The 144,179-nt window shown below is 32.0% G+C and overlaps 4 protein-coding genes and 1 long non-coding RNA gene across 11 annotated transcripts; 1 reads left to right on the forward strand and 4 right to left on the reverse strand.

The window, feature by feature from the left end:
- Window positions 1–39,910: 39,910 nt before the first annotated feature.
- On the reverse strand, window positions 39,911–43,317 carry LOC139498528 (uncharacterized). Its single transcript, XR_011657957.1, has 3 exons — window positions 43,174–43,317; window positions 42,321–42,409; window positions 39,911–40,611 (listed from the first exon to the last, which is right to left on the reverse strand). It is a non-coding gene; the product is annotated as an uncharacterized lncRNA (long non-coding RNA).
- A 3,133-nt stretch (window positions 43,318–46,450) lies between these two features.
- LOC139498529 (protein starmaker-like) lies at window positions 46,451–81,083 on the forward strand. Of its 7 annotated transcripts, XM_071286950.1 has the most exons (11): window positions 46,730–46,856; window positions 50,519–51,157; window positions 63,138–63,237; window positions 65,021–66,418; window positions 71,181–71,283; window positions 72,661–72,739; window positions 74,264–74,344; window positions 75,785–75,838; window positions 78,220–78,380; window positions 78,771–78,917; window positions 79,903–81,083. In XM_071286950.1, exons 1-11 carry the CDS (start codon window positions 46,848–46,850, stop codon window positions 80,168–80,170), a joined length of 3,039 nt encoding a protein of 1,012 aa, XP_071143051.1. In that variant the 5' UTR covers window positions 46,730–46,847; the 3' UTR covers window positions 80,171–81,083. The 7 variants fall into 7 exon arrangements, with proteins under 7 accessions (XP_071143056.1, XP_071143055.1, XP_071143057.1 ...); XM_071286955.1 differs by lacking the exons at window positions 46,730–46,856; window positions 50,519–51,157 and adding an exon at window positions 46,451–46,566; XM_071286954.1 differs by lacking the exon at window positions 50,519–51,157 and having other exon boundaries at window positions 46,714–46,856.
- A 7,567-nt stretch (window positions 81,084–88,650) lies between these two features.
- On the reverse strand, window positions 88,651–95,350 carry LOC139497099 (perlucin-like protein). Its single transcript, XM_071285156.1, has 5 exons — window positions 95,314–95,350; window positions 93,401–93,709; window positions 90,493–90,566; window positions 89,743–89,830; window positions 88,651–89,109 (listed from the first exon to the last, which is right to left on the reverse strand). Exons 2-5 carry the CDS (start codon window positions 93,684–93,686, stop codon window positions 88,847–88,849), a joined length of 711 nt encoding a protein of 236 aa, XP_071141257.1. The 5' UTR covers window positions 93,687–93,709; window positions 95,314–95,350; the 3' UTR covers window positions 88,651–88,846.
- A 3,961-nt stretch (window positions 95,351–99,311) lies between these two features.
- LOC139498532 (perlucin-like protein) lies at window positions 99,312–106,115 on the reverse strand. Its single transcript, XM_071286958.1, has 6 exons — window positions 106,044–106,115; window positions 104,047–104,361; window positions 103,000–103,073; window positions 102,302–102,386; window positions 101,358–101,570; window positions 99,312–99,495 (listed from the first exon to the last, which is right to left on the reverse strand). Exons 2-6 carry the CDS (start codon window positions 104,330–104,332, stop codon window positions 99,488–99,490), a joined length of 666 nt encoding a protein of 221 aa, XP_071143059.1. The 5' UTR covers window positions 104,333–104,361; window positions 106,044–106,115; the 3' UTR covers window positions 99,312–99,487.
- A 13,679-nt stretch (window positions 106,116–119,794) lies between these two features.
- Window positions 119,795–126,554, reverse strand: LOC139498530 (perlucin-like protein). The gene is made up of 6 exons (XM_071286957.1): window positions 126,530–126,554; window positions 122,514–122,822; window positions 121,854–121,927; window positions 121,220–121,307; window positions 120,314–120,526; window positions 119,795–119,856 (listed from the first exon to the last, which is right to left on the reverse strand). Exons 2-6 carry the CDS (start codon window positions 122,797–122,799, stop codon window positions 119,849–119,851), a joined length of 669 nt encoding a protein of 222 aa, XP_071143058.1. The 5' UTR covers window positions 122,800–122,822; window positions 126,530–126,554; the 3' UTR covers window positions 119,795–119,848.
- Window positions 126,555–144,179: the final 17,625 nt, after the last annotated feature.

A 144,179-nucleotide genomic window follows, 5' to 3' on the forward strand; every position in this document is an offset into this window, starting at 1 on the left:
CAACTTGTTAGATTAACAAATGAATGTGCAGCTAAGAGTAGTAGTAGTAAAAAATATCAAGAGAAGCTGTTGCGAATTGTTCTTGGTACATCCCTAAGTTGCTAAGTTTGTTTTAAGGACACTTAATAACTGACCAAAATTTAAGAATGATTTCATGTTACCAGAATTAGTAAGATCGCTTTAAGATAGACCTAAGAATCGTTCTTAAATCATGCATTTTTTCAAAACATTAAGGGCTGTCAATCATTCTAAGATAGGTCTGAGGTTGGGTCTTGTTACACTCTTAAATCTTAAGACACTCTTTAGATGTTCGTACGACATAAGAATGCTTCTTGTTACCGGCCCCTGGATGGAGTTTCTTTCATTCTTTAATTGTTTGAATCATTTTTCTCTTATCTTCATATTTTTTACCATTATTCTGTACTCGTTATATTTTTGCAACCCACTATACACTATTCTATAGTATTTTTGTATCCTATACTTCTCCATTCTTTGTTTTTTTACCGTAAATTTCTCCGTTCTTTAGTTTTTTTACCGTAAATTTCTCGATTCTTTAGTTTTTTATCCTACATTTCGCATTTCTTTGGTGTTTTTCCCTGTACATTGCCTTGTTCTGTAAACCCCATTCAGATCCTAATCTATACGTCTAGTAAAGTCAAAATTTAAAAAAAAGTTCAATGATACCAAAACGTACCGGGGTCGTTTGCACGTTAAACGTTTTCAAACTAGACAGATAATGAACCTGCATCAAATTAAACTATCTGGACCATGCATGTGTTTTTTTCTCTTCGTTCATACGAATATTCCGCTCGGATCAGAGGGTTGTTGGCAGATGATGTAGGTTTGTTTTTTCCTGTTTAATATTTCCTGTATTCTGGTTGTGGGTTGTTGTTCAGTAAATGTTCAGTATGTTAAGTGGTTTATATTTACATGTAGCAGCTGTTCATTCAATGTCTAAAATGCAACTCAAAAGTACTGAATTAACTGCAAACAAAATCTAATCAGTACTGAATTTACCAAACTGGATGAGTTTGAAAACTGTGAGCTGAACATGACTGACTAATTTATCTTTCATACTTTCAGATCCTTTTAAGATCAATATAACCGTTTCAGACAAAAAACAATTTACTAGTGTACAAAATTCATTATTTTCAGCTATGAATATTTCTACACAAATGATTTACCGGTAGTGATAGCTACGTTTACACTAAAACTATACTCAATTTTTCTGTATAATATTAATATTTGATTTGATTTTTGGTGTTTTAACGCCACTTTTAAGCACTGCATTTAGGCTATTTCGTGGCGGCCAGGTTTTATTGGAGGAAGCCGGAGTGTCCGGAGAAAACTACCGACATTCGATAGGAAAACTGACAATCCTAGTCAATCAATATTGGAGTCGAGTGCACCCGCACGAGCGCCGGGGTTCGAATTTTCAACCTCGGTGTTGACAAGCTAGTGATTACAGTAGTAACTACTTAGACCACTCGGCCACCGAGGCCCCTATAATATTAAGACATCTTACGGGAAAATAAATTGCTGTTCATTTATAAGTTTTTTTTTAATTTTCAAGTGACAAGTGGTATATGTATGATTACAATCATCAAGTATTAAAAGTGTGTAAAATGGTTTATTTGTGATGTGTTACTTTCTCGTTGACATCTATCATATTACTAATCTAAATCGTTCTTATTCTCCAAATACATAGTTAACTGTGAGTACCTATACAAAATACAGGATTTTATATGATATAGAGAGAAAAACTATTAAATGTTAATCGTAATTCAATTCTTCTTAAGGGGGCTCCTGGGTATAAATCAATTTTGTTTTCTAATATAGGATTTCGCTATATTTTTTTTTACAAATGAACTTTATCATATACTTTAAAGAAAAATGAAATAAAAAAATGGGGTCACCGTTCATTTAAGCTCATAATCTGCCTCCGGAAAAAGCATACATTTTTGTTAATGTCCTTTTTTTCTGTTGAGCTAATAGGAGAAAAATAGGTAATATCGAAATAAAAAAAAAATAACCTAATTACAGAAATCGCTTAAATTCTAAAATTATTAAGCTTATGTACAGCCTATTTGAAAACAATAATAAAAAAATATAGGTCACCGATGAGTTGAAAAAGATATTTCACATTTAATTTTTGCACCAAAGGGAGATAATTTGGAGCTTTTTCAATGATATAAACATTTTAAAAGTCATCTGGGGCCAAACCGAATCGTTATTTTGGATTGATTTTTGTACCATAAGTAGTAACTAAAAGTGTAATAAATAAAATTTGTAATGAAAAAATAAATGTTTAATTTTTTGATGAAATGTTTGTACCCACGAGCCACCTTAAGTTATTTATTATTTTTGGTTGTATCTATATATCTAAGTGATATAATTATGATACTGCAAAATTCAGCTTTTCTACTTCTCTTTTTTTTAGAATCCAAACCAGTGCTGGCCTAATCCTTGCATTAACAGACAAAGGTGTATAATAGCGTTGTACGGAAATCATGTATGTGTACCCGTTGGTAAGTTTTATTTCTTCTTGTTTCTATTGCTATGTGACGTTTACATTTTCTGTCGCCAAACACGCGTAACCATGAATGTGTTTTTTTTATTTGATAGATGCTTTTTGTGCTTTTTGTTAATGATTGTTTGTTTTGAGATTGTAACACAGTGATGACTGCTGTAACCATATTTTGACTATTTTACCGATTATGTCTGTTTTGTTCACGCATCGTTGTTAAAATAACGAAATTTGACGCGACTGTCGTACAAGTGAGAAGTTTTGCGCAAAAAAACAGTTTCAATCCACCAGTTTCTACATTTTAAAATGCCTGTACCAAGTCAGGAATATGACAGTTGTTGTTCATTCGTTTGATGTGTTTTATCATTTGATTTTGCCATTTAATTAGGGACTTTCCGTTTTGAATTTTCCTCGGAGTTCAGTATTTATGTGGATTAACTTTTTGCTAGAAATCTCAAAGAAAAAAGTAAGTGTTTTACCGTTTTCTCTTATTCTCAGCCGATTTATCCTTTTCCTGGCCTGCTGTTACTTTTGAAATCACGAAAAACGGTGACCATACAACGTTACATATTATGATTTACACGTCGTTTGCAAATAATTGGAAAAGAAGGATTAAATGTGTCTGCATATCGTCTTAAAAGCATTAGATAAACATACTCTACCACCTAATCTCGTGCAATATGTCATTTCTCAACTCTCGACAGTAAAATCTAAGAATTAATTTTAAAAAAAAAGGTTGGTGCCTATTAAAACGTTTAAACCCGCTGCATTTGTTTGCACCTGTCCTAAGTCAGGAACCTTATATTCAGTAGTTGTGGTTTGTTGATGTAGTCACAAGTGTTTCTCGTTTCTCGTTTTTTTTAGATTAGACCGTTGTTTTTCTCGTTTGAATGGTGTTATACTAGCCATATTTAGGGGTCCTTTATAGCTTGCTGTTCCGTGTGAGACAAGGCTTTGGGTTGAAGACCTATAATAAGGATTTACTTTTATAAATTGCGACTTTGATTGAAAACTGTCTCATTGGCACTCATAGCACATCCTCCTATATCACAAAACGCCGATAGATCATTTTTACCTCATCATGTCTTCCGTGGGCAGAAACCAATTTCAGGTGGTAAAGAACCAGCCTACAATTGACAAAAGAAATCAATTTTAATTAAATATGTGTTAAAACAATATCAAATCGGTATTGAGCAAATATAATATTGTAGCAGGAATTAAATTTGAAATTAGCAAATAGACAATTTGAGTAGAGATAAAATTGAAGTTATTAAAAATTTACCTTAAGTGCATATAATTTTGTTTTATGTTTTTAAACATTACTAATTATTATACAATATAACATGTTTTATTTATAAGAATCCGGACTTTGTTTTGTCATTCCAGAAATTTCATTTTTCAATCACATTTAGTATTCATGACTACATGTGCTTTCCTTGACAACGTGACAACAATTAATATGAAACAACTCTAAGACTTATAAAAAAATTATCAAAAGAAATATTTTATTCTTAAATAAATGATTTGGGGGTTGCAAGGCGGAAACTGTAGGAGTTACAAAATATTAATGGATTTTGAAACAAATATTAAGGAGAGTGTCACTCGCGTGAATTCCATGTAAACGCCGCGTTATCTCTGCGTTAACTCCCAAATTTCAATAGACATAAAAAGTAAACAGACGTTTACTCTTGCGTATACGGTAGTTCTGGGTTGCGTTCAATATCGTAGCGGCTAGATAGGACTACGTAGATATATGACTTGAACGTGTACCTAGCCTAGCTGCTACACAGATATTGATAGCAGTAGTAGACAAAAATCTACGTACATGTAGCCAAATGTTACCGCTACGATATTGAACGCAACCCAGGGTTCAATATCGTAGCAGCTACGTAGCGTAGCTGACATTACGCACGATATTGCGTCTGAAATGGTAACGTAAAATTTTTACGTTTTACGGCGATTAACGATTATTGGGGATATTTTTTTATTTCGCTTTCTTTTTTTTGTTTTGCATATCAATATGGATACTTCTTAATGTTTGGCTGTACTGAATATGCATGGAATATTTACCACTGAATGTAAAGTAAGCAACAAACAACAAAATATATCGTATTTGCATATTGCATAAGTCTATATGAAATGGAAAGATATATACGGTAATGAGTACCAATGATACAACTCTCTACTAGAGACCAATTGACACAAAACGTAAAAAAATAATGCAATGTTTCCAAACAAGTTCCGAAAAGGAAAAAGACATATATTTGTTTGAAGGGTCTTGTCATAAAATTCACTTTACTTTCTTTAATAACGGAACGATTGAATTAAGAAAGGAAAGGATTGTCAGAAAAAAAGTAAGTTATATTCATCTCATATGTTTATAAGCTTTGTATGATAAGGAGAGGAATATAGCCTAATTTTATTTTCCCTTTCAAGTTCTATACATATAAATCTTATTGCAGAGAAATAAAAAAAAATCGCAGTTTTACGCTTCAGAAATTTGAAAATTTCAAAAAAATCCTCTCGTAATACACAACCTTTTCACATCACAACTCAAGCTAGCGACCAATCCTAGCGACCAATCAAGCTAGCGACCAATTCTAGCGACCATTAAAGAACACAATGAGAATCAACTTGTCAAAGAATCATAATGTGGTATATGAGAAAACCACAAAACGACATAATGAAACAACGTTCTGTTAAAAATAGAATATGGCTACCAATACGGTTTATATTGTTTTTTACCTTTAAATAACTAGAGATATCCATCATATCAAGTCAGAAGGGACACTACAACATCAATGTCGTCTGTAGCCTAATGTACTGACTAGTTTGCTTGCTAAATGTCTGCATCAATATATATCAGTAAAGGGAGAACGTCCCAGAAATTTGATTTCTGGGGGGGGGGGGGGGGGGGGGGTATTTTTTTGGAAAAAAAAGTTTGTTTCCATTTTTGGGAGAAAAAAACATTTGTTTCTGATCCTGAGAAAAAAAATGTTTGTTTCACCCTCAGCTGCCATTATATGTAATGCTAAAATTGACAGAAAAAAATTGTTTTAGACTTCTCGCCAAAAAAAAAATAAGATTGTTTGTGAATCCATAGCCCGCCTCCCCCCAGAAAATCAAATGGTTGCTGCCTTACGGTCTTTACTGTTGTAGGCGTAGCATAAAATAACTATTTAATGTGAGTTGACTTAAACTCGTTCCTGTGTAAAATGTATAAGCTTTCAAATAAATGAAATAAGAAATATCTTATGTTCGAAAGAATAAGTATAATATACTGGCTTTCTATACAATCGGCATCCTCAAATGGTCCGCATAAATTATAGGTATATTGATATTTTTTTTTTTTTTTTTTTTTTTTTTTTTTTTTTTTTTTTTTTTTTTTTTTTTTTTATATATATATTCTGACTTAGATTGTATGCTTAATTAAAGTAACAGTTTTTAAACGTAGTCAGAAGTTTTTTTCAAATATAACTAAAAATATAAATAACATATATATATTTATTTTTATTCTTATTCAAGTCTATCAGGACTATATATGACACGATAATAAAGTATGAAACTTACAAGATGAATATGCTATAAGTATCCAAGTGATTGAATTGTTTATAAATCCTTAACTCACTGGCGTTTTTCACAAAATTAAGTTCCATTTGTTTAAATGTCTAGTGGCGAAAATATTCAATTGTTCAGTTTTGCCACAAGATCTTGTAGTTCTCTAAGAACATGTTTGTCAGCTTTTGGTTTTGACGTTGTCCAAGTTTTCTTTTGGTAACTTTGGGTTTCTGCTCTCTTTTGATATGGCTGGTTGTCTGTTCTTGGTTTCAGAGAAGCTGTGTAGACTTTCAGTTTATGTGTGAAATGTTCATTTATGTCTTTGCTTTTTGAGCTCAGTCTGGTTCTGGCTTCACCACTCTGTGCTGTTTCGGTACCAATTATTTCCATATTTTCAGAATATGTCTGATTTAGCTGAAAGCCAATGTCACTTATTTTGGTAGTGAGTGTTTCAAGTATGGATGCATACAATGTATCCTTAGATGTCTGAATGGCATTGTTTATGCTAGCGGTAATTTCACTATTTTCTTTCGCACCGACACTTCCTTTAAACGACACATTCAGTACTCCATTTCTAGTGTTACATTTCTTCTGATATTTCATCAGAGACACAAGTGTGAGCAGTGGATATCTCTGTTTGTTGAGCTTGTTTATATCCCTTATTGTATCTTCAGCTATTTGTATCTCATTTCTAGGTATATGTCCACTTGGAATATCATTGACTTCCGAGTTGTTATCCTCGTTTGTATCTGTATTTTCATCATTTTCAATTACAATATTGAAGTCTACGTTTTCTGCCATGTTGAGATATAGGTATTAGTTTGTCTATTTACGTTTTAGAGTTGTATGAGATTTCTTAGTATGTTTCCTTGATATAAGGAGTACCGATATTTGGTGGGCGTGTTTTTCTTTTGGTATTGCTCACGTCTTGCATGTTTTGGCCATGTTGGGTTCATTTTTTCATTTACATGCAAATTCGTCAGACAATTTTTAAAATCTTTGTTTTAATTGGTTGGTTTGAGGTTAGAGGTTTAGTTTGTAGTTTAGTTTGTAGCACGTTTCATTGGTCAGAAATATAATTGACATAGCTACAAGCGAGGATCATGATTACGTGTAATCAGATTCAAGGATGAGATCAAAAAATGAAAACATCTGCATAAATTATAGGTATATTGATCCAATATCCACCCGTTTATAGTATGGATCACATTTCCGACCTTACATTGATTACGTGCTACGTGTACAATGTTTCGAGTTCTTTCGGAATTATATTCCAGGTAACTCTCTTCAGAGGTCGTCCGTTTTATTTTTATTTTCTAAATGTTTGTTTGTTTATTATTTTGTACATTTTATTTATTATTGTACCTTTTATTTATTATTGTTCGTTTTATCAGCGTATGGATAACTGGTTTTGGTTATTAGATTAAGTTTAAGATACGCTTCAATATGCATTTTTCATTGTCAACGCACCTTCCTTTGGTTTTAGTGTAACTGTCTAATTAATTTCTATTGGGAGACATTGATTTATTTCAAGTGTTTCTTAACGATTTCCCCAATGTTCCTGTTTCTTTTGAATGCTATTGTAGGTTTTTTATCAAAGAGATTTTTGAACTGTGGGTTGTCTTGAATTAAATGCCAATGTTTTCTTATAATGGTTTGTAAATTTTCCGCATTAGCGTGGTATTGTGTTATGAAAGATATATTATAGTTATCTGTGTTTTTGTTTATGCTTGTTTCTTTGTTTGTTAATTTGTTTAATCTTTCTGTATGGGAAATATTTCTTAATATTTTATTTACAAAAGCGATTTTGTAACCTCTTTGTATTAATTTTTCTGTAAACAAGTTTATTCTTTCATTAAAATTGTCAGGATCAGAGGTATTTCTAAGAATTCGTATTCCTTCACCTTTAATAAAGGATTTAAAACAACTTTTAGCGTGGTTAGAATTTTGGTGTAGATATTGGAATTTTTCAGTTGGTTTTGTGAAACATTTAATATCTAAGATATTTTCTTTTTGAAATCTCTGTCCTTTATACGTTTCTAAGTCTAGAAATTTCAAACCTTGTCTGTCAATTTCATAAGTAAATTGCAGTAGGTTGTGGTTTGTGTTTGCTATTTCGAAAAGAAGTTTAACTTCTTCCGTAGTACCTTGAAATAAAATATATCCATCATCTTTCATACGTTTATGAAATAATATTTTGTTTTTGTGTGGAAAGATGTTTAGAATTTTATTTATATGTTGGTATATAGCTATATCTGAGATTTGAGGACTTGCTACATGGCCTTGGCTAGCTCCTATAATTTGCCTATAACATTTTTTGTTGAAGGTAAATTCGTTATTAAGGAGAATTAAGTTTGTTATTTGTAGTAAATAGTCAAAACTGGGTTTTATTATGTTATATTCTAGGTTTTCATATATCCCCGTAACACTGTTTAGAGCGGCAATAATTTCGCTAAATCTTAGATTTGTGTAAAGGGATGTGATATCATAAGTCACCAGTAAAGTATCAGTTTCTATCTTTGATTTTTCGAGTAGACGTATAAAGCTACCTGTATCAGATATGTATGTAGTTTGTGTTTTAACTATTGGTAATAGGAAGAAATCCAAATACCGCCCGATTCTTTCTAAAGGACCGTTGCATTGTGAAATGATTGGCCTTGCTGGTACTTGTATTTTAATTTCAGTTTGTTGTTTATAAATATCTTTCAGTATTTCGTTATCCAGTTTATGGATTTTAGGCAGAAAGTAGGCAAAGGGTGTTGTTATATATTGGTTTTCGTATTTGATGTATTTAAATGTTATTTCGTCTAAGTAATTGTCTTTGTTCATGTTGTACACAATTTCATTAATTTTATTCATGGTATTTTTTATGTTGATTTCTGGTATTTCAATATAGTGTATTTCGTCGTTTAATTGACGTTCACCCTCATTGGCGTAGTCTTTTTTATTTTGAACTACTGTTATGTTGTTTTTATCCGCTTTGTGGATAGTTATTGTTTCAATGTGTCGTAAAGTACGTAGACATTGCGTTTCTTCTTTCGTCATGTTTTTGGTTTTATTTGGTTTATAATTTGAAAGTTCCATTTTTGTGTGGAATATGTATTGTTCTATAGGATTGTCGCCTATAATAGGAACACTAAATTTAGACTTTTCTTTAAATGGATGATTTGTTTTCGGAATAGTTTTGTATTCATGAAAGAAATGCTTTAATCTTAGTTTCCTTTCAAATTTTTTGAAATCTTTCATGATATTTGTCCTAGAGATTTTGTCCGTAGGTATGAAGTTTAAGCCTTTTCCCAACGTCATAATTTCTGTATTTGTTAATTTTCTATTTGAGAGGTTTAAAACAAATTGTTTGGCAGTTTTTAGGTTGCTATTTTGTTTGGCAATATTTAACTGCTGTTTTTTGTTAATGAATTTATAAGCATTTTTTGCATTTTTGCTTTTTCGGCTGAATCGTCTGTGTTTAGACATGTTTCACAGTTAGACTGTGTGGTATCATAGATGCTTAGTGGTATTAATTTACATCTGCAGAGATAACATCAGTTTAATTAGATAATTGTATATCGATTTTTTGATTGGTCAGTCTATTCCTCAACAAATGAGAAGGCGTGATAATGTTTGAATGGCATACAGTGTATCATGTAACGATATCTCTAGGTGTCCTGATTAGTCAGGGATCATTTGGGTTTAGATAATCTTGTTTTCCTCTATCAATTATGAATTTAATTCTATCAATAGTTTTATTAGCTATGTGTGTTGCGTTTCTTCTATAATACATCTGTTAGAATGATTGTGTTAAGATAATTGTGTAAAGATAATTGTGTAGTTTGATTTGTTGACGTCCAATGGAAAATCAATAAAATTACAAATTCAGGATTTGCAATTTTATTGATTTGCCGTGTAAAATCATCAATAATCCAAACATCATAATTTCTTTATTTGACTCTGTATATTGAGCATTTTAGTTTTTTTTTTTTTTTTTTTTTTTTTTTTTATATATATATTCTGACTTAGATTGTATGCTTAATTAAAGTAACAGTTTTTAAACGTAGTCAGAAGTTTTTTTCAAATATAACTAAAAATATAAATAACATATATATATTTATTTTTATTCTTATTCAAGTCTATCAGGACTATATATGACACGATAATAAAGTATGAAACTTACAAGATGAATATGCTATAAGTATCCAAGTGATTGAATTGTTTATAAATCCTTAACTCACTGGCGTTTTTCACAAAATTAAGTTCCATTTGTTTAAATGTCTAGTGGCGAAAATATTCAATTGTTCAGTTTTGCCACAAGATCTTGTAGTTCTCTAAGAACATGTTTGTCAGCTTTTGGTTTTGACGTTGTCCAAGTTTTCTTTTGGTAACTTTGGGTTTCTGCTCTCTTTTGATATGGCTGGTTGTCTGTTCTTGGTTTCAGAGAAGCTGTGTAGACTTTCAGTTTATGTGTGAAATGTTCATTTATGTCTTTGCTTTTTGAGCTCAGTCTGGTTCTGGCTTCACCACTCTGTGCTGTTTCGGTACCAATTATTTCCATATTTTCAGAATATGTCTGATTTAGCTGAAAGCCAATGTCACTTATTTTGGTAGTGAGTGTTTCAAGTATGGATGCATACAATGTATCCTTAGATGTCTGAATGGCATTGTTTATGCTAGCGGTAATTTCACTATTTTCTTTCGCACCGACACTTCCTTTAAACGACACATTCAGTACTCCATTTCTAGTGTTACATTTCTTCTGATATTTCATCAGAGACACAAGTGTGAGCAGTGGATATCTCTGTTTGTTGAGCTTGTTTATATCCCTTATTGTATCTTCAGCTATTTGTATCTCATTTCTAGGTATATGTCCACTTGGAATATCATTGACTTCCGAGTTGTTATCCTCGTTTGTATCTGTATTTTCATCATTTTCAATTACAATATTGAAGTCTACGTTTTCTGCCATGTTGAGATATAGGTATTAGTTTGTCTATTTACGTTTTAGAGTTGTATGAGATTTCTTAGTATGTTTCCTTGATATAAGGAGTACCGATATTTGGTGGGCGTGTTTTTCTAAATGGGTGGATATTGGATCAATTTCTATGAAATTATGCCTATAATTTATCTCATCCTTGAATCTGATTACACGTAATCATGATCCTCGCTTGTAGCTATGTCAATTATATTTCTGACCAATGAAACGTGCTACAAACTAAACTACAAACTAAACCTCTAACCTCAAACCAACCAATTAAAACAAAGATTTTAAAAATTGTCTGACGAATTTGCATGTAAATGAAAAAATGAACCCAACATGGCCAAAACATGCAAGACGTGAGCAATACCAAAAGAAAAACACGCCCACCAAATATCGGTACTCCTTATATCAAGGAAACATACTAAGAAATCTCATACAACTCTAAAACGTAAATAGACAAACTAATACCTATATCTCAACATGGCAGAAAACGTAGACTTCAATATTGTAATTGAAAATGATGAAAATACAGATACAAACGAGGATAACAACTCGGAAGTCAATGATATTCCAAGTGGACATATACCTAGAAATGAGATACAAATAGCTGAAGATACAATAAGGGATATAAACAAGCTCAACAAACAGAGATATCCACTGCTCACACTTGTGTCTCTGATGAAATATCAGAAGAAATGTAACACTAGAAATGGAGTACTGAATGTGTCGTTTAAAGGAAGTGTCGGTGCGAAAGAAAATAGTGAAATTACCGCTAGCATAAACAATGCCATTCAGACATCTAAGGATACATTGTATGCATCCATACTTGAAACACTCACTACCAAAATAAGTGACATTGGCTTTCAGCTAAATCAGACATATTCTGAAAATATGGAAATAATTGGTACCGAAACAGCACAGAGTGGTGAAGCCAGAACCAGACTGAGCTCAAAAAGCAAAGACATAAATGAACATTTCACACATAAACTGAAAGTCTACACAGCTTCTCTGAAACCAAGAACAGACAACCAGCCATATCAAAAGAGAGCAGAAACCCAAAGTTACCAAAAGAAAACTTGGACAACGTCAAAACCAAAAGCTGACAAACATGTTCTTAGAGAACTACAAGATCTTGTGGCAAAACTGAACAATTGAATATTTTCGCCACTAGACATTTAAACAAATGGAACTTAATTTTGTGAAAAACGCCAGTGAGTTAAGGATTTATAAACAATTCAATCACTTGGATACTTATAGCATATTCATCTTGTAAGTTTCATACTTTATTATCGTGTCATATATAGTCCTGATAGACTTGAATAAGAATAAAAATAAATATATATATGTTATTTATATTTTTAGTTATATTTGAAAAAAACTTCTGACTACGTTTAAAAACTGTTACTTTAATTAAGCATACAATCTAAGTCAGAATATATATATAAAAAAAAAAAAAAAAAAAAAAAAAAAAAAAAAAAAAAAAAAAAAAAAACTAAAATGCTCAATATACAGAGTCAAATAAAGAAATTATGATGTTTGGATTATTGATGATTTTACACGGCAAATCAATAAAATTGCAAATCCTGAATTTGTAATTTTATTGATTTTCCATTGGACGTCAACAAATCAAACTACACAATTATCTTTACACAATTATCTTAACACAATCATTCTAACAGATGTATTATAGAAGAAACGCAACACACATAGCTAATAAAACTATTGATAGAATTAAATTCATAATTGATAGAGGAAAACAAGATTATCTAAACCCAAATGATCCCTGACTAATCAGGACACCTAGAGATATCGTTACATGATACACTGTATGCCATTTAACATTATCACGCCTTCTCATTTGTTGAGGAATAGACTGACCAATCAAAAAATCGATATACAATTATCTAATTAAACTGATGTTATCTCTGCAGATGTAAATTAATACCACTAAGCATCTATGATACCACACAGTCTAACTGTGAAACATGTCTAAACACAGACGATTCAGCCGAAAAAGCAAAAATGCAAAAAATGCTTATAAATTCATTAACAAAAAACAGCAGTTAAATATTGCCAAACAAAATAGCAACCTAAAAACTGCCAAACAATTTGTTTTAAACCTCTCAAATAGAAAATTAACAAATACAGAAATTATGACGTTGGGAAAAGGCTTAAACTTCATACCTACGGACAAAATCTCTAGGACAAATATCATGAAAGATTTCAAAAAATTTGAAAGGAAACTAAGATTAAAGCATTTCTTTCATGAATACAAAACTATTCCGAAAACAAATCATCCATTTAAAGAAAAGTCTAAATTTAGTGTTCCTATTATAGGCGACAATCCTATAGAACAATACATATTCCACACAAAAATGGAACTTTCAAATTATAAACCAAATAAAACCAAAAACATGACGAAAGAAGAAACGCAATGTCTACGTACTTTACGACACATTGAAACAATAACTATCCACAAAGCGGATAAAAACAACATAACAGTAGTTCAAAATAAAAAAGACTACGCCAATGAGGGTGAACGTCAATTAAACGACGAAATACACTATATTGAAATACCAGAAATCAACATAAAAAATACCATGAATAAAATTAATGAAATTGTGTACAACATGAACAAAGACAATTACTTAGACGAAATAACATTTAAATACATCAAATACGAAAACCAATATATAACAACACCCTTTGCCTACTTTCTGCCTAAAATCCATAAACTGGATAACGAAATACTGAAAGATATTTATAAACAACAAACTGAAATTAAAATACAAGTACCAGCAAGGCCAATCATTTCACAATGCAACGGTCCTTTAGAAAGAATCGGGCGGTATTTGGATTTCTTCCTATTACCAATAGTTAAAACACAAACTACATACATATCTGATACAGGTAGCTTTATACGTCTACTCGAAAAATCAAAGATAGAAACTGATACTTTACTGGTGACTTATGATATCACATCCCTTTACACAAATCTAAGATTTAGCGAAATTATTGCCGCTCTAAACAGTGTTACGGGGATATATGAAAACCTAGAATATAACATAATAAAACCCAGTTTTGACTATTTACTACAAATAACAAACTTAATTCTCCTTAATAACGAATTTACCTTCAACAAAAAATGTTATAGGCAAATTATAGGAGCTAGCCAAGGCCATGTAGCAAGTCCTCAAATCTCAGATATAGCTATATACCAACATATAAATAAAATTCTAAACATCTTTCCACACAAAAACAAAATATTATTTCATAAACGTATGAAAGATGATGGATATATTTTATTTCAAGGTACTACGGAAGAAGTTAAACTTCTTTTCGAAATAGCAAACACAAACCACAACCTACTGCAATTTACTTATGAAATTGACAGACAAGGTTTGAAATTTCTAGACTTAGAAACGTATAAAGGACAGAGATTTCAAAAAGAAAATATCTTAGATATTAAATGTTTCACAAAACCAACTGAAAAATTCCAATATCTACACCAAAATTCTAACCACGCTAAAAGTTGTTTTAAATCCTTTATTAAAGGTGAAGGAATACGAATTCTTAGAAATACCTCTGATCCTGACAATTTTAATGAAAGAATAAACTTGTTTACAGAAAAATTAATACAAAGAGGTTACAAAATCGCTTTTGTAAATAAAATATTAAGAAATATTTCCCATACAGAAAGATTAAACAAATTAACAAACAAAGAAACAAGCATAAACAAAAACACAGATAACTATAATATATCTTTCATAACACAATACCACGCTAATGCGGAAAATTTACAAACCATTATAAGAAAACATTGGCATTTAATTCAAGACAACCCACAGTTCAAAAATCTCTTTGATAAAAAACCTACAATAGCATTCAAAAGAAACAGGAACATTGGGGAAATCGTTAAGAAACACTTGAAATAAATCAATGTCTCCCAATAGAAATTAATTAGACAGTTACACTAAAACCAAAGGAAGGTGCGTTGACAATGAAAAATGCATATTGAAGCGTATCTTAAACTTAATCTAATAACCAAAACCAGTTATCCATACGCTGATAAAACGAACAATAATAAATAAAAGGTACAATAATAAATAAAATGTACAAAATAATAAACAAACAAACATTTAGAAAATAAAAATAAAACGGACGACCTCTGAAGAGAGTTACCTGGAATATAATTCCGAAAGAACTCGAAACATTGTACACGTAGCACGTAATCAATGTAAGGTCGGAAATGTGATCCATACTATAAACGGGTGGATATTGGATCAATATACCTATAATTTATGCAGAAGAAACGCAATGTCTACGTACTTTACGACACATTGAAACAATAACTATCCACAAAGCGGATAAAAACAACATAACAGTAGTTCAAAATAAAAAAGACTACGCCAATGAGGGTGAACGTCAATTAAACGACGAAATACACTATATTGAAATACCAGAAATCAACATAAAAAATACCATGAATAAAATTAATGAAATTGTGTACAACATGAACAAAGACAATTACTTAGACGAAATAACATTTAAATACATCAAATACGAAAACCAATATATAACAACACCCTTTGCCTACTTTCTGCCTAAAATCCATAAACTGGATAACGAAATACTGAAAGATATTTATAAACAACAAACTGAAATTAAAATACAAGTACCAGCAAGGCCAATCATTTCACAATGCAACGGTCCTTTAGAAAGAATCGGGCGGTATTTGGATTTCTTCCTATTACCAATAGTTAAAACACAAACTACATACATATCTGATACAGGTAGCTTTATACGTCTACTCGAAAAATCAAAGATAGAAACTGATACTTTACTGGTGACTTATGATATCACATCCCTTTACACAAATCTAAGATTTAGCGAAATTATTGCCGCTCTAAACAGTGTTACGGGGATATATGAAAACCTAGAATATAACATAATAAAACCCAGTTTTGACTATTTACTACAAATAACAAACTTAATTCTCCTTAATAACGAATTTACCTTCAACAAAAAATGTTATAGGCAAATTATAGGAGCTAGCCAAGGCCATGTAGCAAGTCCTCAAATCTCAGATATAGCTATATACCAACATATAAATAAAATTCTAAACATCTTTCCACACAAAAACAAAATATTATTTCATAAACGTATGAAAGATGATGGATATATTTTATTTCAAGGTACTACGGAAGAAGTTAAACTTCTTTTCGAAATAGCAAACACAAACCACAACCTACTGCAATTTACTTATGAAATTGACAGACAAGGTTTGAAATTTCTAGACTTAGAAACGTATAAAGGACAGAGATTTCAAAAAGAAAATATCTTAGATATTAAATGTTTCACAAAACCAACTGAAAAATTCCAATATCTACACCAAAATTCTAACCACGCTAAAAGTTGTTTTAAATCCTTTATTAAAGGTGAAGGAATACGAATTCTTAGAAATACCTCTGATCCTGACAATTTTAATGAAAGAATAAACTTGTTTACAGAAAAATTAATACAAAGAGGTTACAAAATCGCTTTTGTAAATAAAATATTAAGAAATATTTCCCATACAGAAAGATTAAACAAATTAACAAACAAAGAAACAAGCATAAACAAAAACACAGATAACTATAATATATCTTTCATAACACAATACCACGCTAATGCGGAAAATTTACAAACCATTATAAGAAAACATTGGCATTTAATTCAAGACAACCCACAGTTCAAAAATCTCTTTGATAAAAAACCTACAATAGCATTCAAAAGAAACAGGAACATTGGGGAAATCGTTAAGAAACACTTGAAATAAATCAATGTCTCCCAATAGAAATTAATTAGACAGTTACACTAAAACCAAAGGAAGGTGCGTTGACAATGAAAAATGCATATTGAAGCGTATCTTAAACTTAATCTAATAACCAAAACCAGTTATCCATACGCTGATAAAACGAACAATAATAAATAAAAGGTACAATAATAAATAAAATGTACAAAATAATAAACAAACAAACATTTAGAAAATAAAAATAAAACGGACGACCTCTGAAGAGAGTTACCTGGAATATAATTCCGAAAGAACTCGAAACATTGTACACGTAGCACGTAATCAATGTAAGGTCGGAAATGTGATCCATACTATAAACGGGTGGATATTGGATCAATATACCTATAATTTATACAGTTATCGTCCTTTGATTTTTCGTTGTCCACGAATATAGTCCTTAGTGTGGACAGTGTGTTATTTGCCATTTTTTATACCCCTTCCGAATGTATTTCTTCATGTTTTATGCCTCAAATAGCAAGTAAGGGGGATTAAAGCACACTGTAAACAAAAATTGGGTCATGAATTTTAAAGTAAAGTAGTGATTTGGTCCGGTTAATTAGAAAAGGTTAAAAGATAGCACATCGGAAGCTTTCTAAAGATTTCAGGACCCCCTTAACATAAAATTGTCCATATTTGGAGTTAGAGCCAAGGAATTTTTCTTTGATATTTGGGTGCTATTGAGAAAGTGTAGGTGGGATTCAATTCCCAGAAGATTTTAACCCCCAAAAATCATTTAAGTGGGCCCTGCTCTGATTTATAACCTTTTATTTGAGCCATGTCCGGTGGCGAACTTTACCGTATGAAGCTTGCGAGGCCTGCCGAAAGAATGTACGTTGGACACGAAAAAAAACATCGCCACGTGTGGGAAAAAAACTTTGCCGTAGGGAACTGTACAAAAAGACTGAAAAATGAGCCCATACCCATAACTGTATAGGTACCTCAGACTTATGATGGCCAGTGAAGTCTTCTGGTGCACTTTCCCACCCAGGGATTGATACGAATTGAAGATATGGATGATAGCTTTCAATCTAACCACCTGCGGTAAAGAACTTTGCCGTAGGGGGATGGGAGTAAAGCGACTGCTGCCACCACCCATAATGGACCAAAATGAGAAATTGAGTATGTTGTTGTCAGCTTCCGGTGCACTTTCCCACCGGGGGATTTTCATGAATAAAAGGGTCTAGGACAAGCTTTTAATCCCGTTAGGTGTGGGGAAAAAACTTTGCCGTAGGGAACTGTACAGAAAGACTGGAAAATGAGCCCATACCCAGAACTGTATAGGTACCTCAGACTTTGGATGGCCAGTGAAGTCTTCAGGTGCACTTTCCCACCCAGGGATTGATACGAGTTGAAGATATGGATAATTATAGCTTTCAATCTAACCACCTGCGGTAAAGAACTTTGCCGTAGGGGGATGGGAGTAAAGCGACTGCTGCCACCACCCATAATGGACCAAAATGAGAAATTGGGTATGTTGTTGTCAGCTTCCGGTGCACTTTTCCACCGGGGGATTTTCATGAATAAAAGGGTCTGGGACAAGCTTTTAATCCCACTAGGTGTGGGAAAAAACTTTGCCGTAGGGAACTGTACAGAAAGACTGAAAAATGAGCCCATTCCCATTACTGTATAGGTACCTCAGACTTTCGATGGCCAGTGAAGACCTATACAGTCATGGGTATGGGCTCATTTTTCAGTCTTTCTGTACAGTTCCCTACTGCAAAGTTTTTACCCACACCTAGTGGGATTGAAAGCTTGTCCCAGACTCTTTTATTCATGAAAATGCCCAGGTGGGAAAGTGCACCAGAAATATTACATTAATTTCTGGACCTATGGCTGGTATAGCTATAAAAATACGGAAAGTCAAACAGAAAATAGCCCATTAAACATGTAAAAATAACATTGATTTTTTTATAAACCATCTTTGAAGGCTAAATTAGTAGTCAGCTGTCTGAAAATGAATTTTATTGCACAACAACTTTCATATATAAAAAATCCACAGGGGCCAAAATGCGAAACCAAACTCCTTACTGTGTATTGCTGTCTTCTGGTTCCCCAGAAATTCCAAAATAAAAAACAGGTACTAAGCCAACTATACAACGGGGGAAATATGCCCTGTTTTTTTTATTATTTTTTTTCTGATTATTATTCAACACGGGTCTTCAGTGATCCTAAGTGAATACGCTTTCATTTGATACCAAAATGAAGTAAATATTATACTTATTGACAAAGATTTATAAATATGTATAGTAACTATTTTGTTTGATATATGTACTACTTTGTATATTCTCTTGATCGGGCCGATATAGTAATTTATTATAAATGTAATAGGACTGGATTGTTTCCCTTTTCAGTTATCCATTATTTTCGACTGTTTATTTGATTTGCTTATCATAAATTATTATATTTTTATTTTATTCATTCTAATTGATGTTTAATAATTGAAGAAGACTGACATTCCAACTCCTTTTTTTATTTGACGTTTGTTATAATTTTGCAATGTTATTTACTTTTGGTTACCATTTGTTTAATACTTATTTAGATGAAATAATACTAATATTTCAATTTATCTTTTAAATACACAGTCACGTCTCAGTCATTACAGCTGAACGGACGTGCTGGGCCAGCTCTCCTTTACCCGCTATCTTCGATGAGGGTTTACAGTTAGATATCAACGACTTACTACTTAAGATGACAGAAACCAATCCATGCCGTACAGATAGACGTAGTAGTTGGCGTACCCGCGTTAACATGCACTCCAAAACCATTGTATTATGGGGAGTGTTATGCCGATTAACGTCCGAGGGCTGTATCCTAGGCTGTTGGGTGATATGACCTTCATTTCACTGCCTCACGGCTTTGGTCTTGATAATGCTTCCTGTCATCTTTCGAACTACGTCCGAGATCATCTACCTGTACTCCATCATCGAGGCTAGCGGGCTGCCAAGCTGACCAAACTGGCCCTGAAAGCAGCCGTTGTGAAGAATAAAGACCAAAATAGTAAAAAACCAAAATCTAATCAAAGTGTAATGCTTAGTTTGCATCCAACCGAATAGAAATGTAGCTATATATATACGTTACAAGTAATAAATCATTATAAGTTAACAATTTCAAACATCCATGCATTTTTATAGAATAATTTCAAATGATATTTAAATATTTAAGATAGAAGTTATATTGGAATAATTGTTTATGCTAAATTGCTAATGTTTATCGAAAATCATATTGTTTTGTATACGCTTCAACTCTTTTTCTAAATAATGTTTTATTGACGTTTCATTAGAAATAGATATTTAGATACAGAATAAAGAGATGAGACAATATGTAAATGGATTGGCAACATTATAACACAAATAAACAACAACATTTTTTGTATTTGTATTTGTAATGTTATTGGGGGTGTTAAAGCGGTGACTGAAGCACATTTTGTATGCAGCTCGACCTAAAAATATGCGCACGATCATCACTTTTACAAACCCATATATAATCAAAAGAAACGTTCGGTTCTTGTAATTATGTTTTTCAATGTCAATGATACCAAGTGCAAAAGTAACTGCTGTATTTCTGTATTGTATATGGAAATCAAATATGATATTGATGTGCTTCGCAATTATGATCAGCCAAATTAATTAAGGATTTAAGTGACACATACAAGTGAAGTAATTATTCTCAATAAGTGACCTATCAAAACGGTACCTGTGCGTTTCCTGGTAGTGTTCGCTTTTACGAAAAATGTTTTTACGAGGGAGGAATTTAAAATATCCATACACTGCATTATAAATGAATAAGAAATGGTATCAGCAATCACAGTCGGGCTTCAAAGTTATTGTGAAAATGCCTATTCGAGTGGTGGCGTGAATCAGAAGTGGATACTAAAAATGTCTACACTTAACACAAGAATTCCCCATTCCAAACTAAAAGACAAATAGAAAGAGTCGGTATTGCTTTGTTTTCTAAAAAGAATGTTTAACGTAGATACAAGATTCTTGACTTAGAGAGGAATACATCATACAAGTACTTGATTCAAACAAAAAAATCTCTGAAACTGACATTGTCAAGATGCTTGAATTCTTGATTGACAACATATTTGTTACGTTTAGAGGACGTGTTTTGTAACAGACTGTCGGTATTCCAATGGGAATCAATTGTGTCCCTCTTCTTGCCGACTTGTTTCTTTTGTATTATGAGGCTGAGTTTATACATGAACTTCTTAGGACAGAAGATAAGAAGTTAGCAAAATCTTTGAACTTTACTTTCCGCTGATGATGACTTTGTACTCTATCCCATCGAACTAGAGATAAAGGATACTACAGATACAGTCGCACACAAATATTGATTAACATCCAGAAATTGACAATCAGGGCCGATTAGAAACAAAACTTTACGACAAAAGAGATGATTTCAGCTTCCCAATTGTGAAATTTCCATTTCTATGTATCAACATTCCAGAAGCGCCTCCATACGTAGCATATGTATCCCAATTGATACGACATTCCCGGGCTTGTATTTCCTATAATGCTTTCCTTGATAGAGGGTTGCTGCTTACAATGAAGCAATTTAACCAAGAGTTCCGAATGGAAGTTGAAATCATCCCATCGTAAATTTTACAGACGCGAGTTAGTTGACCGTTATGGAATAACCGTTTCATAGATTATATCGGATATGTTCCTTATGTCGTAACATCATTCGGCTTGCCTTTTCCTTTTCACAAATATGATCTACCAAATTATACTATTTACCGGGTTTGTAATAACACGAGCATTTTCACATTGGGGGCAGGATCTTTTACCATTCCGGAGCACCTGAGATCGTCCCCAGTTTTGTTTTTTTCATGGTTTTTTTTGTAATGTGGATGCAAGTACAAAAAACATGTATATACATAACAAAAAAAGAAGATGTGGTGTCCACAAGAGACCAAAATGACACAGAAATTAACAACTATAGGTTACCGTACGGCCTTCAACAATGAACAAAACCATACCGCATAGTCATCTATAAAAGCCCCCGAAATGCCTATGTAACCAATTCAAACGAGAAAACTAACGGCCTTATTTATATAAAAAAAAAAATGAATGGAAAACAAATTTATAACACATAAACAAACGACAACCACAGAATTACAGACTCCTGACTTAGGACAGGCACATACATACATAATGTGGCGGGATTAAACATGTTAGCGAGATCCCATCCCCTAACCTGAGACAGTGGTATTATAGTACAACATAAGAACAAACTATAAAAATCAATTGAAAAAGGCTTAACTCATCAGATGGACAAAAATACAAGTGAACGTAGTCGGGTACTTGTACATCTCAACAACAAAAAGACACTAGGAACAGATCTGTATTACAGACTGAAATCGATCTCGAAGTCCTTAACCAATAAATCGTAAACAAAATCAATTTGTATTACTTCAAAGTAACAGTTATCAAATACAATGTACATATGATGTCTCGTGTAAAGAGATTGTCACGCTATTTGCACGTTAAGGTCCCTTGCAACAGCTCTTCAAGTGGTCCATATGTGGCCCGTTGCAAGGCAAATGTCCTGTCCCTATCCAAAATACCTTAATTGTACATGCAGTGGCAAATTTCCCCGACCTTCATCCTTGATGGCCTCTATTAATACAAGACCTACCTATTGTTATTATTGTAAACATGTTCTCGTCCTAAAAATGTTAAGCAACCAACAATCAATCAATCAATCTTTGTTGATTGTTTACAAAGGTGACAATCGGTAAACTTCGACTTCAAAACACGACAATTAATTAGCTGCCATATTTTCTGAAATTCACAACATTGAACGAGTGAAATATTTTATTTTTTTGACGATTATACGATATGGATGATAAAACAATGATAAAAAAATCAAGCATAGAAGACCACGTTAATGATACCTGCATGCATTACTTTAAGAATCGGATTAACATTATTTTTCACCAGTCACTCGTTAAATATGAGTCCCTATACTTTAGAGTTGAGGTTCATTCATGGTTATGGTTAGATTAGGGGATGTTTTAGGTTAGGGTTAGGTTTTAGGGTTAGGTTTAGTGTTAGGTTTAGGTATGGGTTAGGGTAAGGTTTGGGGTTAAGAATAGTTAATTATAGCTCTTTAAGGGTTGGGACCCCTCAACCCCTTAAGTGAAAGAAGGCCACTTTAAATACAACCAAAAATAATTACATCATTACATATAAATATTAAAGATAAGAGGATGTGGTTTGAGTGCTAATGAGACGACTGTGAATCCAAGTTGCACTGTGAAAAAGTAAACAATTATTGATCAAAGTACGGCCTTCAACACAAACCATTGGCTCACTCAGATCAGCAAGCTATTAAAGGCATCAAAATGACTAGTGTAAAATATTGAAACAGGAAAACCAACGGTCTATTCTATATTAGAAACGAGAAACGAGAAAACATATTATCAACCACATTAACAAACGACAACCACTAAAAAAACAGGCTCCTGTACGTTAATAGTATCATATATCACTATAATATTCTAGTTAGAGAGATATTAGTTACTTCGATCATTATATTTTGTGTACGCAGATGATGCGTGTGCGACCAACAACCCTTGTCAATATGGTGGTTCATGTCGGAACACAGTTGGAGGGACAAGGTGTGTCTGTCTAGATGGATTTTCCGGGGAAAACTGTGAAAGTAAGTTTTGAAGATTGTTTTCACACCGGAAATGTTTCTATTTTTTAATCACAATATTATAAAATTTAAATGTATGAATAAATGAAGGCCTCTATATGACTTTGAGATGAAGAACAGCAATAAAAGAGCTGTTTCTTTTCTTTTCGTGAAATTTTGTTTCTTGTGCATGAACTGATTTTTTGACATAGACATTTACCCCATATCATTTGTTTTTCTATTTAAATAGTTTGTAACAGTTGTAAGGACACTATAAAAAAAAATTAAGTAGGTACATGTATGTTAGTCTAAAATATATTTTTAATTTAGTTTTAATTCAAAAATGTTTTCTAGTTTACTCGCATACTTTACACGTGACAAATGATTTGAATCAAGATCTGTTTAGTATGATGTATTTGTTATTTCTTATTTTTAGTCACGCCTTGTACAGTCCATCCATGTGGTGTTGGAAGCTGTGCAATAAATGGCGGCACATTCACATGTACATGTCCAGGATACTACACAGGGAATCAGTGTCAAAGTAATACATGCTTTAACTAGTTAGTCTTGTATTTGTTTTTTCAATTTTAGTTTCTTGTGTACAAATTGGAGTTTAGTATGGCGTTCATTATCACTGAACTAGTATATATTTGTTTAAAGGCCAGCTGAAGGACGCCTCCGGGTGCGGGAATGTCTCGTTGTATTGAAAACCTATTGGTGACCTTTTGCTGTTATCTATTCTATGGTCGGGTTGTTGTCTCTTTGACACATTCCCCATTTCCATTCTCAATTTTATTAAATGGTTTTATATTTTTTTTTAATTTTTGATTGTTCAAATTATTTCCACTTAATCTTTGTTTTCGTTTTTAAAGTTGAATTTACACATTATGGTATGAATTTCATTCAATTACAGACAGATAAAGTCTACTTCACATATGAAAAATATAAGAAGTGTGCGAAAATTTGACTTCAAAATTTTGATTCAAAGCTCAAATTTTTAAACCTAAGTTAATAGAAAGATTTTGAATTAACTGCCCTTTATCAAAAACAAATCTTAGCATATTGACTGAACAATACACAAGAGAACGACCATTTAACTTCAAACAGAGGTGGTTGTATGGTGTGGTTTTTTTTATATTCTTATCCCAAATTTGATGAAAATATATATTTTTGTCAAGCAGCAGTTGTCAAAAAAATACTCTGACTCCAGATTTTTCCACATACCTTATAGTGTTTAAATTTGGGTAAAAACATATGATTGATAACGTCGAAGATCGTCCTGTGATAAATGTAATATTTGCCATTGCGCTCTAACACCAAATACACCGTCATGATATTGGAGTATTTGCCAGCCATATCGCCGGTTGTCAAACAAGTATAAAAAAGAAGATGTGGTATGATTGCCAATGAGACAATTCTCCACAAGAGATCAAATGATACAGAAATTAACAACTATAGGTCACCGTAAAGCCCATACCGCATAGTCAGCTATAAAAGGCCCCGAAATGACAAATGTAAAACAATTCGAACGAGAAAACTAACGGTCTTCTTTATGTACAAAACATGAACGATAAACAAATATGTAACACACCAACAAACGAGAACCACTGAATTATAGGCTCTTAACTTAGACTGCTATCAGTCTGTGCAAAACAATAAACAATTATAACTTGTTTGATTGAAAGCAACTCAAATCCTCTCCGATCAAATACATGTACATGTCAGATTCACAAAATAAAACAAAAAGCAACTTTCAAGGAAAATGCGAATCTGATAAATGTCTCTTTGACAATAACTCATTAAAAAGAGAGTAGATTATTTGTATTTCAACTAGGTTTCTGAAATGTGGAGTAGTATTCCATATCCCAGGGAAATACAACGTTGTATAAATGTGTGTATCCATCAATTTTTTTTAATGTTTATTTTATAGGAAATCCATGTTACAGCAATCCATGTGGCGCCGGAACTTGTACCGTATCAGGATACAATTTCAACTGCGCATGTCCATCCTTCTTTACCGGAACAAGATGTGAAAGTAAGATAGTGACTTTATTCATTTTACAGACAAACGTTCACCTAATCTGTCCCAGTTAATGGGATAATTTAGTTCGTCAATCAATGGCCACAGCCACACTGTTTTGAATATGATTCTATGTCATTAAATTCATAGGTCAAACATTCTATCAAAGCTTCGAATTTAATCTTACTATTTTGGTGTTTTGTGTTTTTGTGTTTTGAAATCATTGATTAATTGATATGTTCATTGCGTGAAACAGCTATATCGACTTTACTAATATAAAAGATTATTTTTCAAATTAGACAAAAATGAACATTTGAAACTGTTATGTATAATACTGTATAACTTACATGACTGTAGCATTTAACAATGAGATTATTATATCTTAACTTGTGATATAGTTTGAGTTGTGTTTGACATTTTTGGGCATTTTATGCGGGTTGGTGTTTCTCATTGTTTAAGGTTACCTACTATTATCTAGTAATATTTCTACCTACTGTGTCTCTGGCGAGGAGTTCAACTTGTCGCATTAGCAATCAAATCACATCTTCTTATTTTTGCATGTATGTATCATTATATATATTGCAGAGAATCCGTGTGCCAATAGTTACTGCATGAACGGTGGGACTTGTACGATGAGTGGTTATTCTTACAGCTGCCAATGTTCCACCACTCATAATGGCGACCGATGTCAAAATCTTATAATCGTAAGTTTATGGGGTTTTTTTTTCGATTCAAACTTTTATTTAGGAAAGTTTTATATTATTAAATCAAAAAGATATATTAATACATTAAAACATACGAAAGTCAACTACACGGAAATGTTGTTTGCATCTTAGTCAGACAAAGAATATTCGATAAACAAAAACTCATTCTTAAACAGGTAAATACTATGAAAAGCACATATTTTAAAACTATAATATCAAATTGAACAGAACTAGAAAAATCCAATTGCACGATCATTTCACCATCTATTTACATCTATATCTATGTTTATATCACTAATATGACCATCGACAGTCTTCGGAGGTCAGCTCGATAGGTAATTAGAAGGCGTCCATACTATAATTAACACGGAACGATGATACATATTATTATGCATATGCCTTTTTTTGAATATACGATTTAGTATGTTATAAATAAAAACTTGAAAATTTGACAACTTATGCCCCTTTAATGTGGAACAATACGAAAATTACGTATATTTTAAAAAGTCCAAACAGATTCTCAAAAAGACAAGAGTTTAAGTATGTAATAGGGGAGATCTGAATCTAAAATAGAACGATCAAATTAATACGTTCCGGAAAAAAAACATTTTTATCATTTTAGAATTATATTTCTTTACTACGTTTTAAGTTATTTTTTTCTTATGTTTTAGGAAGAAGGTTAGGCAAACAATATATGGTAACAGATCTTATTTACACGTTGAACTATGTGAAACCCATTGGTGACCTTCGGTTGTTATCAGGTCTTTGGTCGGGTTGCTGTCTCTTTGACATATTCCCCAATTCCAATCTCAATTTTATGGAATATTTTTTTATTGTAAAAAAATGTAAATGTTACAGTTTGTTGTGTAAATGAATCTTATGTTATGCATTTCTATATTCTATAATCACTTTTGAGGTTAATATTCCGGAACATTGATTACGATATTGGTCCAGCTTTTAACACTTTAACACATTTTATCCTGCAATTGGGTGTTCTACTATACAGATACAGCCCTACAGATATATTGCTATGCTGTCTCTGTATACTATACAGATATCACTTTAAAGCTCCACCCACTACCGGATTGAGTATTGTATGAACCTGCGTGACCTCAGAATGTGTATTGCAATCGCATTAGATTGTGTATGTCGAGTCTGAAGCGTAGGACAACTCGTACACCCCTGTTTCAATTTAGACAACGTTTTGTTATTTGTTTTTACTGTTGAAATTAGTTGTTATGTAAAAATAGGTAATTATTCACCTTGAGCAATGTATTATTGTTGACCATTCAAGATTCTTTTTTTTGCGAACCCGTCTTCAGCTGAATGTGTGATTACAGTGCCGTATTACTACACGGGCCTCAAGGGATTTCAAATCGAAAATAAATGCAAAACATGTGTTTTTTTGTAACTTTTAAAACACATATAGTATACAGAATTAATTGCAGGATAAAGACAATAACTGTTTAGTGTCTTTAAATATCAGCTGTATTTGTACTCGGCTCGAAACAGGTGTAATAGCTCGCTAAAAGCTCGCATACACCTTGTTTCCTAGCCTCGTACAAATACAGCTGATATTTAAAGACACTAAACAGTTATTGTCTATGCTGATGAAAATGCCAAATAGAAAACAATATTCGCTTTAAGGATAATGTACCATTGTGTTGCTTCAATGCTAAACATATGGAAATTTTATAAAAAATCCACAGCCTTTCCCCTTGTACTCTCATATTTGGCAATTCGGTACTTGATAGAGAGAGGATTATTGCATGCGGTGCTAGCAATGATTTCATGAAAACAAGTTTATAAATTTAGATAGTGGTTAAAATAAATAAAAATATGGACCAATTCAAGTACACCTTCTAGGGTGCGCTCGACTTTTGTGACTCAGCACGAGATTTTGGGAATTTAAGGGTTGTTAATGACTTTTTGTAAACAATAAACACTAGCTGATCATAGAAAAACAAGTGAGTAAACTATATTGTAAATTTTATAACAAAAATCGCTGTATAAAAGTCTGTAGATTTTCTAAAAAATTCTTGATTTTATTTTCACCAAATTCCCTCTTTCTATTATATGCAATGAAACTATAAATGATTACGCTTTGCACGAAGTTTCCCCTCGGTATATGTACAAAATGGCACATCTTCATTATTCATTATCTTACCTGTTTTGATACTATTGCAGTTTGAAGTGCATAATTCACAGTCCACATAAGGGGTCATAAACTTTATTGGGTTTATATAGCAAACATTCCATTAAAAATATATTCATTCGTGTGTTAGACATACCGATTCTGACATATGTTACATTGTAACTGCAATACTACATGTGTATGATATTTCTTCGAGACAGCTTTAATTTCATTTGTGCTATATGTATTTATACGAACCATATGCAATCAAATATTTCCAATCGTTTTTTTTTTGTATGCAGGATTTATGTAAATAACGAGAGTTTTCAAAAAGTTTTCACATGTTTCAATTTCAAAATAAAGCAATAGTTTCTTACTCAGTGTGTTGTACAAGGACACATGGGAACCACTAGTATACTAATGTTGAAATATGTGATTTTGCTATATTTTTGTTTGTCATTTAAGGCTTTTCCTTTTTGTTTTGTAACAAACACAACAACATGACTTGTAAACAAAATGCAGAAACTATTGTGTTTTCAGTTGTTATATGCTAAATGTGACAAGCCTGTTGAAAAGGTCGGTAAACTGAAGTGTCGTAATAAAATGTCTGATTTTGTAAAAAAAAATTGACAAAAAATTGGTTAAAGTGAAAAAAAAGTATTTTTTTATTAAGGATAACTTGTAGGGTACATGTACTTTTAATGTTTACATGGTAGACAAAAATATAGACTAAATACCTTTTGACATTTTAAAAATTGTTTAACAGTTAAGTGTCGATATTTTAGCATTATGATTGTTAAGTTTGCTTTTCTCACTGTCAGCTTCTTAGATACATTGAAAATGGTTTATTCACTAATGGTTTTATTTTTGTTTTGCTACCATTTTGTTTTGTATTAATTTTCTGTTCATTAAACAATAAAGCATTCGAAAACTTCATTTTTTTCTGCCTGGAGCATAGATACATACGGTGCAGGTTTTTTCCATGCTACTCAACTGTAATTTATTTAGACTTCTAATTACAGCGGAACTTGTTGGAAGAGAACACTCCAGGGAGATACAAAAAGTGGTCTTTAAATACATGTTCAATTCGCCGTTTAAGAATCTAATGCATTCTGGGTAAAATCGTACACCAAAAACGTTTTGATTGGTTAACCATAGTCCTTTAGATTCTAAAAAGGCGAATTTTAAAGGTTTCAAAATTTACGTTTTTAACTACAGGTGGTCTCTTGTGAAGATTTGGCTGTATTTCGCTTCGAGCGCCACTGGTTAATTCTATGTTATCAACGTTAGCAAATTAACATTCAACAAAGGAGCGCAACTCTGATTAATCTGACTCTCAGTTTTCGAATATTTACAACGCTACGTCTGCTGGTTTCGTGATTTTATTTTTTTGTCATTTTAAAATGTTTGGAATGAACAATTGAATAATTGATGGTTGGTTGATGAAAGTTCAGTGGCAAATATTCAAATGACTTTTCAAACCGTATAATTCTGTTCCTTTTCGTTGCTTGCGGATATCAAAAGGCGCCTTTTTCTTCATTTCATTATGATTTCATATTTTCTAGTGGTATCCAGTAACAGCATACAGGCAAAATAATTATAGTTTAACATGATAAGCTCTAAAAATAAGAAGATGCGGTATGATAGCCAATGAGACAATACGCCACAAGAGACCAACTGACAACAAAATATCGAAATCATTATTTACGTAAGTGCAGTAAGGTACCGTACAAAGAAAGATAACTGGTATTTAAACTTTAAACCACATCGTGAAAGAAAGTTGGAGAACAAGTCTCAGTCTGGGAAACGTGATTTATTGGTTTATTCATTATTATTATTATTTGTTAAGGTTCATCATTACAAATAAATATGGCCGTATTTTCACCTCTAAAACTACTCAGTGTAAAGACTTACATGTACCTGTGAAGTTTGGAAAGTTTGAAGGCCTTGCATCCACTAGATATATAAAAGTTAAATTCATTTTGTGCTTCAAAAATATAAAATCGTTTTGGGATTTTGATGGGCATTTTTCTCCCTTCCTGTAGAAGATCTAAAAATAAACAAACACCTGAATTACTAAGATGCTGACCACTCAGATAAACTCACCTATAAATGTGTAGATATCTATTGATACATGCCAATCAAGGACAATCAATACAAGACAAACCTGGCGGCCAATTAGAGCTTGGTTGAATGTATGTTAAATTGCAAATGGAAATGGGGAATGTGTCAAAGAGACAACAACCCGACCATAGGAAAAAAACAACAGCATGCAGTTGTAGGATGATTTTATGTCAAATATTTTATGTCTGGAGAATTTCAGAAAAGGTACTAAAAGTCATAGGTACATAGAGACAGGACAATTATTTTAAGCCCTCTCCCTTTTTCCAAAGTCCGTTATTTTTTGTTTTTCCGTTAAATTCCATAATTTTCGCGTTTCCGAACTGTATACTATGAAAATAAAGTGTATTTGCAACTGACTATCAATTCCAAGTTTCTTCTCAACGGCGATTACTACTAAATTATATTATCTCTATATAATTTAGGAGTATTATAATAGTATACATGCAGAATAACGCGAAAATAGTTATCCTGTCCCCGAGTAATTATGAACCTCATGTTTGAAAGTTTAAAGCCGGAAGTCCTGTCTTTGACTTAAAAGTCGGTCTGATGACGCAAACAATATCCGGACGCCTTTTTTTTCATTTTTCTCCCAAAATAACCCAAACTAAATAATCATATATAAGTCTTAGAATAGATGACAAATGCGACTATGCATGGTGCTTATAGGACACAGAGGCATGATCACGGATAACTTATTGCGCAAAGGAAGAGAAGCGATACACAAAATGAGGTCTTCTCGTTTAATAGTATAGAACATATTTCTACTTTTATATGATCTTCATTATAGTATTATTTTTAAATCTTCAAACAATACAAATGACTATTCTTGAGTTTCAATATTATAAATATTTTATTTTATTGGATTCCTTTCAGTTTCTAGCTTCATAGCCTTATAAAATTAGAATATAATACTACATTATAAAATGCAGCTACAATTTCATTTTATCAGTTTTGTTGACATGCTTCTACTTTTACATAAATCTTTTGAGGCATACGGGCGTAGAATTGGAAGGTAAGATATAAAGCATTCTTTTTGTGAAATTATGATAAAAATGATTTCTATTTTGCAAAATATCCACCATTAAGGTTTGTCAGGTAGGGACTGTATAAAAACGGAATGCATTAATTTATCTTGTTTACTCCACAATTTTAAATACCAGTTAACCAAATACTTAATTTATTGAGCATGTGTGTTGACGCTGCACTGTTTGCTGTGCATAAGAAATTTTGTGTCAAAGATAAATTCCCCATATCTAATTTTGTATCAAAGGTAAATCCCCCATATCTAATTTTGTATCAAAGATAAATCCTACATATCTAATTTTGTATCAAAAATAAATCCTACATATCTAATTTTGTATCAAAGATAAATCCTACATATCTAATTTTGTATCAAAGATAAATCCCCCATATCTAATTTTGTATCAAAGATAAATCCTACATATCTAATTTTGTATCAAAGATAAATTCCCCATATCTAATTTTGTATCAAAGATAAATCCCCCATATCTAATTTTGTATCAAAGATAAATCCTACATATCTAATTTTGTATCAAAGATAAATCCTACATATCTAATTTTGTATCAAAGATAAATTCCCCATATCTAATTTTGTATCAAAGATAAATCCCCCATATCTAATTTTGTATCAAAGATAAATCCTACAATTCTAATTTTGTATCAAAGATAAATCCCCCATATCTAATTTTGTATCAAAGATAAATCCCCCATATCTAATTTTGTATCAAAGATAAATCCTACATATCTAATTTTGTATCAAATATAAATCCCCCATATCTAATTTTGTATCAAAGATAAATCCCCCATATCTAATTTTGTATCAAAGATAAATCCCCCATATCTAATTTTGTATCAAAGATAAATACCCCATATCTGTGACGTCTTCTCTATTGATACACCAGATTTATACAAAATACTAAAAAGTAACTAAGAAAATTAACAATAAAGACAAAACCTACCAATATAAGAGTATTTACAGTTACTGAAAGCTAGTTCAAAGACAAAACTTACCAATATAAGAGTATTTACAGTTACTGAAAGCTAGTTCAAAGACAAAACTTACCAATATAAGAGTATTTACAGTTACTGAAAGCTAGTTCAAAGACAAAACTTACCAATATAAGAGTATTTGCAGTTACTGAAAGCTAGTTCAAAGACAAAACTTACCAATATAAGAGTATTTACAGTTACTGAAAGCTAGTTCAAAGACAAAACTTACCAATATAAGAGTATTTGCAGTTACTGAAAGCTAGTTCAAAGACAAAACTTACCAATATAAGAGTATTTACAGTTACTGAAAGCTAGTTCAAAGACAAAACTTACCAATATAAGAGTATTTACAGTTACTGAAAGCTAGTTCAAAGACAAAACTTACCAATATAAGAGTATTTGCAGTTACTGAAAGCTAGTTCAAAGACAAAACTTACCAATATAAGAGTATTTGCAGTTACTGAAAGCTAGTTCAAAGACAAAACTTACCAATATAAGAGTATTTACAGTTACTGAAAGCTAGTTCAAAGACAAAACTTACCAATATAAGAGTATTTGCAGTTACTGAAAGCTAGTTCAAAGACAAAACTTACCAATATAAGAGTATTTGCAGTTACTGAAAGCTAGTTCAAAGACAATGACACTTAACAAAAAAGTCGAACATCCAGAACAAAGTTTATTACACCAAAGACAAAAAAAAAACAATTTGGAAGATTGGAAAATATTTGAAAGGGAAGTACCCAAAGGGTTATAATCATTTTAGATATAGAAATATGGTCATCCTTATCTCCATTGCCCAGCACTTAAACCGTATATAATGTAGTACCTTTATGAATACACATCTACATGTACGCCCGGTCGGCATGGAGCCGTTTTATTAATTTGTTGACGAAGGAATGGTCATGTACGGCTATGTATTTTTAAAGAGCCCTTGCAATAATTCACTGAAGGGTCCATATATAACTTGTTGTAATGCAAAACGTAGCATATTATAACCGCGAATATCAGAAGTTGCTACTTTTCTAAGCAGAATTGTCTGCTCTTGTACCTTTTTTACTGTTTGTTTGTTCCAAAATGTCTTGTTTAATATAAATTGTATATTCGATTTCCAATGAATTTGTGTATCTCGTAGCAGTTATTCGAGAAAAACGTGTTGTGCTTAATTCAATTTATACCAGAACAAGGGAAACAGTTTATAAAAATGATAATCATTATTTTGTAGTGTTGTATTTCCTCATGACGTGTTATGTCAATAAATGATTTATAGTATACTTATTTCAATACAAGATTAAATTTCTTCAGTTTAGTATTTTATCGTAAAATTAATCAATAAATAATCAATAACAAGAATGTGTCCCCAGTACACGGATGCCCCATCAGCACTTTTAATTTCTGTGTTCAGTGGACCGTGAAAATGGGGAGGGGGATCTCTAATTTGGCATTAAAATAAGAAAGATAAAATCATAGGGCACTAACATGTATAATAAGTTTCAAGTTGATTGGACTTCAAATTCATCAGAAACTACCTCGACCAAAAACTTTAACCGCAACCAAAAACTTGAACCTGTAGCGGAACAGACAGACGAACGAACAGGCGGATGCACAGACCAGAAAACATAATGCCCATGAATGGGGCATAAATATTTTGTTCACAACAACTTCTGTACAGTGTGCTGCTGTGTTTGTTTCACTCACAGTGTCAAACTCGACAAGTTGATGAACTTTACTTAAATTTGAATATTGAAGAGTCTTTATAACATACTTTACAACAGTTTTACAAATATTAATAAAACAATTTAAAGTTGTTATACATACTTTTAAATGTGTTCTCATGCACAAGACTAAGGTGCAAGGTATTCAGAAAATAAAAACAAGTTTCACAATTAACGAACTACCATGGGTCCAACTAATTACGACATTTGTTTATAATAATTGTTTATCTAGATTTTCCTGGTTTTCTTAAATGACTGAACATTGTTTTATCGGTAAAATGATTTGTATTTTGATTAACTAAACCATAACTAATTTTGTATTGCTATACAAAATGAAAACTATATCCTGTCTATATAATGTACATAGATTTTGGAATTGCACAAGGTAATATTTGTTCTCTGAATTTACACAAGATCCGTCAATCGGTAGTTTTCTGACTGTTTGTTTTTACATTTTGTTTTAAATTGGAAAGATTTAGAATTGTCATACATTTCAAAACCAATCAATACATGTATACTTATAAAATACATAGGAACTTGGGGAAAATTTTCATACATTCTTTACAAGATTATTATTTATAATTTTAGTAAGACAGACTGACCTATTTTTTTGGGTACAGTACATTACACAGATGGCAAAGCGAATGTCGGTATCAAGAGGTATCAAGCAAACTGGACGTGTTGGGGGAGATGCAGATCTATTTTTCTCTGACTTTGAGACAATAGCAATTGTAATTGGCGGTCTGCTTGCAGTGGCGTTCATTGTGGCGACTATTTTTGTTGTTTGTAAACTTTTTTTAAATAAAAAGAAATCAACAGGAGCAATGACATTGAAGAACTCGTTCAATACCATGGGTTTCGGAAAACAAACCATTCTTAGTTCACTAGCTGGAAACTCAAACAAAGTTGCACCGTTGAAAAATACACAATTTAAAAGAAGAAAAATTGCGCAACAGAAAGTCGAATCTATTGATGTCAAACCGTATACCAGTAGTGTTGAAGAAACTCTACAAAAACTTGGATTCACAAATACCAGTACGAATATATACAAGGAGGAAAACCCTCTTGAGAAACAGCAAGATAGCGAGGCTGAACCTCGAGAGGACATATTAGCTTCACCGGATGACCAAAAATCAAACGAAAACAAAAGTCAAACTGAATTCAATTCATTGGTTTCCTCAATGGAGGACTTAGAAACTACAACAAATATAGATCAGGCAATATTTAACAGAGAGCGAACATATACAACCAATTGCAATTCTGTAAATACAAGTCACAAACTTAATCGTAGTGATTTAGCGCCACAAGAAAATGTGCGACTCAGCAGAAGCAGGGGAAGCATGTTCAATAATTTCTTTGCAAAGGATTGTCCAGTTTTTGATGACAAAACAATTGAACAGATGTCAAGTTTTGACCAAACTGAAACAGTCCTTTATAATGGAGATTTGGGTCAAGAACTTGTCAAGTTGAGAGCAACAGATGCAGATACAACTCTACTAGATGATCAGGAATGTGAAAACGATGGTGGAGGACCAGAGAGAACAGAAGAGGATCCCGTCAATGGTACAGAATTTGCAAAAAGTATGCGAAATGTGAACAGCGATTATGATCATTCAAATGATCATAATAAGGCGGCTGCAGAGATCGAGTAAAAGGAAAAAAGCAGAGACAGACTTAATTCGAACAGTAGCAGTATAATTTTCGAAGTAGAAATAGATGAAGATCAGGATGTGTGTTTGAAGAACAATTAATACAAACGTTTATTTTGAAGATGATTAGGATTGAAGACTGCATTGTCCGAATTTAAATGATTGCATTACTTCTACATTTATTTTGTTACCCAATGTTCTGATGGTGATCTTATTTTTTTCTACTTTCTGAATTATAATACGAGGTTAACATGGTGAAAGGGAATAACCAAATTTTAACTTCATAGGGGAAGGGGGTATATATATATGTTTTTTTCCGAGAAACAATTTATGATCCCCAATTTGATGAATAAAAATATTCTGCTCAAGCAGAGGACAAAAAATGATTCGATTTATAGCGTTCAAAAACTAAACAAATTACGTAGTGGTTTGCGCCAGATGAAAAAATCTGACACAGAAAAAAAAACAATATCCCCCTCACCCTTTTTGAACTTCAATGTTCCTCCCTTACTACTGTTGAGGGAGGTGGCACTCTGTAAGGGTATGGAATATACGAACTAAAGAAAAGGTGAATATGTAGGATTAATGGAAAAAATAAAACCGGGGGTTATGAATAAAGGGGAAAAAGTGAGATTTGGAATTCAATTTCCTATACTAATATTTGAAATCAAAGTACTGAAGTACTTAACATCGGATGACGGCAAGTTCTTGTGGATGGTTAAAAGCACATTTTATTTCTGTGACAAGTTCGTGCGTGGATGATGAATTAATGAAAGGAAATTCAACCGCACTGCAATACCTATTATAGTGTAGTGATACAAATCAGTATACCTGGGACTATTATAATAATATAATACTAGTTCCAGAGTATACACTTGTTTGTTGTTATATATTACATTAATATAACAGTTGCAGGTAAATATAATTTTCATCCATTTGTATATATCATTCTATTCTACTATTCTAATGATAGTGCAGTGCAAGTGCATGGTGGACACTCTTCTTCGATTTTTCTAAACGATTAGATATGAGAAGCCATTCATATTTTCCCGCAAAAACAATTACAGAGTTACCGGTCCTTGCCGAGAGTGTCGGAAATCGTTCTTGAGATATTCTTCCGCAAGTTTTCACCCATTTTTTTTGGGTACGTGTGCACAGATATTATCGATGATTTTTTACTTATAATAAATAGAGAATATCATATGGCTTTTTCAATATCGCATCCGTATCAACCCGAGACACCAATATAATCCCAAGAGCTCTGCTATATACTTAGTAGTAAATACAGATAAATTGTATGTGTAAAACAATCATTGGCAAGCGTGCTGTATCAGCCACCCGTGATGATATCGATATCAGCACGGTTGCAAAAGCTTTATCACACCTTTAATCTGTATGACGTCACGTCATCGATTGCAGTCACTGTTGCAATGGCTTTCAAATCCCTAATCTGTCTGACGTCATGTCAAATCTATAATCTGTATGACGTCATGTTACATAAAAAACATCTACTTGAGGTATATGTATATAATAAAGTGTATATGATATGGCTTTTTCAATATCACACACCATATCAATCCTCAGTGGTCTCGTTAGCCCAAAATAGAAGGGCGCCGCGCCCTGGGTGCCCTTAGCCGCGCCCTGTGTGCCCTCAGCGGCGCCCTTCTGCCCTGACGCCGTTTTTCGAAAAACCCTTGTGCCGTTTTGGTAAAATTGCCTTTTGTTTCATCGATTTCTTATCAGAAGTTCAATTACATATCTGACACATGATGATTGCCCCCAGGTAACGAGGTTAATCATGTCATTACAATCAATTATAGTGGATAAGACTTCAAAGGTGTTAATTACTAGGTAATTTAATTTTAAGACAATGTACCTTTTTGTCATAAATATGATGAATGTGTCGGCATTTTCTTTTCGATCCTCAAGTCACCATGGAAGAGTGTATGAATGAAGACTTTCGTAAATTTAGAATTGAATTGAAGTTATCAAAATAAAACTATGCCTTTACAGAAACATCGCTCATCTCAACTTGTGATTGTGAGCGACAAGCAGACGTAAACATGGAAATTAATTTTGGAGTTATTTCCCCTGAAAAAGCTTATTACACAATTGTGCTCCTAAAATATTATCTAGCACTAAAAATAGGAAAAAATAACCAATTGAATACAAAATTATATAAGAATGTTACCTTAAGGATATTAACAGTCTTTGAACATACAAAAAAAAATGTATTGCAATTTATTTTTGATAATCATACTTTTGGCAATCCATGTTTTATACATTGTCAAAAAAGAAATATGAATTTTTAAAGTTCTGAACAGGTGTCCAAGCTATGTACTTTCTAATCTGAAAGTGTGCAGTTAAACTCTCATCACAAATCAACTTGATGAAGCTACACTAAATAATATATTGCTGAACATGAACAATGAAAACAGGTGTTGAGGTCCAAGCTCTAGATGAAATTTTTAAAGTACTCTGTCATGTACATGTATGGTAAACTATGAGATGTTTAGTTTATGATCTTTCTTTTGGAAGGAGAGGGGGTGGGGGAGAAAAGTAAGTTTATTTTGCCTCTTTTGGTTAATAGTATGAATGTGTATTGCCATGTTTTATGAACATGTAGTATGAATGACTTTTCTTATGCAAATTTTATAGAATAAATAATCAAAACAACAACTTATGCATCTTTATTAACAATATATACAGAAAAAAAATATGTGAAATCGTGATACACTCAGGGACGTAGACAAAAAAAAAATGAGCAGTGCCTTCTCCTATCATAAAAAAGTGCCCTGCCCTCCACTGGCACCCTGCCCCTTTTGAATTCTAGCTAGAGCACTGAATCCTCAACCAATATAATCCCTCGAGCAGAGCTCTTGGGATTATATTGGTGTCTCGGGTTGATACGGATGCGATATTGAAAAAGCCATATGATATTCTCTATTTATCATATACTTAGCATTGATATGATAGCTTTTGCATATGTGTAATGAGCGGAAGTAAACAAGCCATAATTTCCCACCCGGGCTGATAACCCATATCAGGTGCATCTCGTGCACAAAACCCATAATAGTGCCTCTCGTGCAAGTTACTTCCGGTGTTTCCGGTATCGGTTGTTTACTTTTCCATTGTGACGTCAGATGTTTTTTATGACGTCAAAATTTACGGGAACTTTTGTGGGGATAGTTTTAAAATACTTGCTAACAAATGCCATTGACAATTATGAATCATTTTATAGTACAACAAACATGGAGTAGTAATGATCGTAAAACTTTTCCAAATTTTCAATGTTTCAAAATGCCTCTATAGGAAATGTTACCATAAATATATAAGGAGTTAATGATGCTGTTGTTGGACAACTATAGTATATTTGATTCATAATTTTAATTTTCTTTATAAAATGTTTGACTGTAGTTTATTTGCCTTACATAAAACTATTGTCGGAAGTATATGATAAAGCGATTAATACATGGCCTTTTCCATATCAGCCTGGGTATCATCCCTCGACCCATATCAGCACCTCGACTCCGTATCGGGCTGATATGGGGGTCTCGGGATGATACCCAGGCTGATATGGAAAAGGCCATGTATTAATCTCTATATATATAACGACATAATATTTTCATATTATTAATTTGTGTTTACAAAATATTTTTTTTAAGGAGTATCCATTGAAAAAATGATTTTTTTAAAACAAGTGATACGTAATGTTATTTTGCACTAGATAATGTCCCAATTTTCATAGATCGGTTAAAAACCCAAAAATAATTTGCATAATGGAAATTTAGGTGATAGCAATTATACGTTGGAATGATGTAAAAATTATGAAAATAAGCTGAAGATGTAGAAAGTTCGACAAGTTTTTAAATCGTGAACTTTTGGTTAATTTTACCGCGATGATGTATGAAATGCACTATATATGTCATCGTTAATATTTTGAGAAAAATGAAACCAATAAGACGTCGTGCGTGACATGACTTCTTTGTACGCCCTAAGCCCGTCTGGTAACAAAAATAATTCTGATATTTGATTCGATTAACAGCTATAATTGTTGACATTCACAGCATATGTATGCATTGTAGAAGTACACTGGGTTTATGTTACGACATTGAAAAAAAAAACACATTCTGAGCACCTGTTACACAGTACTGTTTTTGTAAGTACCGTGTTATACTGTGTGGTTGTTTATAAAATATAATTAATACAATTAACTAGAAAGGTCGCAGACTATTTCAAATATAGATTTTTAGACTTGTTATACTCTGTATATATGTTTACATCATATGTTTCACATGTATTTTAATTAAGAATTCGCATTTCTTGTATGAACTGAGAGGAACGAATGAAGAATTTAGGTCTGATAAGTCCATACTCTAATGTACATTTCCAAGTTTTCCTTTATTCCACAAAGTTACCACCAGGTATTAACTGACATGTGGAAGTCATCCCCAAAGCCGCTTACATCATACTTTCCTTTCATACTAAACCCATCTCTCGAGACGAAACCTGAATAGTTCACACCATGAGCACCATGGTAGCGTTTTACAAAATCTATTTTTCCAGTTATTGGATCAAACTTTCCTTTGATGGAGAATGTTCCGATTTCGTCATCTCCATTTCCTTCAACTGAATCAGCCTCGAACTGAAGATTAATTGAAAACACGTGTCTATCTCTATACTGCATGTAATAACCAATCCAATGTCCTGACTTTGCTTCGATATAAGACTGAAATAGAAATATTTGATCATGATCTACATTTGTATTCATAGATTATCGTTGATCTTCTCAATGAGATTGTTTTTCTCGCTTGAGCCGGAACGGCAAAAGCGAGAAAAGTAATCGAGTTGAGATGACCATGGCAATGATAATCTGTTTATTGCTATTTTACATATAACGGTCAATTTCATGTCAATTTCATTAGCAACGCCATGTGCCTCCTTAGTTTCTAGCGATAAATATATATAATCGGGTTTTCTACACATTGATATCATAAAATATCAGCCGCGAGCCACAATGTGAACCTTTTTGGCGAGTGAGAGCAGCGAACGAGTTAAAAAGTTTCACGTTGTCAACTTGTGTCGAGCGGCTGTTATCTAATCGAAGAAAACCCGATTATCTATACTTATCGCTAGAAACTAAGGAGGTACGTTTATCGTTCTATTTCTGGTCTTTTCCTTCTTCCTAAGACAATTATAAAATTTTCGCTTGACGAAAGCCAGCTTGATAACGTCTCCTCTCGCATTGTGACTCGCTGATAATGCCTGGTCTCGTTTTGAAGCCTTGATACGAGAACTACGGAGCGACAAGGCAGGGTGATATAAGCGTTAGGGAAGGACGTTAATTTTCCATCTCAAGCGAGTAGCATGATATGAAAAATTATCACCAAAAAAAAAGATCAAAGGAAAAACGCACAATATATTAGTATAATTTAATTAAAAATATTGCATAACAACGTCCTTAGACTTGTTGACATTAGTGTTTAACGTCTGAGATAAATGTTTTTCTATTTTTCATGATTTTTTTGCAAATATAAAATAGTTGATGCATCGTTTTGATCATGGCATTGTTCATCCTCAATTGAACTGTTATTTTGAATATCCCTTGAAATCTCTTTATCTCATTTATAAAAATTATGACCATTTAACTAATTTTTTTAATAGTTATTCAGTAGTTACTTATCAAATATTTGCAACTGACATTAATTAACGTTCAATACATAAAAACGACATCAGTGGTTTCGTTTGAGCGTGGACGCTTCGAATGCCAGCTCATAATCCCAGAATGGAGCTCATATGTATGTATTGCTTCATCGCTTATCATGCGTCATTAATGAGTTGGAGAAAAGACTTGTCGGCTAGGGGTCAAAATATTGTGTACGAGTAGAGTGACATGATTTCATACAATCTGTTACCTTGTGAACTAGCATGTTAAACATCCGTTTTAGAATATCTGCCTAGAATGCAATGATTTATTAACCAGACTTAAGTTTTCGTCCTGAATATGCATTTAATTTGACACTGGATGTTCAACAGCCGTCCATTATCATCTTCCAGTGGAAGCCTTAAGTTTCTCCTCTTCCTTCTATACATAATTGGAACTGACCAAACGTAAATGCCATTGGATGTTTACCTAATCTGTTAATTTCCTGAATTTGCATGAAATCAATTGGCATCAGAAGTTAAGCAAGCAACAATTATTTTCTCATAGAATTCTCTGTCAATAAACATGATAAGATACATTATTCATTTTTACTGTGGAAATGTGTAATGAAATTGTTAACCACACCAGCAAATCTATAATCATGTAAAAGAAATTTGAGGTTTTAAAATGGAACAAATTATATCTATGACCTCAGCACAATCTTTCATCGCAGAGAAGCATCTGACTAAGTTGTATAACATTCTTGTTAGGAAATATGATTTTTGTTCACTTACCATTTTCTATGTTCTATTGTCATACTCTATAAAAGCATCCTTCAAATTTCTCAACTGCTTCTTAATACACTCAAGCTTCTATAATATTGCTGTAAAATGATAAACAGTTATTTAATATTTTTAAGTTTGTTTTCTTAGCACATTTTGAATTTCAGAGAGTAAAAGTAAATCGTAAAATTCTTACATCAGAAAAAGTATCCATCAATTTATGTAAAGGGTGAACGTGTATCATGGTATGTTTTTCATGTTCTACAAAATAGGTTGCATAAATTATATATATTCCTATTTAAATTAAATATTCATATTTAAATTAAATATTCATATTTCTGTGATTTTGATGCCTTTTTACCATATGTTTACTGGAGTATTTTATTTTATATTAATGTTTGAACTTTCTTTTTATTATCTTGGAGGGGTAACAAAAATTAAATGGAAGCTCAAAAGTCTGTGTTGTTCATTATTCGGTTTGAATAGCATAAGTTGAATGGGCTTGCATGTACACAAAATGAAAGTATAACTTTGCTCGTCACCGGACGGATAAATATATAAAACTATTTTTAGATTCCTATTCATAGAAAAATTATATTATGCGTTTGGTTCAATACGCAGCAAAATAATACGTTATGTAAACATTCACGTAATAACGGTAAATATTACAATTCTGGTAAATACTGCATGAGCATTTCATTTCTCTTGTCTGTATATTGTTTGTCAAAGAATATGTATATGCCAGTTAAACAACAAAAGAACGACAACTCTAAATAGAAACGAACAATTTTAAAGAAATCCGTTGTTTTTGACACTTTTACAAAATAGTACAAGTTTTCGTAACAAATAAAACGTGTTTATTTACCTTAAAATTTTCTAGCTTCACCCTTCGTATACTAAATCAAACCATAATCATAGAGGATTTCCGCATTATTTGTGTAAACATGTTTGTTTAAGAGCGGTGATAGGACAAATTAAAGTACTATAAAAGTATGAACATCGGAGTCAACATGAGTGGTGTTGAGTGCAAACTAAAGTAAACATACCTGCACACAATTTTATTTGAATTGGTATTGTAAACTCTCGTTCTGATAAAGTGTAGAATGGTAAACATTCCAGTGAAAGACTAGTTGATAATTCAAAGCGCAAAGTCGTCACAGCAAAAAATTGAAATAGTCTTTCAAGTTCAAGACATCATAATTGAGGAAAAAACACACCTCAAACAAGGGTATTCTAAAGAGAGGCGAAATATACCAAAAGGACATTCAAACTCAAAAGCGGAAAATAAAAACACAATGTAAGAACGGCTACGCCATGGATAAAAAAGAAAAAGACAATAAACAGACAAACACAACGTAGAAAACTCAGTAAGGCCTAAGGGCTGAGCTACACGAACTCAACAAAAACTGGGGATGATCCCAGACACTCCTGAAGTGTTTACAGATCCTGCTCCACATGTGGCACTCGTCGTATTGCTCAGGTTAGTATAAAAATCCAATAAGAAGTCTCTATAATTCGGTAGGTAACATTCGGTAAAAGGGGGCTGCATGGTTTGTACATGCAAATCAAGGGTATTTTATTCAAATGATTTGCACCACGTGACTTTGTCCCCTTTGATCAAATTACCTCCCTTCATTATCATCTGTGAAACGGTTATTCCGTAACGGTCAACCAATTTGTGAGATGGCGTCCGTAAAATTTACGAAGGGATGATTTCTACTTCACCACTTGGAGCTCTTTGGTTTAATAGATTCCTTGTGAGCAGCAAGATATTCACAAACAGTTTGCCTTTATATAAGACAAAAACTGCGATTGTTACATGTATGCGTTCGGTATTGACCAAAGATTGGTGACTTTCACTGCACAAGGCATATGATTTCACATCCAAATCCGGAAGGACGTGGCTTTGTATTTATTCATCTTACTGCCTTATGGACACTCTCTCAGCTTGTGGTTGTTTCATTGAATTGTGAAATGAACATAATATCAGATAAAGTCCTGTAATGATTATTACATACGTATCTTGAATAAAAACATGCACAAACCCTATATGTTTGTATGTTGTTCTAGTTTTGTGTTGTCTCACCACTGTCCCCGGTTAGGAGGATGGTTTAGCGCCATTTAACTAGTTGAACCCCGCCAAATTCTGTATGTGCATGTCCCAAGTCAGTTACCCTTAATTCCGTCAGTGGTTCATAGCCAGAATTTAGTAGTGCTTTTGCTAATTAATATTCATAATATGTAAATGAGAATAGACCACTTTCGAGTTCATCCGTCACCGGAAAAAACTCGTCAATTATACGCGCCTTTATCATCGTCATTTGTGCGTTTGGGGGCGTCGTCACTTCCTTCCAATGTTGAGCGAGTGGTTGGAAAACTATAATTCTATATTGTACGAATTATTCGGCAAATTGAATTCTCAAAATTGACAATCAACACTGCTGTCATTAGGGAAATGTCAGTAAGTACCTACAGAGCAACCATTATTTCTAGTTTATCCTGCACAAAGACGATCACTAAGACGCTTGATGAACGTAAATAGTGCAGGGATACAGGCGAGCCCCTCTATCTGGTAAATGACGTCATAAAGGCGTGTATAATTGACGAGTTTTTGCCGGTGACGGATGAACTCGAAAGTGGTCTATTGTACCACGTGATAAAAGTTTGAACTGGACTGGCTTGATATCACTAAAATCTTTAAAATACGGATATTATAAGTTGCCCGTCACAGAGTCCTTATTTACAATCACTGTGATATTTACGTAAAGTTGTCAGGCGGTCAAAATCAAAACAATGCACGCGAATTTAGTGAATATATCATGTTTTCGTGAGTTTATTCTTCTTGAAATAGGGGCATTTTAACTTAACGTAGGAACCTAGAGTTCAACGACTACACATACAAGGTTTGGACTTGCTTATTCTTTGGACATTCAAGTTCCAAATTTCATCCCGGCAAACTGTTTTTCTAATGACCTTGCAAGCAAATTTTCAACACGAAGTTTGCAAATTTGACGTTTCAGCCATTTAAGCCTGTATTTTACACTGCAATGTTAAAAGACTCAGTCTCGCTTCGATTTTTAAAATAGCTCAGGAACCTTGATTTTTGAAACAACAGTCATTATGTTTCGTTTAAATGGTGTATATTGTTGTGTACACTTATTTTCTGCCCCGGCAACCTGTCTATCACTTAAATTAAAATTAAAACAGACATTTTTTTAAATTCCCTATCATTTTAATATAATTTCCGTGACCCGTATCCGATTTCTTTAGTATAAATTAAATATTCAAATAAGCAAAGTGGCGTTGATTTCTGGATATGTGTCATTTGTGTTGCATGTTGCCTGGTTTTTTTTTTTTTGTTCATTATTTTGTGCAAAAATTAGGTCGTTATAAGTTTTCACGTTTGAATTGTTTTATATTTGTCATTCCATGGCCTTTTATACATGTACCTGCCATACGGTATTGGCTTTGCATTGTTTAAGGCCGTGTGGTGAGCTGTAGATGTTAGTTGCTCTGTCCTATAGTCTATCGGGGATAGTGGCCTCATTGGCAATTGTACCAGATCTTATTTTCACATGAACCCTGCTATGTTATAGATCTGATTTGTAATATTCTAGCTCACACGGTACTAGTATGCATAAGGACATTTGCACTCCATGTTAACCTGTCATGTGTTTTCCCGCTATGTTCTACCTGTGGTAATATATCTATGCAATTGTATACCGAAAAAACATCATGTTAAATGTCAGTTTTCTCTGGTCCCGAAAATAATCTTTAAATACAGCTTTATGTTATTTTTCCTTATGTTGTTTAAATATATAGCTTTTAACAGTTATTTGGTTTTGCCCCATTATTGTTCATCTCGTAAATGTATGTGTTTTTATTCTACTGGGATCATCAACATATATGTTAATATTTTATATTTTACTTTTGTTTTGTCTTTTGCATAAAGAAAAGACATTTATCCGCCAGTGAGAAATCGTAAAAAATATCTACAATGAGTTGACAAACCTGCAAAACTTTGCCGGCAGAATTCATCGTCAATCTGCCCGTATATATCATCGATTACATTTTTGAATTTCCAACAAAGAAAGATTACGGTACAGTCATTAGATTCTCTTTTCTCATTTAAATTATGTAATAAAAATCAAGGTAAATTCTTTTCTCCATACAACAGATTTGATTCGCCATATCATATTTGAATACATGAGACTCGACAGTTCACCTTTTTATAATCCGTGAAATTGATCAAATGCAGGTAAGTGTAAATGCTAATCTAGTAAAGGCATTTAATTCGTTTAAAATATAAATATGATACAATCTTTTTTAATAATTTCATAAAGACGTTCTTTAGCAGGCCTTCAAAATCAATATGTTTAAATGCCTCAATTGTTCCGGAGTATTTATACATAGTCGCACCGGCAGTGTCGCCAAGACAACATGACGCTTTGAGCAGTGGACGGTGTGTTATGATTTTAATTGTAAATTGAGCAACTGTGAAATATAAAAACGGCTAACGAGTGATTAAATGTTGGAATAATGTCTGAGGTAGGAAAAGTTTTCAGTTTTTAACACTTTTGGTGTAAAATTATATTCTAACTTCTCAAATAAATCTTAACTTTTAAATAAAGATATTATAAAGTGTTTTATACTAACTGTGACTTGCTACACATAACACATCTTTATTTATAATACCTGTGTAATTCAAAAAGAAAATGTTATGTTAAATTGCTAGGTCTTATACATTTCAAGCATAAACTATCATTAGAGTGAGCCATGTATTGATTTGTAGCTATATGCAATATATAGAATGTATATATGCCTATTATTCTTGAAGCCCATTAACGTGTAAGCTCAATTATTGGGTATTACATCTATGGCTCAATTATCACGTTTATTACTACTGTTAAAAAGCCTTCGTATATGGAAGTTGACAATGCATTTTGTTTGTTGTAACATTATCCAGATGCCTAACCAACCCCAAATTCGTAAGTTTTCGTATAACAAGGGTTGTTATAGAGAAAAGAGAAAGTGGAACTAACTTTGTTAAAAATTAAAATGCCCCCTCCCTCCCCTCTTTCTCAATTTAAACGCTTCCGTTTTACACGTTTGTCGCAGAGAGACAAAACAAATTTTGAACTAACTTCGTTTGTTCAATTTATATTATGTTGGGTTAATGTCTTTGACCTCTGATTTGTCAGTAGAATAGATGAATGTTAACACATTGAATAATGTTCTGGTCACCTAGTATGCATGGTATGTAAATTGATGCCCCTTTTATAGTCTAATAAGTATTGTTATAATGACTTGTTCTTAAACTTTTTAAGCTCGTACGAAGAAAAACAAAACATAAATTGAAAAAAGACGAAATGTACTGTATCTCCTATAGTTAAAAGGAGAACAATGTCTGGAATTATGTGTAGTGAGAGGAAGAGTCTGGGAAATGAATTAAAGATAAAAGAATTCATGGACTGTCTGTCAATTTTAATTGACCTACATGCTCATACCTAAAAAAATATTATCATAACGAATCAAGCTTAATATGCTTTGCACTCTGATTTCAACACATTCATACAATCACAAGCCTTCATTTGAACCGATGGGGCTGGGAAAGGGGGAAGAACATTTCCCTTCTAACCGATAGCCTCTTTTGTTCCGTTACTTAGATTTGATATACAGGTATACCATTAACTTAAAGTTTTTTTTTTTTTTTTAAATTAATACACATGTACACAATACACATAATAAATGCATGACCAAGAAGAACTGTGCTGATTTAAATGCATTTTAATTTTTATCTTAAATCTGATAATCTTGAGATTTAACGATTAATGAGTTTAAATAAGTTTAATGCTACCAAATAACAATACACAAATATATTTAATCAAATTAAATAATATTTTGTCCATACATGTATAAAAAATTAACCTAATGAGGAGATTTGTTCACCTTAATTCAATTTTCAATATATATAAAATTGAGAATGGAAATGGGGAATGTGTCAAAGAGACAACAACCCGGCCATAGAAAAAAAAACAACAACAGAAGGTCACCAACAGGTCTTCAATGTAGCGAGAAATTCCCGCACCCGGAGGCGTCCTTCAGCTGGCCCCTAAACAAATATATACTAGTTCAGTGATAATGAACGCCATACTAATTTCCAAATTGTACACAAGAAACTAAAATTAATATATTTATTTAAAAAGCGAATGCTCCTTTTTTGTTGACCGAAGTACATTGTGTATATCTTCGGAAATCTTAAAGCAGACACAACTTCTCGTATTTTCTTCACTCTTTCTTAAAACGATAATTCAATGCATTGTCCCAAGGAAAACAATACAACGGGGAATATTAATGGAGCAAGAACGTCGTACACTCCCGGAGCATATAAGTTAGTATATTCTTTTAATGACTAAGTATGCCGTGAACCCTCAAACCATAATTTTTTACATTAAAAGGCTGTTTTATACTTGTACAAAAGGCTCGATAATGGAGATCATAAGTAAATTTACTTGATCAATCAAGTTTTGTTCCAAATATTTACCGATCTATTCAAAGTTCATTTCAGATCAAATAGGCACTGACGCTTTGTTTACAGTATAATTTATACGAACAACCCTCAAGTTTTTATTTATAAAAAGGTCATAAATTCAGAACATACTTAATTATAGACAGTTATTTTCACAAATGTTAATGTAGTTATAATGTAAAGCATGCGAACACTACAGAATCATATCCATGCATCGAAGATTTATAAAGATTTAACACTTTTTTCTGAATGTTGGATTGAGTGGTTTATCAACTAAAAAGTGCAGTCTTGACAAAATAGTGTTTACAATTAGTTGGTAAAATGTACTACCACCGAAAGATGGCTCTTGAACTGACACAATGTTCTACTATACTATAACTCCATTCGTTTTTGATGCGTTTTGTTATTTGATTTTGCCATGTGATTATGGACTTTCCGAATTGATTTTCCTCTGAGTTCAGTATTTTTGTGATTTTACTTTCTACTATACTGTACCGATTTATATATATATAGAAGTGCCTAGAAAATCAACCTAACGATGTTAGAGTAGATTTGATTCGTAATATATATAGTCGTATTGTGGCTCCTCGGGGAAAAGGGGGCCTTGCGGTTTTTCTGTATTCTGTTAGGTTTTTTTTCTGTTTGTTCTCAGACAATTATACCATAGACTAACGATAAAACTGTTACTTTGCTAGCTATAAGTGTGTCAAATGTGGAATGTTCCTCACTTATTTGAATGTACCGTTTTATTTTTGGATAAAATAAAATTTCCTCTACGAACGTTACCCGCATACTACTTAAGAACTGAGCCTTTGAAGGTTAAAAGTAGTGCGTCTTCTGTTAAAAGTAGTGTGTAAGTAGTGTGTCTTCTGTTGAAAGTTGTGTGTCTTCTGTTAAAAGTAGTGTGTCTTCTGTTAAAAGTACTTGTATGAGTCTCTTTGTTATTTGTTTTTGGATTTTCAGTGACCAAGTAGTCAAACTACTGTATCACTAGCATGTAAGCATTGAGAATGTGAGTTCGAATACCCCATATGGCAGGTTTGCTTGACTCCAATCTATATTGACTAGGATTGTTAGTTTTCTTTTCCTACCGAAGGTCGATAGGTGTCTCCGAATGTAAAATACAGAATCACTAGCATTTCAACTTTGAGATTGTGAGTTCGAATACTGCACATGGCAGGTGTGTTTGACTAAAATCTAAATTGACTAGGATTGTTACTTTTCCTACCGAAAATTGGTAGTTCTTTCCGGTCATCCCAGCTTCCTTCATAAATAAAAACACAAACCAATCAATCAACCAATCAATCAATCAATCAATCAATTAATAATAGTTATGTATCTATTTGAACATAGAGGCACATTACACAGTTAACAATACAATAACCGTTTGAAATCACAATATTATGACAAACTTTACTGTCATTGAAAACACATTGCTTAAATCAATCAAATGTCAGGCCTGGGTAAACCAAATGGAAGTCCATTGGAATATATTTTTTTATTTCTGACATAGCACTGTTATCTCGTAGACAAGAACAAGGGCTTTGCGCTTATTTTTCTTTGCTTTGTTTATAAACACACGGCATACTCTTTTATGCCAACTTTTACATAGTGCCTTATAGTGATTAGTGATAATGCTTTTGAATGCCTCATTACCTTGCATACTTAACTGCTCTTATAGAAAAAGGAAAAGGGTGGCCGAAGAGCAAGGTCAAGGTCAAGCAGTTCAAGCTCGTCAAGTGATGATGAAAACAAAAAACTTACGAAAGATGAAAGAAGGGAAAAGAAGTTAAAGAAGAAAAACGAAAGAAAACACTCAAGATCTAGCAGCTCGAGTTCCTCTAGTTCAGATGACGAACGCAAAAAGCTTTCGAAAGAAGAAAGAAATAAGAAGAAAAAAGATAAAACAGCGACGGACAAGAAACAAAAGGAATCTGATAGAAAACAGGGAAAACCCAAAAAGGAGTTGAAGAAGAAAAAGGAACGAAAACGATCAAGGTCAAGTTCAAGCAGTTCGAGTTCATCTAGCTCGTCCAGTTCAGACGACGAAAACAAAAAGGAAAAAAGAAAGAGTGGAAAAAAAGATAAGAAAGCGACGAAAAACAAACAAAAGGAAAAAGACAAAAAAGATTTAAAGAAGAAAAGAGAAAGAAAACGATCAAGGTCAAGCAGTTCGAGTTCATCCAGTTCGTCCAGTACAGACGACGAAAAGAAAAAAGAAGGAAAACAGAAAAGAAAAAAAGATAAGAAAGCGATGAAAAACAAACAGGGGAAAACCAAAAATGATAAGAATGCGAAAGCAACAGCAACGTCCAAAAAGGTAGACTTGAAATGCAGTGTGCAGTTGTACAGGGATCACAGACACTACTTTGAATTTGGATAATGCACTAATACACCTTTCAATGCTTGGTAATTTTTGGTAACAAATTAATCATGCGCGATCAATACAGACCTGTATTTATATATGGTGCTATGCAATTTTCTTTGCAGTATATATTTTTGACTACTTCCTTTCTATGCTTTGCAAGACTTTGGCATTTGACTAGTTGCTCTCTATGCTTTGCAACGCTTTGTCATTTGACTAGTTGCTTTCTAAGCTTTGTAACGCTTTGTCATTTGACTAGTTGCTTTCTATGCTTTGTAAGGCTTTGTTATATGACTATCTGCTTTATATGCTTTGCAATGCTTTGCTATTTCGCACGTGCTGTATATTACTGCTGATTTGACTCGCTATGGTAATAAATATATTATTGAAAATTTTCACCTAGTTTTTTATGCCCCACCTACGATAGTAGAGGGGCATTATGTTTTCTGGTCTGTGCGTCCGTTCGTCCGTCCGTCTGTTCGTTCGTCCGTTCGTCCGTCTGTACCGCTTCAGGTTAAAGTTTTTGGTCAAGGTAGTTTTTGATGAAATTGAAGTCCAATCGACTTCAAACTTAGTATACATGTTCCCTATGATATGATCTTTCTAATTTTAATGCCAAATTAGAGGGTTTACCACAATTTCACGGTCCACTGAACATAGAAAATGATAGTGCAAGTGGGGCATTCGTGTACTGGGGACACATTCTTGTTTCTATCTTAATCGAATGCACAGAACTTTATAATCATTTTACTCAAAACATAGAGACAGAAAGACGAATAAGAATATACGCATATATATACATATAGAAAACAGATACGAACCGAAATATAAGTTTGTGTATATACCGACCAACAATTTTTGTCTGGCTGTAGCAGGATTATTCTTTTTCATATTTTGAAAATTATTTTAAATACTTCATAACAATAAATTGATAATGGAAACGAGGAATACTTCAAAGAGACAACAACCAGACGAAAGAATAGAAAACATCCCATAGCCACCAATGGATCATCAATGGAGCGCGAAAATCCCGCACCCGGAAGCGGGCTTTTGCTTGCCCAATAAAAAATAATGTAAAGAGCTGAATATAACATTTTCAATTGAAAGATTGCATGGGTCCTAGGTATATCGTTTATATTTTAAGACATATGTCAATAGAAAAAAGTGAATGTCATTTTTTTTTTAATTTGAAAATGTAGACTTAAATATCCTGCTTATATGTTAACATGGTCGTTAAACATACCTGAATAATTTAATCAGGTATAATTTGAACAGATCAAGTTCATTCTCGAATATCATCAGATCACATCAATTAGTGAACATTGAACATGTAAACTAACTGTTAATAAAGATTGAAAGGATTTGAAATATTCAATTTTAAAATTTTCAATTTTAACGGCAGTCGGGTTTAGTCTGGTTCAAAAACTAGCTTTTTTTTTATTATTACATTATACTTTTAAACTTTTTTTCTCTCACACATTAAGTCTATGAAAATGAAATATTCTTAGACATTCGTACTTGATACTCTATTGTTAAGTTATCACTATTGTTTGTAGTTAGTTGAATTGCAGCCTCATTTGGGTCTATTTTATTAGGATTTTTGTGTTAGCAGTTTATACTTAGTACAAGTGACTGCATGTGCATTTAAGATTAATTTTTATCAATACATAGATAACTCGGGTTCAATGAGCATATTGTCCAAACATTAGAAAATCAGAGATTATAAACTAAAATAGAAAAAGAAATCAAAAATAAACAAATGGAAAAAAAAAGAAGGTAAAATGTCTCGAAAATGGGCCGAAGTATGATATTGAGTGTTTTTCATTCCAAGCCATATGAAATGACAAAAGTTTCAAGTAGAATGTTAACATATTTTAATAAGATAACTTTATTTTTTCGTGAACGTAGATGATGTATCATTTCAGTGATGCTACTTTCAACGTAAGACACACATTTTTATATGGCATGCATTTTTGAAACATTACCATTGAGGGGGGGGGGGGGGGGGGAGACCGCCCCCTTTTGGTCATAATTTGTGTTTAAGTTAATTTTTCCGAACTGCGACAAACCCATCCCCGACTTTTAAGGAACAATTTTTCTATTGTCCACTCATGCCTTCCTTTGTTTTTATTCAAATATCCGCTACTGGATACACGAAAACAACATAATTATACAGGTATATATTTGTTTACATGTATCTAATTCGTTTTCTATTTTGACTACAATTGTGGTAACTTTGGCGTAACTTATTTTTAATATTGCGTGACTATTATATTTATTATTTCATTGAGTGATTTCAATTTGATTACATAATTTAAAGTTTTTAACATTTCAAATTATGTATTTGAATAGAAATATAGATCTGTTTTCTAATTAATTATTAAATAATACTTATTTTTCATTCTAAGGTTCTACTTCGCATAATACTCGACGGATACCAAAGTAAAAACCGTGATAACTATTTATTTATTATTCAATTTTATAGAAATTTTAAGAGGTAATAATTGTGCAACAAAAGCATGCAATTAAAAAGGAAAGAAGGTATACATTTGGCACAACATTGCAATACCAAAGTGAAAGTGGAATTAAACATATATCGATTAATTTAAAAATGAATGTGCAAGAATATATATATGCCAATAATCTGTTTTCTTTTAATATATTGCACTAATACAGTGAACACAACTTTATCAGATAAGTGTGTATCATTTGGTTTGTTGAAATTATCAAATGACTGCTTGACGGAAACCATATTTACATTTGGAAAAAAACCCCACTAAAACAAACTTCAATGAAGCTATGATAGACAACCATCACTACAACGAACTACCAAGTGGTTGTGGTTGGTCCTTATCTCTTCATCAGACTGCAGCGTAGCTTTGATTGAAACTCATCGCTGCAACGAACACCAAAGTGGCTATGATTAACCATCATCACTACATTAAACTACAAAGTAGCTCTGATTGACCTATAGCTACAACGAACAACAATATGGCTTTGACTGATTCCATCGCTACAACGACCAATATTGACCCCATCGCTACAACAAACTACACAATTGCTCATTGTTGAAGGCCGTACGGTGACCTATATTTGTTAATGTCTGTGTTATTGTGGTTTCTTGTAGACTAAGAGAGTTGTCTCATTGGCAATCATACCACATCTTCTCTTTTATTCATACAAAGTAGTTATATATGACCCTTATCGCTTAAAAAAAATCCGACTAAGTGGCTATGATTAAACATCATCGCGTCAACGAACAACGAAGTAGCTATGATTGACCCTCCTCGCTAAAACAAACTACAAAGTAGCTGTGATTGGTCGTTATCTCTATACAGACTGTAATATATTTGAAGGCCGTACATTGACCTATAATGATTTACTTTTATAAATTGTTATTTGGATCGAGAGTCGTCTCTATGGCACTTATACCGCATCTTCCTATATCTATGTAATATAGCTGTGATGGACCCTCATCGCTTTAACAAAATACAATATAGCTATATGATTGACCCTCGTCGCTTTAACAAACTACAATGTAGTTGTGATGGACCCTCATCGCTTTAACAAACTACAATATAGCTATGATTGACCCCCATCGCTTTAACAAACTACAATATAGCTGTGATTAACCCTGATCGCTTAAAAAACTAAAAAGTAGCTACGATTGACCCTAATCGCTTAAGCAAAATGCAAAGTAGCTACAATTGACCATCATCACTTAAACAAACTACAATATAGCTGTTATTGATCCTCGTTGCTTAAACAAACTACGAAGTAGCTATGATTGATCCTCGTCGCTTAAACAAATTACAATATAGCTGTGATTGACCCCCATCGCTTTAACAAACTACAATATAGCTATGATTGACCCCCATCACTTTAACAAACTACAATATAGCTATGATTGACCCTCGTCGCTTTAACAAACTACAATGTAGTTGTGATGGACCCTCATCGCTTTAACAAACTTCAATATAGCTATGATTGACCCCCATCGCTTTAACAAACTACAATATAGCTGGGATTAACCCTGATCGCTTAAAAAACTAAAAAGTAGCTACGATTGACCCTAATCGCTTAAGCAAAATGCAAAGTAGCTACAATTGACCATCATCACTTAAACAAACTACAATATAGCTGTTATTGGTCCTCGTCGCTTAAACAAACTACGAAGTAGCTATGATTGATCCTCGTCGCTTAAACAAACTAAGATATAGCTGTGATTGACCCCCATCGCTTTAACAAACTACAATATAGCTATGATTGACCCCCATCACTTTAACAAACTACAAGATAGATGTGATTAACCCTGATCGCTTAAAAAACTAAAAAGTAGCTACGATTGACCCTAATCGCTTAAACAAACTGCAAAGTAGCTACAATTGACCATCATCACTTAAACAAACTACAATATATCTGTTATTGAACTTCATCGTTGTAACAAACTACAATATAGCTGTGATTTACCCTCATGGCTTAAACAAACTACTGTTACAATATAGATGTGATCTACCCTCATCACTTAAACAAACTACAATAAAGCTACGATTGACCCTCGTCGCTTCAACAAACTTCAATATACATGTAGCTACGATTGACCCTCCTCGCTTAAACAAACTTCTTAATTTACGTTTTTTGATTGAGTAAAGCCTGCCAATTGATATTTTATCGTGTGTTTTTCTATGTTGTGATGTTATGCTATTGTTTCAGAAAAAAGAGAGAAGGTTTGGTACCATTAAAACGTTTAATCCCGCTGCAAATGTTTGCCCCTGTCCTAAGTCAGGAATCTGATGTACAGTAGTTGTCGTTTGTTTATGTAATTTATACGTGTTATTCGTTTCTCGTTTTTATATATAGATTAGACCGTTGGTTTTCACGTTTGAATGGTTTTACACTAGTAATTGTGGGGCCCTTTATAGCTTGTTGTTCGATGTGAGCCAAGGCTCCGTGTTGAAGGCCGTACATTGACTTATAATGGTTTACTTTTATAAATTGTTATTTGGATGGAGAGTTGTCTCATTTGCACTCACACCACATCTTCCTATATCTATATACAATATAGCTACAATTGACCCTCATCGCTTTAACAAACTACAATATAGCTACGATTGTCCCTCATCGCTTAAACAAACAATAAAGTAGCTTTGATTTTCCCTCATCGCTCAAAAAAACTACAAAGTAGCTCTGATTTTCCCTCATCGCTTAAGGATGTCTGCTTGTCATGTTTTGGAATTTTTGTCCGATTTTCTGAATCCTCTGGTTTTATCCATTTGAATGCCTTAAAAAGTTTTCCCCATGAACCCCCATTTTTCTTTTTATAAAGATTTTACATGTATAATAATAAGTCATTTGTAAAAGTCTTATAAACTTTTATTTATTTTTTAATAGTATTTGAGATTTTTAACTGGTCAATGATAAAACTATGAAAAATCAAGAGAGAACATTTCCCCGCCAAAATTCCGATGGCTAATATCTCGAAAACAAGCACATTTACCCCTATATTTTTTTTTTGCATTTTTGATTCCTCAATTTATTCCCTATCAATACTTACTAGTTTTATGAAAAGTTATTTATTTTGAAACTGAGCAGCGAACATCCTTAAACAAACTACAAATGACTCTCATCGCTTAAACAAACCACCATATAGCTTTGATTGACCCTGGTCGCTTAAACAAACTGCAATATAGCTGTGATTGACCCTCGTCGTTTAAATAAACTACTATATAGCTGTGATTGACCCCAATCGCTTAAACGAACTATAATATAGCTGTGATTGACCCCCATCAATTAACTTGCGTGTTTAAATGCTATAATACCCTTCTTCAATCGTTTCATACCGGAATCAATTTTCAAAATATTTTTCTTACACATTTACAAACTCGTTAGGTCCAGGAAATTGACATTGATCGTTGTCGATATCGTGTAATATACACCATATCAGTTTCACTAGATAGTATTGTGATGTTTACAGCAGCACTGAAATCGATCAGCCTTTTCATTTCCCGTTTTATCGCCCAGAAACACATGAGGGTTCTGTATATCAAAGCAATCAATTTTCTTCTTTAGTGGTTTATCAATGAAGTCGTTCGATTTTATTTCTTGTTCATGTTAGTATATTCATAGAAAATCAATTAGAATTGTAAAAGATTCTATTTGCCACGGTTGCTGCTATGAAAGAACATAATTAAGCATGAATTCAATCTTGTTTCTTTTCTAATTTAATTGCATGCATACATGTTGTGTTTTTTGATTTTCACAATGCAAGTAATTATCTTTTATGCCAGACAATGCAAAACTGTTAAGTAATTTAAAATGTCCTTATCAAGAAAGGAATTTACGATAACATTATATAATTGTGATATTTAGATTACAGCAAAATGCCTTGAGTGTGTAAGTAATATCTTTGGTTAGTTAGCTGAACCGTGAAATAATCATAAGGTTAACTGTACCATACCCTCCTTTCAGTGAAGTCTAGTCTTACATACAGATAGATTGGTTATCGGTCAGACTAGTCTTCTCTAAAAGGAGGGTGGTATACGTAAAAATGAGAATGGAAATTGGGAATGGGTCAAAGAGACAACAACCCGACCACAGAACAGACAACCTATCAATGGCTTCACGGTTCAGCTAGAAAACAAGCTGACCAAACTACCTTTACCTACACACTCAAGGCGTTTTGCTGTAAATGCTTAAATAGGTTAAGTATTCCTCGGATCTTTCATTTCCCAGCCGCCGTCGAATTTATAACAGCGACAGTCCAGTGGCAAATATTTCATACATTTCCGGACGCAATACTAGGTTACGAGAAAAGTGGTGCATTAACGATTTATCCGATTAATTTTGGCAATTTGTGAATTGGGAACGTGGCCTTAAATGAAGTAAATTTACTAAGAAATTCGAAATGTTTTTTCTTTTTTTTTTAGTCCTTCACAGTCAACCTAAGTTGTCTAAAGTTCAGATTTATTTGGTGATTTTTGTTTATTTCCCAAAATTTAGCAAATTTTTATACTTTTTATTTATAGTTGTATTTAGAGCAATATTAAAGATTTAATGAAAAAAATATACCAAAACAATAAAAAGAAAAATATATTATTACTGCTATGCCATCACAACATCCCACTATGACAGTTTCCTAAGCAACAAAACAACTACAGTGCACACACGTTGGTACATAATTATTCTCCCAATGTCAATGTTGTCAAAACAATTAAGTTTGACATTTTAAAGTGAAAACCAAACAATCTTTATTTAAATTTTCTTTAAATCTTCGATAGGTAAATCTTTTAATATAAACAGTCTTTCTTTAAACATTTTAATGATTTCACCGAGGGAGATGAGGTTAAAGATATAAATTTTGTATAATGTCCCTTGCTTTGAACAATAGAGATCTGTCGAAATCCGCTTTGTAAAATAAGTACTACTTTGTTATTTAGAGGGCTTGAACCCATTTTATACGGTATATACTGTATGTATAGCAGGTATGAACTCTGGTATATTAAATATCAGTTTCAGCTTATTTTATAATTCTACGTTTTACAGCAGTTAAAACGCTCCATTAATCATTAAATATATTGCGGAAAACACTGAATGTATTGTTTGAGTATTTACAAAAGAAAACATTCACCTGTTGTAAAACAATGTAAAATGCAAAACACACGTTCATACATTCGTTCAAAAGTTTAGCAGAATGTAATAACATAATGGATATTGCGATACATTCTGAAGAATTATCCACACTTGCATGAGAAAGGCCAAAATTCGGCATAGCACTGTTCATACAAGAAATTCACAGACAATTCCGACATTTTCCATTCATATCAAAACAGAGAATGTTAAAATGTGATTTGCCATATAAGTGTACTTAAAAACCTTGCATTCACGTTTTAAGAGTACCACTTTATACACTTCAAAACTAGCTGTTTGAATTCCCTCTCATTCTTATATGTACTTAAAATATTTGCGTGATTGCAGCATAAATACAGAGACTTTCTATATTTTAGCGACTGTGCATCATATTTGTTTAAAAGCAACTCAATCCTTATAGAGTTTAGAAAATGCAGAGACTATTGAAACGAACACGAAAACATTAGTTATCCTGTCAATTTTTCATACTGTAGGTCCAATATTGAATTTAAAGTTTGGTGCTTTTTAAAGGAGGACATCTTTATTATAGCGTTGTTGTCATGAAGGACACGAAAACAAACCTGTATACATGCAATTTGACAAACGACAACATTAGGTAATGACACACTCGAGTACTGTATCGTGTGTTGGGAACTGCAATATGACAGATGGGAACTTCATTTTCTTACAATCCATATATTTTTTGTAAAGAAAACAGTATACTCATTATTTAACCATATGTGAAATAAAAGATTGATAAATGATTTTTTTTTGTATCTATAAACAGTAAAATCAGAAACGGGATAATATTCAAATAATCACTAAACGACGCATGGTTCGAAAGTTAAACATTTGATGTCATTAAATAGGCCATCAAATCATTAGCAGACTGCTACGGAATAATTTATATGAGTTGAATTGTCACATTGTAATGCTACGTGAGGTCAAACAAACAACGATCAAACAATCAATCACTCAATAAACTTATTTAAAGGAATATTTTCGCTCGTTTTGCAGAATGAGGAAATTGAAAGTGTCCAATTAGCACTGTAGTTGTTTTGTTGCTTAGGAAACTGACATAGTGTGGTACTGTGATGGCATATCAGTATTAATTTCGTCTTTTTATTGTTTTTGGTATATTGTATGGTAAAGGCGAATTTTGTGTAGAATCAAAAAGAAACGCGAAACTACGTATATGCACATACTAGTAAATATCAATAGCATAAGATAGAGACTTATTGTGTCAATCAATGGCCCTTGCCAAGCAGCATGGTATTCATACACAAACACACATCATACTATTATTTCACAAAACTTTATCAACACGATCATATAAATGACACATATAACAAAGTGACAAAACCTTTGGTAAACGAGCAAAAATCTTTGAATTAATTTAAATGACTCTGTAATAATATCCTATGGCGATGAACATGTGTAATTTATAAAAACGTCGTATCTGGTATCTTTCTTTACAAGATAAATTAAAGGACTTGATAGCATGTCGAGAGGTCTTGATACAGATTTGACATGAACAAATAAAATGTATAAGATACCGATAGTGTAACATTTTATACGTGGTGCATACTTTAAAACTATAGCTTGGTTAGTTATGATCTTAAATACGCTGCGTTAAAAATTACCATTGAAAGTTCCTTTTCGGATTGAAGGCTTTTTCTAACGCTAAGGCTGGAAGAGTATCTATCCTCTGCGCCAAAAAAACTACTATTGAAAGTTCCTTATCTGACTGCGGTAACTTCCCGACCGTGCAACGGCTGTATAGCCAGTCACGGTCGTTAAAAACTTCCATTTGTTTGTCTGACTTAGGGCTCTTTCTCACGATAATGCTTGAAGAGCATCTTTCAGATGGTGAATCGAAAGATTGTTCAAACATTGAGGTTCGTCATAATGTTAGCTCTTTCAGTTTACCATGTAAACAAGTAAAACAAGTAGCGAAAAGAACCACACTGACAGGATTATATATAATCAGATACATTTCTTTGACTTATTATCCTGAGTATGTAAGGCATTTATACATTGTTGTTTTTAACTCAACCAATTGTATGATGAGTTGAATACTAGTATCATATTGTTGAAAAACAAACACTTACAGCCTTTGATGCCGTGAAATATTTTTCTATATCTTAATTACTGGATAAGTTATTCTATGATTATTGGAATTAGTCATTTTTAAAATAACTAAAATTGAGATCAATGTATGCAAACAGGTTTCATCGCAAGTAAATATAGGCCCATGGATTGAAATTAGAAACGCATACTATGAAAGCATTGGAGACTTCACAAGAACTGTAAAGCACTAAAGTCCTTCAAACCAGAAGACTGATGGATTTAAACGACTTTTTCTTTTGACCATTTGTATCTATTGTCTGTCCAAACTAGATATTATTGTTTAATCTTTTATTTTCTGACACAAATGATAGTTTTCCTCTCAGCCATTTTGAAACAAACACATTGATGTTGATTCTAACCATATGTTCAGAACTGTATCAAACGATTTGCGTTGCTTCATCGTAACCGAGTATTCAAGTATCAATTTATTATATAGGCTATGTATTGTAAACCTTTGTTGATAATTCCCTTTAAATTGTTTAACACATTTGTATTACTTTTACTATATGTTAATTTTGTACTTTTTACAAAAGAAAATGTCGTTTCATGTTTAAAGTAAATGTATCAATCACATTTCAATGACTTTGAATAACTGAAACATCAAGTAAAGAAAATTGTTTACATACATTTTAGATACGCCATATTTATAAAATTAAGGTTTATCCATGTTGAGAAAGGTTAACGCGAGAGGTTAACCAGAGTGCGAGACAGTCTCTCAATTATGTCAGGAAAAATGAAGCATTGATGATTGTTTGTGTGTACACATGTCTTTCATACTTTAACATTACCGATTTCTCGATTTTTAGATAAGTTAGACACTTTTGAAAACACAACTTTATTTATAAATAATTCATGAATGTGCAACGGATGTTACAATTTGTTATATCACTGTCACAAGTAAGGTAAGTGTTGAGCGCTCCAAAACCTATTTAACCCTGCAACGTTCTAGATGAGCTTGTCATGAGTAAGGAGCCTGTAATCTGTTTGTTGGTTACTGTCTGGCATTATTGTTTTCTCGTTTATTGATTCCTCATTGGAAATCATACCACATATCTTTATTTTCACAAATAAAAAGTGTCAAAACATTTATATAAACTACACTTCTCTTGAACTGAATTTTAATGTACGTATTGTTATGCGTTTACTTTTCTACATTGGCTAGAAGTATAGGGGGAGGGTTGAGATCTCACAAACATGTTTAACCCCGCAGCATTTTTGCGCCTGTCCCAAGTCAGGAGCCTCTGGCCTTTGTTAGTCTTGTATTATTTTAATTTTAGTTTCTTGTGTACAATTTGGAAATTAGTATGGCGTTCATTATCACTGAACTAGTATATATTTGTTTAGGGGCCAGCTGAAGGACGCCTCCGGGTGCGGGAATTTCTCGCTACATTGAAGACCTGTTGATGACCTTCTGCTGTTGTTTTTTTCTATGGTCGGGTTGTTGTCTATTTGGCACATTCCCCATTTCAATTCTCAATTTTACAACAGAAACAGTTTTATTACTCTGATATATAGTCGCCTCATTTGAAATCATACAACATATCTTTATTTTTACAGAAAAAGTGTCAAAACATTTATATTATATAAACAACAACAGAAACAGCATGCACTAACCACTTCCTTTTTTCAGATTGTGGTGTTTTACTTATGATCAAAGGCTCATGTTTGATACATGTGCATTGTGTATTAATGCCACTTGATGATTTCAAGTCATATATTTCAATCAAATATGCACTGGATATAAATGGTTGCCAACTGCTTTGAGATATGGACTCATTGTTGATCTTACAACTTCGTCAATTTAATGTCGCACTATTTCCTACATATTTTCTTTATATTACAACGTAGAATACATATGAAATCTATGAAGAAATTAATGTTAACTGTTTCAAAATTGACATAGTTTCTGGATATGGAACTATGTCCATTTTTTTAGTTTATTTGTAACTTGAAATTCAATTTATAATGGAGGTTTTACTTGAGATTATAGTCAGGGGGGATACTGCTTTTGTTTTATCAAAATATTAAGCTATATGTTTAAGATAAATCGACTATTGTTTTAAAAGCCCATCTCGATTGGTTATTTAACCTGAATATGAACTTGTAAATGTATGTAGCAAAACAGTTTGAAAACAAATATTATTGGTATAGTTTATAAAATTGCTTCTTCTTTTTTTAGACCGACGTAAAAGTTCCGAGTAGCGAAGAAACTGGTGGGGAAGTAAAAACCGATGCTGGTGAATCAAAAGGGCGCGGAAATGAGGACGACAGCGACACAGGTGAGTAACTCTGGTCCATTCGGAAACATTCGGCTAAACATATTCTAAAAAGACGTTGTAAAAATAATGAAAAAAGCCACTTAAACTAAGATTTCCTTCAGTATATAAACTTGTTGTAGAAAAATTAAAATACAATTGTGTTAATTTTTTAAGGGATAAAGTTTATTACGGCGTAATTTTGATGATTTTACCTTATTTCCTGTTTCATAATACGTATAAACTCTTTTGAACAAACCATGTAAAACTTAAAATGAAATAACTTTTCTTTAACTTTTAAATTAAACATATAATGGACATTTCATTTGATTTAAATGTTGAAACTTTCTTTAAATTTTCTTATCGATTCTGAATTAAAAGCCAGTCAAACGAGACTAGATCTATACATGCTAAACAAAAGAAAACGTCCAAAATGACATATTAGTTTCATGTAAATTATTAATTTTTCGAAATGTAAACCCAAATTTGTAAGGGAAGACATTATTATTATACAAGATTATAATCACGCACTCTTATCAAGACAGACATTTTTACCCTGAGAGAGCAATCATCTTAATGGTTTTTCATATATATTGAAATAATATCATTAAAAAAAATATTTATTCATATAAATATGTATTCAGACATATTGTAACATGTATTTGATATAACGGATAAACTATGCTTCTTAAATAACGTGTTGAACCCTATGGGCAATTGTAAGCTTTTGTCATCAGTTAGCGTCCGTCATTTATAAAGTTTTATAGAAAAATTGCACTGGAACTGCTAGATCAAATTGAACCAAGCTTGATCACTATCATCTTTGTTAAATCTCCTTTAGAACATGTATCCAGTGATCATTCATCTTAAACAATATGACCACCACGCTGAAGATAGAACACAGGGATTTTAAGAGTTATGTCCCTTTATTTGATTTTAAGAATTATGTGGATCGACTGATTTAAAGAGTTATGTCCCTTAACTAGTATTTATCTCCTTTACATAATTTTAAAGGAATACCATATGAAATTAATCAATTGTAAAACATAACATTGTACACTAGATTGATTGAACAAACTCACATCCAAAACACATAACAAATATGCACAATATATATCAATAAGCAAAAGTCCAAGCACAGAACCATATACCAGTAATGTAGATATATAAACTCATTATAGATACATGTGTTTGCTATATAGAGCGATAGAAGCATGCTGCTATTTTGGCTGATTTTATTAGTGAATGCAAAAAGCGGGATCTAGGTTGTTTTGGCTATTTTCCATATTAAAATGAAGTTATTTATGTTTGAGTGAAGTTGTATGATGATATGAAATCGTAACACATAAATGCATCGATTGAATTGAGCATTAAAACAAATTTGAACACGTAAAAGGAATATTCTTGTTACAATTCACTGCTATTCACAAGCATAAATAAACTTTTGCGTAAGTATATCTACATGTATTGCATCAAGTGGAATATTTTACATCTTCATGACCTCGTAACTGATATCGTGTCACAAAGCTTAATCACTTTGTTTGATTAGACATTTCCAAAGATATTTAAAAAAGGCATTAGTGAAATTTTTGAAATTCCACCATCGTTTATTTGTCGAATTTTAACTTCAAAATCTTTTTTAAAATTAAAACTAATATTGTCAAAGGAACATGAATGAAAGCAATTTGCAGTCCACAGTAAGCAAGTTTTCATAGTAAAATCAAAGTGTCATAACTTTAGGTTTACTGAAAACTAGTTACAAAAAATAAGTGTGTACGCATCTATTTATAAATATGTATGAATTCAGCTGGAGGAAACTCTAAGAACGAGAAAGAAAATAAAGTAGAACAAGCCACTTATACGAAAGACGACATTAATGACTATGAAGATAGTACAAAATCTCCAACAAATTCTAATGATACAGAAAAAGCGGATCAGACTGAGAATATTATCTTTGCTAATAAGGCAGAAAGTTCAAATAAAGCAATCGAAGTCGAACAAGACAAAAACGGTTCAGACAATGACCAAACTGTCACGGATAACGACACTCGACTTCAACAAGACGAAACTAGTGGCGAGAAAAATAATGACGTCACAAAACTTGAACAAAATGGTGCCGATGAACAAAAAACTGAAAATGTTACATTGACACAAACTAGAAACGAAAAGAAAAATAATGACGTCACAAAACTTGAACAAAATGGTGCCGATGAACAAAAAACTGAAAATGTCACATTGACACAAGCTAGAAACGAAAATAATACCAATGAAGATACTGCTTCGAAATCCTCAGATGATTTAGCGGGCAAAACACAACTCTCTACAAATGAAAATGACAATCATTCAAAAACAAATGATGGTAACATGAATAATGATGAAAATAAGAAGATGAATTCTGATGAGAAACCAAATCCCGAAGTTATTGACGACGAAGGGGCACATAAGTCTTCAAAATCGGAAGATGTCAATGATACAAAAAGACAAACGTCATCAGTTCAAAATTTGACAGCATCACCAGAAAAAGAAAACACGACAGCCGTCACGTCATCAGAATCGTCAAAATCAAAGTCCAGTTCAAAAGAACACAATACGGTGCAGCCTGAAGTCTTTCAAGAAGATGAACAAGAAACTGTTAAAAATAAAGATGATCATTACGATTCTGATGACGATGATGAAATTAAAAATATTTCTCATAAAACTGATGATGAAAATGATAGTGAAAACGAGACAAAAGACTTAATCTATGATGAAAATGATAAAAACGACGTTAAAAGCCATGATTCCATGACAACCAGCCAAAATGAAAACTCTAATAAAGAAAACGATAACGTGTCATACGATAAGGAAAAAGAAGAACATAATAAAGAAAACGATGATGATCAGAAAACATCTGCCAGAAGTGAAACAGATCAACAGCCTTCTGCAAGGAGTGAGAACCAAAAACATGTAGTTATCGCACCGGAAGTTCGCATAACTTCAGCTAAAGATAGAGAAAATTCAACAGTCAGTAATAAAGGAAAACAGTCAAAAAGTCCAAAACCCCAGGATACTAAATATAGAGGAACACCGAGTCCTAGACAGCAGACATATAGACAGAAACAGGACGACAGAAAGTTTCGTAGGCCAATCCACAGCGCTCCAGTTAAAGCGCAAAGTCCTATTTACAGACAAAAGTCAACAGATGGGCGCCGATGTTTCAGCAGAGGTGAATAAACCAATAATATCTGCGCCTTGACACCTGCATGTTTACTAGTAGTTTCCTCAAATTACCGATTTAGCATGAACTACCATGGAATATCTTCTTCTAAAAGAGCATGTAGCTTGCATGGAAAATTTTGAATTGAAAACGTTCATTAGTCGGCTTATAAAGTCGGAATAATCATAAATATATATAAAATGTTGTTCACTCCGTAATCAAACCTTTATATCAGCTTTTAGAATATTAACTTATTTATATTTATTTTCAAAAGATTGCATATGATCTTTCAGATATCTTCAGCTTTTGCTTTTTTAACTTTATATATCCATATATACTTAATGGGATGACAGTGGAAAAAAAATAATTGAAATTTTGATCAGATATGTAACTTATTTAATAAAAAAAAGGGTTGAAAATCATTTAGCACACTCAAGATAATTGTTTAAAGATCTTCAAAGTTTTTATATTTAAGGGTTATTCAGGAAACCTTTTTTTTCTTATTTTTCAATTGCTTTTATTTGCTTTAAATTTCTGCAATCTTCTCACACAATCTGTTCTGGAGAGATATTTATAAAACTACTTAATTTAAAGCGTTATCTGTTTAGAGACTATGCTTGTTATAGTGCAAACCTAAAAACCACTGCATATATCAAACGTATAACGATATTTACAGTGGGCGTTTGGGTCCATTTTAAAATCTAGTAGTTTTATAAATACTGGCATGAGGCACATTATATGTATACACCTCACTAATAACATCACATAATATATCAACTAACTTATAAAGAAAATTAAAAGAAACTTTGACTTATTTAGCTATTTTCTAGTGTAACCTTTGTCTCGAATATAGGAAAAGTTAACATTCGAATCACAATTTTATAAAAGAGTATCCTGGAGTATATTTCTTTTTGATAAAAGGCAAAGTTTAATATCTCCTTTAAAATAAAACAGGAAGGAAAAAAGATAATCAACAGAAGAAACCAGAGGAAAGCGCAGAAGGTAGGAGTGCATGCGTTATAACATGCGCAGTACGTGATGTTGCTTTAATCTCTAACTGTTTGATAGTTTTCTGTATTGTAGTCTTTAAACCCAATGTATTTTGATTGAACTCCAAGCAATAGTAAATAATACTAATTTCATACAATTGCACGACAATAAGTATACAAAAGCTACTAACAATACTTTCATATACCAAAACTAAGATAGATACGACTCTTCTGAAAACTTTTAATAACTTTTCTGAAAAGGTGATCAGTGACGATAAAATGGATTGAGTATAACATGCAAGTTTCTCAAATTATTAAGAATACAATGCCTTACTTAAATATGATGAAATAATATTTAGCCTAGCCCAAAACTACGCTTTCTTGTACATATTTAGTTTATCTATTTCATACTTAATTTCAATGTATCATACATACATGTAGTCATAGTTTTGAAAATGTCGTTATTTATACGTTGTCAAAGTGTTTTAGTGTAGTATGCATGTTTTAATATTAATTTATTATTTTTTAAGAGATTTTATTTATTTTTTAACGAAAATAGAAACCTGCATCAATTGTGTTTAAACATATTCGGCATTTTAATGACACCTGGTTTACTTTCTGTTCTTTTACACCTCTTTAAGTTTAAGCTTTACATTAGCGGTAAAGTACACAACAAACAGTAACGCATGGTCTGACATATATTCTTATTAACAAGAAAAGTAAAATTACAAGTTGTCTAAAGCAGTCATAATGTCACGTCAACTCTTTCAGACATAGCGTTTACTTAGTTTTAGTAAATGTGCCCTTGTACCAGAGATCTCCCCCCAATTCGTGTTGCGTTGCCAGTCATTCATTATCCATATAGTATTTTGTGTCTTTTTGTCGTCTTTCTGTTAATTGCCATGGTTTTATTAGTTTACTGCAAACTCTGAGGTTCTAATATTCCCGTGGTTTCCTCCATTTCTTATTAAGTAAAATACTCTACAAATTAACAAATCAAGTTGCATATACATTAAAAAATGCCATTATTGGTTAATGGGGAAGATTTTTAAAAATATATATGACTTTGTCATGAATTAAATTTAACAATGCTTGAGACTATTTCTGTAAAGCAGCAACTATTATGATCTGTTACGGCCCTTTTGGTTTTGGTTATTCAAAATGTGATAATCACACATGATGTGCCCTGACATAGGATCATACATTAATTAAAATTGATACTGAGTCCATTGTACTGGCTGATATTTTATTCTAGCAGAACCTTGGCTTTAATTTTTTTTTAGCAAATGTGAACTATCTTAGATAGTTACACTGTGTTCTGTCTGTCTTACTTGTTTTTCGTTTATTGTTTGTCGTTAAACAGGCGGTGGTTTGAATTCATTTTCATGTTTGTCTACTGCATGATTATACGGTATTGTTGGATAGCTGTTTAAATCAATTAACATCTCTATACCTTATCTCCTTACTGTATTGTTGAAATGTTTTAGTCTCAATGAAATTTCAAAAAATACAAACACATTTTCTCTTTATTTAAAAGTTTTTATCACACGTTTATATTATACACTTATGTTCACTCGTAATCCATTTTGTTAATCCAACAAGATAATCATAAAATTCTTGTTTCACTTTTGAATTAATCAATTTTTAGAAAAATGTATGCTACAAATGGAAAAGTTTATTTCATGGTTAAAGGAAATCGGCTTTTGGTGTATGATTCTTGATAGTAAATAGAAAATTGGAAACAGGGGTTTGTTTAGTTTAGATTGTTTTTACATCAAGTTATTTGGGAAAATGCTTTCAGTTCCTACACTATTGTTTGTTTCGTTTTTCATCATTTTGCAATATAAGCTTTTGAAAATAAAATGTACTTTAACTTCACTGATCACGTGACTTAATTCTTTCTTTTCTTGATAGGAGTGAATAACATTTTTAAGTTCATGCTTTAGACAAGGACCAGATCCAACCTCTTCAGATAATGTATTCTTGAGATACATGCAGGTGTTTGACGCAATTGTATTTTATGATTAACTGTATGCCGAATATGTTTATTCACTGTGTGTGACCTTCTTTCATTGCTGTGTTATTAATTCGTAACTTCATTCTTCCGTGATCATCGAATGCTCGTTGTAAAAAATGTGTCATCATATATGCCATAGAATGCAAATTACTTTTATATCTTCACGTATTGTATTGTTGTGACACAGGTTTTTTTGTTCACAGAATTATACTAAAAGTAGACACAAAAATTTCGTTTGATCTGCTGATTGTCCAATGTTCAGCTTTCCCAATATATCAAATTCCTTTATGTATTCACTGAATCATTCATATTTCGACTATGTAGGTATAGTTTGCTATCCGTATTGCCATTCGGGTATCATGTGTCCTGGCACTTCCGCGGCAAAGTTGTGTTCGATAAACAATTTCGAATTGCAACCCATTAAGATGTTACAGTATTAGTATATAACTGAAATTTTATTTTGAAAGTATAAATTGGTATCATTGTTTTTGTGTTTGTAAGCTCTGAAAACATATGAAAAGGAAAACACCTAAACAAATAAGATGTCTTTCAGAGCAAATAAAATTATCCATTCCTTTATTATTAGGTTGAATGCAAAGATAAAACCTTGTACAAATATGTGAAAAAATAAAGAATATGACAATTTAATTATCTCCTAAAAGTAAATACATGTAGAAATAATACCTGAATTCAGACTTTATGTCATTTTTCATTTAGATTTCCTGCTTTGATAAGTTGTTTTTCAACTCGCCAGTATGTAAAATAAATTTCAGTCTTCAGAAAGAAAGATTCAGTTTGATTTGATAGTGTGTTTTTGCTCATATTGACTTTGTTTTATTCTAATGTTTGAACTAATCTTTTGACGAGAAGTCAGTGTGCAATGAATTATCTGATCGCAATGAGGATTATTGATCGTTACTGTCGACAAGCAGGTGATTCTTTGCAAGTTTTTAATCCATATCTAATCTTCTGCTGATCACAAGTCATGCAGAGGAAAATTGAAAAGAAAAGTGTTTTCCATAAGGTATATCTAAAGTAGACTTTCATCAGTTTTATTAGAATGCAATTTTATCTATATTGTTAGCTATGTGAGGATGTAATCCACTAACCATGCATATGAAATTGATGAAAAACTTTAGAATTTCCTTTTGTTCGTAAACAAAATTGACAAGTGACACGAATATAACAGTGGTTTCCGTCATTGATAAACAAAAACGTTCACGGATTCCTCATTATGTAATTCGATGAATATAAACCTCTTTATTTGGTCGTTATTTTAGTATTGATTTCCATATTAGTATATCTTTTATATACTAATGAACGACATGTCTTTCGAAAATAATATTCATGTTCAGATAAGATAAGAAAATGCTTTTTGATTTTGACGATTCTTGTATTAGCATCAATCACTCAAAGTTGAATAAATTGCATACTGTTTGTACACGTTTCCCTTACAAGGATATACAACATTCGTTATATTTTCTGTTTTAAAGACCGAGTATTTGGTATATTTTTTATTGTAGTAATTTACATCTTTTGATATTAGAAGACATATATTGCATTGAAGTATAATGAAGTGTTGTACGTTTTCCAGTGTGTTCTGACTTGTTTTTAAATTAGGATTGAAAATACGTTGCAGTTTCCCTTAATTTTTTTTAAATTATCATACTTATTTTTTTAACTTAAAATTATCAGCTACAGAATATATACTATTATTTTTATGAAATATATATGGCAGGCTTATAAGTAGTTTTGACTTTTTCAGCCTCTCAATCGGGAAAACAGAAAAAAGAATATAAAACAGAAGAATTAAGAAGACTCCAAGAGGTTCTTAAAAAAGACAAATCCCATATACGAAAACCAAGACAGTATGTATTAGTTAGATGAACTCATTTTTAATACTTGTATTTAATTTTGAATTTATATTTCACGGTCAAAAAATTAAAATTAGATGACTTCTTTGTCAAAAAAAGACATAAGACTATGGTGCCTAACAATATTTTGTGAGGTAGGCGAAATTGACAATCAAAACGATCGTATTGACTTTTCATGTCCACAAATAGGCAGATCGGACATATTTTGACTTTATTTAATATCTACTTTAGTTTGGGATTAATTGTAATTAATATTTTCAAATTAGACTGAAAAATGCTTTTTTGTATTAATTTCAATAATAATTTTACCTGTCGTAGCCGTGTGTAAATTGTATTTCGGCATTTCTTTTCGAAAAAGGACTTGTTTACTGGAATAAACTGGAATAAAACTTTTTATTCGTAAACTTTCTTTTTTTTCGAAATAGGCTTTTCAAAAATAATATATCTACTCGTACAATTTTGTGAAAATAAAAAAGTGGCGATTATTACCTTTCATACCTTTACTTTTATTGATATATTGCCTCGTTCAGTGTCCAGTTTGAATGTCATTTATTTTAAGTTTCTGTAATTTGCGTATGTAGGATAATAGAATGTTTGGGCTTCAAAGGTCTACATAATTATTGACTTTATATAAAAAAAATCGCGTTTTTAAAATATTAAATGATCCAAAAGGAATTAGCGACTTCAAATTAAAACCATTTTTTAAGACACTGCAGAAACATTCATTCTTATTGATATAGTGGTATTGTCATCAAGTGCGTTGGAATGAACAGTGGTATAGAAAACATCGAATTCCCTCACAAAATGTCATCACACACACTTTTTTTGTTTTTTACAGAAAGGAAGTTCATATTGACAGGCGTGGTAGTTACGTTTCAAAAATTTAGAATAAAGCTTTAGGAAAGATGAATTTGTCATTAGATGTAGCAACCGCCTTATTTCTAAAGACTTCTTTTCAATATTACAAATAGAATAAAATCTCAAGGCTTTGCATTTTTCAGTGACAACTTAGATTCAGGATGAAAATAATATTTTTTTCTCCCAGATTAATAATAAAATATGCATTCTAATGAATCAATTTACGCAAACGTTTTATAGCAAATATGACACGCATTTTATGTTATCTAGACTTTTAAATACATGAGGCGATATACATATGTCGTGAGCTTTTTACACTGTTTGGTCTACGTGGTCCTATTTTCGTTTGAGACGAAGCGATTTCGATTGATTTTACATCTATATATGTTTGTACCTTGACTTACAAAACGTCAATAAAGTATTACAAAAATACCGAACTCCAAGGTAAATTCAAAAAGAAGAAGACCATTTTTATCATGAATATATTTATATTATTATTGTTTGTTTTTGTAGGCGTGCCCACTTTCCATTTGTATGGACAAGCTTAGAACCATACTACAATACATCTACAGCGGCATTCTTAATAGATTTGGTAAGCTAGTTACAAAGAAAAAATATATTGAGGTTTTAATTTAATGTGAAATTGAAATTTAAATAAAATTGACGATTAATTGGATTTGTTACTGATAAAGTATGATACATCGAAACAACTTAAAGTCATAAGAAACGAGTGACCGGTGAAAAATAATGTTCTTCCAATTCTTGAACTAATGCATACAAACATCCTAAACTTCGTCTTCTGTGCTCGAATTTATAATTTTTTTCGTGTAAATTTCGTATAATTGTCAATTTTTTTTCTCAATCGGTCAGTGTTGTTGTGAAAATATGGCAGGTAATTAAACTTCGTGTTTTGAAGCCGAAGTTTAACGATTGTCACCTGTTTGTCAACAATTGACGAAAAATAAACAAAAAAGCATGGAAATTGAGCACGTGTTTAACATGTAAATTCAGATAATAGTTTATTTTAAGGACATCCATGCGTATTGTGGTCACCGGATTTTTACGAGATGGGTCACACTGAGGTCACCTTGCATACGGAAAATATGTCGGGGGAATAGCTTGCTGGAAGGAAGCTATTCAAATAAAGTAAACTTCTTCTAAATATGAATAAATTAAAGAATTTTCTTCCGAATAAAGTATATGTACATAAGTTTTATAATGAAAACTATCCATTGAGTTATAAAAATCATATGCATTAATTTTTTTTTATTTGAGGTTTCTTATGACTTTAATATGAACTTTTAAGAAAATGATTGTTAAAAGTGTAAAACCGAAATTTTATATCGAAAAAGGAGTCTTAGAATTTTTTTTATATCATTCTTAAAATCGGCTGAGAAAAGCTGAGTGATATAGCAGCTTCGTATAAATCAAACAGAACCATAAACCTGATATGATGAATAATATCTACATTTAATTCTTTTAAATTAAGATACCACTTGATCAATATATCATACAAAAACACTGAAAATAGTAATGCTGGGAAGAAGTTAACAAATTGTATACAGCCTTCATTTATTGTCATCTTTCACTGATGCCAAATACATTGAATATATACACGTTTATACAGCTATAATATGATATGCATATTATAATCATCGCCATTCCTTGTTGATACCATACATACTTAAAACTAAATTTGCTTTATTAATATTTATGAATAAAATAACATATTGTTTGAAATAACATATAAAAATGTTGAAAATGTGCAAGTAAGAAAAAGGAAAACCTTTCAATCATGTTTGTCTTAAAAATTTAAGTATTCAATGATTTGAACGCAAACCAATTTTTCTAGTGACTAAGTTCTTGTATATACGTTTTAGTGTTAATTCGGTTCCTTACATTCCAGATTAAAAAATAATAATAGTTATCGTTATGATATGATTAAGATCAACTAAGATCAAATTTATTTGTGTAACAAAATGCTTGTATGACGACCTGATGGTCTCAGTACAAACACAAAAAGACACCAAAGACCTATAACAAAGTTTTAACTTTTTAAAAATTCTTTAATATCAATTTTTACATTATTACTTACCTTGAATTACTCATTAAATAGTCTGTTGATGATCAAGATTCAAAAACTCCTGAACCTGTTGAAACACCAAGATCTCCGAGGACAAAAAAGCGAAACAAAGTTGTAAGAAGCATCTATATACTATTGTGTTGTTTATGTACACACTTTGGTGCTGCACACTGCTATGGTGTTTTTGCATTTTATGCACTAAGTAAGAGATTTTTTCTTAAAACGAAAATATTAACATGCATAGGAAAAAAATTGAAGTTACTTAAACGAGCTATTGTAATAATAATGCAGATCCATCTACAATCTACTGCAAATTATAAAACAAAAGAAGACGATAATTGATCTTTTATGGGTTACGCAGTAAATATCCAAAGTACTGACAAATATTTTCCAGGGACTTTATCTATAAAGTAACATTGTTAGTCAAATAAAAATCTATTACATAAAGCGAAATCTCAAGTATCTTGCAAATATACTAGAAAAATAGTTTATAAAATCAAACCTTCATGTGATTTTATTCAAGAGTTTGTTGCCATTAAAGAAGTAACATTTTACCTAATTTTAACTAGTATCAATTAATCAAAAGGATTTTATTTTGAGTGAAAAACAAGTTTGAACTTCATATATAATGTTTTTGTAACAAACTACATATTGAATGGAAATAAAAGATGTATTAAATAACTAAAAATAGAAAAATATTTTCGCGAAATTTTAAATCATAATATCGCGTACTATCATTGAAATTCAAACCATTCCTTTTTAAATTTTAGTGCACATGTGTGTATTTTATTTTGTATTCGACTGAAGCTTTTTTGTAGTTGTAATTATTTAGAAACATAGTTTTATTTTATTGAATATAGATATATGTTATACATGTGGTTTTTTTTTGTTTCAAAATACTTTTTTAAGCCTAGTATCTTGAATGATTTTTACTTCATATTTGTTCAAAGTACAGTTTGCTACTTATTTTTTAGTAACTTTTCAAAATTGTAATTTTAAGACTAAATGATTGTGTTTTAATTCATGGTATTTGATATTTTGATCGTTCAAATTAAGGACATAATGAAAAGAGTTTGTTTCAAACCGTTTTAATAAATGATAAACCAGGAAATGATAAATTGATACAAAATTTTAAAATCAATTACTTAAGTTTTGTTGTTGTTCTTGTTTGACAACGTCCTTCAACTGGATTTTTGACCAATAACGTGATGTTTTTCTTTTATCTTGTGTACAAACAATAAATAAATTAATACAAAATCCCCTTGAAAAGACTTAAAATTTTTCTTAGATATTGATATACGTTAATTTTATTCTCATTGTGATTTTATTTGCCCTTCTCAACAAAATGTTAGTGAATGTTCTGTGAATAATATTTATCATACTTTGTAATAGATTTACAAAAGTCATCGCATAATAATATTTCGAGCTATGTTTCAAGAACATAGTAATGGAAGTAAGTTTAAACTGGTCAACATGTTCTCAAAACGAACATTTTATTGTTATATCTTTAGTGAGGGAGTGAACTAGAATATAAAAAAGTATGTTACATTTTAGAATGCGGATGAAAGGCAACATGCACCAGTTATGAGAACAAGGACAATTAGCACTGTAAGAACACAAAACTACATGCACGTGTGAGAATGTGTTGGGTTTCAGCTAGGGCTTACGCAGTTGCGTGCAGTCTATTTCTAAATTATTGAATTTATACAATTTCCAGTGTACAATTTACCATACATGGCCAGAGTTAAACGATATTCTGTCAATACAAATCAAGCTTCGCTAGAGAGGAGGTGGAATTATTGAATTATTTCATTTTTATACTAATATTTTTTAATTTTTTGCTGACGAGGGATAGAGTTTGACATATATTTGTTTAACTTTTGCCAGATATGTCCAATTCGAATGAATTCTTAAATGTTTTAGAGCAAAAGCTCAGATCAAATATTTGAAATATAACTCCATTTTTAACTATATTATGTTTATGAAGCAAACTTTTTGTTCGTGCTCTAACCTAACAACTGTAGGAAATTATCACCATGATCACTACAAATCCTTTTTAAATGATAATATTGGCCTATTAATTTAACTCATCTTTTAATTCCTTTTTGCACTTTTGTTATTCTTAAGGCACATGTAATTGATGCACCTAATAGAACTGAATGTTTTTCTTACATTTTCCTTCATATTCTATAATTGTTCATACCATGACATCATGGAAATAACTGGAAAGAGTAAATACAAAGACGCTAACAGATCGAGTCATTGAATTTCATGGTTTTTCTGGCATGTTCGCACATGAGTTTACGTAATTAGTTACTCATTCGTTCGTTATCATTATTGGAGTATTAATATTTTCTTGGATTCGTGATATAGGCAACCACGGATTTATATGTAAGAATATGTACAACGAAGTGCGCATTGTATTACAGCCTATGGCATATCAACTTATATCCACAACAATATAATTTTTCATCATGCCATGAGAATTGACATCAACAAAAATAAAAGAATCCACAGTATTTCAAAATTTTAAATGCCGTATGAAAGAAATAATGTTGTCTTATAAAAGAGTACAGCGAAAAATAAATGTTAAGCTAATATATTGTTTGTGTCTGCTAGATTACAGTGCATAATTATATTCATAATGTCTAATATTATCAGTTTATTTCAGTTCACATTACCCTGTCACACTTTGTATGTGCCTATCCAAAGCTAAGAGCCTTTAATTAAGGAAGTTCGCTTCTCAGTTTCAAAGTGATTAACTTTTCAAAACACTAGTTTATATTGATAGGGTATTAATAAAGGAGTCCAAAGTGCAAAACAAATATATAGGTTACTGCTTGTTTTCGATATATAAGCCATTGAAATTTTGGCGGGAAAATGTTCTCTCTTGACTTTTCATAGCTTTATCATTGACAAGTTTTAAGTCCCCAAAAACTATTAAAAATTATTAAAATTCTATAAGACTTTAACAGACAGCTTATCATTATATATATGTAAAAGAATTATAAATAAAAAAAGATAGGGGTCACCGGGCAAAATTTGTTAAGGCATTAAAATGGATAAAACCAGAAGATTCCGAAAATCTGACCAAAATTCCAAAACATCACAAGCCAGCTTCCTTAAATGTTTGTCGTGGGTTGCTTTCTTCCATATCTATTTCTAATTGTTTTAATCATAAATCAGATTGTTTTCATTATATGAATGATTCACCTTTTTTTATAACGTGTCCTTTTGTAGCTTACAATACCATTATATATCCATGGATCGTACGATGATCGTCAAATGTTTTACATTCTTCGTCGTTGGTCTCTCGTGAATGATTGTCTCACTTGTAATAACTACAGGCACTTCTCCTGATTCATATATTGATATTCTAAATCATTCAACTGGTCTTCATGTGATATTTAATAACCTAAGCATGCTATTAGCAAACTTATGTAAGACATTACGTTTGGTATATTATTTCAAACCTCCAATAAAACGACTTTCATTTGCCATGTTTTCCTCAACTAGTATTTAGCAATCTGAATGGATTTGTCTTTTCTGCTCAAAATTATGTTTACATTTAAGTTACTTTCTTTACAATAAGAACCAATTAAGTTACTGTAAGTTATTTTCTGAGAGACTGAAAATTCCGATATTTTCCGTAGATCAAAAATCTTTTTTCGAACTTGTCTTCCTTTCCATAATACAAATGTATAGTGACATGGCAGTATGTTAGACTATGTAAATTTCAACTGAATTACTCGTGTTAAGGGACTTTTTAAGTATATTAATTTATAATAACATTCACGGTACCTTATTTGTTCTGCACCAGATGATTTTTAAATGAATGTCTCTTATAAAAAAAAACACTTCAAAGTTACAATATAAAATTAATATAGATCAATATCAATTGTTTTGTAATCACAAGGAATGCAAATGTAAATGTTAATATTGTATGTGGATATGTCTTCAGACAAAATAATTTATGATTTTGTTTTCAGCCTGAAGAATTCCGCCACAGCTATGTTAGTCGTAGTACTGCTGTAGGACTCTGTGATCCATGGGTAGATCTTGAGATGGATAACACAATTCTGCCCAAAATTGGTAGTGCTCAGCGAACGTCAACACGAGGAACAACACACAGTCCAGAGAGAACAAAAGAGTGAGTATTCACAGAACTGCATGCTTATATGATTGAGCCTCCTCATGGGGATATCGATTATATGATTACTTGACTATTTTTATTGTGATTATTTGATTACCAGACTGAATACTTTATGTTATTTTGATTATCTAATAATCTAGGAGAGTATTTTTGATTATTTGATTATCCTGTTTAAAACAAATGATGATTATGTGATTATGTTGGCAAAAACTTTGTGACTATGTGATAACTTGGACACCCCGATGAGGGGACTCATGTTTTTGAGCTATTGAAACAAAATGTTATAAAAGAAACATCTGATTATGAATTTGCATATTTTCTTCTTATAGAACAAAAATCAAGAAAATAAAAAAGTTTGATTTTTTATCTTTATTTATTCATATGCAGACAAAAGAAAGAAAAAGATGCCAAAGAAAAAGGCAAGAAAGACAACAAGGGGAGCACTCGACTGCCAAAATTTCCAGTTGTACCGTTCCATGCTGGAAAAGAAAACGCTACAATGAGATTTCCCTATCAAGATATTCCTAAATTTAGGTATTGACTTATCCATTTTATTATACAAGTTTGATAACGAAATGTGTCATTTTCACACCAATTAAGGTTATAATATTGAACAGTGATGTTAAACTAACAATAAGAATAAACTAACAATAAGAATGAGCACGAGGGAAGTTTGTGATGACTATGATTATGATGATGATGTACTTTTAATAGAAAATATTTGAAATACGATATTTTACAGTTAATATTTCATTGTTAACAGTTTGAAATGATATCACCGTAATATTTGGTTGGCAGCTCGCGCATACAGCAATGTATGTTTCACCCCGCCGCATTTTTGCGCCTGTTCCTAGTCAGGAGCCTCTGGCCTTTGTTAGTCTTGTATTAGTTTAACTTTTAGTTTCTTGTGTACAATTTGGAGTTTAGTATGGCGTTCATTATCACTGAACTAGTATATATATTTGTTTAGGGGCCAGCTGAAGGACGCCTCCGGGTGCGGGAATTTCTCGCTGCATTGAAGACCTGTTGATGACCTTCTGCTGTTGTCTGCTCTATGGTCGGGTTGTTGTCTCTTTTGCACATTCCCGATTTCCATTCTCAATTTGTCTATTTGTTAATACTTGGTTATTGAAATTTGGAATTATTTTGGAACATTTCGTAATTGTTGGGGAATGAGCTGATGAATAGTTAATAGTCTACAACTGACATACATAAATCCTTGATTTATAGTTCTAAAAATCAATTTTGCGAACACGCATAAGGTAATTGCCTTTATTTTATAAATACGGGGTTAACAGTTCGCTAAGAAAACATGGTTATTAATCGTTAACAATTCCAAGGAAATGTGTCACTATGTGGTATAACAATTCGGCGCCAAAAAGTACCAAGCAGTAAACTGGTACCGTTAACGTTATTAATTGTATATCATTTAATGGACTATCAATTCCTCTCAGTGTGAAGCAATACTTATTGTTACTAAACCTTAGTCTTTTACTGTATATTTTATATTTTGTTTTAGGGAGGAAATGAATCAGAGATTTAGTTTAAATGCTCCACAGAAGATCGACAAAGATTATAAACGTACAAAAGATGATTTTTACAGAATGGATCTAGATAAAATAGAGGAAATTCATCCGATGAATCGACCGCACATGCGCAAAGCATACTTTGCATATCTTCAAAATACTCCTGGTTCACGAAAAGCAGTGTCTGAGTGTGTAAAGTCACTTGATGAGTCACAGAAACCTCAGCAACAGCCAACAGGATCAGCGCAGAAGGCTAGTTAAAGTGATATACATGATATAAGTGTTCTTATTTGTATGAAATAGTATTAACTGTACAATTCCATCCGTCCATTAATAAATCGTTAGGAAGTGTTGTAAACGAACTTGAGTAACGATTTTTATTGCTTTATTCTCATTTATATAAACAGATTCCAATTGATAACATGTATTACTTTAATACATCAATGTTATTAATATAGAGACAATTTTCTTTATTAAAAAGTAAGAGTTCCTCTTTTGTGTATGCATAATAAATATATTTAGACGTCTTTTAAAAAAAAACGCGTTAGCATAATAGTTTTAAAAGCTCCATAACAAAAGCAATTTGTGATTATAGATTGATTACATCACGTATTGCCAAAACTTTTCAAAAGATGCATAATGAGATAAAAATTACTACAAAATTATCTTTGTTAGTTCTGTAATGAGTATAGATCCTACAAATTTTGAGGAAAAAACATGTTTTGTCATAACCTGTTCTTTTATTGAATATTGGGTAAATATTTAAAAGTTAGAAAAAACAATCGTTTTGGTTGCAGGGTAATATTCAGTTGACTAGTAAAATGTATTTTAGGATCTTGTAGAGGAGGTATTCCGTTGTTTAGCTTTATAACTCTTAAAAAAGATTAAAACCTTTTTGTCAACTATTTTCATGGTTTTATTTTAAACTTCTAAGATACTCATATTATTAACATGATTAAGGTATTTTACATACAATAAGATCTATCACCATAAATATGAGTACGTCAAATGTTCTCAAATATTTTAAATACAATGGTGACGAACAACACTTCGAAATTAAATGTAATAAAACTATTTTACTTTACGTATTATATATTGTATAAATTGGAATAATAAGCTGTGATAATTGGAGTATTATGAAATGTTCATTGTTATCAATAAATTATAAAAAGTGTTCTGAATTCTGTATTGAAGTATTGATATTTATTACATGCACATGATGAAAATGGCATATTTTTTAAATTGTGTGGGTTTGCGTCGCTTTCCGTGAAAAAAAAGTCATCCAAACTCTCAAACCTATCAATTTAAAGACCACAAATGCATGATACCTTGATGTATGACGGAAGGGGACAAGTGTTAACATCAATTAAGATTCTCATTTATAGTCGTGTGAATCTTATTGTAATAAATATTTAAAGAAAAGAAAATGTGGTATGATTGCCAATTAGACAACTCCAAACAAGAGACCAAATGACACAAAATTAAACAACTAAAGGTCACTGTACGATCTTCAACTATAAGCAAAGCCCATACCGCATAGTCGGCTATACAATGCCCTAACATGACTAGTGTAAAATAAACCAAACGAGGAAACTAACGGTCCAATTTATGTACAACAATATGAACGATAAATAAATATGTAACACATCAACAAACCACAACCACTGGATTACAGGCTACTAACTTGGGCCAGGCATAAATATACAGAATGTGGCGGAGTGAAACATGTCAGCGGGATCCCAACCGTCCCCCTTACCTGGGACAGTGGTGTAACAGTACAACATAAGAACGAACTATAAAAATCAGTTGAAAAAGGCTTAACTCATCAGATGGATACAAATAGAAATACATCTAACAAAAACACAGTGAAACATGTACATGATATATGTCCACTTTTGATAAAAATGGAGAAAGATTATATTTGAGATCCTAGTGCAATAGTATATTTCCCTGTACAACTATAAAACGACATGTCTCGACTCTTCGGGTTTTGACCAGAACTACTCTGTGTTATCATCACAGTCCCTTTATAATGGTTCGTTCTCCTAAATAGTCCAGAGAAAACATATAGTGTTGTATCTCCGCTATTTATCTTGTAGTTTTGCTGTCAAATTATTGTTATCATAATTATCTTAGTAGCACTATTATTAAATATTAAGTTAGTGATGAACTCTATCTATGAGTCATTCTTAGCAAATCATACAGTTTAGAAGTGGAAATATGAATTATTTAAAAATCCATGGTCTATCTTCAATAGAAATTTAGGAATAAATTTCTAAAACTACATTGTTTGTAGTAAAGACACCATCGAACCAAGAGTTATTGTTCGTGTCGTAAATTTTATTCCTATATAATTTTTTATGTCTCAGTCAATTATTAATGATATTGTAATTTTAAACTGAAACGAAAATTATAACCAATATTACAAAAATTGAATATATATCCTGAAATATAAAGGCAACTGTAGTATACTGCAGTTAATCGATTGAGAGACAACAAATCCGGAGTTGCAAACTAAAACCGAGGGAATCATCTATAAGTAGAAAATGAGAAAACGAAGTGACAAAAGGACCACTGAAGTGCAACAAAATCAAACGCCGACATACATAGAAACGAACTATTTGGTAACAACTGTCATATTCCTGACTTGGTATGATGTATATGATGGGTTAAACTTGCATTTATGGCTAGTAAAACCTTTCTCTTATATGACAATGATAAACAATTTTGCTAAAATGACAACACTACGTGACCGCACAAACACACGCAAAAATACGGAGCCTTGTTGGTCTCACACAGATTATAATATGTCTTTTAAAGTCCTGCGCTGAAGATATGTATAAATCAAGCGCTGGAGATGTAAAGTCTAGCGCTGCAGATGTAAAAACAAGCGCTGGAGATTTAAATTCTGGCGCTGAAGATGTAAAGTCAAGCGCTGGAGATGTAAAGTCAAGCGCTAGAGATGTAAAATCAAGCGCTGGAGATGTAAAGTCTAGCGCTGGAGATGTAAAGTCAAGCGCTGGAGATGTAAAGTCAAGCGCTGGAGATGTAAAGTCTAGCGCTGAAGATGTAAAGATTTACCTATACTGATTCCTAGATATGATTTTCATGTTTCATCTTATAGATACATTAACTTATTATAATTTTAAAACACTTAAAGGTTCAGGACATATCAGTTTTGAAAATTTGTCACACACCACTATATTTTGACCTTTGCAAAACCTTGGTATTGCATATGAGCTCGCGATTCCAGGACGTGATTTATTTTACGAATATTCACATTTTGGACATTTTTACCTATTATGTCTGTTTGTTTTGTCCACACATCGTTGGCAATATAATGAAATTTTATGCGACTGTCATACAAGTGAGAGGTTTAGCTAGCTATAAAAAGTAAATTGACAAAAATATCTATTTCCAAGAAAAATTCAAATCGGAAAGTCCGTTATCAAATGGCCAAATCAAGAGCTCAAACAATTTAACCAATGGAAAACAACTGTCATAGTCCTGATTTGGTTTAGGCAATTCCGTATGTAGAAACGGTGGATTATACCTGGTTCAAGTTTAACATGTTTTTTTGTGTTTTTGCTTGTTCAACTATATTATTGTTAAAGGAAAGATTTGTCATGCCGACACCACCACGGGTGTCATTCGGTTTAACGAGAGAAATGATCGTGAAAGAATATCTTACGGCGGTCAAGTCTTGAGAGACGATCGTGAAAGCTCTGGTAACGGATCGTGAAAGACATTTAATGTAAATTCTAGTTCTGAATCTTTGAAAAAATCGCTTAATATATCAAAATGCGGAACAAATCCGAACAAAAAAATATGTCTGTCAAAATGGTTTAACTTCCTCAACATAACAGTGAAATAAGATAAAGAAAATATGCAGTACTTTATGAAAAAACACAAAAGGCGCAATGCATGTCTATGAAATTAATTACAAAAACGCTTTTTGTACCTATAATGGTCATATTTCAGTTTATCATGATATATTTGAAATTTAATCTTTGGTGTATCTGATAGTACAGTAAAATTAAAGTATGCTCTTTCCTTTAAAGCATTAATTTGTAAATGAAAATCTTAAATTTGTTGAATTTCCATCAAACTTGATCGTGAAAGATCAGGCAACGCATTCTTTTGATCGTTAGAGATAATCAGACTTAATACTAGTAATCAGAAATCAGTATTTCTTTTACCATTTGATAAACCTGGAACGGGTTGAAGCCTGTAACTATTTTGAGAAGGATGAACATTAAAGCTATTATTTTTTTCTATTCAACACTTTACCTCGAAAGTTAAAAAAAACAACAACAACTAAAAACGTGTCTAATTAAGTGTGAAAGATTCAGCTCTGAGAATAGGTCAAGTGCAATTCAGGCAGACCGACACTATTTAGCCAATAATATGGATATGCAACGTTTAAACCAAAATGATATCCATCAAACAAAAAATTACAGCAAAACAGCATCTTTCAGAGTAATTTGAGATTGAACGATAACCAACATTTTATGCAACAGTACTTTCTTCATATTCAACGCAGATGTGGATTGATTTAACTATATACTACAGACTATAGAATACCAGAGCGCAAATGCTGTAATGTCTCGTCTGCTTTACTTATGATAGTATATTTGTTGAACGTCTATAATATTAAGGGTTTTACTAGAAGTGTCAAATGCGCTTAAGATTTTCAATGGTTTATAAAAAGAGTTCAAGGTCAGATGAACCATGCCATACAGATCTCTACAAATATCCCGTACACCAAATAAATGTTGTCCGATCCTTACAGTGCCTTAGAAACTGACAAATGTAAAAGTTATGTTTGGCCAATTAAGTCGGAACATAAGGTCAAAAGTATATGAACCCTGACCGACAGCCAGACATAGACATCTTACTATCATTCAATATATCAAATACAATTGACGTCATCATGGTCATATATGAAACATGCAGACAGACATGTACACCATACACGAAATACCTTGGCGCTATAGCATACAGGTATATATTCAAAAGGCTAAATAACATAAAACGAACATTGCCGAATGATGCATGATAATAAGTTCGATGTTATTTGAAATCTTGCAGAAGTCAAAAATGTACACCTTACAATCATAACAACAGACAGTTTTCCTAAAGCTTAACGAATCCGCGATACGGACTTGACTACAAAAATGAATCTTCATCCATGAAATGAGGCAAATTCGGGGTCAGGTTAATCCTGTCTGACAGACATGTAGTTTATAGGATCCAGTATACAAAATGTGGGTATTCTATAACTCGTGATAAGTGAGTACTTCACATGACAATTAAAAGCTTCATCCTACAATCATCAATCTATTTTACATTTCATTTTCTGAAAATATAAATACTTCGAAATGCTTAAACCTATTGAGGATGTTGACCTATCTAGCTTTTCTCAATACCAATAACAAATATTAATTATGATATAATTTGAACGTCTTCGTAGCATCAGATCTTTCACGATCCTTTTCACGATCTTCAAAAATGCGGTACGTGATATTTCACGATCCGAAAAATCAATTTTTGTGTAAATAGTTCTTTATTTACCAAGTTTCAGATTATGTTTATACAAAATAACTATGAGAACTATTTGTTTAATTCAAATAGAATGCCCTTGTTCAGATAAAAGAAGTTTTTCTAATCGAATTTATGAAAAAAATCATGTTTGTTTACATTTTCTATGTCATTGAAATGTCGAGAAGCAATCTGCCTTTTGTTGTTCTGTAATAACTATGTACTTTTAAATTTGGATATTCTCACATACTGATCATAATGTTGAACCATTTTGACAGACAGTTTTATTTTGTATTAAATTTGTCTGTGTAATTAATTAAATTAGAATATTTATTGACCTTTCATATGTCTTCTCGATTAAATGCCTTTCACGATCCGTTAGCAGAGCTTTCACGATCGTCTCTCAATACTTGACCACCGTTAGATATTCTCTCACGATCATTTCTCTCGTTAAACCGAATGACACCCGTGGTGGTGTCGGCATGACAAATCTTTCCTGTAACAATAATATATTTGAACAAGCAAAAACACAAAAAACATGTTAAACTTGAACCAGGTATAATCCACCGTTTCTACATACGGAAATGCCTAAACCAAATCAGTAATATGACAGTTGTTTTCCATTGGTTAAATTGTTTGAGCTCTTGATTTGGCCATTTGATAACGGACTTTCCGATTTGAATTTTTCTTGGAAATAGGTATGTTTGTCAATTTACTTTTTATAGCTAGCTAAACCTCTCACTTGTATGACAGTCGCATAAAATTTCATTATATTGCCAACGATGTGTGGACAAAACAAACAGACATAATAGGTAAAAATGTCCAAAATGTGAATATTCGTAAAATAAATCACGTCCTGGAATCGAGAGCTCATATGCAATACCAAGGTTTTACAAAGGTCAAAATATAGTGGTGTGTGTCAAATTTTCTAAACTGATATGCCCTGAACCTTTAAGAGTTTTAAAATTATAAGTTTAATATGTCTCTATAAGATGACACATGAAATCATATCTAGGAATCAGTATAGGTAAATCTTTACATCTTCAGCGCTAGACTTTACATCTCCAGCGCTTGACTTTACATCTCTAGCGCTTGACTTTACATCTCCAGCGCTTGACTTTACATCTCCAGCGCTTGACTTTACATCTCCAGCGCTAGACTTTACATCTCTAGCGCTTGACTTTACATCTCAAGCGCTTGACTTTACATCTCCAGCGCTTGACTTTACATCTTCAGCGCCAGACTTTACATCTCCAGCGCTTGATTTTACATCTTCAGCGCTTGACTTTACATCTCCAGCGCTTGATTTTACATCTCCAGCGCTTGACTTTACATCTCCAGCGCTAGACTTTGCATATCTCTAGCGCTAGATTTTACACATCTCCAGCGCTAGACTTTACATCCCCAGCGCTAGACTTTACATCTTCAGCGCTAGACTTTACATCTCCAGCGCTAGACTTTAGATCTCCAGCGCTGGACTTTACATCTTCAGCGCTAGACTTTACATCTCCAGCGCTGGACTTTACATCTGTAGCACTAGACTTTACATCTCCAGCGCTAGACTTTACACATCTTCAGTGCATGACTTTAAAAGACACTTTATAATCTGTGTGAGACCAACAGGGCTCCGTACAAAAACACTTGTCACATTGAAAAGCACAAAAAATAATATAATAATCGACACAACATACAAACCACAGATCAACAACATACAGCACAAGACATCACCAACAGTGACGCACATGTAAGTAATCTTACAATTCATGCAATATTTTTTTAAAGATTCACAAAAAGAAAAATGGAGATACTTCAACTTAAGTGTGTAAACAATGATTCTCTGAAGGCTTCTATATACACAACATTCTCTCCTAAATGATTTACAACAAAATTATCGATTTTTCGTTTCCTATTTTTTATTTTATTTTTTTTGGACTGTTTGTACTTGATATTTCACAACCTGATCAGTATGCCCGTGTCTGTGATGACGTTTTAGATGTTAATGCACTTATGATATTTGTAACTGGTTGTGGTTTTTTTACTTTAACAAAACCTTTTCCTATATATTTTCAAAACAAAAAACTTTGCATGTGAAAGTCATGCTATACCTTCAGGATTCGTTTTTAAAAACTATGCTACATCCAACCTCATATTTGCGGTGATGATGTTTATTTATAGAAGCCGTTAATTAAGATACGGTTCATATGAGTTAATTAATCCTATCAATAATTTATTCTTTAAGGTTCTCAGTTGACGATCATTATTATATGTTGTCTGTATTAATAATTTTTTTTGGAGGGGGGTCATTAAATCACTCGTTTATTTCTGATGAAGTGTTGCATTATTCACTTTTTCCTTTTTTATTTATAAGCCTGGAAACTTAGAGAAAAATTGTATATCAGAGTGTAATAAAAACAGATTGTTCTGAAGCACCTTTCCTACACATTTAAACTTGGGTTACTGGGGTATACAACTTTAACTAAATTTAGGTTTGGAGTACGTGTTTGTCTGTTCTGTCATCTCTTTCCAGTTTTTGGTACATTTTATTTATTTTTGTAAAAATAACCATTAAGGAGCAGATACGTCCTAACGCCTGAGTACACTCAATTATATTGGCCTATCTGTGGATTTCTGTTTTAAGATTCTAGTTGATAAACGGTAACCATACTTTGGATACGCTATTATTAATATTTTCCCTAAAACTTGTTACGTCCGTAACACACTTATGTACGATCGGAAACTAAAACCCTGACGAAAATTTATTATTTACAGATATGTGCTATTTCGATTTCCTTTTTACTATTTTACATACATTTACTGCTGTGCAAAGTTATTGATATATCGTCAACTAAACCTTCTTGTTTCAGGGTGTGATGATATGGGCGTTGGGAGATGTTTGTGTGTGAGAGTGAGAGAGAGATATTAGGGAGTTTTAACACCAAGTATGAAACATGAAAATACGCATGTTGTACAAACAGAAAGGCAAAATGTGTTTGAATTTTTTATTTAGTCGCTGTTACATCTTGTTTTAGAAACCTGCAAATACACAAAACAAGTAAACGGTTAAGATTTATAATGTTTTTTCATTAAAATACTAAATATGTACAAGAGGTCTGCCTTGACATACAGATGGAAAAGGGAACATCCAAAAGCAGCGAAATAGACTTAAAAAAAGCTGTTTATCAATGAATTGTTTTTATAACTCGTGACAAGACTGTACAATGGTGAATATCCTATCGCTTTAATCTAGCAGGATTTTCAAATATGAAATCGTAAAACAGACTTTTGATAGATTTATTTCATTTCATGATGTTTTGTGAATGTTTTAACGGTACTCATGACACGAGCACTGCAGAAATATTCTATATATTTGCACCATCTATTAAATCAAATAAAAGATCAGGCATTGAATGTTAGACTTAAAAAGATAATATTAACGTTGTACTCACAGAAGTTACTTTCGCATATATAATAATATTTAGTGTTGCATATATAGTCAAACCATTCTGCTTTCTTATCATGATTGTAGGCAACGCAGTCGTAACCATTGCCGTTTTTACCATATCCTCTAGCCCATGGTAGAAGTGTAGCTTTTGTTTGATCAAAATTCCATCGAAATTCTCCTTCATTCAAATCCGTTAATCCTATCCAATATACCATGTCTAAAAATATCATATAGTGATTTAATTTATTGCATTTGGTTGCGCTCGAATTTTTTTTTTCTTGTCTTAAGACCTTCAATCGCCACAGTTTGGGTTCGTTCCAGAAAAATTCTATAAACCATAAATTGTCAAAATTAATAATTTTGGTGTATGAGCAAACGAGCCAAATGATAATAATTGATTCTTGTCACATAAAAAATGGTCAATGTAGAAATTACTTTTAGAAGGGGCAAAACTAAAAACAGATATCTTGTATTCAAACAAAAATGCTCTCTGAAACAGTTTTCATCCGGATGTGTGCTTGATATTTCTAGATGTATGTTAAAAAAAATGATAAAAGGAAAATATTCGGAAAGCCCAATTATCTTTATATTTGCCTTTTACTATATTCATGCAAATCAATCCCGATTCTAACATAATTTGATCTAATGTTTGATAGATTTTACACTTCGATTAAAAATGATCTTTAAGAAAATGACTATTGGTTATTAAGGACTTTCTGTTTTAAATTTTTAAGAGTTCAGTATTCTAAATAGTTTTATTTCTTTTTTTTTGTAGTTCTGTAGTTCTACTTTAATTTGTAATAAACATAATATAATGTGTTTTTTTCAATCTCCTTATGAAACTACATACTACTCGATGGTCTGCTTGCAAATATCTGTTCATTCTCTTCTCTGTCATCAAGCTTTATAATGTAACCACCAATATCTCTACATTTTCTCTACAATTACATTTTTAGATGAATGCCCTGTTTTAATACGAGCGTCACTAAGAAGTTTTTGTAGCCAAAAAAAAACGCGTTACAAAAATGTTATCATGGAATCTATGTTGAGTGTATTTACAACCACTGGTTCGATGCCACTGCTGGTGGATATTTTTTTCCCGGGAAAATTCACACGTTTTTAAAATACTACAGATGTTCTACCCAAGGAATAAATTATCTTAGCTGTATTCTATTTGGCGTCACGTTTGATATGAAAAAAAGAAGATATAGTATGATTGCCAATGAGACAACTATAAGGACCGTTTCGATCGGTTGAGTCATTTTTTAGATGAAACGCGCGTCCGGCGTACAAAATTTATAATCCTGACATCTAGGATTAGTTTATTAACACTTTTATCTTTAGCATTATTTCAGAAACTTAAATAATTTATGAGACTTCTTTTTCTGATTTTTTTTTTAATACAAATTATGTTTTACAGGGTTTTATGTCCAAATATATTGCCCTCGCCATCCGATACTACATCGTTGCAGATTCTGTGAAGATATATTATCCCAATTTACTGATGAATGTGGCTTCAGCAAAATCTCGGCCGCTAAAATTCATGTGCATCTATCATGTCTATATTATCAACAAAGGAACAAGTTATCATTAGTTATACCTCCGCATTGAACCAGGTTTTGGCATCAGAACTGTAATAGTAACAGTGACCGTTGTATTTATGCCATTTAGTTTCTACAAAACATAATGGTCATGCGAAGTGACAATAATATGAAATTGGTTAGACATACTAAATATATATATTGTGTTGATTTTGAATGAAAAGATAATGAAACACAAATTATTTGTGATATTTTAAAAATGTTTGTTAACTACATACTCATATCACCGCCTTAAAACTTGTAGATAAGGTTCATCATAACAAAGGGACACACAGGCCGTATGTTCAACTCAAATTTTTGTTTGTTCCTGCAAAATGTGTAAAAATAATTTGTTATGATGAACCTTCAGAAACGAAAATTTTCGAATAGTTTTGAGCGTCAGTGATGAGTCTGATGTAGACGAAACGCGCGTCTGGCGTATTGAATTATCATCCTGGTACATTTGATAACTATTTACACCACTGGGTCGATGCCACTGCTGGTGGACGTTTAGTCTTCGAGGGTATCACCAGCCCAGTAGTCAGCACTTCGGTGTTGACATGAGGATCAATTATATGGTCATTTTTATAAATTTCCTGTATACGAAACTTCAAATTTTCCGAAAAACTAAGGATTTTCTTATCCCAGTATTAGATAACCTTAGCCGTATTTGACGCAACTTTATGGAATTTTGGGTCCTCAATGCCTTTCAACCTTGTACTTGTTTGGCTTTATAACTATTTTGATCTGAGCGTCACTGATGAGTCTTATGTAGACGAAACGCGCGTCTGGCGTTTAAATTATAATTCTGGTACCTTTGGTAACTATTTGACGAAAGTATAAAGTGAAAAGTATTTTGGGGAAAACTACAAGGACAAAAATCGTCATTTGAAGTTGTAAATACAAAAATAATCAGACAACTGTAACTACATGTATATGCAAATCAAAACGGTCAACCATTGAAATAAAAGCCAGCCACAGTTCAATCTATTAGATCAAGCATTCTTATATAAAGTTTTCTATGGAATAACGAAGACAGATTCATGTCGGATATCATGAAATTCTATAATTTCAGTTTTTTTCACTCACAAGGTCCACATCTAACAGTTTCTAAAATCTTTTGTACTTGAATATTACGAGTTCATAGCTACATCTTCTCATCTAAAGGGGACTCGCATGTATAAATCTCTTTTTTGAATTATAGTATTTCGCTATTTTTTTCTATAAATGAACTTTATCATATACTTAATAGAAAAATAAAATAAAGATATAGCGTTCATTCCAGCCCACAATTTGCCTTCGAATGAAGCATGTATTTTTGTTAAGGTCCTTTTTTCTGGAGAAATAGAGGTAATGTCGAAATAAAAAAAAAAACTAAAAAACAGAAATCGCTTAAATTTTACAATTGTTTAGTTAAAGTACAGCTTATTTGAAGAAAATGATAAAAAAAAAATATAGGTCAACGATGAGTTAGAAAAGATATTTCAATGTTAATGCCACAAAATGTCATTTTTGCACCAAAGGGAGATAATTTGGAGCTTTTTCCACTGATATAAACATTTTAAAAGTCATCTGAGACAAAAATGAATCGACTATTTTTAGTTGTTTTTTCTACCGTATCATAAAGTAACAACTAATATATAGTGTAATAAATAAAATTTGAAATGAAAAAAATATATATTTAAATGTTTGCTGAAACTTTTGTACCCTCTAGCCTTCAATAAGATCAAACATATCCAACAATTGCATTTTTTATAAAATAAAAATACTATTTAGTAGACCATATTTCTGATAATTGTGATATAAAATTTCGAATAATTCAATCCATTTTATATAACATTAATTTTGTTGGACGGACATCTTTTTACAACAAATGTGGAAACAAAAGAAGTTTATATTAAAGACAAAAGACCATCTGTTCGCGGTATTTTCTTGAGCCTACGATATTTATGTCGCGAAAGCAAGACGAGTTCTTAGATTCCGTCGGTGCCATCTTCAGTGCCGTCGTCAACATTTAGGTTCAGTCTGTAGTTTAACTTTATCAAATCAAGAGCAAAATTAAGAATTTATCTATCTTTTTCGTATATAACTGACAAATGGACTGTTTCTGTATTTTACAGACAAATGACCTTTTTTCGTCAATATTTTTTAGTTTCCTGGCTTGATTTACAACAAAATTTTATTAAATTGTCCGTTGATAAAAATCGAAATAAAGGTTTCAATTCACTCAGGCAAAGTTGACCTTAGATTGATTTGACTATTTTGTTTTATCATTTCTGGTCATATAGCTCATCGAATATTTTTAAAGTTCTCATACATCCTTGGTTTTTGAATATTCGTCTTCGAACGTTCCTGTTGAAGGTATTATCTTAAGAAAACGTGTTGTACTTTATGTTTGTATTTTACTGATGAGTGGACTCAATTGTTAAGGTCGATATTTCCACTGACAGCAACAATTGCAAGCATGATACAGGTTTCCGTAAAATATTTTACCAATGTGTTCATTGATTGTATACGTATGAAGCCATAACACAGATATGACTTCCCTCCATTTAATTAAACTCTATCTTGCATGGAACACATAATATTATTTTTGCTATATGTATCTACATAAATAAATACAACTGTTATCAATTTATCAGAAGACTAATACATGTATATAAATAAAGTCAGTATATTTTTTAAAAAGTCTTCATATAAAAACAAATCGAGAAAAAGGACGAAAGACATGGATTGTTTATTCATACATTTGAACAACACAAGGGAAAAAAAGCAAAGGGCAAAAAGGTACTAGTAATTCATTGTAATTAGTCGTTCTAGAGTAACAAACAATTAATTTCAAATTTTTTAAAAGATAGCAATAAAACAACATTTAATAAAACAACATTATAAATATATGAAAAAAATGTATAAACGAATCATGCTTACTCTGAAAATCTTTTCCTAGAATCTGGAAGTCACTATCAACTTTCTTGACCTTTTCTCCGACACTCGATAGAGCATTTTTGACGTCCCCCAGCTGATCCTGTATAGAAGCTGTTATTTTCTTGAAACCATTTTCTAGTTTCTTGACAGTGTTTACAAGATGGTTTTCCATGTCTTTTAGGGCAATTCTGGAGTCATCGAAATCTTTCTTCGATTCGTTAGAAAGACAAGGCCAAGATGTAACAGCCTTGCATAAAACCATCAACAAAACTATTCGAACGAAAATCATATCTTGTTGTTGAATTTTTAAACCTGTAAAGTTGGATTTGAATCAAGTTTCAAGGTAATAATTATCAGTAAAACTTAAAGTTAAACTGTCGAAGATGGACTAATATAAATCAAATGTTATTCAAAACGCTATAATTAGGTGCCAATAATATATTTTTCAGATCTATCGGTGTTTTGCGGGTGCATCTATGTTTTATTGAGTGAAAACACAGTTCATATGACTAAAATGTAATATCAGTGAATAGGTTTATAAGTTAAAAAGAAACTAATGTTTCAACTCTTGTATTCAAAATTGAACCGTTGATAGATTTGACTATTTTTAGGTCCCTTTTAGACATTTGGCTATTTTGCTACCCTTTTAGACATTTAGTTATTTTAATGTATTGATTTTTATACATCCTGGTTATGAAATATTCGGCTTTAAGCGACGATGGTTAATCCATAACGCGTGTGTTTTCTTTTGTTTTGTTGTTTTTGTTTGGTGGGTTTTTTTTTGGCAATTATGGTGGGAAGATGGTCTCTTGCAGTAAAATCTTTCGGAGTTTTTTTTACTGCTTTGTCTTAATGTTTTTTTTTTATCCCTATTTTTATAAATCTGGAATTCAATACTGTAAATCATTCCAATAATGTTGACTGTAAATCAAAAGTAGCATAAAATGAAAAAGTTAACGTTATTAGTCTGCTGTACTTGGTTTTAAAGAACGTTTCAAAAGGTTAAAATACTTTCTTATATATCGTTATACTGCAAGGTAATTGTAAAGTGTTTTCAGTGCAGAACATCGAAACCTGATCAACTTTGTAATATCTTTTTTTGACTAATTTTCAAAATACATGTATAAGATATTTCACTACTAAATAACAGTTATAAACCAGGGAAAAATATTTTTTTAAGATAAAGAAAACCCAGAGCCGGTTGTTAAAAAACCCGAGATGTTTAAAATATCACTCTGAATAAAAGAAGTTGACAAACAATATATTAGCAACACACATTGAATGTAAAGGAAATTCAAGGAAATTGTGCGTAGTTTTTGCTGAATGTATTTGTAAAACGCTCAGAAAGGAATGGCTGAAACCAAATGTAGACAGTTTTCACCGTACAATTCAAAAAGTTTCTCACGAGAATTTACGTATCTGAAATGTAGCTATATATTAAACTAATTAAGGAGAAGAACCAAGTTAAGGATACAGCGAAAATAGAGAGGAAAAGAAACTAACGCAGCAAATTCCATACTATTAATTTGATCACGAAAGTTAGGATTTGTTTGGAAAGACTGAGATATATAGTGATATGCTGATTGCCAGTAGAATCGCTCATCAATGAAAACCTTTGAATGGCAGTTAAGATGAGAAAAAGATAAAAACAAAAAAAAAAACAACAAAAAAAAAAACAACAAAAAAAACACAAAAAAAAAACACAAAAAAACAAACACAAAAAAAACCAGAAGATCCGTTCCGTTCACCGTCGATTTTACACACACAACAGTATTTTATCATTGTTCATGTCATTGACATACACTTTATTGTTTCGTCCCTCCAAAGATACTTTCTAACATATGATATAAAAGCTGTATATAGATACATTACATATAAATTTGAGTGCATGACTGAATAAATAACTTGTTACATACCTTTTCTGTCTTTCTAGTATGTGACTAAATTCCGAACGACACCGGACTATGCACAAACATTTTTACATATATTTATAATCAAATCCTTTGTTATTCGATGCTAACCAACGGGTTTTTTTTTGTAACAGATTTATCATGCGATGCGTAAAATGATATGTTGAAACCATAGGGTAGTGTTCATAAAGTGATTCATATTAATCATGCTGACACATCTTTCTCAGAATTTTCATCAATTATATAATCAACCTAAACATGTTGGAACAAACCTAAATACTGTTTACTTGCACTTTATATACACAACTGATATATTGTGTCTAACTATTATCTATATCACTTTAAAACCTTTTGTTTATACGCCTTATCCAGCTTTACTTTGACAGCAATTTCTGGTCAAATATGTATATTTATTTATTTTTATTTTTGCCACTTTTACCTACTTTTACTTTTGTTTCGGAGATGTTGATTTTGTTTTGCGAAAGTTTGATAAGATATTTGGTATATAATAGTGTATGATATTGTATGGTTTTGCACTTTTAACACTCAGCCTTAACAGCTGAGCACCTATACACACGGGAGTTATCGCCACATGGTCTAATCGCTTCAACTAAGAAAAGAGGGACGAAAGAAAACAGAGGGACATTCAAACTCATAAATTGAAAATAAACTGACAACGCCATGGCTCGAAAACAAACAGACAAACAGACAAATAAAATAACACAAGACACAATATCGAAAACTAAAGACTAAGCAACACGAACCCCATCAAAAGCTGGGGTGAGCTGAGGGGCCCCAGAAGGGTAAGCAGATCCTGCTCCAAATGTGGCCCCCGTCGTGTTGCTCATGTTAATTCAAATCCGGTTAATAGTCGGATTCGGTTGGTCACATTCGCGAAAAGGGAACATGATTATAGTTACGACATAAGTAATATGTTCGATATAATCTGTGAAACGGATATTTCAACACGGTCAAACAACTCGTGGAGGCGTCCGTAAAATTAACGAAGGAATAATTTCAACTTCACCATTTGGAACTTTTGGTTTAATAGCTTCGTTGTGAGCATCAACTCTATCAACTGTTCACTATATCACTTTTATGTTTTCTTAAAAGTTATCTTTACTTCCTCATGATTATCTGTTTAGTTCGAAAGTATTCAGATAGCACGTTATTTGAGTTTACTCACGGTTTATATGGACTTTTATAATGTTATATATCATCAATGGTATTTATCACAAAGAAGTTGAAAATGTTATAAAAATGTCCTGTTCAAAATCAGGAAGGTCATTGTTATATTATAGTTCGTTTCTGTGTGTGTTTCATTTTAGTGTTTCTGATGTGTCGTTGTTCTCCTCTTGTATTTGATGTGTTTACCTCGGTTTCAGTTTGTAACCTTAATTGTTTTTTTCTCAATCGATTTATGAATTTCGAACAGCGGTATATTACTGTATCCTTCATTTATAACATCGAACTTGGTAGTTAATCGTTATTGCAATTTCAAAGACGCTCACAACAAACTAGCTATTTTTAACACTCCCTTGGCTCTTCAACACGTCGAAAACAAATTCCTTTGATTGATCCCGCAAATTGTTTGCCTAACAACAGGCCATCTATGGTAGTGGATTTAAGGAGGTGTAAAATAATTGTTAAAAAGACAGTACAATACCAATAATCAAATTGATGGAAGACAAAATATTGTCTACAACAACAGGACAGGTGTAAAATAAACGTAATTCAAACGTCGAACAGTGTCATCGGACAATGATCATGACAGGATTGGGCTTGATTGGAATGTAATAATCTAATTATATGTTTGACGTGTACTGATTGATATTTTATTCTGAGATAATTTTTTATAAGTTGTTTTTGGCTTTGAACTAGTCGTCAGTGACTGTGAGTACTCTCAGATTAATACTAACTTATCATCGTAAGGATGTACGAGTACACGTCTTATTTTATTTAAGATATGGTATGATTGCCAATGAGACAACTATCCACAAAAGACCAAAATGACACAAACATTTACAACTATAGGTCACCGTACGGCCTTCAACAATGAGCAAAGCCCATACCGCATAGTCAGCTATAAAAGGCCCCGATAAGACAATGTAAAACAATTCAAACGAGAAAACTAACGGCCTTATTTATGTAAAAAAAATGAACGAAAAACAAATATGTAACACATAAACAAACGACAACCACTGAATTACAGGCTCCTGACTTGGGATAGGTATGTCCATTTTGTATTTTTGTTACATGTATTTCTATTTCTATCCACCTTAAGAGACAAGCCTTTTTCAACTGATTTTCAAAGTTTAGTTTAAACATATTTGTTTATAGATGATCGGGAAACAAGTTAATGCAACTTGTATTAATCCCTTTCACCTTCATAGTTTGTTCTTTATGTTGTTCTGTTACACCACTGTCCTAAGAGGAGGATCTCGGAGCCTTCAAACTTGTTTAACCCTGCCACATTCTGTATGTACATGTCCAAAGTCAGGAACTTGTAATTCGGTTGTTTTTGGTTGTGTTACATATTTGTTTGTCGTTCATTATTTTGCACATAACTTATGCTGGGGTTTTTTTATTATTTGAATTGGTTTACATTTGTCATTTCGGGTCATTTTATAGCTGAAATTGCAATATTGGCTTTGCTCATTGTTGAAGGCTGACGGTGATCTATATAAAATTATATTGATTCTGTGTCATTTTGACATAGTGGAGAGTTGTCTCATTGGCAATCATACCACACCTTCGTTTTATATATATAGCCATTTCAGGTTTTTCTTTTATATTCTTTAATTTTTGTTCTGTTGATTTGTTCTAGTTTTTTGTGATTGCTTAAGTATATATTTGTGCAGCTCTTTTATTTTGCTTTATCAAGTGATTGATGTTGTGTGATGTGTTTAAAAACATTTGCAGTTTTATCTTTTCGTCTTTTTATCGCATGGTAGTGCTTGTCTGTCTTTCTGTGGAACGTTTTTATTGCTTCTTGGTATCTTTTTACTATTTCACCTTGCTCTGGCACACAGAGATGGGTTTATTATGTCGTCTGTCGTCTTCGTCCGTCGTCGTCGCTAAAAAGTCTGCTTCTCTTAAACTACTGATCAAAATTTAATCAAACTTGGCAAAATCATGACAAACATCATTATAGTTTACGGAAATGTGTCAGATGACTCCGCCTATAAAACACAATGGCCAGCATGGCTTCTTTAAAGAATAGAAATTGTGTACTATTTTCTATGTTAGTTCAGTTGACATTGTCCAGATTTTAAGGCTGTGCCTGTACTTTCAATCAAACAAGTTGACAAAAAATTATGATACAATTACTTTGTTAAATCTATCATGAATGTGATTAGTAAATGTCTTTTAAAAACCAACACAGAAGACACGAGGAGGACAGGCGATCCACAGGAACTGCTGATCCGTCCGAGGTACCTTAGTGAACCACTTGTTATGTCTTTTTAGTACGTACAATGTATATCAAATTATTAACTTTTTTGGAGCAGCGTCTTTCGACTAGCTAGTACATGTTGTTTATAAAGCATTTGTTAATGGTTAAGAACATCACTCAGTAGCTTTCATATCATGGAGTTTATTGCATTGCCCCATCATCAACAAAGTCATTGAGTTTAAATGCAGTAGTTAGCCATGTTATCCTGTATTTTAAGTTATCGTTGCAACTTGACATATGAGTGTTTACTGTAGTGATTAGAACAGTAGTTTAACATAAAATGTGTATAAATAGAATCAACATGCTCACTTGAAGTAAAAAAACAACCTTCAGGCCAATCATGTTATAAACGAAAAATCTAAAATTCCTCGTTGGTAAACTTTTAGAGCCGACCTTGTCCTTTCTGAATATAATTTATGTTCGAAAAATAGTTCGAACGAATTCAACATGTTGTTTAAACATTATTCTTTAGTTATTTTGTACAGAAATTATATTAAGAACGGACAATGTTGAATTCATAAATAACGGTTATATAAAGTTTTTGTGTAATCAGAATTTATTTCTCAAATGTAAAACCTTGTAAATATTGTGTTACATGTCACTGTTGTTTCTGTGTATGGAGATTTATAATTATAGACAAAAAGTTCAGAAGTAAAATGTACAAACAATGCAGGCAATTTCTTCCGGTATTTTTGGAATTTTTGTTCAGTTGTGGTTATATTTGAATTAGAAACCTACAAATGAAAAAGGTATCAGAAAAAATTTTAAACACTTGAATGGACAACTTCATTTTTGTTTGACATGTTTAACATGTTCAATGACTTTTAAAATTAAAAATGTTGTATTCATTGAGTAATTAAACCTGATATAAGAATGCCTAATATTGATTGGCTGGTAGCCAGTGATTTTTTGCATATTCTTATGTTTTTTTCTCTAATTTCAAATTAATTTGCATGGTTTTTTTCTTGGTATTTGCCATTTTGGATATTCCTTTTCTACCCTCTCGGTCATCTTTCATCAACATTTTCGGATATGACGGTTCATACAAAAGCGAGCTAACGCGTATTAACACATGTATAATTCCCGCGACTCTATGATAATATCCTCTTATCCTCAAAATTATGCATAAACATGTGGATGAATTACAGCTTTCAAGTCAAAAAAAATATCTTCAGAGTGTACAGAGTGTTTCTATACAAATCTATTCGGTATAATTAAATAGATACATCAATATGGAGGAGTACTTGGGACCGAATTGTCCAAGCCTAGCGACTCTGAAAATTTCCAGTCCCTTGACTGGTATTTTTTCGCAAATACCCCTGAATAACATGATATATCAAAATCCCCTCTATGTCGTGGTATTTACCATTTTGGATATTCCTCGTTTACACTCGCCAGCTTCTTCCCGCAAAAATTATTCGAATAGGACGTTAGATAAAGACAGCGCTAACGCGGGTTAGTACGTGAATAATTCCCGCTGTATTATGATACTAGTCTCTACTTATCTTAAAAAATTGAAAACAACATGTTTAATAATTTGATGCGTCCGAAGCGCTTTTCTAGATTTACCTTCATCAGGAACTCTCAAATCAAAGCATTTGAAATCCGAGGATGTATAAGTACCGAAACCGTCGAAGAGCTATATATGACAAAAAGAAATAGCCATATTCATCGAAAGTCAACTTTGCCTGAGGGAGATAATTTTATAATTTACAAATGGACAATTTTAGAAAGGTTTGTTAAATAATCTCAGTACCGACGTACCGACCACTGAGCTGAAGATACCCTCGGGGACTGATAGTCCATCAGCAGAGGTATAGACCCAGTGATGTAAACAATTGAAAAAACACGTTTAATAATTTGATGAGTCCGAAGCGCTTTCCTAGACTTTCCTTCATCAGGAACGCTCAGAGCCAAACATTTGAAATCCGAGGATGTATAAGTACCGGAACAGTTGAATTGGTTATACAAAATTATGCATCCACATGTTTATGGATTGTAGCTTACTAGTAAGAAAATATATCCTTTCATCAGTACAGAGAGTTTTAATCAAAATCAATTTGGTGTAATTAAAAAGATATATCATGTTATGGAGGGGTATTTGCGGAAAATACAAGTCTTGTAACAAAATTTCCCGAGCTAGTTCCACAGTCCCTTGACTGGTATTTATCGCAAATACCCCTCCATAACATAATATATTTGTTCAATATCGTATTTTCAAAATGTTATTTGCCATTCAAAAACATATGAATAGCTTCATATAATTGGTAATTTGTTCGTTAAATTACAATGATATAAAAAGTTTTTATTTGGTTTGTATGTACGCTTTAGTTTTCAACTAACTCAATTGAAAAGTTATATATTTGTAGAGTATGGAAATATGATGAAACTTTGTACTTTAAATTGTAAAAGAAAGCATGTTCATAACAGGAAAATTAACTTACGAATATTTTAAATAAATTGTTTAATACTGGAAATCGAAAATACAAAAAAAAAGACGGTCAATTCCAAAATAGTTCATGAAGTCACATACAACTGAGCTTGTATTACGTTTTGAAGCAGATATATAAATTGAGCTGTATAACTATAAACTCACAGAAATTACTCTCGCATATATAATATCTCATATTGTTGCATGAAGTATCAAACCATTCTGCTTTTCCACCACTATTCATTCCAACACAGTTGTAAGTACTGCCACGGTGGCCATGTCCATCAGCCCATGTTAGAAATGAAGCTTTACTTTGATCAAAACTCCATCGGAATTCTCCTTCAATCAAATCTGTCAATCCTATCCAGTATTGAACGTCTGAAAATTTTATTTATGTTCAAATGTATTTATATATTTATTTTCACTCATTTGTATTATCTTATTGCATCAAACCACTTATTCTAGTCTGTTTTGCTTTTTATGTTAAATTCACTGGATATCTTACCGCAAATATCAATATATTTTACATATTTTGAAAGTTACCACTACGCGAAGGAACTATTTTTATTTCAGTATGTTTTTCCTGACTGGTTCTGTATTGGAGATTCTATACCTTATGTCATTTATTAAGATAAAATGTGGTTCTTACAACTAAGTAAATCTAAGTGCTAGAAAAGTGATACGTCGTTGTTGTATAAGAAACCAAACCAAACGCCATTTTTAACAAGCATTCGTAAGTCAGCACTTATTTGTTTGAACGGAAAATATTGAAATACTTTTCACTGATTAATAATGTATTTACGTGAAATCGAAGGCAAACCAATACATATGATATAACTTTTCATTGCATTGAATTCAAAGGAGCATTTATATGTTCATACAACTTTGTTATTTAAGATTAATCATTCAGATTATCTTCTTTCGTGCTGATTCCTTAATGTTTAACCTGATTGATTAGGCATAAATGTCTTTCTCTGACGATTATTTTTCATTTTTCATAATTTTGCTTTATTTTGATAAATTATTCTCCGTCTTACTGTATCATGTTCGATTTAGATAAAACAAAAACGTGATTAAAAGAAAAACTCTAGATGGAACTATGTTATTACCTTTTGGTCTGCTTGCATGGATATGTTCATTTTCTTTGCTGTTACCAATTTTGATAATGTAGCCATCTAGTTCCCGACATTTTCTCTAAAAAAATATGTAACATCATAATCAAGAATTCCGATAATATGTATTCTAGTGCAACATCGTTTATAACGTTCATTTTGATTGGATAATGTCACCAATGTCAAAGTTTTAAATGAACAAAGAATCTGAAATAAAACACAGACATACAAAGCATATCGCCGTATTCAATTTCATTATGTTTTACCTTTTTCATCTTAAGGAGTGGACATCACAATAAAATTACAAATCAAACTTTTTTTTTCACTTTTAAACATAACAATGGTTAACAACATCCAAACAATAAACTTTGTGTCATTAGTTTGTTTCATTTCACTATCACCATGCAAAAGGATACTACGTATTTACAATTAAAATTCAACCTCTAATTTTAATCTTTTCTTAAAGATATTAACGAAAAGGAAGTAGCCATTACGTACCTGTCATAATATGTTTGACCTTTGAGATGTATGTAACGTTGTGTATTTCTTAAGATGTCATTATTTTTTTTTTTTAAAAGTATGCATGATTTAAATAAAGAATACCCATATATTATGTAACATCAAAATCATCGGCACAAATCATTTCACCTTGGTATTTGTAATATATAAACAACGATTTTTAAGAATTATCAAACCTCAGCATTAAACCAGTTTTGTGTTTCAGAACTGTAGTAGTAACAGTGTCCATTGTATTTGTGCCACGTGTTTTCTACAACAACAAAATTTGTACAATACAATTTTCTTTTATAAACCGACGCATGTTCATTGGATAACCCTTATAAGGTTAGCACGAGACTAACAGTCAAATACATAAAATGTTTAGGATCAATAATCCCCACAAATGTCATAACAGGTGAGTCAGACTTTTCTCGAGTCCTAAGGAACGGTAACCTTCGTTTAGTTACGACTATATTATTTTTGTTTTTCATCATGCAAAGAACCGAAATACCTTATTTCCCATAGAGTTTTAAGCCACAAACCCATACGACTAATCATAGTTTCTTAGTATTTAAAAAAACAACTGGAAGTTTTACAATTCTATATCTTAGATAATTTCTACTCATTCTCTCTATCTGTAATTATAATGTATTTTGTATAATTGGTTTCCTGTGAAGAGATGTATCAGTGGCATTCAATCAACATCTTTTTATTTCTATATGAACAAATGTTTTGAACGGTAGCTACAACCTTCATTTTTAGAGGGTCTTAGAAATATACTCTAAGAGTTGCCAAAATGTTGTAACCGATGATTCGTATTTACCATATATCTTTCTTTTTTACACATTGCTTAAAAAACTAATTTTGTAGAATGTATTCATTTATGATTGTTATCGGTGTATTTAATCAAAAAGACCAGTGTGTGTATTGTTTTTGTATATTTTTAAAGGATAAGAATTGTCTACTTCTCTAAATAAATTATAACGACCTAATACCATAAGGCTTCAAGATCCTGTAATTACACATCTATTTCACATAAGCCACGAATGAGAACTTAAAAAAGAAATTAATTAACACATGTGAAACAAGTGCAAAAATAAGGAAATTTTTGTTTTGACAAATATCTCAATAGTACTTGTCACAACAAATGGTAATTATTTCAACATAATAACATTCGTGAATATCAGTTACATTGCTTCCAAACAAAAGTATACGTTTTGCTTCAAATTCAATCAGATATATACTCTCCAAATCTTTTCCTAGAAGCTGGAAATCGTCGTCGACGTTCTTGATCTTTTCTCCAACATTCCTAAGAGCGTCTTTGACTACACCAAGCTGGTCATGTAATGAAGCTGTTATTTTCTTGAAACTTTCTTCTAACTTCTTGGTAGTGTTTCTTAGATGATCTTCCATTTCTTTAAGGGCAGTTCTAGAGTCATCGAAATCTTTCTTAGCTTCATTGGAAACACAGGACAGGGAAGTCACATCGTTGGGTATCAGCATCAATAAAATAAGCAAAGCGACAATCATCTTTAGTTCTTCAGAATAAAATCAAATTCCTGAAACCAATCAATCTGATGCAAGTTTAACTCATTAATTCAAAACCGAAACAAATTGATAAAATTATGTTTTTCTTTGTTTGTCTTGTATATATTCAAATTGTTTTATCGAAGATTTTGAGAGAAGCACCGGAAAGAGAAACTGAAATCTGCAATAATCTCAAAGAACATAATTTATGACTTCTCCATGAAACAAGTAATAACTGGCAGAATATGCTTTATTAAACATTAGGTTAAAATAGATACTGTACATTCTACATTTCTAAACATTAAAAATGGAAATTCTTTGTTTAGGAAACTTTTTAGATTCTATATCACTTATTAATTAAACACCAAATGTTGAATTAGTCATTGTCGATTAGAGGCTTTCGATCAATTGTATTAATAACAAAAATGGTCATCAAAAGTGGACATTGCTTTTCAGACCTTAGAAGGTGATGGTTAATACCTGATCACTAGAAATGTGCAACGAACGAATTTTATGGAACTTCGGATGTATCAAAACAGGAACCTCAGATCTGACAAACAGGCAAAATGTACACTCTTTTTTTTACATTTCATGAATTTATTTTATTATATATATAAAATTTAAGTGTTCTACAATGATCACCTGTCATTTTGCGTTTATTTGATATCAAACTTACTTAAATATCTTACACATACGCCCATTTCTAGGATTAAAATAAAATTAAAGTACTATCACTGCGTTTTGTGTTCAAACCTGCCGACGTAGCAGCCAACAATGTGGTGATGGTATGACGTAAATACTACAAGGAAGTCCTTAAGAATGAAATTAACTAAAACTAAAGGCCTTTTTTGAATATTTGAAGGTCCTCCCTATGTATTTATTATCTAAACTACACAAAAAAGCCCCTAACATATCGTTTCATCTTTGCCTCCAGTAAGTATTCTTCTACTAATATTTCGGTGCTTTTAACATGTTTAATAATTTCCTTAACTACTATTAAAGAACTCATCGTAATACTTGTGTAATAAAACATATGCAGATGTTTAACATTCGTGGTTTTGGTGATCCGTTTGATACTTTTGATAGTTTTAACACACAATCATCACAAACAAAACGTTTCGAAAACTGATAAATTTCTTTCTCAGTGGAGTCGAGTGATATGAAAATTTTCGCTACAAAACTAAGGAGGCACGTGGCGTTGCTAATGAAATTGACATAAAATTGACAACGTTGTCATAGGTAAAATAGCGATAAACAGATTATCATTGGTCATCTCAACTCGATTGCTTTTCTCGCTTTCCCCTTACCGGCTCATACGAGAAAAGCAATTCATTGGTTGACGTTGGTTAATGTCTGTTATATTTGTTATTCGTAAATTGGTTCCTTTTTGATAAATTATGCCGTTGGTTTTCCTAATTTATTTGTTGCATAGTTTTCTTGACGGGCCATTTCATAGCCGACCATACCATTGTTGAAGGACGTACGATTGACTTCAATTGCTGACATCCACTTCATTTGACGTTTGGTGAATAGTTGTCTCATTGCATTCATACCACATCTCCTTATTTTTGTATTCAATTATGCTCATGATAAAGAACAATAAAAAGCCCGAGTAAAACCGTGTAAAGGTTTGATTTATGAACAACAAAAAATATGAATGACGAACGAGTGATCTTTTTGATCGTTTACTTTTGTGTTTGACCTGGTTACTCACCTAAACTGTCTCTCTGATAACGTATAGAAAAATGGACTTCGTTCATTTATACATAACTTAAATCTCAACTTTGAATAATCGATGCGGATGTTTTTCCAAATCCCATATCTTTAACGTGATACTTAAAAGTATTATGCTAAGTACGGAATGTTTGATAACAGATATGTGTAAATATGCTGAAGCATCACTTGAAATTATCTCAACCCTTTTTTCATATACTACAAGGAAGAAACTACTGATATTATTAATCTTACAAGTTTTTAACCATATACTTATCACACTTTGAATGTATGAAACTTAAAAAACCTTTGAATAGACTTATTAAGAAGGGATATAATTACGATACTGTTGTCAAGTCATTAAAGATTGCATATTTTGGCGTTAATATTGAGTCACTGATAAGGTCTTTGCGTCGGAACTAAACACATTTATTCTAAAAACAGTTGTTGGCATGACACGGGTTATGTTCTTCTCATATATGTTATGATGGTATGATACTAAACCCCTAACGGGAAGGATTGTGCCTGATGTACATATGATGAAATCATAATCTTTCAGTCAGTTTAATTGAAGTCTGGAGCTGGCATGTCAGTTAACTGCTAGTAGTCTGTTGTTATTTATGTATTATTGTCATTTTGTTTATTTTCTTTGGTTACATCTTCTGACATCACACTCGGACTTCTCTTGAACTGAATTTTAATGTGCGTATTGTTATGCGTTTACTTTTCTACATTGGTTAGAGGTATAGGGGGAGGGTTGAGATCTCACAAACATGTTAACCCCGCCGCATTTTTGCGCCTGTCCCAAGTCAGGAGGCTCTGGCCTTTGTTAGTCTTGTATTATTTTAATTTTAGTTTCTTGTGTACAATTTGGAAATTAGTATGGCGTTCATTATCACTGAACTAGTATATATATTTGTTTAGGGGCCAGCTGAAGGACGCCTCCGGGTGCGGGAATTTCTCGCTACATTGAAGACCTGTTGGTGACCTTCTGCTGTTGTTTTTTATTTGGTCGGGTTGTTGTCTCTTTGACACATTCCCCATTTCCATTCTCAATTTTATGAGATGTGTCAAAATTGATATTTTAATAACATCAGGAATTTACAAAGATATGAAATAAAAGGAGTCATCAATACAATAAAAACACATTTGGTTGTAGAACTAAGAGTTCGTAAATCTTCTGACTAAAACTATGAATTAAATCAATTCTACAATTTAACTAAACTTAAAAGAGAAGCAAAAGATACATAAGTGGTATTTAAATGCATAAGTCGAAAACAAACTGGTAATGCCATGACAAGGAAAAAACACCCAAAAGACAAACAACAATAACGTTAAGAATGGAAATGGAAATGGTCAACAATGACTTTTCAATACAGAGAGAAAATCCGACTTGTCCAGTAACAGTCTACAAATAACAAAATAAAAAATTAAATACTCAGCAACAAGAACCCACAACAAAAACGAAGTGTGATCTCAGGTACTCTCATCGTGCAAAAGACATTGATAAGTTGTAACAAATGATTAGGCATCACGAAATATTGGATTGGTGATTGACTCCTATCTCATCATAAGATATCACTAGATTCGTAAACAATCGGTTATGTATATTTTTTAACCCACAAACTTCAGTTAATTTAATTTTTTGAAATTGAAACCCATTTTTCATGACCAGGATAGACATATATAATTGATAATAATATTTATACCAAAATCTGAACAAAATATGATACCGTCTTACTCAAAAGAAAAAACTAAACCTAACAGTTCAAATTGTTCAATCAAGTTAAGGTCATCACTCAAGAAATTTTACGGTCGCCATCATGAGCTGATTGGCTATTATGACAAAAGTGTATCATATCATATCTGATATTCTTACTCAGTCATAATAACCTTCCATCATTACCGAACTAAACAAAAAAATAACACGACGGGTGCCGCTTACACTCCAAGTTTTTAGTGGAGTTCGTGTTGTTTCTTATTTATTATTTATAACTGTTGATGTAAATGTCCTTTGGTTTTTGAGTCTTTGTTTACTCCTTGGTTTGGATTGTTATTGTCTTCATATGCCTGCACCAAACTAACTATGATTATATCTAAGATTTTTACTAATATAAAGATGACATTATATACCTTTGATTGATGTAAAATACAAAGCCCCAATTGTTCTTGTACATCATCCACATACAAATATTGTATGTTCATGTTATGATCAGGTACCTTTTCAGCTTAAACAATGACCAGTTGAAAGGATTTCTAGCCCGAAATATTGAATTCATCAGACAATCAAGTAGAAGAAGAAATTCATGTAATTGATGGATGCAGTTAAGGACTATGTCATACAATAGGTTTACTGCGAGTCAGGTGATCCTTATTTGGACAATTTATCTAAATGGATCATAGTTGTTCGATCATGTATGCAGAAGCAAATTGATAAAACTACGTTGTACCAATACCGCACGGGTTTCTTTCCGAGTCATGATCAGCCCAATGATGTAGATACATTATGATTTCTTCACGACATTTTTTCTGCTGTTCACAGCACAATGAACAAAATTTTAAGACCACAGGGAAAATGTATTGATATCAATATATAAATGTTAATAGACGTATTCATGTTTCAATAGTTATCAAAGGTACCAGATTTTACCGTAATTTGATACGCCAGACACACGTTTCGTCTACATAGGATTCATTAGTGACGATCATTTCAAAAAGTTAGAAAGCCAAACAAGTATAAATTTGAAACACACTGAGGACCCAAAATCCCCAAATGTTGTGCCAAATACGGCTTATATATAAACTATCATGCCTCATATAAGGTGTGTGCAACAAACTTCTCCGTAGGAAAAAGACTACTTTTTGCAAAGAATAATATAAACAAAAATTTACGACAAAAGAGACATTTTTTTACATTTTCCCTTTTTGATGTGTTTCTTTTACTCCGGATATGCCCTTGCATTTAGTAAAGTTAGATTTCAATGGGAGTAATACTTGTAATCTGGTTTACAAGAATTAAATCGTGAACTTCGTTACTTAAAACTACTGAAACCTTTAACTTATTCTGTCATAGATAAATATATTTGATTTGAAAATATTACTGTACATGTAGAATTATTATTGGAAACGGGATTACAATCTAATTTTTGCGGTGATGTTGTTTAAAGAGTCCGTAAACTAAGATATATTTGAGTTTACTAAATGATAACCTAAGGTAGTAATATGTGTTCGGTATGAACATTGAACTACTTTCTATAACCTGAAATATATCCAAACATGTATTCATAATTCCTTTGTGATTTGCATAAAAAATGTCTTCAAATATTTAAATGGGGTTGGTCCTTCTGTTCCCTTAATTTACACCTCGTAAGACGCTGTTGCCGGAAAATTTAAATATCTAAACAAAATATTACAGAACTGTTATTCCTGTTCTATTGCATCACAAAAATCAAAAATAAATCATACATTAGTTTCAATCTTGAATCATCTAAAATCTGTTAAATTTGAAATAATGCTCTGATTGTTTCTACAAATATATGTGTAGAGAAAATTGATATTTAGAGCTTGGAGAATATATAGATCTATAAAGCCTCGGTCACACCTTAACGGATACCAAAACGGACGTCAAACGGATAACTTTTTTTCCAATCCGTTCATGTCTGTTAACCAAACTTTGAACGGACGTTCAACGGGTGAAGTGTCCGTTGTACATCCGGTAGGCGCCCGTTTTATACGGAGATCGTCCGTTCCATTTCCGTTTTGTATCCGTTACTTGTTCGTTATTCATCCGTTAGAGGTCCGATAACAAATTCACAAACGGACTTCTACCGGACGTATAACGAATAAAACGGAATATGAATGTATCTGAAACGGATAAACACCAAAGGAAAATTTCGCATCAGAATTGCCATTTATTGGTTTGTCAGATGTCTTGAGTGTCATGAATTCTTATTATTCATAATTGATCTTAGAGTAAGTGCACGTCTTCACTATCAGGCATCTCTTATTCAGGCCAGACACTACCCTTTGTTGGTATGTTTGAAGAACAAACAAAAACCAGTTACACGGAAACTTTTTGAATATTTATGCAATTTACATGTATTATTATTGTTGCCTTAATTTTTTCCGTATATCTTGTTCATCCGTCTTATCTTTCACGCTTCCGTTAAGTGTCCGTTGTATGCGGTACTCACCCGTTGTGTGTACGTTCGACATCCGTTCTGTCCGGTACGTTTCCATTATTCGTACGATGCATATCCGGTGAGTGTCCGTTATTCATTTGTAAGAGCTCACCAGAGCTCATGTTTTGTCTGTTATTGTGTATATATATGCCGACTCTAAATAAAATGTACTTACTTACTTACTTACTTACTTACTTACTTACTTACTTACGCGTTCGTTTTATTTGGTCAGTACATCATCAACGGACTCACAACGGATAACAATTTTATCAACGGAAAACTTTTTTTCATCAGTTAGGCGTCCGTTCGTGCTATCCGGTAAGGTGTGACCACAGCTTAATATTAACATACCGAGACATGTATTGATTCATCTTGGATAAAAATAATCAGGGGATGGGACAGGGGGTCCCTGATTCCCACTTCCTCCGCCGACTTCCCCTCCTTTGTCCTACTCCAAATTGCCTCTCCTGCCTCACAAATGAAAATCGTCACTCAAAAACGAAAATCGGTCAAAATAATTGTTCACTTTCTATTCCCTCTTTCCACCTCTCACATTAGGGCAAGCATGACGTCATACGAATAAAAACTCTCAAGCTTGGGTTTATAATGTTACTAGTACGCTTTGATTTAAATACCATCTCTCATTAATCAGTTTAATGAATAAGTTTTTGAGGTAGGTATTGATTCATTTTATTTTTCGATGTTATTGCATTAATCGAACATTTATTGATTCCTAATAGTCAATTTTTTTTTTACAGGCCAGATGTGGATTTGACTGTAAATAGATGCGTGTTAGAATGATTTTGTTTTAAAGTTTCAGATGCTCGGGATTACAGTGACAAGGAATACATACATATTTTTTTAGAGTTAATGGATGTGTAAAATGGGTCGCTGACTCGCAAGCTTTATATCGAAGACCTTCGTTCTGCGATGTATTTATTTCCTGGTTTAAATAGTAAAGCTGGGTTGAGATGTTATTCCCGCATGTGTAAAAACAATTGTAACATTACAAGATTCCTGGTGCGTAAATAAAAATAGCTTATTATAGTTTGGCATTTCTCAGGGTCATGTGTTTAGTTTGTCTATCGCCTGAATTAGTAAGAGTTGTAATGATAGATACACGTGGGAGAGCATATGTTTTAGTTGTTTGTACTTTCTTTTATTAGCTTTACGAACTCGTAGATTGGTACATTGTGTTTTATTTATTGTGTTAGTTGAGTGTTTGGCAATTTTTGTTTGTGTCTTGTTGTTGGTTTAGTTATTTACTAAGGTACCTAAGGACAATGGTGGCATTTTGGGGGGATGCATTGCAACTGTATCAAAGTTTATTCCGGCGTGACATTTGTTCCGCCGAATCATGTATAACCGGAATATATATAATTATGAAATATGATCCAGAGCTGTTCAATTTGTTCCGGACTCATTGTTATTCTAAATGTGAAATATACATTCTGGAACAAACATCACAGCTTTATGATATTTTTCAAGTACTTAAAGGTTGTTTTTTTTAAAGTGGAAGACGTGTCTGTGATAAAAGTTCCGAAGTAACATATTTCATAGAAAAAAGTTAATAAGTTCCGTTCAAACTTTTTTCACAGAAAATAAGTAACTTTGAAATTAATTTCAAAGTGGAAATTCGTTTTGTTCCACTAAAACTATGGTACAAGGTGGGTGCTGTTTTGTGCTTGCATGGCGTACATTTGCAAGTGAAGATACGACTGCAACTCCAGGATGAAGAATAAAAGCGATGGTTATGAACCTTTATAATTTGCATTATTTGGTCATGTTTAATGTGGTTTTCCTCCTTGTTTCCTGATAACTATCATGGGTAAAAAGTAAAATCATAAAAATACTGAACTCAGAGGAAAATCAAATCGGAAAGTCCATAATTACATGGCAAAATCAAATTACAAAACACATCAAAAATGAATGGACAAGAACTGTCATATTCCTGACTTGGTACAGGCATTTTCAAATGTAGAAAATGGTGGATTAAACCTGGTTTTATAGCGTTAAACCTCTCACTTTGTTGACAGTCTCATCAAATTCCGTTATATTTACAATGATGCGTGAACTAAACAGACATAATAAATAAAAAAAAAGTCAAGATATGGGTACAGCAGTCATCATCGTGTAACAATTTTAAAAGGAACACAAAAACATCTATTTACAAACACATTCTTTGGGTGCTCAAGTCATACTAAGGTCAAGGCACATTTTCAGAAAAAAGTCTTGAGTTTGTCTTTTATCGATACATGCTTTTAAATTATTGATCAGTCACTTTGTCCTTTTCAACTTTTCACAAATGTCCATCTTGAACTATATTTCTTTTTTCTTAGTGGTTTTTAAAATTCTTTTCTTTTCTGGCTCATTCGTGTCATTTGGTGTTTTTTTTTAGTATGCAATCAAGCATTTGTTGTACTCTACTTTTGTTGTACTCTACTTTTATTTATTAAATTATCATTGTAATACATGTAGTGGAGTGACAAATCAGGAAAAGTCGCTTAGTTAAGGAGTTTAATGGACCGAAATACCTCACGGCTGAAAATGCATATGAAGATGGAGTTAACATTATACTTTCATTTTAGCCCTGTCGTAGAGTTTTCCAATGGTGCATTTGTTTGTAAAATTGCGATAAAGTGTGACTTTCCGATTTTTTTCTTTTTCATTTTCAAAAACGGGATCGTTTATAACTAATTCCCATATGAAGATATTATCTCAAAAGTTGTAATCAGATGAAACAGTAATGTGTCAGCTTTAATTTGATATCAAACTTTCTTATCATATGAACATATAAACTAAGTCGATTAGACGATTTTCAAATGTTTATGTCATTTTTTACAATGTTACCGTCTGACAAAGTATATAACATTTCTTATATGTATCACCAGTGGTACATTTTCACAAAATATAGTATAATAATCAATATGCAAGAAGTTTTAATACCTAAAATTTCGAAAAAGCATGCAAATTAAGTTTTTCGGGCCGTTTTATAATACTCATCATATAGCAGTTTTACTATTCGATTTTCACCGAAATAAGTCTTGTTGCTTTCCCTTTTCCTATTTCCCCCTGACTTGTGATTTGCTGTGTTTTTACAGAAAATAAAACTGTATATTTTCTTTATTTTCATTTATAATAAGACATAATTATATCAATTTCTGTGTCTGGTTTTTGACTGAGTATATAGATTTTATGTGTAATAATGTTTTTTGAGGTGTTTTATTTCTTGTTGATTTTGTTGAATAAACTAATTTTAAACCACATTGGTACACCACCGAAATAATCCGGAAATTAATAGACACGAGTCCTGTTAAGTTTGCTCACTCAGTTCCAAAAAAGAGTAGGCTTAAGAGTAATTGGGAACTATGCGTTATTTGCCAAATATCTTCTAATGAACATTTGTCAAATGCAACAGAAAAAGGGAAAACTACTCTTTTAGACGCTATAGATGTTAGACGGGGTATTGTTTATCGCCGCCTTTATGAGGGGGAGGACAGGGGGTACCCTTCTCCCTTCTCCCACCCCTCTTCTCCTTTCTCTTACCCCTCTTCTCCTTATTTTTTTTTTAATTTACCGGAAAAAAGAGAGATATTTTATTTTTTCATATTTTATTTTTTTCTCCAACTTTTTCTCCTTTCTCCCAGCCTTCCTCTCCTTTCTCCTACCCCCTTTCTCCTTTCTCCCAACCCCTTTCTTCTACCCCCTTTCTCCCTGTCTCCCTTACCCCTAACCTCCCCCTCCTTTATGATGAATTTGAGTCAACGAAAGTGATTCCATTTGAACAAATAAAATATCATACGTCGTGTTTTAAAGCCTATACAAGTAGAAAAAACTAACTTGGAAACATTTCAAATAGGGAAAGAACAATGCTCAACATCGAGTGCAAACCATTCCGTGTTTGAATCAACTTGCGTTAAAACACGCTCAACGGTATTACAATAAGACTGGTCTAAATGTTTATTCTGTAGAGAAAAGTCCTACAAGCGCGATCAGCAATTACGGCGAGTCGAGTCTTTTGAACGTGATGATAATATATTAAATGCCGCAAAAGACAAGGTTGACTATCCAATGGTAAGTTTACTCTCTATGTTTTACACAATGATCTGTTTTTGAATAAGAAAGTATTTTCGTTGTCGAATTTACTAGACACGCCATATTGTTCTTTTCTTTCACAAGAAATTAGTAGTTACTGTAAATATACAACTACTAAACTGCAACATAAACTAGAAAATCACTACGGTGATCACATTGTTATTCAGACTCAAAGAGGACAGGGTACATTAAATATGATTTTCAGTAGCTCTATCAGTGTTTCCGAGGCTATTCGTGCTGCCAGTACTTTAAAAGCGGAATTAAAATTTTCTGAGATGAAAAACAGTTTTGTAAATGATTCCATACATCAAGAAGATCAGACCCTACATGATGCGGCAAAAATTTTGAGAAGCAGTTTACAATCGTTCAAAATTTCGGCTGACTTTTATCCATCTTCTTCGGAAGTTTCTATCCCTACGGCTTTACAATTCATACCTACCTCTTTTATAAACCTTCTTGCCAGATTAATAGATGACAACTATTTTCATATGGAAAATGATTACAATTCACTCCCAGGAAATGTATTGCTTTAGCCGAGTGTGTAATATCTCTGCATAAAAACCAGTTCACCCCTTTTAGTTTATCATTGGCTCTTCAGTTGCATCATGAATATGGTTCGAAAAATCTTCTTGAAAGGTTACATCCACATGGCTTTTGTGCGTCTTACCCTGAGTTTACACAATTTCTGACTAGTTCAGCAAACCAGGAAATTATAAGATCCCAAAATGGAACATACATCCCCAGTGACATATGTCCTAAAATTTCAGGTGGAGGCTATATTCAAGAAGGGTCTGACAATGTTGATATCAATGCATAAACTATTGATGGTAAACACGCATTCCATTCTATGGCTCGAGCAGTTTTCAGGTTGTGAATAATCCGACTTTTCAGACAGACTTAGCTAACGTCAAAATAAAACGCGGCCAAGAAAGATCCCTCGCTCTGGATGAAAACACTTCTTTTCTCATCTCATGGTTGCCTTTCTTTAAGCCTAAAGAAAGATTCGGCCCACCTAAATATACCGAGCCATATAGCCAAATTAATTCATGTACAACCAATAGATCTGACGTGTCTGATATGTCTTGGGTATTGCTCCGATCACTTACACGCGATTTTGTTACCTGGGTTTCATTCAAAATGATAAAAAAACAAATAATACCTTTTTAGACAGGCTTCCACAAAAGACTTTCCGACCGAAAAGCAATTGATGTCGTCGTTGCATATCCCCTAATCATAGACGCAAAACCTGCTGACATGGCGACGGTGTATACGACAATGCTGAAATGTCTAAAGCTTTATGCCATAGCCAAACAGGTAAAGTGGTATATGCCTCTGTTTTTTTAACCGCACGTTGTGAGATTAGGTGGATTCCACATGGTTTGGTATTACATTTCAACAATAGACAAAGTATGAGCATCAGCTGGGCTTCGTGATTTTTGGGTCTATTCAGATGCATATGCAGGATGTACTGTAAATCAGATTCTCCAAGGCAAGCATTTTAATCGCGGAGTTAGAGCTTACACATTAACATATGAAACTGTGATGGCACTATGGTTCAATAAATTTGTTCAATGGTGTTCAAGCCAACGAAAAATTGCTAACATAGACGAAAAGTTCTGGCAAACAATGCATTCTTGTCATAATGCATTCAGTGTGACCTTAATACAAACGTAGTAGATCTCTCTGAATATGTGTTAGTTTTTCATAACCACTTCAAATCATCGGACGTCCATAATAATGTCAAATGTTACTAAAATATACACAAATATCTTCATTTTAATCAAAATTTCTGTGAATCGTGTTTATCGATATATATAGTGCTTTTCTCTTGATTTTCTGTTGTTTGTGTTGTTTTATAAAAAGGGGGACGCACATCGTCATGCATTTTCAAAATGCTATTACTCTTGCACTGGTTGACCTATTGTCATAAATAAAACTTCATATACTATCGTGTTCATGCTGACATTTATGCATCAAGACTATTTTTATTATTTCAACATTATTTTTGATTTAAAAAAGTAATAATGAATTTCATCATTTTTACATTAAATCATGGACCGGGTGTAAATTTTACAGTACTAACTTTCCTTTTATTCTTTATGTTATCTTTTCAAAATTTTCCAAAAAATATCTTTATATATTGTTATATAGTATTGCAAAGCTGAATATTAAATATGAATATTTTGTATCGATATTTTTTGTAAATAAAGACAATCTTTATCATTTTCTTCCATGTTGGCTGAGGGGGTCAACAGCACTAGTCTATGTCAATATGGCATAAATATTACAAGCTGAATTTGTACAACATCCCCAGAGCTTGTTTCCATTGAAATTTTTTTTTAGTTATCATGAGGGACTACCGAGAAATTGTCCAAATTGTCTAAAAATTTCGATTTTTTAAAATCCCCCTTTTTTACCTTTGACCGCAATTATCATAAATCTGCACCACTTTGGCATTCTACGACATGCCTTAATCGAAGGGTATTATATGTATCTTCAAAATAAGACCAAAATTAGCCGTGAGGTATTTCGGTCCATTAAATTTTTTAATTTACCTTACTTGTCACCGTACCAATGTTTTTATAAAGTACTTGAATGCTACTGTGAAAGTACTTTTATTCGTGGGGTACCAATTTTCGTGGTTTTCGTGGATGACTTTATCCACGAATTTAAGTGTCCAACGAAATAAAATAACCATTGTCTAAATAAAGACCTGGAAAGATCCCAATCGGTAGGTTTGACTACTGATATGACATGTATGATCTAGTCTAAGAGAAGATATTGAATAGCACCAACTCTGAGAATACTTAAATAGCAGTCACAGAACTACAACCGCATGCAGGATTATACCCATTTAATCTTTAATAACCTAAAATGTACAACTTTTGTTTTTGATTAATAAAAGTCAGATTTCCGGTATTGATATGCTAGTATGATAAAGTGTTCATTTTAGATCCTCATAGTTCTCGTACGTATAAGAAATAAAAAAATTATGCTGGTCTTGATTTTGCTAAGAACTATTTGGCAATTCATAGCATTTATTTATGTTACTGTTTTTTTTAGGTGACATGTTAATGGCCTAATTAACACTTTTGATGGTCTTTAATCTGTTGATCACTTTATCATGGGTTAATTAGTGTTATCACTACGATTTACACGGGTCAGTGTTTACTTTGCAATTTCCTTCAATCTAGACTATTTGTAACCCTCGTTTCTAAAGGCTTCAATTTTTCAATTTTTTTTTTTAGAAAACTAAAATCCACGAATTTAAAAACCCACGAACATGTTAATATTGCTCAAACCACGAAAATTGATACCCACGAATTAAAATACTTTCACAGTAACTATTACCTCACTTATGACAAAAGCTCAGTAATCAAGATTTACCAGTGGAACATATTTCACAGGCAAGGAACTTATTTCACCAGGTAATAATTAAATCTCACAAAACCGGAACTTATTTTACCAGGTAAAGAACAGATCTCACAAACCAGGAACTCATTTACCAGGTAAGGAACAAACTTTACAAACCAAGAACTTATTTTACCAGACTTAATGGGAGAACACTATATAAGTTTGATTAACTTGTGTCTCGTCCCTTTTGCATATATATATTTAAGCAAATTTTAAAGTCTTTTTGGGCCATAACGAACCGATTTTAGTGGTTGACTTTTGTACCAAATCATAAAGTAACAACTAATAGTGTAATATATAAAAAAATTAATGGAAAAAAAACAATGTTTAACATTTTGCCGAACATTTTTAACCCTGGAGCATCCATAAACTAACAAAAGTATCAAAAAGTAAAATCACAAAAATACAGAACTCAGAGGAAAATCAATTCGGAAAGTCCATAATCACATGGCAAAATCAAATGACAAAACACATCAAAAACGAATGGACAAGAACTGTCATATTCCTGACTTGGTACAGGCATTTTCAAATGTAGAAAATGGTGGATTAAACCTGGTTTTAAAGCGCTATTAAACCTCTCACTTTGATGACAGTCTCATCAAATTCCGTTATATTTACAATGATGAGTGAACTAATATAACACACCAGCAAAAATGAAAGATAATACGAACACATAGACGGGATGTTTAAGTACCGAGCCATGTTAAATGGATATCACATAAAACAATCCAACAGTAAAAGTAATATTAATAATAGAACAAAGACAAATGAAAAAACAATATAACACGTTGTTAAGATGACAAACAACATCAGTACGTCGAATCTTTACATCAAGACCATCATGTTTTATTTGTGAAGTTGATACGGAATATTTTTCAACAAGGTCTTGCTACCTTCCAATGAACTTTTTTAGAAAAAGGACGAGACGTTCTTTGACATACCCCTGGTTCATCAACTTTCTTCTCAGACACTGATGACGTTTTACAAAGTCTGAGTAGGAGATGCAAGCTCTTGAATATCGAATAAGTTCGGAAATGTATATCCCATATGCAGGTGAAGTTGGTATATTGCTACTAAGGTGGGGGAAATTTATAATTTCAAAATTAAAATCGTCTCGTTTGTCATAGATTCTGGTACTGAGATAACTGTGTAAGTCATATTCGAGATATAAGTCTAAAAATGAGGCGGAGGAAACCGTGTTTGTTGTTTCTTTAATATCTAGTACTGGGGGATATGTTATTGGAACCAAATCAGAAAAGTTCGGATTGTTTATGGAATGAACATCATCAATATATCTGAAAGTGAAATTAAATAATCCGGCTTCTTTGATCCTCTTGTTTTTGACAAGTGTCTGAAGGAACTCCGATTCATATGAAAATAAGAATAGGTCGTCAAGAAGAGTCGCACAGTTTGTTCCCATAGGAATGCCGACAATTTGTTGAAAAAGTCTACCTCCAAACTCAACAAATATGTTGTCGATAAGAAACTCCAGCAAACTGATCACTTGTTCTTCTGTGTAGCATGTTTCACCTTTTTGTTTGTCACTATTAACAAAATAGGCCTTATTATATCCCAAAGTAATAAATTTATAGCGTATGCTACCATTTTTATGGTGAAAGGCATTGTGGATTATTTCTTTCAGGCGATTTTTCAATTTCACATGGGGAATGGCGGTATACAGGGTTGAAAAATCAAATGTTTTAATAGAACTAATTTCAGAAAAAGACCGAGATTTAAAATTGTCTAGAAGTTCTTTAGAATTTTTAAGAATCCACATATGGTTAAATACCACTACGCGAATAAACAGTTTCACAGTATTTCTCGAGACCCTCTTTCACTGCGGACAGAATTTTAGTCAATCTAATGGACAGTTCTTGAGTGGAACATGAAGATGAGCCAGCAATATACCGTTGTTTACTGAAAACCGCTAGTTCATGTCTGTCTCATTTGTTTGTTTTTTTGTTTTTGTTTTCGTTAATTGTTATGTTATAAAATGGACCGTTAGTTTTTGTATCTATCTATCTATCTATCTATGCCACATACAAAAAAGTAATAACATCAATCATCTCAATTATTTATTGAAATTTTTATTCTGTCGCTGATACGTCATCTCATTTTAGAAACCTGAAAATACAAAAACTAAGTAAGTTGACAGAAAACCGATACGAAATTATAGAACAACTGTCTTGTTTTTAATATATCAAACTATAAAGATTAACACTCAATAATCATGTTTGCAAGCACAAAACTAAATGTATGTGATATATCAATGAATGAAATGATATATAACTAGACGATTTTCTTAGATCTTTAATTAATCTACATATAAAATTAACTAGTCTGTGATCAGAGGTTACCATAGTGAATATGAGGTCATTTCACAATGGCAGTTGCTAAAAAGTAATTTCTCGTATTTCATTATGTTTTGTGTACATTCAAACAGTACTTTTACCGAGTAAATAGACATGTTCAATATGTTTCATTCATGAGGAATCTCTAAAGACATAATTATAAAATGTAAACTAGTTGAATAAAACACCGACTATTGTTCTAATCAAAAAGAAAATAAAGTTGTACTCACAGAAATTACTCTCGCATATATAAAAAAATGTACTGTTGCATGGATGGTCAAACCATTGTCCATTATGATTATTAAGAAGGCCACCACAGTTGTAACCATTGTTCGTTTTACCATAACCACTATGCCAAGGTAGATAAGTAGCTTTGGTTTGATCAAAAGTCCAACGATATTCTCCTTCAATCAAATCTGTTAGTCCTATCCAGTAATGGTTACCTGAAATGTTTTATTTATTTATTTATTTATTTTATTTTATTTATTCTATTCAATAATTTTATTTATCTATTTTGTTTATTTATTTCATTTTATTTATTTATTTTATTCATTTTATTTATTTATTTTATTTATTTTATTTATTTATTTTATTTATTTTATTTATTTTATTTATTTTATTTATTATATTCATTTTATTCATTTTATTTGTTTAATTCATTTTATTTATTTCATTTCATTTATTTATTTTATTCATCTCATTTATTTTGGTCTATTTTGTTTTATTTTGTTTTATTTTATTCTATTTATTCTATTCAATAATTTTATTTATCTATTTTATTTTATTTTATTTATTTATTTCATTTATTTTATTCATTTTATTTATTTTATTTTATTTATTAATTTCATTTATTTTATTCATTTTATTTATTTTATTCATTTTATTCATTTTATTCGTTTTATTCATTTTATTCATTTTATTCATTTTATTCGTTTTATTCATGTTATTTATTTCATTTCATTTATTTATTTTATTCATCTCATTTATTTTGGTCTATTTTGTTTTATTTTGTTTTATTTTGTTTTATCTTGAATTCATTTAATACATTTTCATACATTTATTTTATTTTATTGATTTGGGCAATTAAAAGAATATTCGGCAAACACTGGAAACCCAAAACTTAACTATGTACATACTTGCACTTGGTTTGTTTGCAAAGATTTGTTTATTCTCCTTTTCGTCACCAATCTTAGCAATGTAACCACCAATATCCCTGCATTTTCTCTAGAGAAAAAATATTCAGATAAAACATGTAAGATATCAATGCATATTGTTAACAGATACCTATAATATCAGAATCAAAACAATAAAATTCATAGTAAAATGTTATATTTGTCTTTTGCGTTTGCTTACAAACTAAACAGATATGTTTTCGTTATTTCAATTAATTTTTTTTTTCGAAAAAAAAATTACTAAAATATTGTTCCGGTTTTTTTTTATGTTTTATATTACTTAATCCTCCTTTTGAAAATAAAACGTATTTCTCACGATTCTGTAGCCAGGAGTCGGTTTCACAAAAAAACTGAAGATTGATTGATGGTTGATAAAAACACACGAGAACACAAAAAAGAAGTTATGGGAATTTTATTGCCCTAATCCTATATTTCTGATAGTTTTCCCGACCTCATCACATATTTTCAAGCATGAAAAGGTGACCTATTCCAGCGACATGTCATAAAAGCTTGTATAAATGAAGTGCCCCCCCCCCCCCCTTTTCGTCTTTCCCCGAGAAGTACATTTGTGAAATTGACCCAAGATTACTGTAAATACCTCAGCAGTGAACCAGTCTTGTGAGTCAGTGCCATAAAAGTAACAGTGTCCATTGTATTTGTGCCATTTAGTTTCTACAAAAATAATTATTCAAAGTCACAATACTAGCTATTAAATTTGTGAAGCATGGTAAATATATCATGTATGTATATATAGGTATTTGAGAAGGCTCCTGTTTTTGTTCAAACAAAGAATTTGAAATAAAACGTGCTAAAAACATAGATTTTTAATTTTTTTTATTTAAAACACTATTTTCAACTGTTTACTGGTATTTGAATTAATTCAGTCAATCATTAGTATTAATCAAGTAGCCTTCAAAAGAACGGAACATTCCAAAACATTCTGTTTCTCGCGATGGTAAAAAGGAACTTACAGTATTATTTTGAAAATTGCTAGAATGGAGAATGTAATGTGAATCATCTGCGCAGGACATTGTGAAGAGAACATGATTATATAATTATTGTATAAGATAAGCTTCTTCCGGCATTTGCACAATGCATGGTCCAACAAGGTGAAAATCAAAGGGTTGACCTTCTAGTACACCAAATTGTTACGTCCAAATTACGCTATAGGTAGCAAACAAACTAGTAGTAGCTGTTTAAACTAATGGTGCAAATAGAGGAAGAAAATTGATATGTATAAACAGGCTATACTTCTTACTCTTAAAATCTTTTCCTAAAACCCGGAAGTCACTATCAACTTTCTTGACCTTTTCCCCGACATTAGATAGAGCGTCTTTGACAACCCCAAGCTGGTCCTGTATTGATGCTGTTATTTTCTTGAAACTATTTTCTAATTTCTTGACAGTGTTTCCAAGGTTATTTTCCATGTCTTTAAGGGCAATTCTAGAGTCATCAAAATCCTTCTTCGATTCGTTAGAAAGACAAGGAATGGATGTTACATCCTTGCATATTACCATCAACAAAATGATTGGAACGAAAATCATCGCTGGTTTTCAAAATCTCAAACCTGTGAAATTAGTTTGAAAAAATGTGTACTTAGAGTTATATGAAACTTCAAATTAAAAAACATAGTTGCATATGGTTTATATACTTGAATGGCTTAGTTTCACAATAAAACAACTGTACGCTAATTTTCTAGTAATAGAAAATCATTTACTTATATATTAGAAAAATCTTCACAAATGTACTGCTATTGAAGTATTGTTTCTTGTACACTTAGTTGCCTATATTTCCCGTATGTCATTCCAAGAATGTACATCTGCTGAAAGTATGCAAACATCTCATATAGAAAATTCCTCGAAGATTGATATTGATCATTTGGTACATGGCCGCTTTCTAAGCGACGCGTACATGAAGGAGGTCATACATTAATTTGTTGAATGAAATCAAATCTTTGGGTTAGAATAGAAAATGGAGTAAAAATAAAAAAGACAAGATGAAGTTGCACATCTTTCACGTATATTTTGAATACAGAGTGAGTACCCCCGGCTACCTTTGCGAACAAATCCATTTTTTTCTATGTACTTTCGGACTTTATGTTGAATTGTAGTTTCACTTTCTATATTCGGTAAGCCCCGCGTGGTAATAATCACTTGATGCCGGAATATATTATCTTGAATTTTGAATATTTCTTTCTTTTCAGGCGGGGATTCCAAGCAGAAAACCTGCACATTATAACGGCACTACAGACAGGTTTTCGTTTTAAATAAAGAGAGTTAAAAGACATTCTAATGCAATTTGTATGTAACAATTTTTTTCATTGGCTAAAAGTTGCCGTCAAATCCACAGTTGACCAGGCGTAACTAAGGATGGACCCGCCATTTTGAATTGTTGAATCAACAAATGTTCGATTACTACTATATAATCGAAAATAAAACAACACCTACCTCGAATTCGCCGTTTTAATGTAATTTTATCCGAATTTGAATCGTACAGGCAACGTAAAAATCTCCAGTTTGTAAGTTTTCATTTGTATGACGTCACGTTTAGCCATGACGTCTTTGCGCCAAAATCATTCATGAAGTGTCGCGGATTTTTTTTATTTGTCAAATTTAGACCTTTTATTCAAGTTTCATCGTATTTTTTTGTAATGCATTAGAATCGGAATAACAGTACTGTAGTTGAAGAGTTGCCAACGTCAATTTTGATTTGAAGGTCGCAAATCTCCGTTTTACTGTCTCCGCTACGCGTCGCCAGTAAAACTGCATTTGCGACCGTCAAATCTACAATTGACGGTGGCAACTCTTCAACTACAGTACTGTTATTCCTTAAGTCTAGTACAAGAGAAGAGCGGTTAGAAAATTAGTTATTTTTTTAATTCTAATATAAAAAAAAAAAGAAGATGTGTGATATCAAAAGTCTAAAATAAACAGTTTACATAGCATGGGGTAGATAATATGTAGGTTCGTTTCGTGTGTATTTTAGTCCAGACGCCATCTAATTAACTACCGATTTGACATCAGATGACCATATAAGCGATGTAAACATAAATGAAGATATGAATAGATTAAACTAACACGTGCAATTTGATTTTTATCGGTCTGTTTGATTTTATTTTATAGATTAAAAATAGATGTTTCTCATTACTTTTAACCGTATAAGAATGATTTTATGAGCATCGAATTAGTAATCAAATGATTTACCGTAGTTTCACTTTCATTGTTTACATTCTTTTTCTTTAAATAACCAGTACACGTACAATGCATGCGTTGTCAATCTCTAGCTAGGGGTTACATTGAAGTTCACATGAATACGGATTTAAAGAGGTCGCCTCATTCACTTGCAAGTGAATAACTAATTATCAATGTTTCTTAGCGTAATTTGACAAAATTGAACCTTTTTGGCAGCTAAAAGCAAATTGTTATTTCACTATTTCACTTTCATTATTGATTGAACAAAAAAAAATCAAACTTTAGACTTTTTATATATATCGTAGCTAGTGCCCCTTTAAAGAACACACGTTAAATTAACAACAATAATTCAACCAATTTTACGGAGAAATATCAATCAACAAATGGGAACGCAATGGAAAATATATAGACAAGTATATGTACATAAACCATGTAAACGGAAAATATAAAATTTATCTGTACGAGCTTCAGAAACAGGACAAAAAGTGAGCCAAGCCTAGCATACAGTTTAGTATCATATCATTATGACATATTATGAGAAGAACTGGTTTTAAAATAAATGTGTTTAGTTCCGATGCAAAGACCCTATAAGTGAATCAATATTAATGCCAAAATATGCAATCTTTAATGACCTAACAACAGTATCGTAACTTTATCCCTTTTTAATAAGTCTATTTAAAGGTTTAATTAGCTTCTGAGTTGAACACTGTCATTTTTGTGCTTTATAAAGAATATTACCATAAAAGATTGAATGTGAAATACATGAACGTATAAGAAGTCTGCATGTTGGGCTATATTTTAGAATGATGTCCTTGCATTTGTTGCAATATATACCTGGTACTTGAACATTGGTTGCTTAAATCTATTGCCTCTGATTTTTTTAAGAATTAAATCGACGTAATTGAAAAACAAAGCACGAAGAGGACCGACCCCTAAATGAACAGTGTCTAAGACAAAAATGTCCGTATTACCGCTTGGGCAACACAGAAGCGGGTAACAGGAGCTAGACTTTATTTTATAAATAAAGCAAAAGAGTATTTGGGTACCTGTTATTCGTACAATATTAAACTGATAACGGGATAAAAAAATATGTCATGGCTCTATCAATTCACTTATTTGTCACGAGCTCCGCGTGCTCTGTGTTGATTGTTTAGCAATGTCCCAATCCGGTAAACTTCGGCAACAAGCTCGAAAGTTAATTAGTTTGCGATCAACAGTCACTAAATGACATATTATTTGTTGATGATACATATCATAATTCAAAATAGATCTAGAAACATGTGAATGCAGGAATTAGTTTAGTATATATGTATGCATTGGTACAACAATTTCGATTACATCAAAATTGCAAGAAACTAGTTTCATATGACTTTAATATCTCTTACAATTAATATAATCTTCAAATATAGTATTTAAGGCAAAGCTATATTGAAATTATTTATTTATGATATCGCGTTGTTTGAAACAAATGAAACTTAAGGTATAGAAAGAACTATCTTGTTTTGTAATATATTCAATGATGACCCGCATATCTTGACTTAACCCCTTTTAAAGCTTGATGTCCAGTGTGGGTTACACATAAGGCTCAGAGTTGAAGGCCGTAATTAGAACTTTATTTCTTTACTTTTTACACATTGTGACTTGGCACTCATACTGCATCTCCTTATATCTCTTTTTTTAAACTCTGGTGGTTATCAGATAGAATTAAGGGACATTAAGGATACCCATTTGAACTGCATGATATCCGCATTTCAGCGATGAATATGATTGTCTTTTCAGTAATGCACAAGGGGAAGTTATGAAAAAAAACCAGAGCTGATAAAGCCAAAAGAACAAAAGAATAGAAAGTTTGGAAATAAACCAGCGCATGAAAGTGATATGTGGACACGTCAATTCAAAATAATTTCACAAATTAGGAAACAGCAAAATGTCATTCATACAACAGTACAGTTTTCTCATTTTTTATGATTTGTCATATAAATGAACGTCAAACTTTTCTTTCTCGTCAATAATAACTTTGTAACATAAATGAATATAAGTACAGTATATGAAAATATGAATGAGTGATTAAATGTGTACATACCTTTGCTGTCTATCTAGTATAATACTGCAAATGACAACGACACAAGACTGTGTGTATAGATAACAAAAATCGAAATATTTGTTCAGTAGTTGCCAAGTTTGTCTTTGGTATCACAGATTTGTCACGCGATGCGTAAAATGATATCCTGAAGACACGGTTTAATGTTTTCGGAACATTTTTGCTGACATTTATTTCTAGGAATTCACCAATTATACCACTGAACAAAAATAAACTACTGCAACAAACTTAAATAATTATCTTCTGGTGTATACTAATATAAAATAAATATAGTATCATTGATGAGTGATCCACATTGAATGTAAAACTAAAATTAATAATTTCACAATCATATGAAGGAAAATCTAACAGAAATGTGATGTACATTTTTAGACATTTTTCTATCAAGTGTATAAAAAAGTGACAAAATTTGTACAACACTTTTTTATACTAAGGCATACCTACATCCTCTAAACTATCAAAATTTACGTGAATTATTTTCTTTTCTATTTTTTTTTTTTTTTACTTCTTTTCGTAATATTTATATATTATATATTACTAATCCAAAATTAGTTATTAATATCGAAACTACTATATATCACAGCAAGGACGTAGAACTAACATACGTCATTGATCACAGTCTTATAATAGCCTGTCAGTAAATATTGGCAAAAAACGCCTTCGTTTGCTTTTGTTAAAATATACCATTGCAGGGATGTTATGCATCTATATTTACAATCAGACGTTTCGGAATCTGTCTCGACTCTTACTGTAAAGTTTCGAAGGAGGTAGAATGCAGAAACGTCTAGTTTATTACTCGAACGCAACTTCATGTACAATGTACCGAGCTTATTGAATTTCTAACTCTCTCTGTGTTAAAACTGAAAACCCCTCTTTAAGGTTCATTCAGTCTTTGGTGGTCGTTAAAAGACTTTTCTATAAGTTGTCAGTAACTGCTAGAGCTCTCTGATCTGTATACTTAAGTGTATTTTTTTGTTGGAATATACAACGGTACGCAGCCACGTCCACTCTGTTTTTTTTAAGATGTGTTCCTATTTGTATTCATCTGATGAGTTCAGCCTTTTTCAACTGGTTTTCATAGTTTGTTCTTATGTTGTACTGAAACTCTATTGTCCCAGGTTAGATGGAGGGTTGGGATCCCGCTATTTTATAACCCCACCATATTATGTATGTTTGTGCCTGTCCCAATTTAGAAGCCTCTAATTCAGAGGTTGTCGTTTGTTTTTCGTTAATTTTTTGTACATAAATTAGGCCATAAGTTTTCTAGTTTAAATTGTTTTACATTTGTCATTTCGGAGCCTTTTAGAGCTGACTATGCGGTATGGGCTTTGTTCATTGTTGAAGGCCGTATGGAGACCTATAGTTGTTAATTTCTGTGTCATTTGGTCACTTGTGGAGAGTTGTCTCATAGGCAATAATACTACATTATTCTTCTTTTTTATATTTACTAGCATCAGAGACAAATAATAATATGTGTCAAGTTTATGTGAATATGTATTTTAAAACAAGTATCTATATATAAGTGCAATCTTTCAAAAATGTTCAGGATATCGCAACATACTTTAACGGTTTCTTATATTCACTTTTTATAAATGTTGATTGTCAAATGTTGAATTTTTAAAGAAAAAATTTTACGTATATATATTGACATTTTTAATTATAGTGGTGTTTTTATTTATGTACTCTGTATTTATGTATTTATAGTTTGTATGACGCAAACACTAATACCCTGTTGGTGTTTGCCCGCGATGGTAATGAGTAGTTTCTCAATATATATATATATACAATTATATGTCTCTGCTAGCCTATAACTATCAAGGTTTTTAAACCCCGTTAACCCAGTGCCTAGTCCTACGACGAAATTTCTATTAATTTAATAGAAATCTGACTCCCTAAAGTAATACAATTAAGGATTAAAAGTGGTTTTTTTTCTCTCACTTGGTCTGACTTAAGAATTTTTCCTGCGATGTATATGTCATGTACAAATTGCGATTTTGTACAGGTTATAACATGTACAAAAATATTGTACATGTTATAACTTGTATAATGCAAAAATACAAGTTATAACATGTACAAAAGTACCTCGTACAGTTTACAACCTGTACAAAATATTGCTTAAAAATGAAAAGGGGCTATAAGGGGCAAAATTGGCCCCACTTCAGAATCTATTCATATTTCCTTCAATTGATATCTATGATATGGAGCTTATAAAACACCAAAAATTTTATAGTTATCTCTTGCGGTTTCCTTGTTATGACGTCGTAAAAATGGTAGGCCGACTAAGCTTAAATATCAGATTTTTACGTATTTTATCCTTTTTTATGTATTGTGTACATTTTACAATAGATTACACCTTAAATAATCAACGTGAATACATTATTACTAGTGAACCATTGTATTAATAATATAAAGAACAAAATTGATATAAAGTTTAACTATTTAATATCAGTAAAATAGTTGCTATGGTAACAACAAGTTAACATTCGTTCTATGTATGACCAAATTATAGAAATTTGTCACCAGAGAAAATCTACAGTTATTGTTTGTATAAAAAAGAAGATGTGGTATGATTGCCATTGAGACAACTGTCCACTAGAGACCAAAATAACACAGGCATTAACAACTATACGGCCTTCAACAATGAGCAAAGCCCATACCGCATAGTCAGCTATAAAAGGCCCCGATATGACAATGTAAAACAATTAAAAACGAGAAAACTAACGGCCTTATTTATTTTTCTTTTAACTTGAATAACCAAAAATGAGTTTGTGTGTACTTTTATGTACTCGGCTGATAAAAACACAAGAAGGTGGGACATATTACGTACTAGTATACATATAATATATGAATAAAGATCGCAATTTCATGTACTATACATTTCAACAATACTGGCTCAACCTTAATAAAACTGAAATATTGTTAGCACATTTTTTATTTTTTGTAGTTAAGGTGTCTTTACAATATCATGATAATGTGATTTTAAATGACAAATGTAAAAAATTACGAAACGATGAAAAAAGATTTGGATTTGATGAGACTCAAACGTACACCATCATGCCCATTGCGCAGCGTGTGGGCGATTTGAACCACATTGACACAGCAACTATTTGAATTTAATAACTCATATTAATCATTTTGATTCATAAACTAAATTTGCAATCTCCGTGTCAATATCTATCTTCCCGTACCTTTCTTTCCGTACAATGTGAACAATTTAGGGAGCTACCATTTGATTTTTATGGAGGGGCTAGGATGAAATTTGAAAAAAAAGGCAGGACAGAAGTTTTTGAGTAAAAAAAAAGTCAGGACGACAATTTAGGTAAAAAAAGTCAGGATAAACTATAAAAAAAAAGGCAGGACCGAACAGAGTGAAAAATAAAAAGGCAGGACAGAGATTACAGCCCCCCCCCCTCCACCATAAAAACCAAATGGTAGCTCCCTTAACGAGAAATTAAACAATTTCGAGGCAAGGTTCACTCAATTCGTCATTTTGACATGCATTTTGACTTATTTATCCGTTAATATAGAACGGTTGTAGAAAATATTGCATCTCACAATAGAAAATAGTTGTATATGTATATATATTCTTCGATATCATAAAAAAAATTTAAAAAAAGGAGAAACCTACCTTTCTTTTGTCTATTGGTGTTCCGTCATTGTGCCGGATGTTAGATACCATCGAGTCCGAGCAAATTTTGCCGATGTGGTTAAGACACAGTGTTGTTATGTATAATTAAACCGTTAGTTTATTCGTTTAAATTGTTTCACACTTTTCATGGACTTTTATAAACGGCTTAACAGTATCGGATTTTGTCATTATTGAAGGCCTTACGGTTGCCTGTAATTGCTTACATCCACTTCATATTTAAACTTCGGTGGATAGTTGCCATATAATCAATAATCACACATCTCTTCGTTTTGATATTATATATATATCTGACGTTTAATCGCGTGTTTCCTGAATATGCATGAAATATGTGTCACTGTGCGTTAAAAATTAGTATCAATTTAAAATTGTGTTACATAAGAGAAAACCATCTGATATTTAATAACTTCGGATGGGGTGGGGACAGGAGTATTTCGTATATGAATATGGTTGCATGCTAAGAGTTGAAAAATAGGCATGTTTAGCGACATATTAAAATGATCAATAATGCCCTCTTTCCTTCTTCATTCCTCATCTAATGATTTAAACTGACCACTAGCCAAATCATGAGTTGAAAGTAGAGTTTATCACCAATAAATCAAAATCCCTTCCCTAGAATTTCAAATAGTTGGCCCTTAATTGTTATTGTCCGTGTAGTTCTTATATTAATGTAGCTTATCATCCTACAGAGATGTCCTACTAAGGCTTTCGTACCATAAAAACATGTATAACACAGCTCACATTCTAATATATCTACATTCATAATAACATTGAGAAAGGAAATGGGGAATGTGTCAAAGCGACAACAACCCGACCATAGAGCAGACAACAACCGAAGTCTCATAATCTAGTATAATATAAGAGCACGGGGAGGCACTCTATTTATTATTGTCATTTTGACTAAACAACGCCATGTTTGTTTAGTGCCTCTGCCGTCAATTTAAAAAGGAAGAGGTAGAAGAGTTAGAAGAGAGCCAGAAGATCTTCCCAATGCAAAAAAAAAAAAAAAAACCAACAGAAATGGACCTCTTCTTGCTCACTACCAAAGAACAAAAAAAAAAACACGCCCCTGCTGTGCTGTTGAAATTTTTTACGTGTTAAGTTATATATTAAAAGTTCTTATAATTCTGTCTGTTAATAACAATTAATTAACGAATGATACACTGATTTCTATTCCGCTATAAAAAGCTTCTTAATAACAGAAACCAGGAAAATTCCGTGTGTCAGTTCCGTAATCACTTACAATAAATATAGACGTCAAGGGCTAGGCTGTACTTGAGAGGCTATGTTATACTTTAATATGAAGAAAAACACTTTACAATTTCTTTCTATAATGAAACTTTATTATTATCAACCATTGACAAAAAAATATGTTAAAAAAATACAACTGTTCCTGGTCAACCTTAGTCCGATAACGGTATATATGAAAAACGGACGAACAATTTTGGAACTTTGATGCCGGTTTTGAGCAAGTTTTTAATTAAAATTCAGTATGAGCGCAGCTTTGCCCCACTGAAATATTTTAACATAAGATGCATTTTGTTGGTATTATTGCTCTGACAAAATATTTCATTGGGGCAAGAATGCACTGGTACTTTTTTCGTAAAAAAAGTTAGTAAAAATGAGTCAAAAATTGTAAAAAGCAAACAAATATGCACGTGAAGTGTAGTCAAAACACAGCATTATGACGTCATATCTACAAAAAAAAACATTGTCTCAAAGTTAGGACTACACAAGAGATGTTCTAACTTAGGAATACTTTGTGAAACCCACTTAGGAGTAAGATATGTCATAAGATTATCCTAAGACATGACTTGTCCTAAAACAGCTTTGTGAAACTGGCCCCAGAGGCATAGTTTCAATTCTTTCTTTATACCTATTCAGTATTTTCATCTGATGAATTATAAGTGTGAGTTCCCACTTTGAAGGCAATAGTAAAATACTTTCATTCTAGTTGACACTAAAAGACGTAAGAGGATAGCTTGGATAGGTTTCTCTACAAATAAAATTGAGAATGGAAATGGGGAATGTTAAAAAGAGACAACAACCCGACCACAAAGTAGACAACAGCCGAATGCCACAATACCTGCTTTCAAAGCAGAAGATATATTTTTAAAACATTAAAATTACATTTGCCTCATGCTCATGGCCTATTGATTGTTGTTTTTTATTCATTTATAAATTTAAATGTCTATTTTACTTCATTTAGATTTATCTTAATTTTTGTACAAGTCAAAACCATTTGTAACCAATATTTCGTACAGGTTATAACATGTACGAGGTACTTTTGTACATGTTATTACTTGTATTTTTGCCTCAAACAAATCGCAACATGTACACGACATATATATACATAAATTAGAACTAAAATTGACAGAATGTTTAATCCTCGGACTATTAATACATCTTGACTTACCAGTATCAGCTTGCTTTTTCAGGTCGTTAGTTTTCTCATTTGAATTTTTATAAATTCATAAATATTAACTCGGGGCTATTTATATCTTTATATGCGGTATGGTTTTTTTCTCATTGTTGAAGGTCGTAGAGTGACTTAAAGTTCCTAATTTCTACTTCATTTGATCTCTTTTGAAGAGTTTTCTCATAGGCAATTACACCACATCTTATATATATATATATATATATATACTCAGTAATTAGTCAATCGACCTGTGTTCTAACAATGATTTTTGGGTCACGCGTAAACTATTCGCCTGGTATTTTTGATCAAATTTTTGTTGATGGGATTTGTTCCAGAAAGTGTCTACTGCATATACAATGTATGTCCCTTTTGGGTGAAAGTTAGGTCCATTTTATTTGAAAATGACAATTGGCATCCTTTTAATAGCCTCAAGCAAACTTCTTTTTCAAATGTTGCTTTCAGGTTTAGCACATTTGTCATTCAATATCTTTTAGACTGCTGACCTTTTAAGCTGCTTTCTATCATATAAATATACGACGACTTTTAAAAAGGAATGAGGGTATATACCCCTCCCCTCTACTTTTTCTTCCCTTTTTTTAAAAGAAATTTTTTCCCCTCAAAATAGGGTCATAATCTCAATTCAAATTTCTAATGGGGTTTCACAGGCACTTGCATTGTCTCCGAATTCCCCCTATATACCTTAATATAACTATTAAGGTTTAAGGGGGAAACAAATTCTGAGATAAATGTCTGTGTGGAGTTTGCAACCATAATTACCCATTTAACTACATTGTAATTAAATTGTGACTGCTTTAAAATTGTCTAATTGTCCATTAACCAGGAAACCCTTGTTTTCCCCCAATTCCTAACTGGTTTGAGCCATTATCCCCCAAAGTCAATCCTAACCATCCCTTTGTGGTATGGAAACTTGTGGCATAATTTTAGAGATTCATACACCTAAACACAATTTATTTTCTGGAAACTACTTTATTGGCCCCTAATTCCTAAACTGTTGGAACCATAACCTCCAAAATCAATCCCGAACTTCCTTTCGAGGGTATAAATCTTGTGTATAAATTTCATCGATTTCTTTTACTGAAGTTATTGTCCAGAAACCAACCATCTTCGGATGACGACGTCGTACCAATATACAACCGCAAACAGCAATCGTATAAAAATTAATTCTGCAACAAGAAGATATTAAAACGAAATTCGGTGCTTATTCTTCATGGATCATTAATAATTAACTCATTTCTCTGACGCTAGTCTATTGTTCTAACAGTGGATAATTTTTCAAGAATCCACTGACCACTATGTTAACTTAAGATAACTTATATCATAACTTTTAACTTACTTTAAAACTGATAAGTGTAATGTGTACATGGATATTTATTTTATCAATTGACATTAATATTTATTGTACATTTGTAGCAAAATCAATTCTGCTTGGGTTTCAGAATGCGTACCACACATGATACTAGTTCATTAACTGATTGACGATGTATGCCAAATGAAATAACGTAAAAATATTCAAAACATAAAGAAAACCAGTTTACATAAAAATTTATATATAACGTTTCAATTCAGACCAATCATTGTATCTTTTTTTATCATCAACTAGTGTCCAGTGAAGTGGTATTATTGTGAAATTTACACTTCATTCATGTTAAATGTTTTTAGTCATTTTGAATGTGTGTTGTAAATTCAATCGTATGGGAGTATAAACAACGAAATTATTTTCATGAAATTCCGTTGATTCATTGTCAGATCATGAAACATATAGTCGTTTTACTAAAAAGTCGCTCGTTGATTATCGTTTACGAATCCACTACTTCTTATCAATTCTCTACTACATCTACGCTATCTACGGTATCATTTTAAAACCGTAGTACATGAAAGATGTTATCGGTTTTAAAATTGATTCTTTATTTATTTTCATTTTTTGGGGGGGAGGAGGGGGGAGTAAAACATGTCTTAACATGTATTGCAATACATTTATAAAAGCTTTGTTTTGTTGATACTTTTATAAGTTATCGTAATGGAATCACAATTTGGTGATATTTACACCGGTGAAGAAATTCGTGCACCCCTTATAACACTAAGATAACGAATTTGTTTCTTACAAAGATCGAGTTTCCTTACACATTTCAATATCGGATGTAAAAAAGAACTTACGCTACACTTTTTGAATAATTTGGTATAAAACTGATAATGGTTTACAGTGGACATTATAAGGGTATATGCACACTAAGGATATGCCTTGATTATACTTTTTGTCGTGGTATTTTCAAAAACTGATATTCCTTTTTACCCTTTACAGAATAGCTGACTTTTTATAATTTGTTCCTTTGTTGTGCTGTTACACCACTGTGATTGGTAAGGGGACGTGTTAGGTATGTAAATCATGCACCTATAATTCAATGGTTGTTGTTTATTGCTGTTTATCATTATTTATTTTTCTTTGATAATTTTGTACTGAAATAAAGCCTTTAATTTTCTTGATTTGATTGTTTTATATTTTTCTCGGCCTTTGATGGCTGACTATGCGGGATGGGTTTTGCACATTGTTTACGGTCGAAAAGTAACCCATAGTTGTTAACTCCTATGTCATTTAGTCGATGGTGGAGAGTTGGCTCATTGGCAAGTATACCACATCTTATTTTGATATACCCAACACATTATCTATTTGCCGGTCACAGGTCAAAAGCTTTAATATTGTGCTCGTCTTTGGTTGCTGTCTGGTTTTATTATTTTATTGTACTTCTTTGGATTTTAATGAACTGCATTTTGCTTTACGAGGAGTATTGTTGATGACGGGTAAATATTTCCTATAAATCTGATGTTCTCCGTTTATGGATTATTACGAAACTAAGAGATTAAGTCTTTCGGGTAAAAATAACCTAAAATGAAATTTTCTGGGTTTTGTTCAGATTTATGTTGATCATACAGCTCCTAACGTTTCCAAGCACTTATGCATTCTCGGGAGCGACTTGGACGTATCAAATTTAAAAAAAAAGTTATTTTCATATATTTTCAATAGAAGAACAGGTTGAACAAAAAACAAATAAAAATATAAAGTGAAAAATATAATCTTCATTTGAATATGAGGCGACTTTTGCTCATATTCAAAACTTAGATCCATAACAAAGTTTAAAAAAAAACTGAAGCAATCACAAGAAACTGAAGTCGAACAACACTATAGGAGCTACGGAAAGTAAGTTTCCCCTTCTTCGAAAACATCACTGACCAAACAAATCTGGACTTTGAAGGACCAACAATGACAAAATAGAAGATTCATTTTAATGTACAATTGTAATAGCAAATTTTCAAAGAGCCTTACTGAAAAATGATATCTGTTGCTATTACGACAGTAAATATTGAACGTGAGTTTATATTGTTTTTTTTTATTATTATTTTCAGAAAGCAATCTAGTTGTGTCGCCATGTTACTGTCTCAATTACGTATACGTCACTCTATTTAACATAACCAGTTTCCATCTCAGATCTTAAATCTCACAAATCTCATGACTTTTCTATCTCCAGGATCATATTTTATGTATCAACAATACTTCCTCCAGCATGACTGATAAATAAGCAAAACTGAAGCATTGTTTAAAAAAAACTTGCGAGTCCCAAATGTACTGCTAACATTTATTATTGTTTACTTGTACACTAAGTTGCCTACTAGTATGTTTACTGTATCCAGGGGTTGGTTCAGTTGCGGGCGTAATGAGCGTACACCCTCGCCCCCGTTAAAAAACTAAAAAACATAAAGATAACTAATATTGTATTGAATATGGCAATTTAATGTATTCATTAATTAAACACACACTCTGATTTCTTTTTATACTGATTCCCCCATCCGATGGGTGATCTAGAACGCGGTATTATAAATACAAGATTAAATTGAAAACCACGTTCAAACCTATGATTGTGTTGAATAAAAAAACATATTTTTTATACGAGTGCATGCAAAACAAATTTCCTGGTAGAGGTGTCTACAAACAACACAAACAACATTTTCTAAAAGACCAAAACAGTGAAAATGTATATTTTAACAAAACGCATTTCACTTCCAGGTCAAACAAATTGATTTTCTAAAAACGCTGCTGACTGCCATGGCGATTGCCAAATAAACAGATCACCAGTCCGTAATTACGCCTCCCGTTCATAAAACCTGGCCTAGGATTATTGAAATGTCAAGTAACGCCTTATACCATAGAATCTGGATTTTCTCGTTATTGGTCTACTGCTGTTAAGATCCATCAAATCATTTTAATATACCAGACAGTTAATGTAGAGAACTCGGCATAAAAATGTCAAACCCTGACACTTTAATAACTATAAAATATACATGCTCCGAATCAGGAACCCTTACATTAGTGCACTTCATGATTAATTTATGTTTTTTAGCATCTTCAATTTTTTTTTTCGGCTCGTCACGAGGTGAAACAGTTAATCACGCATACCAATTTCTTTTTGAGTAATTTTAATGAAGGAACTCTTAATGAATAATCTAAAAATGAACGAATGCAGTTAGGGATCAATGAATTTTAAAAACGGATAATGTGGATGACCGAAAACATACTACAGCATATTGGTCAAATTTTCTTTTATCAAACAGGTATTTACGTATGTTAGCTAGATTTTAAAGTCAAAGCCAGTGTCGTTTCCGGAAATTTTCTCTGGTCATTGCACAACACTGCCTGTTGAGCGAGATATTTTAAGGGGATATAGTATTTTGTAACTTTTCTTCAATCGCGGTTTACTTTAGGACATACAATACAGTTTCGATCCAATGATGATTTTTTTACGAAAATTTGCATACAAGCTACTTTTTACCTAAACAATTTAAATATGTGATAAGAAATATACTTTCATGTGCTACTTCAAGAGATACAAGGGGTCGAAATTTTAGACATTTACTCAATTTTTTTTTTATTTTTTTTTATTTCTATCCTTAAGACACATCTAACTTTTTTTTATTTCAACAGATTTTTATAATCATTATGAACATCTTCTTAACATAAATATGCTCTTATTATGTACAACAGTTCTTCGGAAATAATTATTTTAATAAAATTTTCAGGATTTTAGGAAAAAAACGTCATTTTTGTGCGGTATATTTATCAAATTAAAGAAATGTCATTGTTGACTTTTTTTAAATTGGTACAAATAATCTTCATTCGTAATCAAAGTTTATTAGACCGTTGGTTTTCCCATTTGAATGGATTTTTTTTACTAGTAATTTTGGAGCCCTTTATAGCTTTTTGTTCGGTGTGAGCAAAGGCTCCGTGTTGAAGGCCGTACATTGACCTATAATGGTTTACTTTTATAAATTGTTATTTGGATGGAGAGTTGTCTCATTAGCACTCACACCACATCTTCCTATATCTACTTATGCCATTTTGAAAAAGAGGGGTCTGTATACTCGTTTTAATTAAATCAGTTTAAATCATTAAATAAGTCGAAAAAATCCATCTTTTACCGATATGTCACAGTTTGACGTCGCGAAAATATTATTTTACGTTCGCTACGTCATTACCTCCCCTGTAACTGTATCACATGCCCTTAATGAAAATAGCACTCAGACAGCATCACTTTAATTCAGCATTCAGGACTTTTTTGACAACCATTTCGTTATTTTAGAATGATTATGTTTTGCGTTTTAATCTTGACTTCATGTATTCTCAATGAAGAAACCCAGAAATATGTAGCCAAGTTGAAAGATCAATCAATTTTTGTTTTGAATAGTAACAATAGTGAATTGTTTAGAAAGTATGAGATGTATTATATTTAATAATGCCGTGTGCCATTGAAATAGAACCGCTTATCATGGTAGACATTCCAAGGATTTTTTTATAATGAAGTACATCAATACAAATGATCGTACTCAAGTTACATATTATATCCCTGTTATTTTTATTTTATAGGTTGTCATATAATTAATGTCAAACTTGTGCAGGTTTCAACTCCCTCAGGCAAAGTTGGCTTTAGATGAATTTGGCTATATATTTTAGGTATTTTTGACATACAGCTCTTCAACGGTTTCGGTACTTATACATCTTCGGATTTCAAATGTTTGGCTTTGAGCGTTCCTGATGAAGGTATATCCAGAAAAGCGCTTCGGACGCAAGAAATTAATAACGTGTTGTTTTCAATATTTTACATCACTGGGTCGATACCTCTGCTGGTGGACTATCAGTCCCCGAGGGTATCATCAGCTCAGTAGTCAGTATTTCGGTACTGACATGATATAACAAACTTTACTAAAATTTGTCCGTTTATAAATTTATAAATTATTTAGAAACTAAGGTTTCAACTCCCTCAGGCAAAGTTGGCTTTAGATGAATTTGGCTATATATTTTAGGTATTTTTGACATACAGCTCTTCAACGGTTTCGGTACTTATACATCTTCGGATTTCAAATGTTTGGCTTTGAGCGTTCCTGATGAAGGTATATCCAGAAAAGCGCTTCGGACGCAAGAAATTAATAACGTGTTGTTTTCAATATTCTCTTCCATGGTAACTTTGTAATATATATGTATATAAAATATATGCAGTAGATAAACATATGAATAGACGAATGAAAAACTGGTTACATACCGTTGCTGTGATGTCGTTCTAATATGTTATTGAAATCAGAAATATACAAGACTGTGCACAAACATGTTTAGATATAACAAAAATCGAAACCTCTGTATAGTCGTTGCCAAATTTGTTTTTGATATCACAGATTTGTCACGCGATGCGTAAAATGATATCCCGTAATCGACATGGTTAAATGCTTTCGTTATTATTTTTTTGGCAAACATATCATACTTACTACTAACCATAAGCTACTGCAACAAACATGAATACTGATCTTTTCGTGTACAAAACAAGCTAAACATAGTATCATTTATGAGTGATGCACATTGAATGATAAACTTAATTATATAATGTAAAAGACGTACAAAGAAAATCAACAAAAATATTGAAGAAGTTGAAATAAATTTTGAGACTTTGTTCTACTAGGTTATTTAAAAATGAAAGTATTTCTATCGTCTTTTTGAAAACAAATGTTTCCTTAACAAAACATATATAATCAGCACTTCTGTTTTGATATGGATTTTCATTAATAATGGTCATAGTCATAAAGTAACTATTTACGAAATTTGAATTTTTTGAAATATTAAGGCTTTTCTACCTCAGTAATAGATTACCTTCGCTGTATTTGACAAACTTTTTATGGTAATCAATAAATTTCAACTTCGTACTTAATTTGGCCTTTTTAACTTTTTGATTCGAGCGTCACTGATTTGTCTGGTGCAAATTCAAAATTTCAATCCTGGTATCTATGATGAGTTTATTTACAAACATATCCAATGAAGAATTCAATCTATTTTATCTTCTAACATATACATAAAACAAATTAGTAAAGTCTATAACACCATCTCCAAACCATTTTGTAGCCATTCAGAGCGGTATTACATTATATCTTATTTATTACTTTTTGCTCAGTCTCCTGTAATTTGATAAACATAATTGAAATAAACAGTCATTGTTGCTGGATTTGTATGCTTTTAAAAATTGAAATTATTAAGAAACAAAAATGTCAAGTCCTTCTTGACCAAAGATGTATTTTTCTATGGTTTTTTAAGGTTGGTTTTGATCATAATGCTACTTACATTACCATATACTTATACATCCTCGGCTTTCAAACTTAAGCATTTAGAGTTCCTGATGGAGGATTATCCTGACAAGCTCTTTTGGTGTACCAAATTTACACAATGATTTATAAGAAGTGTTATTTTCGCGCATTTTCAATACAAAACAGGTTGAAAATTAATTGATAACTGAGATAAAGTTGGTAAAAAAAACCCAGCAGGTAACTGGTTATTAAACAAAAAACAAATTGAAATAACCTCATGTGTTCCTTGACTGTTAATTACGTATTTGAACAAAGTCTGTTGGATGTTGAGATCTACTGATTGGTATGTTTGTCTTAGATGCATGATTTGTTATGAGTTGTTACTGTTACTAGATCTGTAATTGTGGGTACTCTCAGGTCAGCTGTAGTTAGTGTCTTTTTGTTGGTTGGAAGCAACAGTCACTTTTTCTTTTTTGTGACTTGTTTTTGTGATTTGTATCAATCAAATGAGTTAAGTTAAACGTAAAATCACGAAAAAAACTGAACTCCCAGGAAACTTCATAACGGAAAGTTCCTAATCAAATGGCAAAATCAAAAGCTCAAACACATCAATGAATAGATAACATTTGTAACATTCCTTACTTGGTACAGGCATTTTCTTATGTAAAAAATGATGGATTAAACCTGGTTTTAAAGCTAGCTAGTTAAGTAATTTCCAAATGAGTTTTATAGTCTGAGGTATGTTGCACTGTTACATCCTGTCCTTCATTAAAAATGAGAGTTTGTGTGCCCGCTAGCATGTTAACTCTGCTACATTCTGTATGTGCCTGCCCCAAGTCAGGAGTCTTAAATTCGGTTGTTGTCGTTTGATGCTGTATATCTCATTTGTGTTTTGTTCACAGTTATTACATAAATCAGGCTGTTAGTTTTTTCGTTTAAATTGTTTTACTTTTGTCATCTCGATGTCATTTCAGCTGACTATATATAAGAAATAGGGTTTTTCTCTCGTTGCTTAAGACCGTACTTTGACAAATATATGTTTATTTCTTTGTCATTTAGTCTCACATCATGCTAATTGAAAGCTGTTACATTAGCAGTCATATCACTTAAACTAATGTGATAATCCGAACCCCATGCATTTAGCAGTATTATTAAATCATTTAGTATGTATGAAAACTCGTTTTCAACTCAAAACCTTCTGAACAACCAAAAACTTGCTTAAATAAGCTTATACTATTATGAAGTATTATAAGCTCTTAATTTTCTATATTTATACAAAATATAATTTGAATGATACAAATAAGTTTTGATTAAATGTTTGTAGCAAATTTATTTCAATACTACTAGAAGTTGTCATTTTTATGTTCATAAAGCTGACTTAAATGTTCTTTTAGTTTAAGTTTATGTATTTGTGTTGTTGTTTTGTTGTCTCATTGATATCTTTCATAACAAGTTTGGTGTCTATGACGATTTGGCTTTAATAATATTTTATACGAGCAATCCACTTGATTTTTTTTAAGTTAACTCTAACTACTGGAAGAGACTTTAAGCAGCAAATGTATTGAGAAAAAGAACCATTAAACAATGACGGAGCGTCTATTGAATAGTTGTTTTTTGTAAAGCAAAAATAAAACAGCTAAGAAAACGCACCTCTCACCAGCAAAAATGAACAAGACCAGAAACAACAAATCGTAACATTTATGAAATGCCAATTTGAAAGTCTTTCAAAGGCGACCTGTAAATACTTATATCTTCCGTCATTAAAACTCTGGTTGCTAAATGGTCATTTCACGTAAAATATGATTGTTAAAAAAAATCCCAACTTTGACGCTCGTCAGCCAACCTCCTGAGAATAGATACAAACTTGTCAGAGAATTGTCATACATGTATTCATGAAAACTTTATTGTGTGTATCATGGTGTTCTCATTATGAATTTGTCTTTTACAGACATGTGCGCATGATTTCAATTTCCATTTAACTATGTTGCATGCATTTACAGTTGTCAGTTTATTTTCGATTTATTTCACTGTTCCTGTGGTAGCTTTCGTCCCTCTTTTACAGCTATGCAAAGTTTTTGTTAAATCGTCAACTAAATAATGCTGTTTTAGGCTATACTCGCTGTAGTTGTAATTTCGAATTGACTACTTATTTTACACCGTAGTTTTATACAAACAGAAAGACAATAACTTGTAATAAGTTTTTGAAATTTTTATTTAGTCGCTGTTACATCTGGGGTTAGAAACCTACAAATAAAGATTTAAATGTACAATGAAAATTTGGCAAAATCATCACAATGTTAATGTTATTTTACAGGTTGAAGATTTGAAAGCAACACTTAATATATGACAAATGAATTGATAAATAGAAAATAATAATCGCTTAAAAAAAATTATAATTTGATAGACCAATAAATGAATTTCGTCCAAATTAAAAAAAAAAAAAGTATAATCTGCATACACGCCTAAATAAGAGGAAAAGAAGACTTTTCTAATTTTCCATGAGATGCAAGATTTAATAAAGATTACAAAATATTACAAATCAGTCTTAACGTCAACATAATCACCACATCAATACAGCGTACTATGAATAACATTTGGTACTTGGCGTTACTTAACGCCCTTCAATACATAGTATACACGTTTCGGACTGAAATATGACCTACAGAACACCAAACGTAAAAACACCAAAACCTATGTGTAAAGTAAAAACAATATTAACCCAATTATCTTCTAAGTATAAGTAAAATTAAAGTACTAATTTTGCTCTTCAAGTACAAAATTTCTGGATTGATATGGAAACACAAACGGCATAAAATAATTTAGCTGAATAGACTTATATACATATCTAAAACCGTATATCATGGAATTGGTTTAAATTGATGGAAATGTATTGAATTGTTTTATATTTTGCATGTAAGGGCTTTTTATAACCGTGTATAAGGTATGGATGTTTCTCATTGTTAAAGGCCGTACGGTTGCATATAATGGCATCCATACTACATCTCCTTATTTTAAAAATATCATAGGTTAGTTATCATCCCTTTAGACGTTATCATAAATAGCAACCTTTTTTTTAAGTTTGAAACATATAACAAAAAAGTAAAACGATAGAAATACCGAACTCCAAGACATATTCAAAACGAAAAGTCCTTCCTAAAAGTAAAAAATTCAAACATATCAATCGAATGCATATGGAAACAGCTGTCATATCCTGACTTAGTATATGCATTTCCTTATGTAGAACATTGTTGATTAAATTTGAATTTAGCTACTTTAGCCTCTCAATTGTTTGACATGCTCATAAAATTCAACTAATAGTATACTGACAACAATGTATTTAGTAGCACGTGACCGTCGGATATAATAATTAAAATGGGATCGTTAACAATGACAGTATTTTTAAAATATGCAATCGTCACACCGAATGTTAGTCACAAAATTGACATGTTGTGTGAAAGTGTAAACGGTACCCATGGTACGAGTACTGCAGAATATTTGATACATTTACACCATCTGTCTTATCAAGTTAATTATCTGGCATTGAATTTTTTACTTAAAGAGATAAATAATAACGTTGTACTTACAGAAGTTACTTTCGCATATATAACGATATTTATTGTTGCATGTATGGTCAAGCAATTCTGCTTTCTTATCCCAATCGAAGACAACACAGTCGTAACCATTGCCTTTTTTTACCATAACCACTAACCCACGGTAGAAAAGTAGCTTTGGTTTGATCAAAACTCCATCGAAATTCTCCTTCATTCACGTCGGTCAATCCTATCCAATATTCAATATATGAAAAATATTATATTTGTATATATCTATTTGATTAATTGTATTGGTTTGTCTTCTGATTTTCTTTCGACACAGTTTGTGTTCTAAAGATTTTTCTTAAAACTATGAAAGTTGTCACAATGTGTCTTATTCAATCT

The sequence above is a fragment of the Mytilus edulis genome, chromosome 12, assembly GCF_963676685.1.
Source record: "Mytilus edulis chromosome 12, xbMytEdul2.2, whole genome shotgun sequence".
NCBI classification, from domain to species: domain Eukaryota; kingdom Metazoa; phylum Mollusca; class Bivalvia; order Mytilida; family Mytilidae; genus Mytilus; species Mytilus edulis.

Bases quoted from the DNA above. Each gene is read 5' to 3' on its own strand.
- LOC139498530 (XM_071286957.1), bottom strand. From the start codon at position 122,799: ATGATTTTCGTTCCAATCATTTTGTTGATGGTAATATGCAAGGATGTA. The intron at 121,928-122,513 runs GTAAGAAGTATA...TTATTTTTGTAG, and splicing joins TTTAGGAAAAGATTTTAAGA to AAACTAAATGGCACAAATAC. The intron at 121,308-121,853 runs GTATTTACAGTA...TTTTTTCTCTAG, and splicing joins AAGACTGGTTCACTGCTGAG to AGAAAATGCAGGGATATTGG.
- LOC139498532 (XM_071286958.1), bottom strand. From the start codon at position 104,332: ATGATTGTCGCTTTGCTTATTTTATTGATGCTGATACCCAACGATGTG. The intron at 102,387-102,999 runs GTTTGATAATTC...ATATTTTTTTAG, and splicing joins AAAACTGGTTTAATGCTGAG to AGAAAATGTCGGGAACTAGA. The intron at 101,571-102,301 runs GTAATAACATAG...TAAAATTTTCAG, and splicing joins CCATGCAAGCAGACCAAAAG to ACGTTCAATACTGGATAGGA.
- LOC139497099 (XM_071285156.1), bottom strand. From the start codon at position 93,686: ATGATTTTCGTTCGAATAGTTTTGTTGATGGTTTTATGCAAGGCTGTT. The intron at 89,831-90,492 runs GTATAACTAATG...ATGTAATTGTAG, and splicing joins AAACCTGGTTCAATGCGGAG to AGAAAATGTAGAGATATTGG. The intron at 89,110-89,742 runs GTATGTAGTTTC...TGATATTTTTAG, and splicing joins TGCAAGCAGACCATCGAGTA to ACATGGTATATTGGATAGGA.
- LOC139498529 (XM_071286950.1), top strand. The intron at 71,284-72,660 runs GTATGTATTAGT...TTGTTTTTGTAG, and splicing joins CATATACGAAAACCAAGACA to GCGTGCCCACTTTCCATTTG. The intron at 78,381-78,770 runs GTGAGTATTCAC...ATTCATATGCAG, and splicing joins AGTCCAGAGAGAACAAAAGA to ACAAAAGAAAGAAAAAGATG.